The 144179-nt window shown below is 36.5% G+C and overlaps 5 protein-coding genes across 9 annotated transcripts in view; 3 read left to right on the plus strand and 2 right to left on the minus strand.

The window, feature by feature from the left end:
- Positions 1–24188: 24188 nt before the first annotated feature.
- Positions 24189–32688, plus strand: dtwd1 (DTW motif tRNA-uridine aminocarboxypropyltransferase 1). Its single transcript, XM_030131133.1, has 5 exons — positions 24189–24427; positions 27793–28106; positions 30187–30324; positions 31654–31930; positions 32042–32688. Exons 2-5 carry the CDS (start codon positions 27795–27797, stop codon positions 32269–32271), a joined length of 957 nt encoding a protein of 318 aa, XP_029986993.1. The 5' UTR covers positions 24189–24427; positions 27793–27794; the 3' UTR covers positions 32272–32688.
- A 1003-nt stretch (positions 32689–33691) lies between these two features.
- nnt2 (nicotinamide nucleotide transhydrogenase 2) lies at positions 33692–72368 on the minus strand. 2 transcript variants are annotated; one of them, XM_030131115.1, is made up of 21 exons: positions 71974–72103; positions 70500–70729; positions 68562–68761; positions 68378–68465; positions 66601–66689; positions 66324–66511; positions 64772–64905; positions 63835–64026; positions 61319–61469; positions 59441–59602; positions 59232–59342; positions 58988–59133; positions 57114–57309; positions 53409–53642; positions 48019–48179; positions 44702–44881; positions 42935–43094; positions 38995–39076; positions 37921–38039; positions 34085–34200; positions 33692–33991 (listed from the first exon to the last, which is right to left on the minus strand). In XM_030131115.1, exons 1-21 carry the CDS (start codon positions 72101–72103, stop codon positions 33845–33847), a joined length of 3216 nt encoding a protein of 1071 aa, XP_029986975.1. In that variant the 3' UTR covers positions 33692–33844. The 2 variants fall into 2 exon arrangements, with proteins under 2 accessions (XP_029986975.1, XP_029986976.1); XM_030131116.1 differs by having other exon boundaries at positions 33845–33991; positions 63835–64033; positions 64779–64905; positions 71974–72368.
- Positions 72369–77785: 5417 nt separating this feature from the next.
- Positions 77786–95424, plus strand: afg2b (AAA ATPase AFG2B). Its single transcript, XM_030131120.1, has 11 exons — positions 77786–78139; positions 79450–80072; positions 82899–83084; positions 84307–84591; positions 85678–85863; positions 87731–87889; positions 87973–88182; positions 89215–89442; positions 91979–92113; positions 93670–93795; positions 95179–95424. The coding sequence occupies exons 2-11, from the start codon at positions 79482–79484 to the stop codon at positions 95314–95316; spliced, it is 2244 nt and encodes a 747-aa protein (XP_029986980.1). The 5' UTR covers positions 77786–78139; positions 79450–79481; the 3' UTR covers positions 95317–95424.
- Positions 95425–98199: 2775 nt separating this feature from the next.
- coxfa4l3 (cytochrome c oxidase associated subunit FA4L3) lies at positions 98200–103739 on the plus strand. Of its 2 annotated transcripts, XM_030131147.1 has the most exons (5): positions 98200–98348; positions 98423–98489; positions 98846–98934; positions 99599–99659; positions 102229–103739. In XM_030131147.1, exons 2-5 carry the CDS (start codon positions 98451–98453, stop codon positions 102295–102297), a joined length of 258 nt encoding a protein of 85 aa, XP_029987007.1. In that variant the 5' UTR covers positions 98200–98348; positions 98423–98450; the 3' UTR covers positions 102298–103739. The 2 variants fall into 2 exon arrangements, with proteins under 2 accessions (XP_029987007.1, XP_029987006.1); XM_030131146.1 differs by lacking the exon at positions 98200–98348 and having other exon boundaries at positions 98349–98489.
- Positions 103740–115894: 12155 nt separating this feature from the next.
- Positions 115895–144179, minus strand: part of slc30a4 (solute carrier family 30 member 4) — a 34587-nt gene continuing 6302 nt past the window's right edge. For all 3 annotated transcript variants that reach the window (XM_030131129.1, XM_030131128.1, XM_030131130.1), the window contains 7 exons: positions 144139–144179; positions 142903–143049; positions 134362–134515; positions 133136–133358; positions 126472–126577; positions 122598–122732; positions 115895–116915 (listed from right to left, as the gene is read on the minus strand). The exon at positions 144139–144179 is cut by the window's right edge and continues 376 nt beyond it. In XM_030131129.1, coding sequence (XP_029986989.1) covers positions 116761–116915; positions 122598–122732; positions 126472–126577; positions 133136–133358; positions 134362–134515; positions 142903–143049; positions 144139–144179 — 961 coding nt within the window. In that variant the 3' untranslated portion in view covers positions 115895–116760. The remainder of the gene's footprint in view (positions 116916–122597; positions 122733–126471; positions 126578–133135; positions 133359–134361; positions 134516–142902; positions 143050–144138) is intronic.

Below are 144179 nucleotides of genomic sequence, written 5' to 3' on the forward strand. Positions count from 1 at the left end.
ATATTTACCTGTCATAGCACGTGTTCTAAAATACTGGGTAAACCCTGGACAGCTGTAATTGATGGGTAATAATGGAGACATTTCTAAGAAATGGTTGGGTTTCCAGGGAATACACAATGAAATCTGATTTATTACCGACCCAAACTGGTCAAAACTACAACGTACTCTGTTGTGGGTTTTTTTTTTTTTTTTTTTTAAGTATTTCAGCTGTACAGTCTCTTATTAAACAGAAATATATGACAGTTTACAATGGGTTAAATGTTAAAATGATAAATACTTAGCAATGAACGGACAAAAAGGGGGCTTCCAAAAACTACTGAGTCTAATGCAGGGGTCTCAAACATTCAGCCCAGGGGCCAATTGCGTCCCGCCAACAGTTCCAACGGGCCGGTGGGATGAATTTGCAAAGTGCAAAAATTCCACAGATTCATTTTAGTACAGGTTCCACATATTCCACCAATATGATCTACAGTAAAATATCCTCCAAAAACTAATGACTCCATATTTTCTTCTCGGTTTGATGTGAAAAAAAAAAAAAAAAATCACATTATGCCTATAAATAATGACAACTTCAATTTTTTGTCTTTGTTTTAGTGCAAAAAATAACATTAAATTATGAAAACATTTACATTTACAAACTATCCTGTAACAATAAAATGTGAATAACCTGAACAAATATGAACCTGAAATGTCTAAAGAAAATTCAGCACAATTTGATGTATTTTCTGCCTGTTCCTCAGTGTTTAGTGTCTTTGTAGATCTGATCCATAATGCACATGTAGAAATGATAAGTTGAGGCAGAATATTGTTAAAACTGCATTTATTTTTCTTTAAAAATTTCAGTTTTTTCAGGTTATTCACATCTTTTTTGTTTGGATAGTTTATAAAAGCAAGTATTTTCATAATTTAATGAGGTCCATTTTGCAGTAAAACAAAGACAAAAATTTGGAGTTGTCATTATTTATAGGCTATTATCAGAGGTGATTTCTCACAGACTGCAAGGGAAGCACAACTTCTCCTAAAATTATGAAAATTAAATGGTCAAATATGTACGGTTGTGTTGACATTTCATTGACTACAAATGTGTTAGAACACGTTCATCTCACAGATGAGTTCGTTCAGAATCAGCTTTATCACAAATCATTGGACTTGATGTTGTTCACTTTTCATCCATTCCCGTTGCGCTGTTTTCTCAGTCGATCTCTGCTCAGTGCATTTGTCCGTAGACACTCAGTGTCCATGCACTTCAATGGGACTGAGTGGAACAGTTTTTTTCATTGCCTCCAAACTGGACGGTAATTGGATAAATGCCACCATGTTGTCCCGCCCCCGGACGCTCTGCGTCTCTGGGGGTGAATGGAGCTGTGGACGGAGAACGGTGGGGCTGGACGCTGAGCTTCCACATGCTGATTGGAGGATCAGTCGAAAGGCTGAATCCCGTTTGACTGACAGCTATTTTGAGATCTACTCCTTCACTGACACAGTTCAGTTAAATACCGTTGTGCATTCTGCTGTGAAATCGAGAGAGAAACCACTACGAAATTACTTGTTCATTTCTTGCACTGTAAATACACAAATCACAAGGAACGAAGGGCCGAACTTATGTTCAAATAACTTCCCCTCTCTGAAAGACGAGCAGCCGCCACTGGTTATTCTGTTATTATTTTACTGGTCCGGCCCACTGCAGATCAAATCAGGCTGAATGTGGAACCTGAAAGAACATGAGAGCCCTGATCTAATGTGTTAGTTCTCAACTATTGTTTGCGTTCCTTTGACAAAATAACAGTCGTTCAGGCTCTGTGTCATTTGCAGAAGGGAAGACGTTTTAAGCATTAAGCAACTACTTTCAAATATTACTGCAGCCTTCTGGGATATTAAACAGATGATCGAATCTGTTGTGTTGTCTTTAATAAGATTGAATACACATTGACAAGAAACATTTGCTGTTCCTGGATAATGTTAGACACATGATCTGCACAATTAAGATCACTCAATTTGAGAAGGGACGTTGAGATGTGGTAATGCAATTCAAAGATTTAAAAAAAGAAAGAAAAATAAATCAGATTAATTTGTGATGGACAATGATAATATGTCAAAATGGTGTTGAGTAGTGATGTCACAGCAGAAAAAGGCACACACACACGTGCACAAACACACACACGCACATACACACACATGCACACGCACGCACATGCATGCACACACACGCACACACACAAACACACACGCAAACATGCACACACACGTACACACACACCCTTTACCTTTTGCCTGGGTTCACATCTGGCTTGGAGAACCCCCTGTCAGATAAAGACAGTCAAATTGAGAGAGCAAACCCCTGAAATACATTTGACCCAAACAACATCTGAGCAAGGTGAAGGCTTCTGCCAAGTCACGCAAAGTTAGTCTTAGCAGATAATTTGTAACATGCTCCAAATGTAAACAGGTTTCAGACTCAAGGCTGTGTATTCCCAGCAGGACATGGAGAGGCTGAAGCCAATGAACATGAGAGAGAACTGTCACAGACGTGGATGGAGCGGCGGTTCTTCCAAGAAGAAAAAAAAAAAAGACGCAGTGCAGACACGCCAGACACATGAATTATACTTACAAGGTGTTCCAAAACCCACAGATTCTGTTGAATAAAAAGCTTCTGAAAAACAAATCATTTTTACATTTTTTTCCCCAAGACTTCCTTTTTCAAAACATAGGGTTCCCGTTCACTTTCTCTTCATCTGCTGCATATTAAAGTTATCAAACAGGCCTGTATTCCTGGCAGTAATTACATAAGTTACTTATAGCTAATACAGATTTGAGATTTCATCACAGTACGGACAGAAGAAACAGTTTACACAGCTCGTCAGCAAGGTTTATGTTATTGATTATTAATAATTAAAACTGGTAATAGCTCACAAATAAAGTCAGCTCAGGTCAATTTAATATTTCACATGAATATAAGTTCAACAAAAGGGCAATGAGATGAGAATATGATCGGTTTTGCAGTTTTTGTCAACTAGACCACAGGTGTCAAACATGTGGCCCGGGGGCCAAAACCGGCCCACCAAGGGGTCCAATCCGGCCCCTGGGATGAATTTGTGAAATGCAAAAGTTACACTGAAATTACACTGAAGATAGGGCTGCACAATTAATCAATTTTAAATCGAAATCAGATTTTTTAATTAGGACAATTTTTAAAAAAGGGAAATCATCAAATTGATTTCAGCTTTCTCGTGCCTCCCAGCCATGCGCCTGTGGACTATCATAGGCTCTTCCTCCTGTCTGTGAGAACGGTCTTTCACAGAAGTCTGTGTTTTAACCACAGACGTTAAATCTGTTAATGAGCCTGCAGTACTTATAGCGATGAAAGCCAAGGCTTCACGTACGGATCCTGCAGTTGAAATATAGCTGCATGGGGATCACTCATCTTATGTTGTCCCGGATCTGTACCGTACTTGTCTTCTTCCAATCCGGGTCCGGGTCACGGGGTCAGCAGCCTCAGCAGAGGAGCCCAGACAGCCCTCTGCCCACACACATCCACCAGCTCCGGGGATATAATCCCTCCAGCGTGTCCGGGGTCGGTCTCTTCCACGCACGGATTCCCCAATTTAAATAGAACCACATGGGGATCACTCATATTGCGTGGTCCACGCATGCACAACTGATGCCTGTCACTGACTTACATTGGTATCACTTCTGGGCCCAGATACCCCAAAAAGGAAAAGTGGGGGGTCTTCCCACACCCCTGTTTCCTGGACGCCGTCTGGGGCGGGAGGCCCCGGGGGGGGGGGCTGGAACATTGGCTTGGGGCTCACCTGGCTGCATTGCTGGGGGGTTACCGCCCTCGGATGAAGGATGTGTGCGCATGGGAACTGTGGTCGGGGGGGGGGGGCGGCGCTGGGCTAGCCGCTCTCTTGCCCGCCGCAGGTCGTGTTGGGACCGGGAAAGATGTATGTATGCGGGCATCGGGGGTGTGGCGGTTGCTGGTGGGGTGGTGGACCGCGGTGGGGTTCCTGGCGGCTGGTGTTGCCGCCCTGGGCTGCGGTTGGTGCTGGGGCTGCGCTCGGGTGCCGCGCCTTGGGGGGACTCACAGTGGTGCTGCTCGCTGCTGGGGGGAGCGGCACTCCGGATACACGTGTCTGGTGTGTGCAGGTGGGTGGGAGGGGCTGTTGATGGATGTGGGTACATGTGTGGGTATGTGTGTACATGTAGATGTGTACGTGTGGGCGTGCATGTGGGTAGGTGGGTGTCTGGGCATGGGTGGAGGTGTTTGTGGGTGGGTGTGTGTATGTGTGGGTGTGTGTGTGAATGGTCGAACATGTGGGATGGGTGGTGTGTATGTCTGGGAGTCAGTGGGTGTGTGTGTGCATATGCTTGTGCGGGTGAGTGAGGGACTGGGGTGTGTGTGGGGTTTGGGGGTTGGGCTTGGTGGGATGGGGAGGTGGGCCTCCGGGCCCCCAGGGCGCTTGGCTGTGGCATCGGGGTGCGCACTGGCCTGCAGCGAGTGGCGGTCTGGGCCGGCCTGGCTGCCCGGTGTGCTGGGTGGGACCCCTGCCCGGGGATATGGGTGGCTCCTGGGCCTCGGGGGCCGGCGCCTTGCCTGCCCCTGGGTGGCCGGCCCCCGGCGGGGGGGTGGTGGCTGGCGTCCCTGGCCTCCTGGGGCCTGTGCTGGTGGGGGGCCTCCCTCGACCATCTTCGGGGCGGGCACACTGTTGCCTCTCGGGGGGGGGGTGGGCTGGATCCCCCCTCTCTGTGGTGTCTGCTGGATGGCCGGGCCTTGGGGCCCTCTTGGTCGGTCCCTGATCCTTGGAGGGAGTGCGGTTGCATGTGTGTGTTCTTCACCTCAGTCTGGTTGCCTGGTTCACTCTGTCACAGCAGATGAATGTGAACAACTGATGTTGTGTGGATTTGTTTCTGGTATTATTTGTGTGAACGTGGTATACGATATTTTGTTCATGCTTTCTTTTCTCATATTCATCATTTAATAGGTCTTATGTATGTTATTGTATTTTTTTGTAGTTTTATTTTGTTTTGTTTTCTCTTTCTTCTGCCCAGTTTACTCAGTTCTGGTTGTAGTTACTGTTACCATTATAATTATCACCATGATTGTTACTGTTTGTATTGTTGATACTTCCTTGTGAGGGTCTTTGCCACCTTCTTCTCTCTTGCTCTCTCCCCTTCACCCCCCCCCGAGGTCAGGTCCGGCATCGAAATGTGGTTCAACAAAACGCATAATAAACACAGCAGAATATCAAGGGGAGCTTCATATACTTTATGAAGTTACCCTTGGCAAAGCAAATTTGTTCAGCACCAAAAGGCAGCCAGACTACCATTCTGCTGTTAGGATGCTGGACAAGAAAAGGGAAAAAAAAAAAAAAAAGGAAAAAAATAAACTTTTTTTTTTTTTTTTTAACTCTTTCAATGCCATGGGCCGATTAAATCGGCTTTACGAATACAACCTTTAAAGTGCCACGGGCCGATCAGATCGGCTTTGGAGAACACGCCATATTTGTATACAAACAAACCATCCACCCCCATTTCTTTCTCACATTTCGATGACGTTCTTTCTGTGTCCCCCTTTTGAGACCAATCAGACGGGAATTTGAGGTCACGCGACCGAATAAATTATGCAAATTACGATCAATAATGAATCGGCTGCGTCCGGTGCGTTTTGAATCTAATCAGCAATCGGTCGGATGTTACCGAGCGGTTTCCTGCAGGATTCTTCAAATAGTATAAAAACGACGCGAAATACTGAAAAACGGCCAAATTCTGTGGCACTTTTAAGGCTTATTAGCCCCTTAACTGTCTGGCACCGAAAGAGTTAAATAATTAATTTAGTTCTCTTACTTGCTAAATTTTTCATTCACAAATGTAAGTTCTGTAACACAAAACCAAATATTTATTTTTTGACAGATGTTGAACTTTATTTAAAGTTGTTAGATAAATCTGGAAACAAAAAGGCTCTAAAACCATCAGTATTTGCTCTGATTTGGACATTGTATTGTAGTGGATTCCCCCTGGCAAACTTATGTTATTTTCTTGTTGTATACATTGTTTGTATACTCTACTTTATTTCAATAAAGATTTAATGGAAAAAAAAAAAAAACAACTTCTGTGGGCCCATCACATGATACCATCACAGATTTGAGGTCAGAGCAGTGTCTTGCATTGTGGGCTGCTCACGAAAATGACTAGCTGACTTCTGTTGTCTTTTGTAGTTGAATCCAAAAATTGAAATCAAAAATTGAGTTTTTAGAGGAAAAAAAATCGGGATTTTATTTTTTGCCACAATCGTGCAGCCCTAACTGAAGATATTAAAAATCAAGGATATTAAAATAATTTTAGGTAAGTTCAATCTAAAATGGGTCAGACCAGTAAAATACTATCATAATAACCTATAATAAAGAAAACTGCAAATTTTTCTGTTTCAGTTTTTAAAAAGTTAAAATTACACAAAAATGTTTACATTTACAGAGTAGCCTTTTATTAAAAAAATGAACACAACCTGAAATGTCTTAACAGTTCTCTAATTTTACTAATATTCTGCCTGTTACTAGATCCACTGTAATCTGTAAGTTATAATACACATGTACAAATTATAAACTAAGGTGTAATATTGTTAAAATTGCGCTTATTTTTTTAAAAGAATTTACAGGTTGTTCATATTTGATCATGTTATGTTCAAGTACTGTTTGTAGATGTAAACATTTTCATAATGGAATTTGACTTTTTTTCACTCAAAAACAGAAAAACTTTGGAGTTGACATTATTTATAAGTTGTTATCCTATTATTTGTATTATTTTACTGGTCTGGCCCAATTTATTAAATATTAGGGTGTATGTGGCCCCTGAATTTAAATGAGTGTGACACCCTCGGTCTAGACTTTGCTTTGATTTACAGCTGTGAACTGGTGGAGATGAGGAGATGAGTCCATAACATTGATCCAGAACAGGATCTGTTATCTCTACGAGTTCCAAAAGTCAGAACAAAACTGGAACAGAAAGCTCTAAAATGATCTGCTCCCACTGCCTGGAACAACTCACAGAAGGAGATAAAACTGAAGGGACTGGTTTATTTAAATACATTCAAAGTCATTCAAAACCACAGGTGTCAAACAGGCCAAAAGCAGCCCTCTGAAGGGTCCAAAAATGACACTGATATGAACAATCAAAGACGTTTTAGTTCAGATTCCACCTACAGACCAATATGATCGAAAGTGAAATAACATAATAAGGATTTAATAATAAAATGTGGACAAAATGAGAATTAAGTGTAACATATAAAATACATGACTGAAAACACATACTGTGTATTTTTATTTTAATTTAAATTCATATTTAAAATAGTGGTGCATGTACTTTGGTGTATCCTAGTGGTGATATGTGGTTATAGTGCAGCTGAAAACTGACTTGGATACTGTGCCACCAAAAAATAATGTCACCATCAAATGCTGCTTTTAAATTATTGATGGTGTTTTATACATATGCTCTTATTTTAGTGTTTTATGTGTAGTTTTAGTGTTTAGTTTTTAGTATATTTTTGTGATGTATGGCTGTGATTTCTATTCTGTGTACCTTTTGCTGCTGCTGTCTTGTCCACGACACTCCTGAAAAAGAGATTTTTATTTATTATTAATTTATTTATTATTTACTTAAAGGCACAGTGCATATTAATGAACATGTAAATATGCCAGAATTAGCCTAAGGCTCCTTTCCATCTGCAGTCTCACTGAGCTTTTTTTCCTGGTTAAATAAAGGTTAAATCGATAAAAAATGATAGATTATTCATTGATTCATTCATTCAATTTATATCTCATCACATTTAAAATCAGAGAGAATCACCTAAAGAGGAACTTTTCAGTGAGATATAAGAACTGATTTATAGACAATAGATCTGGAAAATCTGATTTCAACAAATCTGAACAAGATAATTTTCACTTGTTCCATTGGCAGATTTTTTTTGGTTGAACTGAGCAAAAAAATCTTGAATTAAGCAAAAAAAAAAAAAAAAATTAAATAAATAAATCTTGAATTAAGCTGAAAAATCTTGAATTGAGCAAAAAAAAATAAAAATAAGAAAAAATAAAAAAAAAAAATCTTGAATTACACAAAAAAACAAACCTAGATTAAGAAAAAAGAAAATCTTGAATTAAGAAAAAACAAACAAACCTTGAATTAACCTCCTGAGACCCAGGAAATGTCAGCAAAGTACCAGCTTTTTTGTTTTTTATTAAATAAGTGCCTATATTGGAAACATCATGATACAACAGTTTTTTCAGATGCAGTTTTTAAATTTTTTATGGAATGTCCTTTGTGGTGGACAGTTTTCTTTTCTTTATGTTTTTGTATAAAGCTGTGAAACTCTTGTCCACAAATGTGGACAGAAAACCCATAGTTGGGTCTAAGGAGGTTAGAACAGCAGTGTAATATTTGCATTTGTGTCACAGCATGAACACAGGAACCACATGTTTCCCATATTATAAACAGCGTCATGCAGACGAGGAAAAGTCCGCACATGAAGAAAGTCTGACAGAGGCTGCAGGAACGCTCCAGGAAAACCAGACAAATGGGGGGGGGGATTAGAAAGTCTGTAAGGCGGGTGAGGATGAACAGGGAGGGAGGCTGGGGAGTCTCGTGCGATGAGGAGAGGTGGTCTTGGGCTAGCAGGAGGCGAAGGGGAGGCCCTGCCGGGGGAGGGGGAACACACAGCTGAACTTGATACATTTCAGGGCCATAAACCTTCATTTCCCATGAGGAAATCTGTGGTTACGCAACCTGGGGAAATCTGTGTTTGCAGCCCTTAGCACGGAACCCCCAGAGGAAAAGCCGAGCGTTTGGAAAGAGGGTCAGGACCTCCAGCAGCTCATCTCAGAATTACACTTTCACTGCCTTAGAAAACCCACAACACTTTAACCCCTGGTTGACTATTGTTTTAAATATGCCTCAATATTCCACTGTTTTTGGAACAAGGCGCTGATCAACATGGATCAGTTTCAACGATCTGTTTCAGTAACAGTGTTATTAATTTAACATTACTAAACTAGAAGCACTCGGAGAGCGCAGACCTCCACCAAGGCTGATCAGTGGCCCCCCCACCCCCGATCACCACCAAAATTTAATCATTTCTTCCTTATCCCATTTCCAACAAACCCTGAAAATTTCATCCAAATCTGTCCAGAACTTTTTGAGTTATGTCGCACAGTAACGATCAGTGCCCCCCCCCGATCACCACCAAAATTTAATCATTTCTTCCTTATCCCATTTCCAACAAACCCTGAAAATTTCATCCAAATCTGTCCAGAACTTTTTGAGTTATGTTGCACACTAACAATCAGTGCCCCCCCCCCCCCCCCCCCCCCCCGTGGGCCCCCCCACCCCCAATCACCACCAAAATTTAATCATTTCTTCCTTATCCCATTTCCAACAAACCCTGAAAATTTCATCCAAATCTGTCCTTAACTTTTTGAGTTATGTTGCACACTAACGGACAGACAAACAAACAGACAAACAAACCCTGGCAAAAACATAACCTCCTTGGCGGAGGTAATTAATGAACATTCAATTATATATACATATTATACATACTTTTATAACATAATTAGATATTTATTATTGTTATTATTATTACTTACTACTTTGTAACTTGTTTCTAATAGTTCTTTCCAATGTGCAATTGCAATTTTTCACTATTTTTTCTAGTCATCATATTATTATTTTCTTATGGTATTTCTTGTGTGTCTATTTGGTGTTTGTGCTGCTATTGGAACCTCAATTTACTGAGGGCTCTGCCCAAGGATCAATAAAGTTCAATCTAATCTAATCTACTCTATTCTAATCTAAAATATTCTAATCTATTCTGTTCTAATCTATTCTATTCTAATCTATTCTAATCTGTCTCCACGCCTGAGACTAGAAAATGTGTTTAATTACTATTGTGACAATAATGTCTAATGTCAGTAATTTGCATCATAGTTATTGTACATGCTGTATTCAAATTAAAAATCCCCACTGAATTTAGCATCATCTTGACAGCAACAAAACGAAATAATTTATTTTGTTTGATATAATTGTAAATAAATTTAGGCAACTAAGTGGACTGAAACTGAAAAGAACACTGACAATCGCAGACAACAAACACATTTCAATTACTGTTCAGTGACTGTGTACGTCAAAAACAAAGACTGGCTGCCAAATTTAGGGATTATTAGACAAAGAACTCCTCACACACTCAATTAAAATAAGACAGAAGTTAGTAACAAAATGATAAGATAAGACACAACAAATATAAAGAGGGAAAAATCTATTTTTATAAATATTTATCTAAATTTAGATTTAAATGTAAGTATTCTATACATATTTACAATATATTTGCACATGCATGTGGTGTGATATAAGGTTATGTGATATGACTTTATACCTCACTACACTGTAGCTATTGTGTAGATCTATTGGTTTCTTTATGGACATTCTTAGTTGATTAACCTTTATTACCTGTTTCAAAACTGAACAATTCAGTCAAAAACATTTTAATTCCCATCAGCTGGTTTACACAACTCTAACATAAACAAACTAATAAATTTAATGCACTGCACATGTGTCAGTCAAACAGAAAACAGTCTGAAGGAGGAGGCTGAACCTTTGGATTTTGAGAGTTATTGGATTTATTGAAGAAAAATATATAAAAATGATGCATGAAAACACACTGGATCATAAACTTTATATTTACTTGTTTCTTTTTATGTTCACTCATAAATATGCATCAAATTAAGTTTATTGGCCTGCTTAAGTTAAACCTCATGATAAAACAAATTTTACATCCAATTTAAGAAACGTAATGTCTAATTTTCCAGCAATTTAATCCCAAAAAATTATCCGTAGTCACCCTAAAAATACAGTGACAAGAAAAAGCATGTGAACCATTTGAAATAATCTAGTGTTCTGCATGAAATGCTCATAAAATGTGACCTGATCTACATCTAAGTCACAAGTACAGATTAATGCAATGTGTTTAACTGAACACCATAAAGACAGTTGTAATATAGCATTGTCTACTGCCACAGTTCTGTGGCACCAAATATGGGTGTGTCTATAACCACAGCGCCAATCAAATGTTAGCATTTGTACTAGAGCCAATCACAGATCCTGTTCCATGAACTCATTCTCCTCTTGTTGCCACAGTACTGTGATCATATATGGAGTATACTTCCGTTCATTCTGTTGTGCATTTTTCTACCACAGAACCACAAAAATATAGTGGAGCAGAAAGGACAGATAATTGCCGCAAAATGTAACGCAGATAATTGCCGCAAAATGTAACGGAGTAAAATCGAAAGTATGCAGTACCATTTTTTCCTTGAGTAAAGTACAGATACGTAAAAATGTAATTAAGTACAGTAGGGCTGTGCAATTAATCGAAATTCGATTACGATTTCGATTATTACACGCAACGATTACAAAAATTATGTAATCAAGAAAAAACGATTATTAATTTTGAGTTGTTTAATTCACGCGCACGCAAGCTACCATGAGCTGCTCTGCCCCGCCCCCCTCTAAGCTACTGCTGCCTGCTAGCCGGCAGGTCCACCCCAAGAGGAAAGTTGTACCTAGCGGTCTGGAAAAATAGCAGGAGAATCGCAGCAGAAGTGCTTGGTAAACAAAAAAGGCAAGTCAAATTCAATTGTATGGAATCACTTTGGGTTTGATGAAGAGCAAAAACCCATTACGTGCAAAAAGTGTTTCGTAGTTGTGCCCGCACCGACCGGTAACACAGCAAACCTTTTTAACCATCTAAAGTTTAACCACCGTGACCTTTATCATAATCTTATGAAAAAGTAAAACATAAAAAAAACCTCCATCTACCACTTCGTCTGCAATGCAGTCTTCAGTCTCCGAATCTCTTTATGCTGCAACTCCCGTATTAACCTAACTGAAACCTCAGGGCACGCCACTGAATTTACTATGTTTCATACTTCACTGAATATACTTGAATTTATAATTTGCACTTTACGTGAGTTTCTTTTTATTGCTCCAGTTCTATGGCAAGTCTAGAGCAGTTTAATTCCAGAGCACTATTTGTTTACAAAAGGAAACATACTTGAATTTACAGTATACTTATTTGCATTCAAAGATTTTTTTGTTTCGTACAAAAGTGAACATACTTTGTTTTAATGGTTAAAAGCTTTATTTATATTTAAAGAGTATATCTTACATTGTTTTGCAAGAAAAAAATAAACAACTTTAAGGTTAACAAATAATCGTTTTTAATAATCGTGATTTCAATTATTGCTAAAATAATCGTGATTTTTTTTTTTCTATAATCAAGCAGCCCTAAAGTACAGTAACAAAGTACTAATACTTTGGGAAATAATTATCAGCAGAAAACGCTCCTCTTTTCTTCATGGACAAAGAGCTAAAGCAGGGCTCTCAAACTCATTTTCTTTCAGGTTCCACATTCAGCCTGATTTGATTTCCAGTGGGCCGAACCAGTAAAATAATAACATAATAACCTATAAATAATGACAACTGCAAATTTTTGTCTTTGTTGTAGTGCAAGCAAACCCCAATTAAATAATGAAAATACTTACTTATATAAACTATCAAAAAAAGATGTGAATAACCTGAAAAAACTGAAAGTTCTGAAGAAAAATAAGTGCAATTTTAAAAATATTCTGCCTCAACTTATTTCTACATGTGCATTATGGATCAGATCTACAGACACCATACACTTAGTAGCAGGCAGAAAATTGTTAAAATTGTGCTTAATTTTCTCTAGACATTTCAGCTTGTTCATATTTGTTCAGGTTATTCACATTTTATTGTTACAGGATAGTTTGTAAATGTAAATATTTTCATAAATTAATGTTATTTTTTGTACTAAAACAAGGACAAAAATTTGAAGTTGTCATTATTTATAGGCATAATGTAATATTTTCTTCACAACAAACCGAGAAAAAAATATGGAGTCATTTTTTGTAAGATATTTTACTGTAGATCATATTGGTCTGTATGTGGAACCTAAACTACAATGAATCTGTGGAATTTTTACACTTTGCAAATTCATCCCACGGGCCGGATTGGAACCGTTTGGCGGGCCGCATTTGGCCCCCGGACTGCATGTCTGAGACCCCTGATCTAAAGCCTACCAAGTCCATGACTCTTCTTAGAGTATCACCAATACTCTCACCTGGATCCCCATAACCCCCCGACCCCCTAACCCAACAGGTCCTGCAAAGTATTGTAACAAAAAAAAAAAAAAAAAAAAAAAAAAAAAAAAAAAAAAAAACAACACTTGACATTTACACACACTTGACATCAGGTACTGATTGAGGGTTTTTTAGTAATAATTTTCATAAGGACACACGTGTGGAGAAGATAAAGAGCAGCACCTCATGAGATCTGAAACACAAATCATGTCAAAAGTCACATAGGGTTGTTGGAAATCAGCTGCAACACTTTTGCTTCCCACACCAATGTTTTTTTTTTTTACATTTGAGTTTTCCAAACAGTTTCCCATCCTCTGAACAAAGCCTAAACTGCTTCATTCTGAGCAGTGTGGGCTTTTTTTTCCTCTGAAGTTTTTTTCCTCTGAAGCTGTCAACATCTTCAACATCCAGAAGAAGTGATGCTCTGCTTTTTCTCAGCTAAGAAACCATAATGTCATTACTTGCTAAGTTAAAGTCCGTAAAGCAGAGCAGATTGAAGCTGTGCAAATTACAAAAATCACTACAAACAAAATTTCACTACACTGTAAAACAAAAAACAAACAAAAAAAAAAAAAAAAGTAAAAAACTGGTATTATTCCGGCAGCAGGGGTGCCGAAAAAAAATACTGTTAAACGGAAAATAACCATCTCATAAAAATATGGTAATTTTCCATTATTAAAATACAGTTTTTTGCCCTAACTTTACATGAGATTTTGCTGGGTTTTTTTTTGTGACTTTTTAATGTTTAATAAAGAATATTTACATCTGTTAAAACAATCAAATTACTTATATATATAATTTTCAATGAGACGAAGTTGTACAATCCACTGATAAAAACTGTATTTGGACAGTTTATCAGTGCTTATACATGTTATACATTCACAAAAATACTTTTATTCAACATTTTTGTTGTGAAACCTCTTGTAATTACACAAGATATTTGTCAATTAACAAACAAGTCTTGTTAAACTTACAGAACAAATTCTTCTTTTACGGTTAATTGTCAGTAATTTTATCTTGTTTTATTATTTTTTACAGTGTTAAACTTTAAATTAACAGTTTAATCTCATAAATAGAAAAGAAATATTTGTGAAATTACGATGCATTTGCAAATGTATTTTAACTGTATTTTTCTGTGAAAAAAGAAAAAAATTATTTTAATAAAATGGAAATTTTATGGTTATTCACAGTGTCATGACCTAGCTCAAGAGGTCACAACAAAGAAAGGGGGAGACAACACCATGTTAACTTTACAAAATTATCTTTATTGAAAAATATTGAACCAAATTGAGTAATCAAACAAATCTTAAATAAATCAATTAAGTCAAATTAAAGATCTAATTAGATGAAGTGTGGAAGTCAGTTCAACCAGTGGTGTAGGATGTGCATGAGTGGAATAGTGTGTGTGAAAGTATTGTAAGTTGCAGAAAAAGAAATAAATTAACTTAATCAAACATAACCCAACAAAACTATGACTACCTGGGAGGAGATCAGGTCAGGGAGAGTCAGCCAGCAAATGAATGTGACTAGAGGAACTTAAATAATACCTGCACACCGGGCCCAGGTGTGCAGCATTACCAATGAGCTCAAACTCAGTCACCAGCTTGACAGGCTGACCTCACCACCTGACAGTCATCACAACAGTTATAGTTTTTTCGAGTTATTTTACATTTGACGTGTAAAATCAGTCTTTTTTTGGCATTTCATTGATATTTCCCTGTATTTTAAAAATACAGGAAAAATCTAAAATAAATGGTAAAAATTCTGTTAAATTACAGATTTTTTTTTTTTCTTCAGTGTAGTCTCCTGTTCTTTCACACAATTAGTGATGAATTACTTTGAGTCTGATGTCACTGAGTCAGATTTATTTCTTTGGGCATTATTATTTTGATGTAGATGTTCAGTTCATCAGTTCCAGTTTGTAATTTGTAATGAAGTGAAAGATGGTGGTTTCCACACATACATAATGTGTTTTCAATGTCGAAATTCAGGAGGCAAAGAGAAAATTATATCTGCAGATTCATCTCCTATGGCTTTTCCAGCTCCAAACTATCAACCTTTAAGAATCCACTGTTCCACCTTTAAAGTTCACTTTATATCATAAGGTGTAGGAAGCTCTGCCAGTATGTCCCATCAGGTGAATACCTGGGATCAGACCCTTGGCAGGTCTTCATCTCATGAAGCTGTCATCCAGTCCAGTCTTGGGCAGAGCATCATGGATGAACCTGAGAGAAAACGCCTCCAATTCTCAGACCACATTTATCGATACTAACCAAGGTTATAATAGTTTTGGATTTTTCATTATAGTTTAGTTTTATTTAGTTTTGACTTTTTTTCTCTAATTCAGTTAGTTTTAATTCGTTTTTAGAACAGGTTTGCTAGTTTTTATTAGTTTTCGTTATTTCCTAAATGCTTAGTTTTAGTTTCTTTATATCTTTTATCTTCTTTACCGTCAAATTCAAATAAATCCCACACAGGACTCTGCTGCTTTCTCCCAACTTTAGTCTCCATGTTTCCAGGTAGAGTGGGAACCAGAGGACGACTGGAAACCACAAGTGACGGACCGTTAAATATCATACGGTAATTATATCAATATGACATTGACAAAGATGAAAACGAAGAGAATTTTATCCAGAATTTTATCCGTTTTAGTTAGTTTTATAAGCACACAATACAGTTTCAGTTAGTTATTGTTTTTTTCTTTTAATTATAGTTTTTATTTATTTCAGTTAACGAATATGTTTTTACAATTCTAGTTTTCGTCATTTCGTTAGTTTTCGTTAACGATAATAACCTTGATACTAACACAGACTACCGAAAGAAATAAAAAATCTCCAACAGCTTTCTTTCAGATTATCCTGGACAGCTGTTTAGACAAATACCCCTGAAGTAACGTCAGTGAGATTGTTTATTTCCATTCTCTGTTAGACTAAACAGAAAAATGAACAGATTTTAGTGATTACATATGTCAGGAACATTCAGTCGTTCATATTTGACACAGGCCGATGGAATGCGGCTATCCATAATAATTTTGTGTTCAGAGTTGGCAGGTAATAGTGTATACATGCTTACTACATTGTAAAAAAAATCTGTAATTTAACAGAATTTTCACTGTTTATTTTACAGATTTTTCCTGTATTTTGAAGATACAGGAAAATATCAATGAAATGACAAAAATAGACTGATTTTACATGTCAAATGTAAAATAACATGAAAAAACTTTAACTGTGAATAACCATAGAATTTCCATTTTTTAAAAGAATTTTTGTCTTTTTTCACAGAAAAACACAGTTAAAATACATTTGCAAATGTATCGTGTGACGGCATGACCCCGTCACAGAGTGTCAGCTGTCTTCTGCTATGAGCGGAGCGCACGCAAACCGGCACCACACACACATACAGGCACACGCACACACATTCACGTCGAGCAGTCTCTCCCCGTCCATGTTTGTAATCATTCATTAGTTTCGCCACTCACACTCTCTTCCTCATCCTAACAATAGCGCAACATTATTTTTGAGCAGTGTGGGAAAGAACCCCGCGACAATCGTAATTTCACAAATATTTCTTTTATATTCATGAGATTAAACTGTTAATTTAAAGTTGAATGCTGTTAAAAAAATAATAAAACGAGATAAAATTACTGACAATTAACCGTAAAAGAAGAATTTGTTCTGTATGTTTAACAAGACTTGTTTGTTAATTGACAAATGTCTTGAGTAATTGCGGGGGGTTTCACAACAAAAGTGTTGGATAAATGTATTTTTGTGAATGTATAACATGTATAAGTACTGATAAACTGTCCAAATACAGTTTTTAATCAGTGGATTGTACAACTTAGTCTCATTGAAAATTATACATACATATATATATATACATATATATATACACACACATATATATATATATATATATATATATATATATATATATATATATATATATACACACACACATATATAGGTAATTTGATTGATTTAATACATGTAAATATTCTTTATTAAACATGAAAAAGTCAAAAGAAATATGCAAAATGCCATGTAAAGTTAGGGCAAAAAAACTGTCTTTTAATTATGGAAAATTACCATATTTTTTATGAGATGGTTATTTTCCGATATTTTACAGAATTTTTTCGGCACCCCTGCTGCCAGAATAATACTGTTTTTTTTTTTACGGGTTTTAGGGGGGGGGGGGGGCATGTGACAATGTAAAGGCACACTACACACAATACAATACTCATCACAGCAAGAGAAGTAAAGCCTTTCACGTGAACTCCAGCTCCACACTTTAATGCTTTTGTTCAGACTCAAACCTGAGGATGAAGAATGTTCGCATGCTGTTTTAGGCTCACACACATATTGTTATGTGAAAACATTAGATACCTTTAGTATGGCGGCCTGCAGCGCTGACAGATGGAGCTGGTGTGAATAATGTGGCTAATATCGATCATCTACTGCCATGGCTCTCAAAGTATCCTGATTTGGACATTTACTGATTGTTTGGAATTGAATATCGCTCAGACTGGAACGGCTAATTCAATACACATCTGTTTGCCATGCAAGTCTGCGTTCAATTGCGTGTTTAATAAAAAGTATGACAGTTCAGGTATCTTTGAAATTTGACATAAAACAGTAAATCTGTTTTTTATCACACCAGGCATCTGCTGTTGATTTTGATAAATGCATATTAATATTTTAAAAGACTGCCCTGAACTATCCTTGAACATTTTGATCCAATATCTGTGAAACTTCAATTTTGGTTATGCAACACGATTAGAAATTTAGTGAAGAAGAACCTTTGACCACAGACAAAACAAAAGACTTGAAAGCAGAGAAACTAAAATGAAAGTCATTTACTGTATTTTTATTCACACTAACATCATTTTCATCGACTAACTAACAGTGGCTAAATGAGCTTTATTAATCCCCTTTAGGAGATTCATTGGTCCTGTGCCTCAAAATAGTATAAAAATAAATGTAATTAGAATAAGTGATTCATAGGCAGACGTCGATATATAAGCCAAACATCATTGGCCAATTTTTGCTGATATCAGCCAATACTAGATGTCACTTCACCAAAGGCAGTGGGCAATATTTATCCGTCTGTTTTCATCCATTTGCTCAATCAAATTTGTGGACATTCAAAGATAATGAGTGAATGACTGAACAACTTTAAAGCTGTTAACATTTCTTTATAAATAATGAAAATAGTCCTGGCACAAAAGAATGGATAAATTACAATAAAAACAAAAACTAAATAAATAGAAAATAACACTGATACAGGTATTGACGGTTAGCCAAACTGTCATTTTTACCCCTTAGCCAACTTCTGTCTGAAGGGGCATTGTAATCGTCCATCCATCCGTCTGATGACATAATTGCATTATCTGAACAATGAATTGACCAGTCTGCACCACATTTATACTGTGGATGCATATTGTTGCTTGTGTTGAAAATAGGTGACCTTGACCTACTTTTTCAAGGTGAAATGGTCTTCAATCAATCAATCTTTATTTATATAGCACTTGTAGCAGTGTGTAATCCGAAAGGGGGGGGGTACGGCAAACTTTCATTTGAGTGGGCAGGACATTTGTCCTGGTCTATTATATTTTATACTTACGTATAATAAGTCTGGTGCAAGGTTATAATAGTTTTGGATTTTTAATTATAGTTTAGTTTTATTTAGTTTTGACTTTTTTTTTCTCTGATTCAGTTAGTTTTAATTAGTTTTTGGTTTGCTAGTTTTTATTAGTTGTCGTTTTTTCTGAATGCTTAGTTTTAGTTTAGTTTAATTTTAATATTAGTTTCAGTTTTTCAGATATTTTATCTTCCATTCTATTCAAAGAGACTAGTGAGGTTACCCCAGACACTTTATTTGGGGGTGGGGTTAGGGCGGCTCTGACTGAGCACAGACACAAACATATGTACAGTACCATGGATAAATTACCTATAGCAGGTTGGAGGGGGTAATGTAGGTGGGGGTGCGATCCATACACGTCACTTACGTGGAAACGAAACTGAAACTTTCCATACTTTCACCGTTGGCCTCCTGACTTCTACACCTGTCTTACACCGCTGATCTAAAGACGAAATTTTCACATGTTCTATCATATATCAGCATTGACAAAGACAAACACTAAGGGAATTTTACCCATAATTTTTATACGTTTTAGTTAGTTTTGTAAGCACACAATACAGTTACAGTTAGTTATAATTTTTTTTCTTTTGAGTTTTTATTTATTTCAGTTAATGAAAATGTTTTTTCAATTTTAGTTTTTGTCATTTCGTTTGTTTTCGTTAATGATAGTAACCTTGGTCTGGTGATGATTTTTTTGTATGAAATTTATGGTGTGGTGGCAAGGATTAGCGGAAACGTTAGTAGTAGACGCTCATGCTGGATCTGGCAACCCCTAGCCTGGGGGGAGGTGGAGAGGATACCACGCTCTACAGTATTTTGAATGTGATTGCAGTACCAGTTTTGGTCACAATCCTACATACGGCACCTTTAATAATTAATTTAACCAACTTGTGTTTCTGGTGCCAACTAATGATATTAGAAGAATTTAACTGACTTATCAGGAACATCCCTAACCCCAAACCACTCAAATTCATTACAACAGTTCACATTACAGCATTATAGATTCCTTAAGTCACACCCCTTCCAGTGGACCTCATGGGACCTTTGATCAGAAAAAAATATGAATGGCACTGAATGAGAAGAAAAATATAATCTTTTAGTCCTGTTTGAGTTGTGACATTAATTCAAAATGTAAATTTTAAAGTCAAGAAAGTCATACTCTGGGGTAAAACTATGGTGGAACTGCTGAAATATAAGCTTTTGAAAAGATGTAATTAGAAAATCTACACTTCACGTGTGTGACATAGCATTCACTTGCTTCCTGCAGCTTCTAACAGATCCTGCACCTATGACAAAGAAGAGCTGTAGGATCTGTTTGAAGCTGCAGGAAGTGAGTGAATGCTTTGACGTCACACACGCAAAGTGTACACTTTCTAATTTCATCTTTTCAAAAGCTTAGATGATTCACCCAAAAATGAAAAAACAGTCATCATCTACTCATCTCAATTTACCATAAGAAACAAAAACAGAAGAAGCCTTTCATAGACTTACCGCTGCATCAATTGTTGCACCAGCTCTGTCAGGGTCTGTCCCACACTTCCTGTCTGTCTTGATGAGCTCGACAAAGCATGGTGTGTGGCGGTCCAGGACCTTGAAGAAGTCCACCTGTAGGTTCTTGGTGAATACCCTATTGAACTCTGCAACACCTGCCACACACAGCAAAAAGCATGATGACTAAATAGGGTTGGGCCTGTGTGGAAAAAATGCATTCACAATTGTTAATTTTATTACAACAGTAATTGGCAGACTGTCATTTAGTATTTAGTCACTAAGCAAACTTACAGAACTATGGAAGATGGGAAAGGTATTAGGACCACTGAAAAAAAAAGAAAAAAAAAATATCTGTTTCAGAAAAAAGTCAGAATTCTGAGGAAAAAAAGTTAGAAATTTTCAGAGTTCTGACTTTTTCCCCCAGAATTCAGAGTTTTTTCCTCTGAATTCTGACTTTTTTTCTGAAATGGATAAAAAAAATAAAAAAAAAATTTCTGTGATCTTAATAGGCTACTCTTCCAGACAGAACAGAGAAGGTGGAGTACTACAAAGAAAAGGCTTACAAAGGAAAAACTATTTTATGACTATTATTAATAAAATAATAATAATAATAATAATAATAATAATAATTATTATTATTATTATTATTATTATTATGTCAGTACTTACTTGTCTCTGTAAAAAGAGCTAGCCACCGCTCCTTCAAAGTTATCCCATAACCCATAGCTGGGTCTTAGGAGGTTATCAGTCTTAATTTATATAGCACATTTCTACACCCCATGTGCTCCACATGATAGAAAGACACAGCAACAAAAACAAAAAGCACAGGTGAGCAAGGGCACAAAAAATAGATAGCATCACATAAGTCAACTATTGGAGGCACCTTGCTTAAGTTCAGGCAAAAAATGTGTCTTGAGATTTCTTTTTTAAAACATCAGAGGTGGAGATCATAATTTAAAAATATTTTTGACAGTAAAATTGCACCTTGAAAAACAACCTTTTAACGTAACACCCAACACATAAATGATGCAACTTCACGGCTAACATTAACTTTACAGATAAGCAGCTTGACAAGCAACCTGTGTTCTCTTGCCAGCCCAAAAAAAAATTTCCACTATAAGAAAAAAAAAGAGAACAGCCCAAAAAATTAGCAATAGCCACATTAGCTGAATGCCTTAAAAATTTTCAGTCTATGCTTTTATTTTTTGTGGTAGCCTTAATTTTATAGCAAGAGACCTTTTGGGTAAACAGCGCCCCCTTAATTGAAAAGGTGGATGATGGGTTTTTTCCAATAGTGGATAATTTTTTGGGCTGTTCTCTTTTTTTTCTTATAATGGATAATTTTTTGGGCTGTTCTTTTTTTCTCTTATAGTGGATAATTTTTTGGGCTGTTCTTTTTTTTCCTGTTGTGGATATTTTTTTGGGTTCTCTTTTTTTCTTATAATGGATAATTTTTTGGGCTGTTCTTTTTTTTCCTATAGTGGATAATTTTTTGGACTGTTCTTTTAGTCTTACAGTGGATAATTTTTTGGGCTGTTCTTTTTTCCTATAGTGGATAATTTTGGGGGCTATTCTTTTTTTTTTCTTATACTGAATAATTTTTTGGGCTGTTTTTTTTTCTTATAGTGGATAAGTTTTTGGGCTGTTCTCTTTTTTTTCTTATAGTGGATAATTTTGCACTTCTGGGCCACCGTAAAAAATGGAAAACTCGTGCTACAACATTTCAAATGTGGGACTTTCAAAGTCACTAGGCTTTGAAACTGTTCAAAGGTTTTAAGCTAATCACAGGACTACGGTGGTAAACCGCCCAAACTGGCCTCAACAGGCTAATGTTACACGGATTCGGCTCGTTAGCTAGCTAACTAACTAACGCTAACGTTAGCTAGCGAACGCTAACAGTCATAGCAGTAATTAAAACGTATTAACAGACAAACGTGCTCGATAACTTACCTTAATATTCTTCTTCAAAAGAATAAAATACCCGCCTTAATAGTCGTCTCTGCAGGCTATCGTCGGTGACCCGGGCCGGTGGGATGAACTCTGTTCCATTGCTGAGCGGGAGACTGAATGTTGCTACTGCGCATGCTCACTTCTTCTTCTTTGAATGCACAGTGGCAGTGAGACTGTGTCAGCTGCTTATTACCTCCGCCAAGGAGGTTATGTTTTTGCCAGGGTTTGTTTGTTTGTTTGTCTGTCTGTTTGTTTGTTTGTCTGTCCGTTAGTGTGCAGCATAACTCAAAAAGTTATGGGGGGGGGCACTGATGAGCCTTGGCGGAGGTCTGCGCTCTCCGAGTGCTTCTAGTTGATGTTAGTGATCCTAACTCTAAATGAAGTCATCTCCACTCTAAACACTAAGTATTTAGCATTTTTCTCCATGTAAGTAACTGTTACTTCATAAATACAAGCCAGAAGTGCATATTTTTTGATAATTTTGTAAGCTTAACTAATGAATGTATGTCAGGGCAACTATTGGATTTTACAGTGAAGTTTTACACAAAGACAATCTAATCTAAATTATAGGGCAGTAACTTTCAACAGAATCTGACACTATATTTGTTTTTCTTATTTTACCAGATAATGTGCCTTTGAGCATACTCTAAAATTCAACAATGAGAGAAACCTTTTTTCCATAATTTATTAAGACTTTTTAAACCTGCAGAAGCACCTTGGGTTATTGGTTTCCAGTGTGATAAAACTGGATAAACTGTTTGATGTATGCCTGCATTTTTAATTATCATTTCTGATATAAATATACTTTGCAGCTGTCATCAAAACACCCATTGAAGCAGAGGACAGTACATGGGCTTATGACTATTGCTTTCTCACTGCATTTGTTGTTCCTTGTAGACAACAATAAAATATAAATGTGTTAAATTAAATGTATTTACCAAAATTATCAGGTCACAGCTGTAATTTTGCCATATGTCACGGTTGTAACTAATTGTCACTTTGGTAGTGACAATTTTAGCTATTTCTTAACAAAACTCAGCAACACAAGGTTAAAAATGTCTACTAGTCACAGATTTGAGAAGATGGCAATACATAAAAACATAATATTTACCAGTAAAAACAAAAAAAATATTTATTTGTGGAAATTATGTGTTTGGTAGTGACAGTCTTAAAAAAAACATTGTGATTTTCAGATTTTGCAACACAGTTACTTAAAAGCCGAAGGCTGCTACTTCTATACTCACCATGTGTACATTAGAGAGAGGAGGTCTGTCTGTGTTGTAGGTGAAAATGTAGTGTATGTGGCTGAAAACAGACTCCCCCTGTGGACTCTAACTCATCTTGTTTTGGTAGTGACATGAAAACATGGGACAGCTTTTTTTGACATATTTCTTGAATTCAGAAAAAAAAAACCAAACACTAATCAATTTTGACATTTCAACTTCCCTTTAAAATACATCAGAAAGATACATATATAAACACACTTATAAAAAAAAATAAATAATAATAATAATAATAACAATAATAATAATAATAATAATAATAATAATAATAATTATTATTATTATTATTATTATTATTATTATTATTATTATTATTATTATTGTTATTATTATTATTATTATTATTATTAAAATAATATTTTCATCCAGTCAAATGAAGGTGTCAGAGGTAGGGACAGCCACTAAAAAGAAGGACATTTTTTTATATTTATTACTATCTGAACTAATGCTTTTGGACTGAATAGATCATAACATGACATAAACATCAAGGGTCTTAATTTTTTTTTTTTTTTTTTTGTAATGGTAGAATGGCCCATACACAATTATTTACAAGAATTCACCGCACAAACACGGAAGCACTACAATCACATGTCGCGTTACGTCACACTTCACATACAGAAGCGTTTCCGGCTTAGAAGAGAAAGACGTTCATGCTGCAGCCTGTTACCTGCCGTTAGCATTTCACCGTTGGATTTTATTTATATCAGTGGTCACATTTTTAACACTGTTTCAACGATACTGAACAAAACAATCGCTATTTTATTCGGTGTTTGCTTTAATTTTTCCTGCCGATTAATGTGACTGCTAGGTGGTTCTAACATGGGTCAAGTTAGCAAACACAAGCTAACAGTAATGCACACAGTTCAGGTAATGTATGATGGACCTAATGTTTATTCACTTAAAACCTGTGTCTGTGAAAGTCTGCATCACGTCTCTTGTGCTAAATGTTATACGTAACGATACACGGTGGTGTTATGAGTGGTTAAGGAGCTGTAGAACTACTCAGTAGTTGGTGGACTTACTCAGTTCACCGTTTTACACATGAATATGCAGGTTTGTTTGTACGTTATTAGTTTTAAAAAATGTTACCTAAAACTGTAGTTCGTCCTTCAGGTAAAGCAGGGCTGAGGTGCCTGAAGAGCAAGTATGTTCGACATTAGAAAATATGTTATATTTGTGGTTGTGTTTTCTGTCCCTAAAATCGAGTCTCCCTTTTTGCTGATTTCAATATTTCAAATTCCAGATGCACTTACAGGGTTGTCCTTACTTTACCTTTGTGATAAAATGTTTTACGCACACATTTTTATTTATTTTTTATCAATATGATTCTCAGACCCACGTTTATTCATTTAGAGCTGAAACGATTAATCAATTAGGTGCTTGAAGCGAATGCAAAAATTCATGATTCGATTAATCAACTCGAATTGATTGAAGGGAAATATTCTATTGCAGTTTTCCTGAACTGAAGCTTCTTTGTGCATCACAATAAGCGTCCATGTGAAACACAACAGTGGAACCAATGTTTAACAGCAGAGTAATGAAGAAGACAAAGCTCTGATTCAAGAGAACTGTGGTTGAATGATTTTTTTGGGATCACTTTGAGTCAATTAATCATTTCAGCTCTAATTCATTACTTCGAATTTGCTGTCCACTTCTAAAGTTAACTAGTTTCTAATAAAGTGTAGATACTCAGGAGTGTTATTATGTTATTAACACTATCGTTCAGCGTCTAATTTTTTGTGCTATTATTTGACAAAGAACTATGATTTTTGAATCATTTTGTACCCATATATATTATGTAGAAGTTTGCTAAAAAAAAATTTGGTCATTGATAGGGGTGTAAGAAAATATCGATTCTGCAATATATTGTGATATTTCATTCCAAAATTCTGTATCGATGTTAAAAAGTACTGTATTGATATTTTTAGGTATTTATTCAAATGCAATTGTGGAGGTTCATTTTTGTTTCTTGTTTATATTTTATTTCTTATTATTTAACACTGTTTTATTAAATAATGTTAGTTCCTTTGTTGGGATTGCACAAAAACAATGTTCTGATGTTAGTTCTGAACTAATAGAATAAGAACATTTGAACAGGATCTTAAACTGTAATGTTGGTAAAACAGAATTTCAGTTTGAACACAGGAAAATTTTGTGATATAGCATTAGATCCTGTTCTGGTCAAATAAAAATGTGTTTAGTATTTGTGCATATTTCAGGTGTAATTCAGTTCTTCAACGAAATAATCATTTTAAAAAGAAACAAACTAAAAATTGCCTTTTTAACAGTATCATGATATATCATGATATACTGTATCGTGATACTAGTATTGTGATGTATATCATATCACCAGATTCTTGCCAATACACAGCCCTAGTCATTGATACAGTATCAATGACTCAGTCAAATTTCACCATCAATGGACAACCCCCTATTCTTAAAAGTTCGTTCATAAAAGGTTATTCATAAAACACAGAAAATTGTTTCTGTTTCTTCAGCTTAAGTGCAGCATCTAAATCATATGATCATAGGGAAAACCTTGACTTTAATATCATAATACTGTATTAATCTCAAAATATTCGTGCCACATTTATAGCTGCAGTGATTAATGGATTTAATTTAGTCAACTTCTGTAATTTTGCTGAGGAAAAACAGATGATTCTGGCCCAGAGGTGTCATTAAGATTTAAAAAGTCCAGATCTGATATTTATAGATTCTCACCTGATAATTGTTTCAAGTTATTGCTCAATATACAATAAGACATGACACTGTACTACAAATTATTCACGTCAAGTGCTTATTTAGTTCATTTTTTGTTTATTGAGTTAGCTGTTTTGTTGCATGTGTTGGTTATTTAGTTTGTTCTTGTAATTTACTGCTTTTTCCATTTTGATTTAATATTGTTGGCAGGTTTTCACAAAGTTAAATTAAAAAAAAAAGAACGTGACAAATGCAGTGAGCAGTGAACTTTTGTGTCCTTTTTATTTAGAACAGGGGGAGAAAATGCCAAATAGTGAGAAATAAATCTGATTAAACAAAAGTCTTTAACAGAAAATGTATGATTGATATGATTTTTGAGGATTATTAAGTGAATATTTGCAGATTTCTTATCTCCTCTGTGACGATAACTGAACTTCTTTGGGATGCGGATTAAACCAGACAAGACGTCATGTTGATTTTTCACAAATTCTTTTTCATTTTATAAACCAAACAACTTATCGATTAATGGAGAAAATAGTTCCAATGTAGCCACGGTCAGCACATCCAGCATCACCTAGCTCAAACGTGTCGGACATTTTTCTGACTGTCCTAACCACTAGGGGTGTAAGAAAATATCGATTCTGCAATATATCGCAATATTTCATTTCACAATACTGTATCGATATTAAAAAGTACTGTATTGGTATTTTTAGGTATTTATTCTAGTGCAGATATTGTGGAGGTTCATTTTTGTTTTTCTTTTTTGTTTATATTTTATTTCGTATTATTTAACACTGTTTACCTCCGCCAAGGAGGTTATGTTTTTGCCAGGGTTTGTTTGTCTGTTTGTTTGTTTGTTTGTTTGTTTGTCTGTCCGTTAGTGTGCAACATAACTCAAAGTTATGGACAGATTTGGATGAAATTTTCAGGGTTTGTTGCAAATGGGATAAGGAAGAAATGATTAAATTTTGGTGGTGATCGGGGGTGGGGGGGCCACTGATCAGCCTTGGCGGAGGTCTGCGCTCTCTGAGTGCTTCTAGTTTATTAAATAATGTTTGTTCCTTTGTTGGGATTGCACAAAAATAATGTTCTGATGTTTGTTATGAACTAATAGAATATGAATATTTGAACAGGATCTTAAACTTAAATGTCTGTAAAACACTTTAAGTTTTAACAGAGGAAAAGTTTGTGATATAGCATTAGATCCTGTTCTGATCAAATAAAAATGTGTTTAGTATTTGTGTAGATTTCTGGTGAAATTCAATTCTTCAAGGAAATAATCATTTAAAAAAAGAAACAAAAAATTGCCTTTTTAACAGTGTCATGATATATTGTGACATATCGTATCTTGATCCTAGCATTGTGATTTGTATCGTATCGCCAAATTCTTGCCAATACACACCCCCACTAACAGCCTGCTGTGGCTGATGGGTTTTCTGCATTACTGGAACCCTGACACATTAAGCTTTGTACATGTCAGATTATTTCTGTGCGCTAACATTTGCATCATTTGTTTTGTCATTTGTACGCAGCTATGAGTGTTTTTACCCATCAACCCCAGCTTTGGTCTGTCAACATAAGTGCAAGCATGAGCAACCTGGACCACAACCAGCTTTTCCATCCTAGTTGCCGTGACAAAACAACAGTCTCTGGTGATTCATCAGACACCCGTGAGCCTGCCAAGCAGCCTCTCCAAGGTCTAAAATTGGCATCACATGAAGTATTGGAGAAAGCACAGCAGAGGGGCAGGTTGAAGTGCTCGAAATGCGGGGGATCAAGGATGTTCTTTTGCTACACATGCTGCTCATTAGTGGGTGTCAGCCTGCAAGAAATCCCAGTAATCAAGGTCAGTATGAGGGTAGGATGCACTCGATGGTTCTTCTAAAGGTGGCCTTGAGTTTAAAGTTGCTTTACTAGTAGTTTTTTTTTAATATGGTGGAAAATCCTAAATCATGTACAATCTATGAAATTTGACAGATTGGTGGTTAAAGTGTAAAGCCCAATCCCAATTCACCCTTTAATCCCTCCCCTTTACCCTTACCCCTTGGCCCTTGCACTTGGCACTACCCCTTGAAATGGAGCTGTAAGGGATTGAAACATTCCCCTCTGAAATGGGACAACCCTTCACAACCTGTGATGACGTACATCATCAGTCATCGATACTGCTATAAACAAATGCAACAACTTTGTTTCTGAAAGTATTCCCCATGTCGTCGGCAGCTGGAACCGTCTCTGTTCCATGGGCTTTGGTCATCTTTTTGCGTCTATCAACTATAAACTGCAGAAATCCAATCTAAATGATTGAAATGGCATTAAACGGTTGATCAAATGATTAAAGCGATACCGTATGATGTGGCATTTTTACACTTTTCTTTTGTCATCTTAAAATGCTCCTAATAAGCATGTGTCAAACTAAAATGTAAAAGAAATCCACCAGGTTTTGAAACTCAAAAAGGTTTAATTCTCATATACTACTCATATTTCTGATAAAATTCTGACCAATGATTTTATTCGGTCCGAATGAAATAATTAGCCGAATCTGGCTGAGCCTCCTGTCAATCATCCATTATGGCCGTCCAGCATCCGATCCATTATCGCCGTCCCTGCATCCGATAGGGGTGGATGATGTATTTGATTACTGAGGGAGGGGTCCGTGGACACACCGAAGCGGACCGGACCTCCGACTCTACCTCGGCTTCCACCGCTCGCATCAGGTGAGAGGAGGGGAGTGTCAGAGCTCAGGCAGGGAAGTGGGCGGGGCTTTGAAGGGAGGCCGGTTGATCATGTTCAAACTTTTACTAAGTGCTGTGAGAAATGCCACATCGGTAGCAGTGGCGGCTGCTCGTCTTTCAGAGAGGGGAAGCTCATTTTCGGCTTACAAAAAAAAAAGTCCGGTTATTCAAACATAAATTTTGCCCTCTATTCCTTTTTAAGAAAATGGTCAGTGACCTTATCGTACCAACTAAGCAAGAAAACAATGAAATTATGTTAAATTGAAATAAGGAAGTACAATAAGTGTGTTTTATTTACAGTGCAAGAAATGAACAAGTAATTTCGTAGCGGTTTCTCTCTTGATTTCACAGCAGAATGCGCGGCGGTATTAAACTGAACTGTGTCAGTGAAGGAGTAGATCTGAAAATAGCTGTCAATCAAACGGGATTCAGCCTTTCGACTGATCCTCCAATCAGCACATGGAAGCTCAGCGTCCGGCCCAGCCGAGGCCCGCCCACAGCTCCTTTCACTCCCAGAGACGCTGAGCGTCCGGGGGCAGGACAACATTTATCCAATTACCGTCCAGTTTTGTGGCAATGAAAAAAACTGTTCCACTCAGTCCCATTGAAGTGCATGGACGCTGAGCGTCTATGGGCAAATGCACTGAGCAGAGATCGTATGAGAAAACAGCGACACGAGAATGTATGAGAAGTGAACAACATCGAGTCTGATGATTTGTGATAAAGCTGATTCTGAATGAACTCGTCTGTGAGATGAACGTGTTCTAACACATTTGTAGTCAATGAAATGTCAACACAACCGTACATATTTGACTATTTAATTTTTGTAATTTTAAGGGAAGCTGAGCTTCCCTTGCAGTCTGTGAGAAATCGCCTCTGATCGGTAGGTATAGCTTTAAGTTGTTTATGAAGAAAATCCGTTAATTTGTGTTTCTTTCGTCACTGCTGCACTATTTTGCTGTGTTTACCTCCATCTTGCCAATGATTGGAACAGAATTATGGGAAATTTCTCCTACCCTTCCGTTTGTCGTGTGGTCTTGCAAAATTTCCATTTCAAGGGTTATACAACCCTCCGCCTTAACCCTTCCCCTCCATGTAATTGATAATTGGTAAGGGGGAGGGGCCAAGGGGTGAAGTGGGATTCGGCCTTACTGTGTTGTCCTGACTCAAATGTGGTGTATTGTTGTGTTTTAGCTTCCTGTGAGGATCGACATCATCAAACATCCAAATGAGACCGATGGCAAAAGCACTGCAATCCACGCCAAGATCCTGGCTCCAAATGATGTGACCATATACACGTACCCCGTCATACCTGAGTTTGAAAAGGACAGGGTCAGTTTATGTCACTTGTGTGCCGTCACTGACTCGTTTACCTTCTTTTTCTTTTGCACCATCTCTTTGTTTTTTCCTTGATTCACAAAACAAACTAGAAAAGCACTAGGAGAGCACAGACCTCTGCCAAGGCAGATCAGTCCCCCCCCCCCGATCACCACCAAAATTTAATCATTTGTTCCTTTTGCCAGTATCAACATGTTCTAAAAATGTCATCAAAATCCATCCATAACTTTTTGAGTTATCTTGCTAACAGACAGACAGACAAACTCTGATGAAAACATAACCTCCTTGGTGGAGGTAATTATACCAGACTTATTAACATCAGCATGGGCTGCTATGGGCTTTTATTCATGCTTGGACACCGATACCGTTAACTCAACGAGTCAGAATCCAGATGTTTATTTGATGACACTCCTCTACTCTTTTGAGGTTAAAGTCTATGGGTTGTGGAACAAATAAGACATTTGAGAATGTCATCTTGGGCTTTTGAAAACACTGAAGGACATTTTTAAAATAATTTTCTGCCGTTTTCTAAACCAAACAACTGATCCATAAGTAAAGAAAATTATCAACATTAAACGTACATGCATACGTCTCAATTATTTTTCCTTCCATCATTCCAAAAATTTTCACACTAGGGTGAAAAATGTCTTCTCTGCATCTTGTTTCATTATTTCTTTGTCTCCTAACCACTTCTGTGTTTGCGCAATTACACTTCCAAACTGTTTTCTCCTCCCTTTGAGACGTGTTAAATCTAGACTCAGTTTCTATCAGTAAAATTGCTTTCGTGTTTGATAAATCACTTTGCGTCTGTTAAATTAATTAATTTACATTTTCTCCTCCCAGCACACGCACAACTGCATGTAAACGCCCCTTATTTCATATTCATTGTGGTAAATGTACTAACTGGATGCAGACGCGCTTTTTTGCATCTTTGAAAGATGCAGCCCTTAGTGCGCACTGTTAGTAAATCAGTTTGTACATTTTTTTGCGTGCGCAATGAGTTTGCATACATTTTAATACACGCAAACCTTTAGTAGATCTGGCCCTAAACATTTAAAGTCATTTTTTTCATCATTTGTTTTTGATCCGTGCGTGCAGATAGAATCAGACTTTCATTTGACCTGACTGGCAGTTTTATTGTGCTTTTGAGTTCTGATGCTATGTTTTATCCTTGGTTTCTCACCAAACTCATTTTTGCTTTTATCTTGACTAGTTTTTCATGTTTGCTCAGTTTAACAGATCCTATTCATCTCTGTCAGAGCTTCTTAAATTCAACCAGACGTTCTATGACTTCATTTATTTGTGGTTGTGTGCGGTCTCCAGGCGGTGTTGGTGTTCCCGGGTCCAGGGGCTGTCACTGTGCAGAACATGTTGCAGAATTTGCTCGACAGGTCCGACAGCTGCTCACGTGACTCTCTTGAACCCTGCAGAAAGAGACTTAAAAGCCAGCCAATTGAAGCGTCCGCTGTCAACCCGCCGTCGGGGACCCCTGATGAAGAAAGGGGCTCAGAGTCAAGGGCGCTCCCCCTCCAGAGGGTGGTCTTCATCGACAGCACATGGAACCAGACCAACAAGATCAGCACAGATGAGAGGCTGCAAGGTAGTCCTGATAGATTGGCGCAGCTTTTCTGTGGGTGATTGAGGGCATTTTTTTCTCCACCCACGGCGCTGTTGAACATTACCTCACCCACTGTTCTGTGTTCTCCTTCAGATCTGCTCCAGGTAGAGCTGAAGATGAGGAAAACATGCTTCTGGCGCCATCAGAAGGGCAAACCAGACACATACCTTGCTACAATTGAGGCTATCTATTACTTCCTCAAGGACTTCCATGAGCATTGCCTTGCTCAGGAGTACAACGGAGAATATGATAACCTGCTGTTCTTCTACTCCTACCTTCACTCACTTGTCAACAAAGCAAAGACTTCAGCTGAAAAACGCTGAACCTTGCAGTAAGGCGAGACTTAAATCAGCTTCTTGTGACTTTATGAACCAAAAGTCCTGTTTTATCCATTTTTATTTTGCAACAAATGCGATAATATAATTTGTAAAGGATATTCAGGGTTTTCTCTGTCACGGAAAAACCTGGGACAAGTCATGAAAGTAAATCGGAAGTTCTGAAAAAGTTGTGTAATTTATTTTTTAATGACTATAATACAGTGGTTCCCAACATTTTTTGACTCGTGACCCCATTTTAACATCCCGAATTTCTGGCGACCCCAGAACAAAGATATTTGTTTCCTAATATTAATTTGTACTTCAATAGTTTGCTATACTATGTTACAAATACCGTAAACGTTAATTTTAGAGGACATTTAGTCTATATAATGTATATTATTATGGACGGAGGCAGTAAAGCCAGATGTAGATTACTGCACAAAGAAAGAATTGGATTTTCCTTGGTCAGGATATGTACAGTCAGTCCATCTTGGATTTACAAGGCTGATAATTAATACTGAACAAACAAGAACTCAAACTATGAATTATGAAAGAGCTGCAGCATCTGAAACCGACCACAATGAACATTTGACAGATAAACAGTACCACAGTGCTGCAGTTTCAGCTTCACAGTTTGTCATGTCTGTTATGTATCAGGATTGTCTCTATCAACTATTAATACATTGTTTATTAGTAAGTTTGTTTTTTATTTTTAATCAATTACTAGAAATTTCAGACAACCCCATTTTAATTCCAAGGTGACCCCACGTGGGGTCCCAACCCCAAGGCTGAAAATACTGGACAAAATTATAATAACTCCTCACTTCTAGGCCACAGAATGCCAAGGAGTTGTATGTACTATTGATATTCAAAAAATAAAATTAATTCAGAATATCCACGTTACAACTAAAACATCACCAAACTAACTTGGACTGGAACACTCATTGAAAGTGTGAAATCCACATTATATAGTAAATCCACGTTTGCACACTTTGTTAATAACTACATGTAAAATCCATTTGGTATTGTCCACACGAGATAAGAACTGTCACAGTTAAATCTGAATTGTGGGTCAAGAAATGGCAGCAAACCTAATCTAGATTATACAAGGGAAGTGGATTCTGTTTGTGTGTGTGTGTGTCTCAGGCATCACACTAACTCCGTACAGAGCTGACTATCAGATCATCAGATCTGTACGTGTTAAAGCCGGTGTCTGGGTTTTTATTTCAGAAGGCTGGATCTGAATCAGAAAATAAAGCTGAGTTCGTTACGCATTACCACTGATCAACTAAACTCATGTCTGAACTCATCAAGTTCATCTTTAAATCCATGTGTTCGTTTTTTTTTTTAATCCAGATATTCGTTTATGACATCTGATTTTCAGCGAGGTCTTAAGATTGAAGTTGATGTACAAACGTAGTATTAATACATTTAAATATTTTTATTTACAAATCAGTACATCCTGAAACCTGATAAATGACTTCATTACAACCACTTTTTTTTTATTTTCAGTTCTAATCAATGCGATCTCCAAAAATAATTATGATATTAGTGAATAATGCATTGGTTTGCCTCTGCTCTAATAGAAGGCTTCTCTAATCTTGGCTTGCAGGCCGTCACACGTCTTCTTGGCGTCTCCCAGTAACATAGATGTGTTGGGTTTGTAGAAAATGGGGTTGTCTACGGCGGCGTAGCCAACACCGAGGGTACGCTTCATCACAATCACCTGGGGGCAAGTTTAACAAAGTGTTGGTGGTTGTTTTTTCTGCCACATGCTTAATAAAAATGGACAGAGCAGGTGGAAACACTTCAAACCAACCTGCTTCGACTTCCACACTTCCAGGACCGGCATGCCAGCAATTATGGAGTTGGGATCCTCTTGTGCAGCAGAATTCACGGTATCATTGGCACCGATGACTAATGTCAGGTCTGTCTCTGTGGGCCACAAACACAGACGTTTAGACGCACTAATCACCGGCAGTAGTTGTCCAAACTAAACGTATTATGCTCCTCAACGCTGCACTTATCTCCCTTTATCATAAGCAGAACCATGTGTCTCCAGCCTTTTCGCTCTGAAAACAAGATTGTTTCCCTGATAAACATGATATATCTGACAGTCCAGACTCAGCATCGAACTGCTCCAAGTGTGGATGAAAGAGGGATGCAGTAATCGTACATAAGTGCTTGGGTAATAATATTCGACACCTTCCTGTCAAAGTCACAACCACACTGTAAGACCAGATAAGTTAAGTTTTCTTAAAAAATCTGAGGTGACCTGTTGCTTTAAAAAATATAAGTAATGAGTACTGAAAACTTGAGTGTATTAAACTGAAATGCTTGATTTGAATGGAATTGCTATTTTAAGTCCATCACACTAAATACCAAGGTAATTTAACTTAAAATTAGTTGCAATGTCAGTTGCTTTGTATGATCACAAGAGTTAATATCATCGGTTCACTTTACTCAATTCCAAGTTGATTTAAATTCAAATCTTTCGCAATATAAATTGTTCTGTACAATTATTCAGCTTCATATATTGTAGCATGGATGGAAGTTAGCTCTATGCAATTTGCCAGGATAGGAAGTGCTTTTAATTTGGCAAGGCATAAAGATTTACATAGAACTCAACTAATTGCAGATGAACAGTAAATCCATAGTTCTTCCTGTGGCTCTGACTCATGGTGCAGCTCTACAAAAATACAAAAAGGCCAATAAACACTGACATACACACATTCAGTCCAAATGAACACTAACACCACAACCCCGCTGAACCTCTGCACAGAAAAAGAACACATTTACAATAACATGCCCAATACCCACAATGCAATGCACAGATAAAAAGGTGTGGTCATGACTAAAAGTGAGTGATTTAAATCCATTCAACTTCAACTTTTTCGTACTTTTGACTGTCTACAAATTAGTTGAATATACTGAACATTTTATAGTAATGGAATAAAACTGAAATCATTTAAGTACATTGTAATTAAAGTATTTTAGTAAATACAAAGTTCGGGCTTACAGTGCAGAAGACAACAGGCCTGTGATAAAACCACATTATGTACAGGGTTGGTACGGGTGCTTGAAATCCTTGAAAACACTTGAATTTCAATGTTGTGTTTTCAAGGTCTGAAAAGTGCTTGAATTTTAGTTGAAGTGCTGGTAATTATAACTGTGATGTGATTTATTTATTTTTAAAATTAATTCAAGGCAAAAGTACTTACAGAGAGGTGATACATTTAGAAAAACAAAACTTCATGTCAAAAAAAAAAAGAAAAACATTTCCAGGTGTTTTCAGGTCGACTCCAGGTACATTTTTGTCTTAATCTTTGTCCGAAAACACCAAGTAGCTTTCCTTTTTGGATTAAACTTTGTGCTCTCCTGTAATTTCTAAACTTTTCTTTTCAGTGTTTATAGCATAATACAATGTACATCATTGTGATAAAAAGTGAAAAAAGTAACCATAAGTACATGTATTCCTGTAGATCTGTATTTTACCCCAGTGATAAGGTGCTGAAAATGACCCTTAAAAGAGCTTGAATTTGACCCCGAAACATGTGTATGAACCCTGTATGTAATAATGTGACAAAAATATCTAACTGAAATGGAAAGATGAGAACATTTTTTTCTAAATGCAGTTAAATGCATCTTAAATTATAAAAATACAAGAAAAAAACTGGCCAGCTTTTGTGTGTCCATTTAGACCAAGACCAGGGTCACTTTATTATTAGCAGTGTCAAATTCATATAATAAAAATATAAATGACATTACTTAAGCTTAAAGAAATCGTGTATGTGAAATATTTTGTGCGTTACATGTTTTCTGTACTCTGTTGTGGAAAAGAAGCTTGGAACAAACTTCATCTGAAACATTTTTGATTTATGACTGACTTTTGTATCTGGGTGTAAAGATTGAATGAAAAGTTCATGTTTGGACGTACTTGGACCTTTTACATCCTCCCACAAGAAAATGTTACTGTTATCAATTAGGGCTGTAAGAAAATATCAGTTCTGCAATATTTCGTGATATTTCATTTCACGATACTGTATCGATATTAAAAAGTACTGTATTAATATTTTTAGGTATTTATTCAAATACAGATATTGTAAAGGGTTAATTTTTGTTTTTCTTTTTTGTTTATATTTTATTTATTGTCATTTAACACTCTTATTAAAATAATGTTAGTTCCTTTGTTGGGATTGTACAAAAATAATGTTCTGATGTTAGTTCTGAACTAATAGAATATGAACATTTGAACAGGATCTGAAACTGTAATGTCTGTAAAACAGAATTTAAGTTTTATCACAAGAACATGTTGGGGTATAGCATTAGATCCTGTTGGGATCAAATAAAAATGTGTTTAGTATTTGTGCAGATTTCTGGTGTATTTCAATTCTTCAAGGAAATAATCATTTAAAAAAAAGAAACAAAAAATTGCCTTTTTAACAGCATCATGATATATCGTGACATATCGTATTGTAATCCTAGTATTGTGATTTGTATCATATCGCCAGATTCTTGCCGATACACAGCCCTATTATCAATACACTGCAAATTCACTTCTTGGATAATTATTGTTCTCATATCTGTGTACAAAACATTGGCAAAACTACAATAGATAATGATTAAACAGCTTCGAAAAGCTTGAAAACAGAACAAAACTGCAACCGGTAGATCATGAAAAAGTTGTTTGATTAATTTTGATTCTGTCTCTATTAGGGATGTGTATTGGCAAGAATCTGGCAATACAATACAAATCACAATATTAGGACCACGATGCGATATATCATGGTATATCACGATATTGTTAACAATGCAATATTTTTTGTTTGTTTTGTTTCTTCTTCTAAGAGATTATTTCCTGGAAAAATTTCATTATACCAGAAATATGCACAAATACTGAACACATTTTTTTCTGATCAGAACAGGATTTAATACTGTATCACAAAAGTTTCCTCTTGTAAAAACGAAATTTTGTTTTAAATAATATTCATAAATAAATAAATAAAATTATATTTACAGACATTACAGTTTCAGATCCTACTCAAATGTTCATATTCTATTAGTTTTGAATAGAATACATAGTGCACAGTCCCTGAATCATTCAACATCATAACATTATTTTTGTGCAATCCCAACAAAGGCACTGACATCTGCCTCTCTCAGACAGTAAAAAGTGCTTTTACGATGATTGAAATAACCATTATTTAACAAAACAGTGTTATCACTTAAAAAAAAAAACTATATGCATGACCTGTAATATCATAAAACTACTTTTTTAGTATAGAAACAAGAGAGCAAAATACTCATATATAGAATATAGAAATAAAAGTAACACAAAAAAAGAAGAAGAAAAAACAAAAACATGAACCTCCGCCATATCGCCATTTAAATAAATACCTAAAAATATCGATACAGTACTTTTTAATATCGATACAGTATCATGAAATGAACTATCATGATATATTGCAGAACTGATATGTTCTTACAGCCCTAGTCCCTATAGATTTGATAGTAAATGTGTTAATATGCTCGGCCGTCTGATGGAAGGGGAAAGCCTGAACATATAACAACCATAGAAATATGTCATCATGTGGTCATATTACATAATGAATTAAACATGTGCCCTGAATGGGGTAAAAGTGATAAAAGTGGTACCTGGGAAGTCCTCATTGATCTCATCCATCTCCAAAACCACATCATAGGGAACGCCAGCTTCAGCCAGGAGGACATTGAGCTGCCCCGGCATCCGACCGGCCACCGGGTGGATCCCAAACCTGGGGGAGCACAGGACAGGATGGGGATTACATTATGGAATTACATTTTGGGAAAAGTAGGTCAATGTTCAAAATTTTAAGAATTTTTCAAATCTTTTTTTTGTTTTTTTCCCCATTTACTTATAATGGTCGAAATTTCACATGTCTGTAGCAGCAAAACTATTGGTTGAATTTATACCAAATTGGGTTTATATATTGCCAGTGACCCAGAATAGATGTAGTTACATTTTGGGAAAAGTAGGTCAAAGTTCAAATTTTTTTTCAATCTTTGTAAATCTTTTTTTTCCCCATTTACTTGTAATTGTAATTTACAAGGCTGACAATTAATGCTGAATAAAGAATAACTCAAACTATGAGTGAATGAACATTTGACAGATAAAGAGAACCACAGTGCTTCAGTTTCACAACCAGTTTGTATGTATGTCTGATATGGATTGGGATTGTCTCTGTCAACTCAGCATATATTTTTTACGAGTAAGTTTTTATTTTTTATTTTTTATCAATTACTAGAAATTTCAGGTGACCCCGTTTGGGGTCCCGACCCCAAGGTTGAAAAACACTGCAGTAAATGTTGCTACAGGAAATTCAGTTGTACCTGTGTTAAAAAAAATCTCAAACTAGAAACTAGAACATGGTTTACAGAATAGTAAATTATGTACAGTAGTTGTTATAAGTATAAATAGTAAGTGTTGAATACAGTAATACAAGGATAATGCTGCATCATTTTTTGAAAGCATTGTAATAAATAAATAAATAAATAAATAAATAAATAGCAAAGATCCACTTGAGTCCTCTGAAAACCCTGACCCAATCTGGACTTGTCAAAACAAACCACCTCCTGTTTAAAGGAATTCTGCTCACATCACATGATGGGAGGTGCTTTTATGATGCTTATGTTCCTGTTAAAGTCCATAAATGAAAACAGAGACCAGCAGTAGTGTATGAAGACACTGACCGGACAGTCTTGCCCTGCTCCCTGAGCATCTTCACCATGTCTGCGATTGGATACTGGGCCTTGGCTGCACACAGACCCCAACCTGATAGATGGAGAAAAAAACAGAAGAACAAGTTTGGGTTCACAACAGAAAACAGAACCACCACAGTTTCACTCGTATCCGTGGTGATTCTATGCCACTTCATGACTGCTCAGGTTTGTAACGTGGCATTTCCTTTTCTGGGTTTGTGTTCAGGTTCTGCTTTACCTGCATAAACTGGACATTTGATTAATACAGAAACAACAATAACTGTGTCAGTGTTTCACAGTCCACAATAACCTGAACCTGAGAGCAAAAGACAAAAGTTGATACTGGAGTTTAAACATATAATTACCTAAGTCACTTTAAATTTAATTGCACTCTGCTGCTGTAAGTCAGGACATGCAACACCCACTACAACACTAGAGTCATTACTGTCACCTGTATGTTCTGCATATTTGACACTAGACTCACTTTTGTGTGTGTGTGTGTGTGTGTGTGTGTGTGTGTTTTACTTGACTGTTTTTTACACTTACACTGTCTTTTTTATCTAACTGTTTTATACTTACATTTATTCTTGACTATATAATTGATGTGTGTATCTTGAGCCCTTTACAGAAAGTAAAACCAAATTTCATAATGAGAATAAAGCTTATTGCATTGTATTGTATTGTATTGTATTCTATTGCATTGCATTGTATTCTATTCTCTATCTTTGAATAAAAATTAAAACTGTGGATTAAAGTTTACACTTGTATTAATTTTACAGATACTAGAGTTAAACTCTAAGATGCAGTGTGTGATATTTGGTCATATCTAACTTACTTCCTTTGTGATTTCATCATCATGTGGTGACTGTTCACATTTACATCATATCCAACACCATGTACTTTTCTGGGTTTGTGTCTAGGCTGGTGCTGAATTGGAATAAATACATTATTTGACAGAGTTATTGTTCAGTGAAATAAAAGTCACAGCGGTCCAGGAGAGCTTGAGCAACAGTAAAAGCCTTTCATTCCTCCTTTTGTCCTCCCTCCTCACCACAAATCTCCTTTTTGTATTAAATCACACTAGTTCAAGGGTCTGAGAGTCATTTTTCTGAGAAAACTTTTGCATGTGTGGCGTGCGTTTGGTTCCACTGCGTGTAAAAAAACCTGTTCCGTGCATCTGCGTAACCTCTGTTTGACCCCGGTGCTCAGGTACCTTGTAGAGTTCAGTATTTCCCTAATGGAGGTTTTTGAAGCCAGTTTTTGAACCATAACCTGTATCTTCTAATTCTCTAGATGACTGGAGCCTTCTGTTTCCTCACTGCCATGCTTTTGTTGTTGACAGAGTACGGAGAAATCTCCAGTCTGGACTCAATAGCTCTTATGACTTTTCACTGTTTCTCTAATCAAAGCAGCATGTTGGACCACACAGCTGTCCTTGCATTGGAAAACAACAGCCATCCAAGTATCCCAGTTATTCCAAGTGGTTTTCCCTTGTAGACCCCACTCAACAGCTCGTCAGTGTTCAGACATTTTGGTCTTTCAATTTGATAAATCAAGATGTGGTCATTGCATCGCACACAAATCAAACACATCATTCTTTACTCTTTGTTAACAAACATGCACTAACACACTCAACAGCAGCAGGAGGTTCGGGGACCATTTGTGAACAAACTGCTCCCTCTTGTGGTTTTGTTACGAAATCAGCAATTTGTCTTTTCTTCTGACACTTCGCAGTTTTTCAGAGCTGCATGCAACTTTTTTGATCCTGGTTTTGGCATTGCAGCGATCCACAGTCTCCCACAGTCAGGTGAAGTTAATATGTGAACCTTTACCTGGAACCAGGGCTCAGGGGTTAAAGGGTTCATATGCGAACCTTTACCTGGAACCAGGGCTCAGGGGTTAAAGGGTTCATATGTGAACCTTTACCTGGAACCAGGGCTCAGGGGTTAAAGGGTTCATATGCGAACCTTTACCTGGAACCAGGGCTCAGGGGTTAAAGGGTTCATATGTGAACCTTTACCTGGAACCAGGGCTCAGGGGTTAAAGGGTTCATATGCGAACCTTTACCTGGAACCAGGGCTCAGGGGTTAAAGGGTTCATATGTGAACCTTTACCTGGAACCAGGGCTCAGGGGTTAAAGGGTTAACCGCTGATGTGATGGATCCAGACTGTCTGGAAACCACAGCTGGACAGCAGAGGAGGATTCAGGAGGGCCCGTATTAAAAGAATCTGATAACACAGTGTTTTTTTGGTCTCTGATGTCGACCCAAAGCTCTTCAATAACTGTCTTTTTTCCCAAATGTCTGTACTTTATCCTGGACAAGCTGTGGCTTCTGTATAAAACACTGTATTTCAAATATGCAAGAGTAATTTAAGCTTTTGGCATCATACTGTTAGTCTTTTTGACATTACAAATTAAAATCAAGAACGGGGTTGATTAAATCTGACTGCCTTTACACGGTTTCCTTCAGTTCCTTTAATGCATTCAGTGGAAAACTGACTTCTGCTCAAACTTATACTATGATGTCGAAGGATTTATTTGACAAAATAATAAGTTATAAGAACATTTTTGCCTAAGCCTCTGTCACTTTATGTAAACCCTGACAGAACCTCATTCTGGGCTGCACCACAAACACTATTCATTCATTCATTCATTTTTTGAACCCGCTTTATCCTCACTAGGGTCACGGGGGTCGCTTGGAGCCTATCCCAGCTACATAGGGGCGAAGGCGGGGTACACCCTGGACAAGTCGCCAGTTCATCGCAGGGCTGAACATATAGAGACAAACAATCACTCTCACATTCACACCTATGGGCAATTTAGACCACAAACACTAATTACCACAAACACTAATTTAACCTAAATCCACAATTAAAAAGGAGAAAACCTTTTATGTTCTAAGCCTGTTCCCTATCTGTATTATAAAACCCCAGTGGCCTGTGTGTGTGTGTGTGTCTCTGGAATCACATAAAATCCGTACACCACTGACTGCTGCAGTTTGTCATACTTATCTAGGTCTGGTCAAGGATCAGAATAGCGAAAACAGCAAGCTGATAGAACCAATATTTTGGCAGATATTAGTCATTTTGAATACAATATCCTTACAATCATGTTGCTATGGCCAGAACACTTTGGCGGTGACAGCTGGACAAATGCGGTACAGCATGCACAAATACACAACAGCATAAAAACGACCACATGTAGAACCTGTGGACCTGTGGATATAGAACAGTATGGAAGTAAATCTGTCTCAATAGATTTTGAATTATAAAAGCCATTGAATTTCTAGCACTGAATTTTTTTTGCACTGAAATTAAGTATCTGAATTTTTTGTCTCTGAATTCAACTATGTTCATAAATTTAGAATAAAAAAATTCAGATACAAAAAATTCAAAACCAAAAATTCAAATACAAAAAATTCAAAAGCAAAAAATTCAGATGCAAAAAAATCAGATACAAAAAATTCAAAAGCAAAAAATTCTGATTAAAAAAATTCAGATCACACATCCACGCTGATTGTCTTCCTGCATCGGTGTCACATGACCAGCCTAACGTAACTCGAATGGCTGGCTGTTGGTTCAACTTGAGACAGAACTGATTGCTTATCTTTGGTGTCCTGGATGTGTGATCTGAATTTTTTGCTTCTAAATTTTTGCATCTGAATTTTTTTTTATTCTAAATTTATGAACATAGTTGAATTCAGAGACAAAAAATTCAGATACTTAATTTCAGTGCAAAAAAAATTTAATGCTAGAAATTCAGTGGCTTCTATTATTCATAATCTGATGAGACAGATTGACTTCCATAGACCAGGGTTGGACTCAGACCAGCAGACTGCAGGTTCAACTCCTCTGACAGTGGAGTCTGAATATAGGACTCCTTTGGTCCTCGTCGCTGTGCTTTTGTGTGTATGATGAACACCTTCAGTACCTGGTGTGATGATGATGCTGTTGGCCTCTTTGATGATGTCGATGGTCTGGTCCACGTTGACCTCGGTGTGAGTCCCCACAATCTCCATGGGCTTTCCTCCAGCTGTAGACGTGGTGCCGTAACCCCCCAGGATCACATTGGGAAGGGAGCGATTCATTGCCTGTTTACATGCAACAACGATTCTCTGATTATTCTCCGATTTCTGGAGCTGTCAGATTATTTAGGTGTAAAAACAGGATAATCTGATCTGTTTTATCAGGTAACAGCAGTAATCTGATTACAGTCAATCAGATTAACACACCTGGAGTTTTCTCCAATACTCTGATGTCTTCCTGCTTCTATACAAGTTAATCTGATTTATTTAGTTCTTTTACGTCTGCGCCAAGGTTATTATCATTAATGAAAACTAACGAAATGACAAAAAACAGAATTGTAAAAGCATTTTCATTAAGTGAAATAAATAAAAACTATAATTAAAAGAAAAAAACGCTAACTAACTGAAACTGTATTGTGTGTTTACAAAACTAATTAAAATGTATAAAAATTCTGGATAAAATTCCCTTCGTTTTCGTCTTTGTCAATGTCGGATTGATACGAAAGCGATTTATTTCGCTCTAGCAGTTTTAGCTAGCAGCACCATATGGCACTTCACAGTCCATCACTTGTGGTTTCCAGTCGTCTTCTGGTCCCCACTCTACCTGGAAACATGGAGACTAAAGTTGGGAGAAAGCAGCAGAGTCCTGTCTGGGATTTATTTGAATACGACGGAGAAGAAGAGAAAAGATATGACAAAACTAAAATTAATACTAAAACTAAACTAAAACATTTAGAAAAAAATGAAAACTAATAAAAACTAGTAAACCTGCTCTAAAAACTGATTAAAACAAACTGAATTAGAAGAGAAAAAAAAGTCAAAACTAAATAAAACTAAACTATAATGAAAAATCCAAAACTATTATAACCTTGACTGGCTCTAGTACAAATGCTAATATCTGATTGGTCTATGGCAATAGACAAACCCATATTTTGTGCCGCTGTACTGTGGCAGTAGACATTGCCTTTTTGATTATTGCATTTCTTAAGTGCCTGTAAATGTGTTAGATCTGATTATTACAATTATCTGATTACTACCAGTTTTTCTGGTCATGTAAACAGGCTCAGTGACTCATACTTCAGATCAGATGGGCAGTGGCGGCAGCAGCATCTGTATGGTGTTCTACTCACCACTAGGGGAAATACAGGTTCTGCAATATATCGTGATATTTCATTTTACAATACTGTATCGATATTTTTAGGTATTTATTCAAATGCAGATATTGTAGAGGTTAATTTTTTGGTTTGTTTTTCTTTTTTGTTTATATTTTATTTATTATTATTATTTAACACTGTTTTATTAAATAATGTTAGTTCCTTTGTAGGGATTGCGCAAAAATAATGTTCTGATGTTAGTTCTGAACTAATAGAATATGAACATTTGAACAGGACCTTAAACTGTAATGTCTGTAAAACAGAATTTCAGTTTGAACGCAGGAACATTTTGTGATATAACATTAGATCCTCTTCTGATCAAATAAAAATGTTTAATATTTGTGCATATTTCTGGTGTAATTCAATTCTTCCAGGAAATAATCATTTGAAAACAAAGAAACAAACTAAAAATGGCCTTTTTAACAGTATCACGATATATTGTGATATATCGTATCGTGATCCTAGTATTGTGATTTGTATTGTATCGCCAGATTCTTGCCGATACACAGCCCTACTCACCACACACATGATGTAGGAGAGGATGGCACCAGAGGAGCCGATCAAAGCTCCGACAATGGTCATGAGGTTGTTGTCCAACAGGAAGCCTTCAGCACACAGCGCCCACCCAGAGTAGCTGTTCAACACAGTGATGACCACAGGCATGTCGGCGCCACCGATGGCTGCTGTCAGTGTCACACCCTACGTCCAAGAACATACGAAAAACACTGTTTATCTGTGTTTCTGCGATGACATTCATTTAGATTTCATAGACTTCTTTCAGATCTAGTCACCCCCTGGTGGACTGGGAGGGTACTGCAGACTACAGTTGTATTTATTCACATTAAATATTTACTATAAATCCGTCTGTTCCTATTATTGTTCAAATGTAATATCTTAGGAATGTTTTGATGGAGTACTGCATGATTTCATGGTGGAAAATGATGTAACGGGAACCAAATGGACTTGGTTTTGCCCTTTTATCTACTACACAAGGCCCCATCAATGTGTTGTTTTTAATATGATGATAACCTCCGCCAAGGAACGTCGGAGGTTATGTTTCCATTGGGGTTTGTTTGTTTTTGTCTGTCTGTTAGGATAAGTCAAAAAGTTATGGAAGGATTTTGATGAAATTTTCAGGAAATGTTGATACTGGCACAAGGAACAAATGATTAAATTTTGGTAGAAGAAGTTCCAATCCGGCCCGTGGGATGAATTTGCAAAGTGCTGTGGAACTCATTTTAGTTCAGGTGCCACATATAGACCAATATGATCTACAGTCAAATAAAAACAGCAGAATATCGTATAAAAAAGAATGACTCCATATTTTCTTCTCGATTTGATGTGAAAAAAATATAACGTCTGTAAATAATGACAACTTTAAATGTTTGTCTTTGTTTTAGTGCAAAAAATAACATTAAATTATGAAAATATTTCAATTAAGTAAAAAAAAAATCTTGAACTGAGCCAAAAAATCTTCAGTTAAGTAAAAACAATCTTGAATTAAGCAAAAAAAAAATCTTCAATTAAGTAAAAAAAAATCTTCAATTAAGCCATAAAAAAATCTTAAATTTAGCAAAAAAATGTTGAATTAAGCCATAAAAAAATCTTAAATTTAGCAAAAAAAATGTTGAATTAAGCAAAAAATCTTGAATTAACAACTTCAATTTTTTTTGTTTTGTTTTAGTGCAAAAAATAACATAAACAAGAAAAGCACTCGGAGAGCGCAGACCTCCGCCGAGACAGATCTGTGCCCCGCCCCATGGACGCATCTAAGTAAACTACAGTAAATACTTATGATTCAATATTTACCAGGGTTTTGTTAACTTGTTAGTAAGGAACAATGTAGAACACAGGTGTCAAACATGTGGCCCGGGGACCAAATCTGCCCCACCCCCCCACCCCACCAAAGGCTCCATTCCGGCCCTGCAGGATGAAAGTGCAAAAATGAACCTAAACAGTCCAGGTTGTCCAAATCCTTTTGGTTCAGGTTCCACATACAGACCAATGTGATCTACAGTAAAAATAACAACACAATAACCCATAAATAATGACAACAACAAGTTTTCTTAGTGAAAATTTATGGTGAAAAAATTTAAGTGAAAAAAATAACATTAAACTGTGAAAATATTTCCATTTCCAAAAATATTATTCACAATAAAATGCAAATAAATACATAAATAAAAAGAAAGATGAACAACCTGAAATGCACAATTTGAACAATATTCTGCCTGTTAGTAAATGTTTGGTGCATTTATGGATCCACTGTGATCTGGAGTTGTGTTAATAATAACAAATGCACTATTGTAGAAATTGTTCAAATTTTAGTTTCAAACTCCAAAATTTTAATAATATTCTGCCTGTTACCAAACGTTTATGTAACACTGTGTGTAAATGTACATGTATAAATAATAAATCAAGGCATAATATTGTCAAAATTGCACTAATTTTTCAAATGAAATTTCTGTTTTTTTAGGTTATTCACATCTTCTTTGTAAAATGTAAATATTTTCATGATTTAATTGGGGGGGTTTTGTATTAAAACAAAAAGAAAAACTTGGATTTGTCATTATTTATAGGTTATGAAGTCATTATTTTACTGGTCTGGCCCATTTGAGCTCAAATTGGGCTAAATATGGCCCCTGAACCAAAATGAGTTTGACAGCCCTGATGTAGAACAAGCTAAAACTACAGAACATTATGGGTAAATCTGTGTTTGTATTCTGTCACTGTTAATTATTCATGGGCCTTTGTGCATTATTATGAAATACAAACTTATATATTATTCTAAGTTTTCTTCTTCCCACTTATTTTTGAGAAATATATATTGAATTTATTTTGTTATTACTATCATAAATGCCAATTGTATATTGTCTTGATCACCTCTATTTATGAATGTATTTGCTCTGCTATTGGTTCTTTGTACACATAAAAGTTTTGGTTTTTTTCTTCTGCTCAAAACAAATAAATGAATGAATGAAATATTCATCTTTTTCAGTTCCAATAAATGCAGGTTTGCTTCATAGTACCTCAACAAACTGAAGCAAGCACTAAACTATAAAGAAACAAGAATAGAAACAAATTACTTCCTCAAAGTTCAGCTTCTTACACTCATATAAAACTACAACTGCAGTGAAAGACGACAGACAGAAAATCTAATTACACTTCAGTATAATAACTGGGCCTGCCACTTTAAATCTGCATTTTGTCAAATTTGGTCTAAATGTTTTGCAACCACAATGTAAATATGTAAATAATATTTAACTTGAATTCTAATTCTATGTTTATATAAATATTTATATAAATGCCACATTTCTTATTTGTCTGTTTATATTTCTTCTTTCATTTGTTTGTGTTTTTTTCTGCCTGTTCTTTTCTCTGCACCTGCTTGTTGTTTGTTGATGCTGTTAACTGTGAAATGTCCTCACAGTGGGAAAAAGACTTATCTTATCTTATTTTACTTCATCTTACCTTACCTCAACTTATCTTATCTTATCTTATCTTACCTCATCTTATCTTACTTCATCTTATCTTACTTCATCTTACCTTACCTCAACTTATCTTATCTTATCTTACCTTACCTTACCTTACCTTACCTTACCTTACCTTATCTTATCTTATCTTATCTTATCTTATCTTTTCTTATCTTACCTTACCTTACCTTACCTTACCTTACCTTACCTTATCTTATCTTACCTTACCTTACCTTACCTTACCTTACCTTACCTTACCTTATCTTATCTTATCTTATCTTATCTTATCTTATCTTTTCTTATCTTACCTTACCTTATCTTACCTTACCTTACCTTATCCGTCTCCTCCCTCATCTGAACACTCACCATGACGGTGGACAATCCGGACACCCCCAGCAGACACCCCATGCCAGTGCCGTAGCTGGAGCTGAGCATGAAGGGCACCATCCCTCCCATGGACGCCGCCATCAGCCCGGCATTCAACATGTGGCGTCCCGGCAACAACAGAGGGGCGGAGTCTAGGAGGCCTACAACCCAAAACATTCACAGCAAACATTTTCAAAGGCCCCAGAAATTGATGCCACTCTTTTGCGAGGCTTAAGGAAAATAATTTTGGCAGATAAACATGTAAACACTGTTCTCTCTTAAGTGGTGTGCAGTGCCTCTAATCAGCTGTCTGGGAGTCGGGCCCATCCACAAATCACCCAGCAGCCCTCTGAACCACAGCCTCGCAGCCACTAGCCTCCCATACCCGGAACAAATGACTCCAAAGCTTCTCATGTGTTCCTCTTGATCAGTCCCACTGTCACGTACATTAAGGGGCTGCAGAAACATGCACCGAACCTCCTGGACCCAGACTGGAGTTACCAGAGGATCAACGGCTTTAAGCAGATGAAAGAAGCAATCAGTAACAGAGGGCACAGAGCTCAGCAGGTTTAAGAGGATATTATCATGTCTGTGTTAAATCATGAACAGTCATCAGACCGTAGAGGTCAGTGGCGGCTGCTCGTCTTTCAGACAGGGGAAGCTCATTGTCGGCTTACATCCAAAAAAAAAAAAAATTGTCAAGTTATTTAAACATAAATTCAGCCCTCTGTTCCTTATGATTTGTGTATTTGTGTTTTATTTACAGTGCAAGAAATGAACAAGTAATTTCGTAGTGGTTTCTCTCTCGATTTCACAAGAAGAATGGGCGATGGTATTAAACTGAACTGTGTCAGTGAAGGAGTAGACCTCAAAATAGCTGTCAATCAAACGGGATTCAGCCTTTGGACCAATCCTCCAATCAGCACGTGGAAGCTCAGCGTCCATCCATTCACCCCCAGAGACGCTGAGCGTCCGGGGGCGGGAAAACATGGTGGCATTTATCTAATTACCGTCCAGTTTGGAGGCAATGAAAAAAACTGTTCCACTCAGTCCCACTGAAGTGCATGGACGCTGAGCGTCTACGGACAAATGCACTGAGCAGAGATCGACTGAGAAAACAGAGACACGGGAATGGATGAGAAGTGAACAACACCGAGTCCGATGATTTGTGATAAAGCTGATTCTGAAAGAACTCGTCTGTGAGATGAACGTGTTCTAACACATTTGTAGTCAATGAAATGTCATTTAATTTTTGTAATTTTAGGGGAAGCTGAGCTCCCCTTGCAGTCTATGAGAAATCGCCTCTGGTAGAGGTCATACTTCACTCATTTTAGATCTTGGCACCAAGGTTCTAATAGTTTTGGATTTTTCATTACAGTTTAGTTTTATTTAGTTTTGACTTTTTTTCTCTAATTCAGTTAGTTTTAATTAGTTTATAAAGCAGGTTTGCTAGTTTTTTTTAGTTTTCGTTATATTCTAAATGCTTAGTTTTAGTTTAGTTTTAGTATTAATTTCAGTTTTGTCATATCTTTTCTCTTCTTCTCTGTCATATTCAAATAAATCCCAGACAGGAAACCACAAGTGACCACAAGTGACGGACCGTAAGGTACTGTCGGCTAAAATTGCTCGAGTGAAATAAATCGCTTTTGTATCAATTCGACATTGACAAAGACGAAAACGAAGGGAATTTGATCCAGAATTTTCATACATTTTAGTTAGTTTTGTAAACACACAATACAGTTTCAGTTAGCTATCGTTTTTTCTCTTAATTATAGTTTTTATTTATTTCAGTTTACGAAAATGTTTTTACAATTGTAGTTTTCATCATTTCGTTAGTTTTCGTTAATGATAATAACCTTGCTTGGCACCTACTCAATCAGTTTCCAGGATATTTTTTCAAGTGTCTTAGTAATTTTGTGTAACTTTCTATCACAGATTGTCATCAAAAAATCCCCTTATAAAAGAATTCCACTACATTATTTGGATTCGAGCAGACTTTTCACAGACTAAGTTTTAACACTCCTGGAATAAGAAAGTGTTGATTTATAAAGACTATGATATCCATGCGTGTTTTTAAAATGATGTAACCAGAACCAAATGTTCTTGGTTTTTCCCTTTTATCTACTATACAAGGCCCCATCAATGTGTTGTTTTTAATATGATCATTATTACTACATCTTTACACCCTACATCCAAGTACATATGACAAACACTGTTTATCTGTGTTTCTGTGATATCATTCATTTAGATTTCATGGACATTTCAAATCTAGTAACCCCCTGGTGAACTGGGAGGGTACTGCAGACTACAGCTGTATTTATTCACATTAAATATCTACTATAAATCCGTCTGTTCCCATTATTGTTCAAATGTAATATCTTAGGAATGTTTTGATGGAATACTGCATGATTTCATAATGAACAATGATGTAACCAGAACCAAATGGACTTGGTTTTGCCCTTTTAGATACTATTTAAGGCCCCATCAATGTGTTGTTTTTAATTTGATTATTATTATTACTACATCTTTAAAGACTGTTGGTAGTTTCATCTACAGTAAAGCATTATATTGTGTGAGATCATCATGTTTGTAGCATCAGCGTCCTGTGAGAATCACATATCTAAAATGTCAACTTTTGAAAAACACAGAAAAATAGGCCTTTTTTCAGTTTTGTGATGAGGCCTTTTCTATCTTACTCCAGGAGGTTTCAAAGGGTTTATACAGAGTTCAGAATGTTGAGTTAAGAACAGGGCTGCACATTTGGGTGAGAAAGTTATGTGATTTTGTGGGGACTATTTCACTATTGTCATTGTGAGAGATAAAGGCGTTGTAATATAAATGTGAAAATCACCAAAGAACTGAGGTTGTGTTTATTTTTTGGTTCGTTGGCGTCTATTTCACCTCTTCTGCTCATCATGTGCTCAAACACATGCATTAGTTTGACTGCCTTAACAGACTAAACCACCTCATTATTACAGGTGTAGAAAATAAGCAACGGAAAATATGTTGCCAGACTTGTGGATTTCTTTTTACCCTTTTCATGCATGAATTATGAAAAAACGTATCTAGATTTTTTTGTATTGATTTTATTCCTCAAAATTAGGCTAAAGGCATTTTGAATTTTTTTTTTTTTTAAATATGGCTTTATTAAGAAGATGTTTAACCTCTTGAGACCCAGGAAAATACATGTTTTGGCTTTTTTAAATTAAATTATTGCCTATATTCGAAACATCATGATGCAACTTTTTTTCAGATGAATTTTTAAAAATTTTTATGGGATGTCCTTTGCAGTGGACAGTTTTCGTTTTTTTTTTGTTTTTTTGTATAAAGCTGTGAAACTCTTGTCCAAACGTGAACAGTAAACCCATGTCGGGGTCTAACGAGGTTAAATTTATCAGATCACAGATCAGTCCAAATTCTAAAACTAAGATGATCCTTTCGTTCATTGTATGGCTGAGGGTCTATACAGACTGCCCCCATGTGGTCTGGAGAATATTACATTTAGAACCCTTTCTCTAAGCACAGCAGTCTCCCTTGCGCTGACACTTTGTGGAAAGTACGGATGGGAATCGTTAAGAATTTAACGATTCCGATTCCATTATTGATATTGCTTATTGGTCCGATTCCTTATCGATTCTCATTGGGTGAGGGAATAAAAGAGTACAAACGGGTGTGTTTGCATTAACTGTCTTTTATATTTCCATCTCTGCACAGAAAATATAACATATACAGTATGTACAAATAGTAAGAACAGATGACGCCGGGCCCGGTTCGGGGGGGGCAGTGAAAGTGAAACTAAAAACTCTTTACTAATTCCTCTATTGCACTTCTACTGCGTGGAACCGGTTCGACTCGGCTCGGCTTGTCTCCTGTGGTTGTGCACCTCATTTCCTTTCCCTTCTTACCTTCGGAAACTTGTATTTGAGGAGTTACGACGTTTGTTGCCCGCACCGGAACCAGCCCGGCGTTCACTCTGCCGCTACATTCACAAGTGCCGCTAAGTAGAGTATCAAATACGTGACATTCCTGTAAATGATTCACATGCTGTGGACAAATGTTTGAGGATACTGGAGGGATTCCACCCTTTTGAAGACATGGAAGCTTTACAAGTGTTACAAGTAAGTGGACCTGGTGTCGTCTGTTTAGACCGTTTCTGCCTCAACGCCATGTTGGCTACATTCTGACCAAAACAATGCAGCGTACGTGTGACATCATCGCGCATGCACAACGAAGGCGGAATCGATAAGCAGAATCGTTAAGCAGGCAGGCACACGATTCCAAGGAATTGAGCTACTGGGATTCCCATCCCTAGTGGAAAGTTAAAGTGTTTTTTTACGGTTGTGTTTTTACTACTGTTTGTTTTATTTTTAAGTGTGTGGATACTGCTGGAACCCGTAAATTTCCCTATGGGATGAATAAAGTATCTATCTATCTATCTATCTATGGAAAGTAAGTTGAACTATGTGTCCATAAATGTGGACGTCATTCACGAAAGGGTTAAAATAATTTGATTGCAGCCTTATGTGCACATCTAGTTCAGACAATCAGGCCTGTTTCCAGCATTAACATGAGGTATTTTCCAGTGAATCCTATAGGGTTGTAAATTTAATTTATTTAGGATGAGAAGGAGGAGAATTTTAAACCAATAAAGGAAACAAATCATCCTTCAGTTTATCAAAAACATGGGGAAAAAAAACCATTTGGACATTGATGGTTTTCACTGAACAGGAATGTGATGAAAACTGATTTAAAAAGTAAAAAAAAAACTGAAGTTGTCACAGAAGTGTCTTCATGTACAAATATGTTCACTTAACTCATATTTTTCCCAAAGTTTTTCAGAATTTCTTTATGTTGTCCTCTGTTATTCACAATTATCCTACACGATATTCAAGCACATTTTATCTTCCGTACTGCCAAATTTCTGTCTGTCAGTATTCTCTAAAATATCATGGACCAAATCTGTGGAATAATCTACGACCTGAACTTCAATCAACATCTTTTTTATCATTGTTTAAAAAGCATCTGAAAAGGACTCTAATTCATGAAAAAATGTAAGGCTGTATATCGTTTGATTTGTATTTCATGATTCGTAATGTGATTTGCATTTTTATTGTTTTGACTTTAGTTTATTAATTCAGTTATATTGTATTTTTAATTCTTTTTTTTTCTTTTTTTTTTTTTTCCTGTGTATTGTATTCATATAAGCCTTTTTTTGGCTTCTAACCTCTCCTGCACAATGATGATACTTGCTTGAATGTTGTTGTTTTTTTTAATTTTCTCTTGCTGTTTTATGATGTGCAAATAAAAAAAAAGAAGTCATGGAGTAGAGAAATACTCCAGTACAAATATTCCACATTTGTAGATTTCATCTGGGTTCTGTAGATCGTTACCTTGCAGTTTTCCGTAGGCCACCAGTGAACCACTGAAGGTGACGCCTCCGATGTAGGTTCCCAGATAAGCCACGGTCTTGATGACGCCGGCGGCCGGGTGAGTTTCCAGGTGTGGGTATTCGATCATGAACTCTGCAACACAGGTGAGGACCGCCGCCAGACCCACCAGGCTGTGGAAGGCCGCCACGAGCTGCGGCAGGTCTGAGATTTCAATGCGCTTGGCAATAGTCAGACCTACAGCGATGATGAGGATGAGCCGAGACGAAAACAAAGAAAACAAAACACCACTTCAATCAACATGTTCAATCAAGCATCAGGCTTTTGCATGCCGGCGAAGTTTGGATCAAAAAAAGCATTTAGAAAAGGAGAAAATAGTTGGACAAACTGTGGCTGTCAGTTGGCTCATCACCACCACATATTCTGGGACTGTCAGGGTATACGAAACTACTGGTCTGAGATCAATAAAGCAATGCAATTAATTTTTAAAACATACACTCCCTCTGACTTCAGAACTATGTATTTAGGACTCAAAACACCTGATATGAAAATAGATTAATATCTCTGGGATGTTCTTTTGGCAGCAGGGAAAAAAGCAATTACAAAACAAGTGTTCAGAGAAAGCAAACCTCCACCAAGCACCCCGAACGGTGTGCATGTGTGGATCGACTGTTTCTTTTTAAACTATGGATGTGCAAAACAAATTTCATAATGATATTTCATGAAATGCATTTTTTATGATTTTTTGAAAATGGTGCATAAAAAATAGCAAAAGTCAACAGAGCATAACGGAAGAGAAATGGAGCGGAACGATATTTCATTCAGAAGAGTTCCGGTTTTTTTTTTCTTTCCTCACTGTATGTTAAATTCCAATCAATATTTGCTGAGTTATAATGAAAAATGTGTGGTAAATGGGATTTTCAACGTTAAATTGAAATGTCCACAGAGTCCACATTCCACAGTGGATGTGGACAATTTTGTGCCAGATACAAATATTGTTATAAGCTACAGGTGGATCAAATTGGAGACTAATCGGAGTCGTTTAGAATTTTTGATGAATTTTCGAAAGTTGCTCAATGACGAGAGATAGGAAATTTTGAGATTTTGTGACCTCGCTGTGACCTTGAACTTTGGCCTACTTGGCCCAAAATTTAATGGGTTGTAATAGTTTTCCCCTTGAAGTTGCTAACAAAAAAACAAACAAACACGCAAACTAACAAATACACAAAGCAAAGTGATCACAGTACCTCCTGGTGGAGGTAATAATGGATGGTACAAGATGAGCCAACTGTTCAGCAATGGGTTCAAATAACAGGGGACATTTACAAAATGGAAAAAAAATCACCTTCACCGTTAATCTGAAATTAGAAATATTCGTCAAACATTGGGGAAAAATGGGAAAATTATGTGAAACAAGAAAAGCACTAGGAGAGCACAGACCTCCGCCAAGACAGATCTGCCCCCGCCCCCCCCCCCATCACCACCAAAATTTAACCATTTGTTTCTTGTGCCAGTATCAACATTTCCTGAAAATTTCATGAAAATCCATCCATAGCTTTTTGAGTTATCTTGCTAACAAACAAACAAACAAACAAACAAACAAACAAACAAACACGCAAACACACAAAGCAAAGTGATCACAATACCTCCTGGCAGAGGTAACAATACATGCCAAATGTTTCCATGGTGATATAAAAGGAGACTATTCGATTTAATATGTACTTTTTCCTTTTTTTATTTTCAGTTTGTATTAATATTGCTCGTAATCTTTCTTTTCTATTGAATGTTATACAAAGCTAGATATGTCCACGCTGTTCTCTCTCTGGATGTTAAAAAAAACAAAAAACAACATTTTTAATCCTTAAGAAAGTGGGAAAGAGACAATCAGAAATGTATCAGCCTCATTACCTCCGCCAGGAGGGAGTGTGATCACTTTGCTTTGTGTGTTTGTTTGTTAGCAAGATAACTCAAAAAGTTATGGACGGATTTTCATGAAATTTTCAGTAAATGTTGATACTGGCATAAGGAAGAAATTATTAAATTTTGGCGGTGATTGGGGGGGGACACGACGACACACAGATCTGTCTTGGCGGTGGTCTGCGCTCTGTGAGTGCTTTTCTTGTTCAGCCTTGTTTTTGATGGAGAGTGTTTTTTTAGAATGTGAACACTGTGAGGAATATGTGGCAGACTGATGTAACTGGGAAATGTTGCATCTCTTATGCTTCAATAAAAATAAAAGAAAAAAAAAAGAAAAGGAGAAAATAGAAGTAAAAAGAGAAAACTGTTAAAAGCAGACAGCCGTTTCCACTTATTTTGTTCTTAACAGGGGGGGGCCTGAGCTTCAAAGCCAATCAGATGAGTCCTGACTGAAGTATTTAAGTGTGTTTTCTCACAAACACAGGGTTTCTCATTTAAACCCTCATGCTCTGCTGCTTGTCTGTGTGTATGTTGAGTCCAACGTCATTTATCTTCCAGCTTTTTTAAATTACTATTAGCACACACACACACACGCACACACACACACGCGCGCACACACACACACACACAAACACACACACACACATACACACAATTATATATATGTATAACAATCAGACACAATGATGATGGGATGATTGATGCTCTGTTTTAAATTAGAAATAATTCACACTGTTCAAAAACCTGAGCGGTGCCATGCAATGTTAACACTGAGCATCAGACTCATCCATTATGCCCTGATTTTTTTCTAAACAATGTGTTGGATTTCAAAGGAGACATACCCGTCCATGTCTTAGTGGACTCGTTTCTAATAAAAGACCCTTTAAGTCCTGTCGTGATAATGCATAATGTACTTCTTGTGGTTTTAAATAATGAATGATAATAATAATTGCCCTGGAGCTAAATTAGGCAGTGTTATAATAATGATAATAAATTCCAAAGAAGGTGTTTTGGAATGAAAACTGTTATTACTGAAAATTCTGCCCTTTAAAAAAAAAAAAAAACAGCCACAAAAGACAAACCACTTTAGCTTTGCCTCGGAAATTCACAACAGCATACAGTGGAAAAAAGACACTGCCACAGGATCATGTTTACTCTACAGGTTTCAACAAGTTAAATTAAGACTTTTTCAGACCCTTAAGAATGCAAACCAGTTCAGAATACATGGTTTCACTGGTGCCTTTTACATAGTGGTGGGTTTTTACCAGCAGCTTTATGTTTTTCTGACTTTCTATGTGACACTAAGGCCCTTGTACTGCTTTTGTCGAGACAGCAGACAGATATAACACTGGTCTAGAATTTTATAGAAATGATCTGCCTCAGAGATTAAATGTGCTAAATGTTACGTATTTTAATCAGATTAACTGAAAACAAATGAGCAAAGGGCTGTTTTGCTGCTGTTTTCAAGGTATATGATGGGGTGTTCTTCCACATATATGTTGGTTTCAGTCCATTTATCCAACAGATGTATAAATGTTCCACTGATAGAACCTGTAAAGTCCATGTATTGTCATGTCTAGAAGGATTAGCTTCATTGAAAACAGATGCATATGGTCGGAGGGGGCGGGGTTAGGGGTGGGTTTTACCACAGTGAATATGTACTTCCAAACTGTAGGGGACGCTACATAGAGAAAAAAATTATACAAAAACAGCGAAGAAGAACCAAAACAGGAAGATCTTGCATAGTTCCTCTTTAAATACAGTCAGAACCCAGATGTGACATATTCTTACCCAGGGTTCCACCAGTGGCCATGGCCAGAGACATCTGTGACAGCAGCTCTGGAGAGGGTTTAAGGGCACCGAGGGTGGCAGCGATGCCACCTGCCACTCCCATCATGCCCAAGGCGTTCCCCAGGCGACTGGTGCCCTGAGCAGAGAGGCCCGCTAACGCCCCGACGCAGCACAAACCAGAGCCCAAGTACATCATCTGAGGAAACAGGCACAGTTCAGTTCACTTTTACACTCTTCAAGAAGACAGTCAATAAGTCCTACTGCTGTATATATAAGACAAGAGAGGATTTCAGATAATCAACTAAATTATAAAATATGTTGCTGAAATTAGAGATATTGAGATTAAGTTTGGATTTTGAAGCATAAACAAAACCAAACAGAGAAAAGTGCCTGTAGAAGCCAATAATGCACAGGTGTCAAACATGCGGCCCGCTGCAGGGAGGTTCGAGCAGCCGCCTGCAGCGGCAGCGACAGCACAAACCTTTGTTTCCCACGATGCACGTTGCGACAAAAAATTCTGAAGATGCCCGAGTTCCCTCCCAGCCCTGAATGTAAACACATGGTTTTGTTTCTGGTGGATGGCACTTCGAAATTGTTCACCGTAATGCAAGAGATTCAGGTGAGTAATGACAGAAAGACTTACAGATTCATGATACTGAGGATATGACTGAGGTTTGACCGATTTGAGGAAAAATTGGTCACAAAAGTCTCCCGCACCTTTAATTGAAGATTTTTTTTGGCTTAATTCAAGTTTTTTTTACTTAATTGAAATATTTTCATAATTTAATGTTATTTTTTGCACTAAAACAAAGACAAACATTTGAAGTTGTCATTATTTACAGATGTAATATTTTTTTCACATCAAACTTAGAAGAAAATATGGAGTCATTATTTTTTGTCGGTTATTCTGCTGTTATTATTTGACTGTAGATCGTATTGGTCTGTATATGAAACCTGAACTAAAATGAGTTCCACAGCCTCGACTGTGGAATTATTGCACTTTGCAAATTCATCCCAGGGGCTGGATTGGAACCTTTGGCGGGACGCATTTGGCCTCTGGGCCATATGTTTGAGACCCCTGATTTAAATGATAGTCTGCAGAACTTATAATACAATATATTTCAACAATAATCACATACCAACAATGGTAATGGAAGTGACACGTATTTATATTTAGTAACACTCTAATTTGACACTGTCTATCACTATTTGCAATTCTGGGCTACTTTTAAGATTACCAAATATCTAATAGAAACATTTTCCTAAACTCCATGTCAAAGTTATTATCGTTAACGAAAACTAACGAAATGACGAAAACTAGAATTGAAAAAACATTTTCGTTAACTGAAATAAATAAAAACTAGAATTAAAAGAAGAAGACGATAACTAACTGAAACTGTATTGTGTGTTTACAAAACTAAAACGGTTAAAAATTATGGATAAAATTCCCTTCGTTTTCGTCTTTGTCAATGACAGATTGATACGAAACCAATTTATTTCCCTCAAGCAATTTTCGCTGCTGGCACCATATGATATTTAACGGTCCGTCACTTGCGATCACTTGTGGTTTAGAGTCGTCTTCTGGTCCCCACTCTACCTGGAAACATGGAGACTGAGGATGGGAGAAAGCAGCAGAGTCCTGTCTGGGATTTATTTGAATACGATGAAGAAGATAAAAGATACGACAAAACTAAAATTAAACTAAAACTAAGCATTTAGAAAATAACAAAAACTAATAAAAACTAGCAAACCTGCTCTAAAAACTAATTAAAACTAACTGAATTAGAGGAAAAAACAAGTCAAAACTAAATAAAACTAAACTATAATGAAAAATCCAAAACTATTATAATCTTGTTCCATGTTCATGCCGTTACCTGTTCGATGTTGTATCCAGCTGCCACCGATGCTCCGTACCCCCCCACAAATGCACCCCCAGGTAGGAGGTACAGGTAGTTGTACTCAGGGGGGTCAGTTGGCCGCTTGAACATGTCCAGCATCCTCTGTGTGATCAGGAACCCACCTGGACCAACACACACCGACCACAGACACTTGAAATGACTGAAACCCATCTGATTGGTCAAGCTGTGAATCTTGTAGTTTGAATCTTTAAGGTCAGACCAGCGATGTTGATGGAGGAAATGAAGGCAGCAGCTAAAGCCAGGCTTTCGGGCAGACTGGAGGGTGTGAGACCCCCACCCATCAGCACCAGACCTCCTACTGCTGTCAGTCCTGCACAACAAAAACAAGACTCCATCATTCATCTGAAATGCAGGTTCAGGTCTGTGGCCGTGTGGTGCTGGCTGTTGGGTAGACGTTGACCTCCTGACCTGAGATGGCGTTGGTCACAGACATGAGGGGGGAGTGCAGAGCCGGGGTCACCCCCCACACTGTGTGGTATCCAACGATGCCAGCCAGGCCGAAGGTGGTCACCATCTGAGTGAAGGCGGCATTGGGAGAGATGATGCCCAGAGCCAAACATGTGGACAGACCTACAGACGGATGGACACACAGGAGACACACACTGTTGGTCTGGTTCCTCAGACTACCCTGGGACATAGAGGGTTTCAGAGCAGGTTTGACTGATAAAGACATAAAATCAATAAAACAATCAAATTCTATTTATACAGGTACATCTCAAAAAATTAGAATATCATGAAAAAGTTCAATATTTTTTGTCACTCATTTCAGAAAGTGAAACCCATATATTATATAGACCAGGGATCTCAAACTCATTTTCTTTCAAGGGGCCACATTCAGCCCGATTTGATCTCAACTGGGCCGGACCAGTAAAATCATAACATAATAAGCTATAAACAATGACTTTGGTTTTGAACAAAAAAAAAAAAAAAAAATTAATTGGTAAATTATGAAAATACTTACTTATATAAACTATCCAAACCTGAAAAAACTGAAATTTCTTAAGAAAAATAAGTGCAATTTTAACAATATTCTGCCTCAACTTCTCATTTCTACATGTGCATTATGGATCAGATCTACAAAGACACTAAACACTGAGGAACAGGCAGAAAATTGTTAAAATTGTGCTTAATTTTCTTTAGACATTTCAGGTTCATATTTGTTCATGTTATTCACATTTTAGTGGTACAGGATAGTTTGTAAATGTAAATATTTTCATAATTTAATGTTATTTTTTATACTAAAACAAAGACAATTCAAAGTTGTCATTATTGTTGACATAATGTAATTTTTTTCCCACATCAAACTGAGAAGAAAATATGGAGTCATTAATTTTGTAGGTTATTATGCTGTTGTTTTTCTTGAGCTCATATTGGTCTGTATGTGGAACCTGAACTAAAATGAGTTCGACAGCCTTGACTGAATTGCACTTTGCTAATTCATCCCACGGGCCGGATGGGAACCTTTGGTGGGCCGCATTTGGCCCCCGGGACGCATGTTTAAGACCCCTGATATAGACTCATTAGACATAGAGTGAAATATTTCAAGCCTTATTTCTTGAAATTTTGATGTTTATGTCTCACAGGTAATGAAAACCCAAAATTCAGTGTCTCATAAAATTTGAATATTGCATAAAATCTATAAATAAAAGCATATTTTCAACAGAAATATCAGGCGTCTGTTCATTTCTGTCTGTTTAAAGGAAGTTTTTCCTTCCTCTGTCTCCAAGTGTTTACTCCTGGAGGATTCTGTCGGTGTCTATAAATTGGCTTAAGAGTCTGTTTTAGACCAGCTCTAAATGTAAAGTGCCATGAGATAACTTTTGTTATAATTTGGCGCTATACAGACACATCTAAAAAAAAAACTGAATATCATGAAAAAGTTCAATATTTTTTGTCACTCATTTCAGAAAGTGAAACCCATATATTATATAGGCTCATTAGACATAGAGTGAAATATTTCAAGCCTTATGTGTTTAGTATTTGTGCATATTTCTGGTGTAATTCCATTCTTCCAGGAAATAATCTTTAAAAAAAAACAGAAAAAAAAATTGCCTTTTTAACAGTATCATGATATATCCATTTTATATCATATCATGATCCTAGTATTGTGATTTGTATCGTATCGTCACATTCTTGCCGATACACAGCCCTAACGACGACGTACAAATCAAAGAACACTTACAAACCACTGCACTTTCCATTCTATCCCAACACTGTATGATGTGAGTTTAAAGGTGAAAATGGAGTAGTATTGAGTGGAGAGGCCTGAGTGTTCGTGTGTTGGACCTGTGGTGTAGACGCCAGCAGAGGTCATGGTGCGTCTAAAGGGGGAGATCGTAGCAGCTTTCTCAGCATCCAGCTCTGCAACTGATTTCTGTTTGACGGGGGGCGGGGGGGTCGTTTTAGGGAGCGGAGGCGGGAACATGTTCTTGCCGTCCTGGACACATGAAATGCACAACATCAGCATCAGTGTGAGACCACAGAGGAGACCGTCAGGGAAAAAAATAATCTCCTCTGAGTTTTGCGTGACAAACGCACATCAAGAGCTTTGGCAACTTTGCATTGTGGGAGAAATCTGGTGTGGTTGGTGGGAGCACTAGAAATCCAAACTCACAGACTGCACAGATCATATTGAACAAACAGCAATCATGAACCAGTTACCAGTGGTTTGGAAAGATAAATGTTCTCGTAAGGGGCCCGAGTGGTGCTTAGTTTAAAAAGGAGGGAAAATGATAGGTCGTGTTGAGGTTGCATGCTTTCCCTGCCATAAACAATGTGTCAAAGCCAGAATTCCAGGAAAAGTTGATTTTGAAACATCCGTTGCATTCTTGTTGGGGTCCAATGTGAGCCGCTCCCAGCTGGGATCTGGTTTTTGGCGCTCAGTATTACAGCGTGACACGATCGGGTTGTTCATGCAACGGAGGAACGGAGGGGACGCCAGCAGAGGGGGAGGCTGCCGCGGAATTAAACCCACCTTCATCTGATGTAACAGGGTCTCATATTGAACCTGAGGCAACAACTGCAATATTTGGCATTACATCACATCCTTTTCATTTTAACCAAAATTCCAAAAATCAAATTACCTTCACCACTCTTCTAGCTCGTAGACGACTACTACTAAAATGGAAAGATAAACAACCTCCGACATTTAAATCTTGGTTTCTGGATCTTTTACATCACAGGTGTCAAACATGTGGCCCGGGGGACCAAATCCTGCCCACCAAAGGGTTCAATCTGGCCCGCAGGATGAAGTTTGTGAAATGCAAAAATTACACTGAAGAAATTAACAATCAATGGTGTCAAAATCATTTTAATTCAGGTTCCACATACAGACACATACAGACCAATTAGATTTCAAGTGGGTCAGAACCAGTAAAATATTATCATAATAACCTATAAATAATGACAACTCCAAATTCTATCTTTGTTTTTTTGGTGTAAAAAAGTAAAATTACATGAAAATGTTTACATTACCAAACTATACTTTTACAAAAAATGGGAATAACCTGAAGAAACATGAACAAAAAGAAATGTCTTAAGAAAAGAAAAGTAAATGCAATATTACCAATATTCTGCCTGTTACTAAATGTTTTGTGCGATTGTTATGCACATGTGTAAATAATAAACTGAGAAACTGAGGCAGAATATTGTTAAAATTGCACTTGTTTTTCTTAACACAATTCAAGTTGTTCATGTTATTTAGAATTTTTAAGGAAACTTTGTAGATGTAAACCTGATCGTAATAGAATTTTACTTTTTTCACTGTTATTATTTTACTGGTCTGGCCCATTTGAGATCAAATTGGGCTGAATGTCGAACTGAACTAAAATGTGTTTGACACCCCTATTTTACATCATTTAACATTGGAAAAAGTCAGATATTCTATAAGAGGATGTGCCAGTAAGTTTTTCAGAACCTGGCAAGGTTATTATTGTTAACAAAAATTAACGAAATGACGAAAACTAGAATTGAAAAAACATTTTCGTTAACTGAAATAAATAAAAACTATAATTAAAAGAAAAAAAAAAAAACGATAACTAACTGAAACTGCATTGTGTGCTTATAAAACTAACTAAAATGGATAAAAATTCTGGATAAAATTCCCTTCATTTTTGTCTTTTTCAATGTCGGATTGATACAAAAGCGATTTTTTCGCTTTAGCAATTTTAGCTAGCAGCACCATACAACACTTAACGGTCCATCACTTGTGGTTTCCAGTCATCTTCTGGTCCCCACTCTACCTGGAAACATGGAGACTAAAGTTGGGAGAAAGCAGCAGAGTCCTGTCTGGGATTTATTTGAATACGACAGAGAAGAAGAGAAAAGATACGACAAAACTAAAATGAATACTAAAACTAAACTCAAAACTAAGCATTTAGAAAAAAATGAAAACTAATAAAAACTAGCAAACCTGCTCTAAAAACGAATTAAAACTAACTGAATTACAGAAAAAAAAAGTCAAAACGAAATAAAACTAAACTATAACGAAAAATCCAAAACTATTATAACCTTGGTACATGGCAATCTGTTCTGAATCACATAAAAGAGGTCGATCCCTCACTTATTCCACAGTAGTTTTATTAATACGAGTCTGTGACTAATATCTATGTTCCTTATTTATTTATTTATTATTATTATTATTATTATTATTATTATTATTGTCAGTTATCTTTTTTTTCTGGGTGCAACAGGGTGGGAATGTTCATGGGTTTGGGTTAAAAAACAAACAAAAAAAAACAATGACTGTATTACGCTTTTCTGTGACTCGATATGTAATAAAAATCCCTTTGAATGAAACCCACCTTCATAACCAGAGTCCCTCTGATGACGTGGTCCATGGTTCCGTAGTCGAAGTCGTCTGTGGGCTCGTAGTGGAAGTACTCCTTGTCTGGGCTGATGGCCTTCAGGAGCTTCAGGATGTTGTTGGAGTACAGGGTGCTGGCTTGGGTGGCCATGCGGCTGGGCAGGTCAGTGTAGCCGATGTGGGTGACCCCCTGGTGATTACAAGACGTTAAACGGACGCACATTTCACAGAGTTCGTTGAACATTATCTGAATAAGTGAAAATCTAGTTATAACACAGAAGTTACACGCATAAAATAAGATATTATTGTAGTTAATTGGTTATCATGATAAGAATATATTATCACATTTATTGATCATTGCATTTGGAGTAAGTAGTAGTAGTAGTGGATAATTTTTTGGGCTGTTCTCTTTTTTTTTTCTTCTACATACATACATTTGAGATCAGATTAGATAGAACTTTATCGGTCCTTTGGGCAGAGACCTCAGGAAATTGAGGATTTACTCTTTTTTTTTTATATAGATTTACTATAAATCAAAGTATAAAAACTAGCAGTAAAAAATCCCTTGCAAAAGAAATTTCTAATCTCAATGGGACTTCCGGGTTGAATAAAGTTCAATAAATAATAAACAGCAGTAGCAGATTGTCTTATGGCATCTGAAGCCTCCATAACAGGCTGATGAGGAACGTTTTGATTAGATCCATTTTTTTTTTTTTTTTTTATAGGAAAGTACTGGTTTGTCAAAAGAAGTGATTTCAGGGATATTTAAGTGATCAGAGCAAATTTGAGATGTGTAAAAAAAAAGCATTCAACAGTTTGAATATGTATCATAAAAAGGAAGAGGAAGGGTTATGTTTCAGAAACTAGAACAAATAAACCTGTGTGATGGTTCCTGGGTAAACTGTGAGGACCTAACTGAAGACTGCAGGTCTAACCTTGTAAGTGTACAGCTCTCCAGGTCTGGTGGTCTCAATGTTTCCTCCTGCCTCTGCAGCAAGATCCACAACGACCGACCCGTCTTTCATCGACTCCACAAATTCCGTCTTGATGAGAATCGGTGCTCGTTTTCCTGTATAAAGGTGGTGGAAACAGTGGGACAGTTCAGCAGAATGAAACCAGATTAAAGCTCCTGTATTCAACCACAAGGGGGCAGAATCACATCACAGAGTTAACGACCTCCTACAGATGACTGCAGTCATTATGGGGACCAAAGTGTGGAACTGTCACATGTTTCCTGGTTCCGGGTCCAAACATGCCATGTTTTTATTGAGTTTTGCTGTTTTTTTGTGCATTTTTCTGGTTTGTAGAGTTCATTACGGTGGCCCAGAGGTGCAACAGCCCAAAAAATTATCCACTATAAGAAAAAAAAGAAAAGCCCAAAAAAATATCCACTGTAAGAAAAAAAAAGAACAGCCTAAAAAAATATCCACTATAAGAAAAAAACCCATCATCCATCTTTTCAATTAAGGGGGCACCGTTTACCCGAAAGGTCTCTTGCTTTAAAATTAAGGCCACCACAAAAAATAAAAGCATAGGCTGAAAATTTTTAAGGCCTTCAGCTAATGTGGCTAATGCTAAGGAAGTAACCCACCAGAAGTGGGGGTCGGAGCGCTAAAAATAAAGTTATTTTAAAAATATTTACATTAATATAGTTTGCAAAGTGGTTAAACGATTAATTTAGGTTAATTTTAAATCAGAGGGGTAGGACTGACTTGGGATCAGAACAGTTGGACTGACCTGGGATCAGAATGATAGAACTGACCTGGGATCAGAGGGATAGGACTGACCCGGGATCAGAACGATAGAACTGGCTCGGGATCAGAACGGTAAGACTGACCTGGGATCAGAACAGTCAGACTGACCTGGGATCAGAACGATAGAACTGACTCTGGATCAGAACAGTCTGACTGACCTGGGATCAGAACAGTCGGACCGACCTGGGATCAGAGGGGTAGGACTGACCCGGGATCAGAACGATAGAACTGGCTCGGGATCAGAACGGTAAGACTGACCTGGGATCAGAACAGTCGGACTGACCTGGGATCAGAACGATAGAACTGACTCTGGATCAGAACAGTCTGACTGACCTGGGATCAGAACAGTTGGACCGACCTGGGATCAGAGGGGTAGGACTGACCCGGGATCAGAACGATAGAACTGGCTCGGGATCAGAACAGTAAGACTGACCTGGGATCAGCGCGGTAGGACTGACCTGGGATCAGAGTGGTAGGACTGACCCGGGATCAGAGGGGTAGGACTGACCTGGGATCAGAACGGTAGAACTGGCCTGGGATCAGAACGGTAGAACTGACCTGGGATCAGAACAGTCTGACTGACCTGGGATCAGCACGGTAGAACTGACCTGGGATCAGAGTGGTAGGACTGACCCAGGATCAGAGGGGTAGGACTGACCCAGGATCAGAGTGGTAGGACTGACCCAGGATCAGAGGGGTAGGACTGACCCAGGATCAGAGGGGTAGGACTGACCTGGGATCAGAGCGGTGCTGATGATGATGTCCACCTCTTTGCACTGCTTGGCAAACAGGGCCATCTCGGCTTCGATGAACTCCTTGGACATCTCTTTGGCGTACCCTCCGACCCCCTCCCCGGACTCTTTCACCTCCACCTCCAGGGGTTCTGCTCCAAAGGACTTGAACTGCTCCAGGGCCGCAGGTCTGAAGGACAGGTGAGCAGTCCGTCATCTCTCACTGCATTCAAACCCAGTACTTCTGTTCCTCTAGAGTCTGCTGTTTTCTTTATTTACCTGGTGTCAAATCCTCGGACTATGGCTCCCATGGACTTGGCAGCTCCTGCTGCTGCTAAACCAGCGACTCCACCTCCAATAACCAGCACCTGCAAAAAATACATAACCATATGTAATACTGTAGCACGGCAACAAAACAAGAAGTAGGATATTTTCATTATGATAATTCTGTTGAACATTTTTCTTTTCTATTAAGGGTTTATTTTGTTTTCAGTTTCAGGTAAAATACTTCTAAATGATTGAATGTTTTGTCATGTTACTAGTGTATGTCCCATTCTGTTGTAATAGTTTTGTATGCTCTACCTGTAGATTTGACATATTCTGGTATTTGTGCACTAACTTTCATGTTCAAAATCAATATAAACAAAATTTTAAAAATGAAAAATAAGCCTTAATTCACAAAAATCAGTGCTGTTATCTGGATACATCCGTTGCAATTTTAAGCATCATTTACCTCTTTTGCATCACTTGTATCTTAATAACGTTTACATCTTGTTGCGTCTTTTAAGTCATTTTCGTTTTCTTAAGCTTTCTGTGAATATTTTAAACAAAAGCCAAAATAATTTTCTGTTTTTTTTTTTCATCTTTTACACTGCAAAAACCCTTTAAAGAATGAAATGGTTTGACATTTATTAATTATTCAGAATCAGAATACAATGCAATGCACTAGATTTATTTGTGATGCAATGAAGAGTAGGGATGTTAGAAAATATTGGTTCTGCAATATATCGCGATACATCATTTCACAATACTGTATCCATATGAAAAAAGTATTGTATCGATATTTTTAGGTATTTATTCAAATGCAGATATGGCAGAGGTTCATTTTTGTTTTGTTTTTTTATTTATATTTTATTTACTATTATTTAACACTCTTTTATTAAATAATGGTTATTTGAATCATCCTAAAAGCCCTTTTTACTGTCTGAGAGGCAGATGTTTGTTCCATTGGAAACTAGGAGAATTAGAAAAATGTTGTGATATAGCATTAGATCCTGTTGGGATCAAATAAAAATGTGTTTAGTATTTGTGCAGATTTCTGGTGTAATTCCATTCTTCCAGGAAACATTCTTTAAAAAAAAAAGAAAAAAAAAGAAGCCTTTTTTACAGTATCATGATATATCGTGACTAGGTCTGTTAGAAAATATCGGTTCTGCAATCTTTCACGATATTTCGTTTCACAATACTGTATTGATACTAAAAAGTACTGTATCGATATTTTTAGGTATTTACTCAAATGCAGATATGGCCAAGGTTCATTTTTGTTTTTCTTTATTGTTTACATCTTATTTATTATTATTTAACACTGTTTAATTAAATAATGGTTATTTGAAGCATTCTAAGGGCACTTATTACTGTCTGAGAGGCAAATGTTAAGTCCTTTGTTGGGACAAAAATACTGTTCTGATGTTAGTTCTGAACTAATAGAATATGAACATTTGAACAGGATCTGAAACTGTAATGTCTGTAAAACAAAATGTAAGTTTGAACACAGGAACATTTTGTGATATAACATTAGATCCTGTTGTGATCAGATAAAAATTTATTCCGTATTTGTACATAGTTCTGGTGTAATTCCATTCTTCCAGGAAATAATCTTTAAAAAAAAAAAAAAAAAGAAAGAAAAAAAATTGCCTTTTTAACAGTATCATGATATATCGTGACATATCATATCCTAGTAATGTGATTTGTATCGTATTGCCAAGATTCTTGCCAACACACACCCCTAATGAAGAGAAACAGGAACCACAGTAGAAATGTCAGTTCTGTACTTTACCTTCGCTGGAGGGACTTTTCCTGCCGCTGTGATCTGACCAGTGAAGAAGCGGCCGAAGTGGTTCGAAGCCAGAACCACAGCCTTGTACCTATAAAAAGTATAAAAGTATTTACACTGGCTGTACCTTCCTGAACACCAACAAATATGTTCATATGAACTGAAGTGGATGTTCGTTTGTCCTCACCCAGCGATGTTGGCCATGGAGCTGAGGGCATCGTAGCCCTGGGCGATGGTGACCCTGGGGACCTGGTCCATGGCCAGCACGGTGGTCTGACGCTCCGACAGCTTGTTCATCAGCTCTGCGTTCTGGGCCGGATAGATGAAACTGACCAGGGTGGAGCTGGGCTTCAGAAGGTCTGCTTCAGTCAGACTGGGGGCTCGCACCTGCAGCGAAACCAAAACCAATCTGTAATGAGGAGTTTTAGTAACAGTTCAGCGATGAAAGAATGTAATCCTGTAACTGTATTTGGATTTAGTTTGACTGCAGAGTAGGGCATGTGTGTATCTGCTCTGTTGTTTTTTTTGTTTTTTACAGTATCCATGCAGCTCAGTAGACACAAATTTTTCAGCGATTAATCAATTAATTGACTCAAACAGATTTTTAAAAAATTACTCGATTACTATTTTACTGAATCAAAGCTTCATTTCTTTGCTGCTAAACACTGGTTCCACTGTTGTGTTTCACAAGGACACTTATTGTGACGCACATGACGCCAGGATCAACGTAAACAACAGAAGAAACAAGGACAAAAAGGCAGAAAATGTCTATATGTTGACTTTTCTACATTAAAACCATCACTTCCTCCTTTAAACTTTGAAGCTTTAACACAAACATTATAAATCTGAGTGTGTTTGTTTCAGTTTCAGTTTTTTAACCCTTTCATGCATACTGGTCACTACAGTGGACAGTTATTCTACAGCTGTTCTCTTGTATATTCATGGGTTTTGTTGTTTTAGTTCCATATCACACAGTGAACGCATCATCCCATCCACTGCAATTCATATCATTACTGTAACGTTGCTGTTTTTGATAAACCTGATCTGCACTAACATGTTTGAGTGTAAATCAATTGCTAATTGTTATTAGACTGTAATTAAAAGTTTTCTTAATCAAAAAGTTTATTTTTTCATTTTATTTCCATGAAGTGATATGAGGTGTATTCTGCCCCTGTTTGTGTGCGTGTAGCGATTAGCTCGACAGATAGACAACAGGTTTCCCAAGAAAAGCTGAATGCCAAAACTTCTCTCCAAAGCTTTACTTGAGACTCACTGTAAAACTGCAAACACACATACAGAATATGTCTCCGTTCTGTTCATTGCCTTAGTACACTTACATGGCATTAAACATTTAAATGAATAGCAAATACATCGCTAGCTCGATGCTAACTTGAATGGGAAAATCCATAGACACGCTAACGATTAGCATTCACAGATTAATTTAAGATTTATAACGTCTTTTTATCCAGCAACAAAGGTTCACATCAGAGGTATTTTTTACTATTCATTCTTACAACAACTGAACATAAAATACTCACAGGCATACATTTTCCTGGCCATACAAACAGAGTTAGAGAAACATGTCTATTAGTTCGTTCTTATGTCTGAACTGGCTACGGCAACACCGAAAGGACAAAATATACATTACTGCAAGTTATTCTGACCACTAGAGGGCCCCCTTTGCTTGCTTTTAACAACAGAACATCAAAAGTGATAAATAACTAATATTAGAGTATGCTAAAATGTGAGAAAACATCAGATTAGCTGCATTAAAAATGTTTTTAATCACTTTCTAATGATGGGTTTTAAATACATGTTTCTTTGCTTCAAAAATGAAATGCATAGTGTCCAGCTGAGTGGACATTTTTGTAACTCCATGAAAAATAGGTTCATAAAAAAATTTAAATCGCAATGTTTTTTTTCATGCCTAAAGAAGAATGAAAACACTCAGGAAAAAAATCTCGACCGAGGTTCTCCTAATTCATGCATGAAAGGGTTAAGTTAGTCAGATGGATCCAAATGTGTTTCAGACCTGACAGACTGTTTACTGATGTCATTGGACTGGTTTGTTGTTGTTTATATCTATCATATATATCATATTCCATCCATCCATCCATCTCCAGACCTTGAGGACCAGGTCTGACCCCAGAGCCCCCTGGACATCAGTGATGGTGGCTCCAGCGTCTCTGTACAGCTGATCTGAGAACTTGGACTCATCTCCGGCTCCACTTTCCACCTGGACTTGGAAGCCCTGTTTGACCAGCGCCTGCACGCCTGCGGGGGACAACGCCACGCGACGCTCACTCTGAAACGTCTCCTTAGGAACCCCCACCACCAGGTCCTTATAGGGCACACCTGCAAACAAACACAGCAGGGCATTTCACAGGTTTGAGGTTAGTTCTCCAAGTTTTTGGAATAGAATAGAATAGAATAGAATAGAATAGAATAGAATACAATACAATACAATACAATACAATACAATACAATTCAATACAATACAACAAAATAAAAAATAAAAAATTTAACGCAATAAAAGACTATAAAAATATCACACAAAACACTGAAAGTTGTAGTCATGTGCACAAAGCTACAGTATTTCTTCATATTTATCACTCAGATGAATACTGATGAAAATATATATGTATATGTGTATAGATGGATAGATGTGTACGTATATGTGTGTATATGTATGTATGTATATATGTACATATTGTTGGTTTAGACAAAGGGGTGAGAGCTAATAAGCTATGCTTCTTCTCACTCCTTTTCGAATATGACTTTTTTTTTCTTTCTTTTCTTTTACGTGTATCATTATTTTATGCTTCCTTGACTTTTGATTTCTATGTTATGTTATGCAAAGAAGTCAAATAGTAGTAATCAGGAAGCTTGTATCATATCCATATTCGAAATAAATCAATTAAAAAAAAAAAAAAAAAAAAAAAAGAAAACAGATTCATGTTCGGTCACAGACACAGTAACTGTTGGTTACAGTTCATGGTGACTTTGACTTTAAAAACCCCTGGAACTGTCCTTTCTTCATCAACATGTGGTTCAGAGCACGCCTGTGGACGTCGTGTCTGCGAGGCGTGTCAGGTTACACATTTCTGTCCATACACGGCGTGGTGACCTCGGCGCCATGGAGACATTATTAGCAGGTGATTGGCTAGGAGCCAGCGTACACACACACACACACACACACACACACAGGCCTGCACAGATCTGCACTAAACCCTTTAAACTTCCAGCCCTCAGTCACCCACAGAACCACCAAACTGTTCTGGTACAGATCCATTCAGTGAACGTCTGTGAACCGGATCAGGATCAGCTGTTAAACTTTCACATGTCACCTTTAATTGACCTCTCAGATCTCAGCGGCGCCCACAGCTCAGTAAAGCCAGGCCAAACACTTCAACTGTGTTCCCTATTTTGGAAACATCTCTCCGGTAACTGCTTCAACAACTCCTGCTCTGTGGGTTTGGTTTTGTTTTTTGTCCTTCACTCACTGTTTATGCTCTGATTTCTCGGCTCAGAAATCAGACGCAGAGAAAATCCAAGAGTGTGGGATAAAAAAACACAGCCCTGCTGGTGTCCCTCCTTACCTTTGGAGGCCTGTTGGTCCCATAACACAGGGAAGGTCCTGAAGTGTCTCCGTCCAGGCGTCCTCTGACAGGCGCCTCGCTGGATCAGAGCGGTAGAAGACAAGGAGACGCAGCGCAGGAGGGTCGACATGGTCACCGGGATTTAAAAAAAAAAAACACAAAAAACACGCAGAGGTAGGTGAGAAGTGTCTACGTCTGCTCTAATTAAACAAAGGACATCTAATCCCCCCCCCCAAAGATGTCCCGACCCCCCGTCTGTGGATCTGGACTCTACTGTGCTCCCTGTGTCCCTGTGCAGCGAGGCCTACAAACTGCTGGTTGACATTTCAGCTCCATAGGACACGACGACACACACTCCAGGGCCTGGGCTGGATTACACACACTGACTCCGGGCTTGTTCGCGAGATCTGGACTTATGACGGCACAGGTAAACTGTGCCAAGTCTGGGCTGGCTGCTGTGGAGGGCAGGAGGAGAACAAAAAGAGCTCAGATAAGAAAGAGGGACGGCAGGTGGGACACACAAGGACAGTATGTCAGACAGAATGGGTTCATGTTGGACTGTTTTGGACTGTTTTCTTCATTTTTCTTCCTTTTGTTGGTTATTATTTCCTACTGTAAAGTTACACTTGGACATGACAGTTTATTATTGCACCTCAGTGTTAAAGTATCCACATTTCTAACCCACTTCTGTTTGTACTGTCTTCAAATGTTTCATGTATAGTGTGTTTGTTCTTGAGTTCCACTCTTTTTTTCTTGTGTTCTATTTTTTATTGTCAGAAGCTGTTGCTGCACTGCAATAAAGTCAAACTATCTATCTATCTATCTATCTATCTATCTATCTATCTATCTATCTATCTATCTATCTATCTATCTATCTATCTATCTATCTATCTATCTATCTATCTATCTATCGTTCTATCGTTCTATCGTTCTATCGTTCTATCTATCATTCTATCGTTCTATCTATCATTCTATCGTTCTATCGTTCTATCTATCGTTTTATCGTTCTATCTATCGTTTTATCGTTCTAGCTATCTATCTATCTATCTATCTATCTATCTATCTATCTATCTATCTATCTATCTATCTATCTATCTATCTATCTATCTATCTATCTATCTATCGTTCTATCGTTCTATCGTTCTATCGTTCTATCTATCGTTCTATCTATCGTTCTATCTATCGTTCTATCTATCGTTCTATCGTTCTATCGCTCTATCGTTCTATCTATTGTTCTATCTATCGTTCTATCTATCTATCATTCTATCGTTCTGTCTATCGTTCTATCATTCTATCTATCTGGTTCCTTCTTGTTGAATTTTCTTCATTTTATGGATTATTTTGGTTCATTTTGTTAACTTTATTGATAATCCCATTCATTGTGTTCATGGTTTTGTCCACTTTGGCTCTTTTTTTTTTTTTATTTTAGTGCAAGTCTGGCTGACAATAATGAGAAAGAAATCACAACAGAGTAATCATATTCGTTTTGCTGTGAAACCATTTGTGAACTGAAATGGTTTTTATTGATCAAGTGAAGAGCTTCAGGTTTCAGATCTGGACTCAGACTTTGATGTTTCAGATCCTAACATTATCTCTGAGCTAGAGTCGTAACTTCTTATCATTTTTTTTTTCTATAAAATGACTCAAACACAAACACACTTTTCATATAATAATAGTTGACGTTAATGTTGCAACAGCTGCAGTTGCTCTAGTGGTGTTTACAGATAATTCGAGGAACATCACAGCATTCTGACGCAGTGTCCCACAGTTTGAGTCAAGAAGCTTAAAGTCAGATTTGTGTGTGTGAGTGTGAAGAGAAATCAGAAAAATCAGCAAAAGAAACAAATTAGTTTAAATCAGCCTCTGCTGAGTAGAACAGAACCTCCCACTGTTGGGGTCGTCACCACTGAATTTTCTTCGTGTCGTCACAAAAAGTAAAGCTTTAAATAATCACAGCTTCCTCTGTTCTTATTGGTTTCATTCACTTTATTGATTTTAATCAAACCATTTATTGACATCTGTTTACTTATTGATTCATTTTCTCCCACCCTGGCACATTTCATTTTATTTTACCTATTACTTTAAAAAAAACAACAACAGAACATTGTGTCTACATGTTACCGTCTGCTTTTTCGTGTTTGCAAACTGTTCAAATAAAATGCCCCTGTTCAGAGTAATAAAACTGTCTGAATCTTAACCCTTAAAGACCCACAACTATTTTGCCGAAACTTCCAAATGATTTTTTTTTCTTTCCTCAAGTAATTTATCACTTGCATTTATTTGCATTTTTCAGTGAAAAACGGGTATTTCCCAATATTTAATTCACTGATCATGTAAATGTTCATTGAAGATTAGATTAAAGTTAACAGTTATTATATCAGATACAGAGAAAACTGAAGAAGCAGTGTCTTTTTCAGTCCAGTCTGTCATTAACTGAACATAAACCCAGTGTGTTCATCCACTGTCATTGATCCAACTCCATGGGTTTCACTGGAGAATCAATGTTGTAGAAGATGATGGTGTTTCCACGGTAACTATGGAGCCTCTGAACGTCCAAATGGGTCATATCTGATGACCATGAAAAGATGAAGAACTTTATTTGACACCAATTATTGACATGGATTAATAGGATTAACAGGAATTAAACAGTTTAGATCAGTAGATGGTTTAGGTTAAAGGTGGATGTTTGGGTCCTTATGGGTTAACTCTTTATCGGGCAAGTGACTATTTTTGGTTATTTCCACACACATTACAAGACAGTGACAGCAATGGTTCCCATGAGGACAGTGAGTCCCCAATCTGAGGTCCCATGTGGTCTCCAGGGTCTGTAAGGTCCCATGTGGTCTCCAGGGTCTGTAAGGTCCCATGTGGTCTCCAGGGTCTGTAAGGTCCCATGTGGTCTGCAGGGTCTGTACGGTGACGGTCCATCTGTGCTTTGTTCTGCTCCATGAAGTAATGGAACTAATGTAAGGAGTGATGTTCAAAGGGGTCATGTGGATGTGGACAGGGGTCTGGACCACCACACCTGGGGGTCTAATGGGACCAAAGGAAGGTTCTAATGTTCTAAAATACATGTTCCTTTCACCTTACATGTGTTTTTCTTGTATTTTTTTTTTTTTTTTTAATTTTCTTCTTGGATTTCTTGGATTTTTTTTTTTTGGCCAATTACGTTTAAGAACAGTTCATTTCATGGACCTTAATTTTCTACAAAACAATTAAAAAAAAAAAAAAAAAAATCACAAAATTAATTAAGTCTTGTTAGCTCTTCCAATAACACAGTAAGGCTGAAATTTTGAATTTCACAATTTTTCCATGATTGAACTATAAAGGGTTAAAGTAACTCTGTTGAAAAGTAATGGAACTGCTTTTAAATACTTCATTAACGGGGGCAAAATAATAATTGGAGTTCTTAAAACATCCATTTAAACCGACACTACGAATGATATTTTTCTGTTTTTATATTTTTCAGATGGAAAATATGTTGATTTAATGTTTAATTAAAGATAGTTTGTGTTTGACTTCTGTCTCCATTCATGTGTGTGTGTGTGTGTGTGTGTGTGTGTGTGTGTGTGTGTGTGTGTGTGTACTATATTCCCATATTCATTTTGATAAGCCAAGCCGTTTGAATGCAAAATGAGTGTAATATGAGCTCTTATTCAGCCTTTCCTTATTTTTTAATACAAAGTAATGTGAGGATACCTCTCAGTAAACTGGTTTCACACATATATGTTCTATTCCCCACATTTGGTTTGTTGGATGTGCTCTCCCTAAAACCAACATTATTATTATTATTATTATTATTATTATTATGATGATGATGATGATGATGATGATGATGATGCACAAGACCCTGAACCAGTGTGAAAGCATGTCCTTGCTTTGTTGTTTGCATGTGGCATTTTCTCATTTTGACTGGTTTTATTTAGTGTTTCATTCCTTCCCTGCCTACACTGTAAAAAAAAAAAAAAAAAAAAAAAAAAAAAAAAAAAAAAGTAAAAAACAGTATTATTCCAGCAGCAGGGGTGCCAAAAAAAATACTGTAAAATAACAGAAAATAACCATCTCATAAAAATACGGTAATTTTCCATAATTAAAATACAGTTTTCGCCCTAACTTTACATGACATTTTGTATATTTTTTTTCACTCTTTAATGTTTAATAAAGAATATTTACATGTATTAAAACAATCAAATTACTTATATATATATATATATATATATATATATATATATATATATATATATATATTTATACATTTATATATATATATATAATTTTCAATGAGACTAAGTTGTCCAATCCACTGATAAAAACTGTATTTGGACAGTTTATCAGTGCTTATACATGTTATACATTCACAAAAATACATTTATTCAACATTTTTGTTGTGAAACCTCTTGTAATTACACAAGATATTTGTCAATTAACAAACAAGTCTAGTTAAACTTACAGAACAAATCCTTTTTTACGGTTAATTGTCAGTAATTTTTTCTCTTTTTTTTTTTTTTTTTTTTTTACAGTATTAAACTTTAAATTAACAGTTTAATCTCATAAATAGAAAAGAAATATTTGTGGAATTATGATACATTTGCAAATGTATTTTCACTGTATTTTTCTGTGAAAAAAGAAAAAAATTTCTTTTAAAAACTGAAATTTTTTGGCTATTCACAGTAACATTTTTTCGTGTTATTTTACATTTGACGTGTAAAATCACAGTCTATTTTTGTCATTTCATTGGTATTTTCCTGTATCTTAAAAATACAGGAAAAATCTGTAAAAGAAACGGTGAAAATTCTGTTAAATTACGTTTTTTTTTTCTTTTTTTTTTTTTTTTACAGTGTGCTTGTCCTTGTTTCCTGCTCATTTTATTTCTAGAACCCAGTCACAGATTGAATCACAGACTCTGACTCCATTTTTGTTCTCAGACTTCCTCTATCTGGTTCAGCAGGGTCACCTGTGAGACTCATTCAGACACGACCTTCTGCAGGTTGGACACCATCCACCACACACACACACACACACACACACACACACACACACACACACACACACACACACACACACACACACACACACACACACACCAGATCAGACTGTCACCAGATTAACTGATACACTTGAGGTAAACACACAACTTAAAATAGTCCAAGGTAATTTAATTCTAAAACACCGGGCATCGAGGTACATTCTCGCGATACTTGAAATGATGTCAAAGTGGCACGTTACACACATACAGAACTACACGCACAAATTTTAGAATGAATTTGCTGCATTTCATTTTTTGTCCACACGATGGCATCAGCTGTTAACGAAAAAAAAAAAAAAAAAAGTACAAATTGTTGGCCAACCATAAATAATCTCCTTATTATTAAGAAAGAAAAAATTAAAGAAAGACTGTTGAGTAAAGTGTATTATTGGTATTATATTAATTCTGTAAGAAGATATTCAAGTGAAAAGTGTTGGAAACCCCTCATGGGATATTTAAAATGAGTAGAGTAAGAGAGCAAAATATAATATGAGAAATGATTGTAGTGCTTGTTTCTTTCTACATATTTATTTATGTTGTTGTTTTAAATGAGAAAAGTTGAATATTAATTTAGGTTGCAGTTTTATAGCCGTACTTAGGATTTTCATAATGGAAATATGTATTAAAATCAATCAAATATGATTTGAAAAAAAAAATTCTATATTGATATATATATTTAGCTGCATCGTGTACCATTATACTTTTTTTTTTTTTTTTTTTTTTTTAGATAAAACAACCTTTGCGTTTTTGTGTTCCGTCTCATACAGGGATAGGTTTTGGTTGGCCATCTTGTTTTAACACCATGTGGGTTTAAACAGCCGCTGTGTTGCTGTCAACGTTGCTGATAAACGTTGCATTTAGGCATCAGTGAGTTTCACCAGCTACCCGAGATGACCTGAAAATAGCGTCTTTGTTGAAAACTGTTCTTGTGACGACTAAGGATTACATTTTTGTCACTAACTGAGAACAGTCAAGTGGGAGTTTACATTTTAGCTGAGTTAGCTAGCTGTGTAGTTGTGTGTGTGTGTGTGTGTGTGTGTGTATTTGTAGCATGAATGATGGAGACTGAATTAAACTCCGTTTTAGCCGTAGATTAGAAGGTTTTTAGGGGCGGAGTTTGTGCTGTTTGGGTGCCAGCAGGTAAGTCACCTTGTTTGCATGTATTATCCTAATACTTTTACTAATCTGGCGACATTTAACGTAATCTAACCTGTTCGTATTCGTAGTTAGCGTTTACACAGGGTCTGAAAAGACACACACACACACACAGAGAGAGAGAGAGTGTCAATCAGAGCAGACTGAAAAACTGTGAGGTAATCTAGTGATAATAATAATAATCTAAACTAAACTAATCTTTATACTAAAACTTGTGTAAAATCATCACATCACTGAACATAATAAATGTAATCTGAGTACATGATAGCAGAGGGACAACTACCCCTTATAGATTTTTATTATTGAATAATAAACCAATAAACATTAAAAAAAAGAAACTAATGCAATGTGAAACTAATATATTTAATAGCTAACATGCTAATGAGAAATCAGAGCAGATTAAAAAACTGTTAAGTAATCTAATAAAAATAATCTAAACTAATCTTTATACTAAAACTTGTGTAAAATCATCACATCACTGAACATAATAAATGTAATCTGAGTACATGATAGCAGAGGGACAACTACCCCTTATAGATTTTTATTATCGAATAATAAACCAGTAAGCAAAAAAAAAAGAAGCAAAATTAATATATTTTATAGCTAATATGCTAATGAAAAATAAAATGTAAGATTATTTTTCTGTTATTGTTATCATTAATATTCTGTATTTATTGATCTCAAGTCTTGGACATATTTGTTTGTTTAGTTTTTTATTATTTGTGTGTTAAACCAAGCACATGATCATATTATTTGTGTATTTTAATGTTTTTAAAAAAAGAAAAAGAGGGGGGAAAAAAAACAGGAGTCCACATGAAGAAGTGTGTTCTTTTTTTCATCATTTATACCAGTGGTTCCCAATCTTTTTTGTCTCGTGACCCCATTTTAACATCACAAATTTGTGGCGACCCCAGTTATTCAAAACAGAGACTTTTTTTGCTAAAATTAATTTGTTTTTGATCATGTAATATTTTGTTATGCTATGTTGCAAATAAACATAAATTTTAGACGACATTTAAGCTATATAATGTATATAATGCAGCTTTTTAAATTTTTATTAGGAAAAGTGTGTGGTGTTTTAATTATAATGACATGTATATTTAATTATTAAAACATATTTTTTATAAGTAATTTTTTTTTTTTTTTCAATCAATTACTAGAGATTTCAGGCGACCCCATGTGGGGTCCCGATCCCAAGGTTGAAAAACACTGATTTCTACCCATCTGAACTGGAGGAGCATGTGTTGTCTTCAGTTTAAAGAAAACAAACCTGTTTTTCTGTATTTTACTTTCAGTGTACACGAGATCCGGGGGCTCCAGTTGGACTATGACATCTGTCCGACTGCTGTCAGTGGACCCGTCAGACCGGGGCTCTCAGAGATGCAGACTGGGTCCAGGTCTGATGTCCGCTCTGGGTCTGGGTCTGGGGTCCCCTCTGCTGCTGTCTGTTCCTGGTGGGAGCTGCCTGTGCACCGCCTGGCCCCGCTCTGATCTCACCGAAGGCTTCCTGCAGCTGGACCTGAAGTGCTGCTCTCCAGGCCTGACCCTCCCCAACACCCCCACACACCTAGACCTGGACCAGCTCTCCCCAGTCCCCTGCCCCAAACTGAAGGGCCTGAAGATAACAGTAGTGGTCCAGGGGTCAGACTTTAAGAAGAACACCCCCCCTCGTGTTATCCATGAGCTGGTAAAGGACATGATGAGAGGAGTGTATGTCCACAGGAGTCATGTGATAAACTTTGAGGATTTTGACACAGAAATTCGATATGCTGTCATTGAAAGCATCACTCCAGATTCCACCTGTAGTGGACTTATCACCTCAAAGACTGCTTTGGAGATCACAGGCATTCAGACTCTCAAGTACTATGAGAGTGGATTGCAAGACCAGAACCTGGTGCCACTGGGGGGTCTAGAGGAGGTCAGTGTACGACAATATATGCACATCCTTATTCACAGCAATTACATCGTCTGTTTTCATCTTAAAGAGGAACTTTGCAAGATTTTACCTTTTTGGTTCTTCGTTGTTTTTGTATTATTTTTCTCTATGGAGCGCCCCCTACAGTTTGAAGTACATATTCGCTGTGGTAAAACCCACACGTAACCCCACCCCCTCCGACCATGTGCATCTGTTACCTCCACCAGGAGGTATTGTGATCACTTTGCTTTGTGTGTTTGTTTGTTTGTTTTTTAGCAACTTTATGGGAAAACTATTCCAACCATCTTTACCAAATTGTACCCACAGATAGGCCTAGGCCCTGGGACCAATCCATTCAATTTTGGGCCAAGTAGGCCAAAGTTCAAGGTCACAGCAAGGTCACAAAATCTTTCCTATCTGTCATCATTGAGCAATTTTTGAAAATTCATCAAAAATTCAAAACTCCGATTAGCCACCAATTTGACCCACCCGTAGCTTGTAACAGTAATCTTGTATTTGGCACAAAATTGTCCACATCCACTGTGGAACGTGGACTCTGTGGATGTTTCAATTTAACATTGAAAATCCCATTTACCACACAGTTTTCATTATAACTCAGCAAATACTGATTGGAATTTAATATAATTTGACAGACACATGACTGGTACTAAGCTTCAACTTTTTCTGCTGTATGGAACAACCTGGAAACTGTTGAATTTAAAAAGAAATAGTCGATCCACACATACACACTGTTCGGGGTGCTTGGCGGAGGTTTGTGTTCTCTGAACACTTGTTTTCAATGTTTCTCCACAGAATCCAAGCGCTTTTTATCAATGAATCATCTGTAGCATGTTGCATGAAACCCAGAATCTTCTGGAACGTTGTCAAAGTCAATAGTGATCCAGTGTTTATAAGTTTCAGCTATAGTTCTGCTCTCACCACTCAAACAAAGCCATTGTTCAACACAGTTTCTAAACGTTTCCCTTCGTTTGGCTGAAAAATCCTGTATTTTTTCTTTTTCTATGGATATGAGGTGCATATAGCATATTTTTGCTTGCTTTTTAAAACTTTTCGTTGTATTTTCCTCCTCTGAACTGCTAGAAGCTCTCATCCTGGTCGCAGTCATCTTGCATGTTTTGCACTTTCTTATTGGACCAGCTGGTTACATGTGACTCAAACCGCAGCACACATGATAACAATAGCATTACGCGAGTAAAGTAAGTAGTACCAACTTCAAACACTGATTTTATAAAATCTGCAGGATTGCAAACGGAGAACTTTTGACATTTAGCTCAGGAACAATATATCTTTGTAACTGAGTAAAACGGTTGTAGGCATGAAACAATACGGTGTTCACCTTACGGCCTAATGAAGCTAATCCTTCTAGACATGGGTCATATAATGAACTACAAACATCTGACAAAAACTAGATTCAACTGATTCAATTCTGTTTCTAGTTGTAAAAACCCACTCCTGAGGCAGACAAAGGCTGACCTAGTAAATGAAACAAACACACACCTACGGCACACAAACGACCAGGGTTATTAGTGAGTATGCTAACATCTGCACTAGCTAGAAAGCATCTAGGCATCGTTCATAAAATGAGTTCATTAACCAGTAAACACCGTTACAACTAATATCATCATCCAGAGCCAAATCCATGGAGTCTAGAGGATTTATCTGAACCAGACTGACAAGAACAACAGAAACCAAGTCTACATCTGTTTAGATGCTTCTGTTTCCTTCATCTCTGTCCATTCTGTTAAAGCTGGACCAAGGCAGACTCTGGTCTGGGTCCTGGTTTGGTCTCTCACTCTGTTCTTCTTCCTCCGTCCTCTGACCACGCCCACCTCTTTCTGCCATGGTAAACACCTGCGAAATGAAGGCGTGGTTGGCTTGTGTTTATATCTAGGGTTGTTAGAAAATATTGGTCCTTCTATATATTGCGATACTTCATTTCACATTACTGTATCGATATTTTTAGGTATTTATTTAATTGCAGATATGGCGAAGGTTCATTTTTGTTTTTTGTTTTTCTTTATTGTTTATGTTTTATTTATAATTATTTAACACTGTTGTATTTAATAATGGTTATTTGAAGCATCCTAAAAGCACTTTTTACTGTCTGAGAGGAGGATGGTCGTTCCTTTGGAAACTAAGACAATTAGAAAAAAGCGTGTCTTATCAAATAATGTTAGTTCCTTTGTTGGGATTGAACTAAAATACTGTTCTGATGTTAGTTCTGAACTAATAGAATATGAACATTTGAACAGGATCTTAAACTGTAATTTCTGTAAAACATAATTTCAGTTTGAACACAGGAATATTTTGTGATATAACATCAGATCCTGCTGTTATCAAATAAAGTGCTTAGTATTTGTGCAGATTTCTGGTGTAATTCAATTCTTCCAGGAAATAATCTTAAAAAGAAAAAAATTGGCCTTTTTAACAGTATCATGATATATCGTGATATATTGTATCGTGATCCTAGTATTGTGATTTGTATCGTATCACCAGATTCTTGCCAATACACAGTCCTATTTATATCTGGGGGGTGGGGCCTGGCTGGGGGCGTGTTTGTGTGGTAGTGACATAAACCAGGACATTTCAGTACTGGGATGGTGTCGGAGAACTGGACAGTGTATTGGACCCTAGAGAAGCTAGTGGGGAAGGGGGAGGGGCTCCATTCAACCAATAACAAGACATTTAACCATCACTATTATTACCAAGATGTTTCATTAAGGTCAAAATCTCACTTAGTTCCACTTTAACTGTTTATTTTCACAATGTGTCTTTCAGTTTGAGTTTGTTTGTGTGTGTGTGTTTCAGGTCAGTTTGTCGCTCACAGAGATGCTGCGGCTGCCTCTGCTCTATCCACACACTCTGGGCTCTCTGGGCTTGTCCTGTCCCAGAGGTGTCCTCCTGGTGGGGCCTCCAGGCGTCGGTAAGACCCAGCTGGTCCGCAGAGTGGTGGGGGAGGTGGGAGCCAGCCTGGTAGTGGTCATGGGGCCAGAGGTGGGTTTTATCGATGATACCAGTGAACAAGTAATGCCGTACTTGTGCTTTAAGTTCCAAATGTTTACGACCAGACTCCAAAATATCCTTGTTGTATAAGTTTGTTTTGAGGATTGGTTCTTGAGCCAGTAGATGAGATGAAGTGATCAAATGTTTGTCCAATAAAAAAGCTGTTTATACCATTCTAATATTTTAACTCAGGGGTGACAAACATAAGGCCCGCGGGCCAAAACCGGCCCACCAAAGGGTCCAGTCTGGCCCGTGGAATGAAGGGTTTGTGTCCTTTCTGTCCCCCCCGTCCCACTTTCATAGACTTATGCCACGTTTCCACTACGTGGTATCGGCTTGACTCAACTCGACTCGGCCTTTTTGCGTTTCCATTACGAAAAAGGACCTGGAATCTGGTACCTGGTACTACTATTTTGGTATCACCTCTGCCGAGGTTCCAGGACTGGGGACCAGATACAAAAATGTGACGTATAAACACTGCAGACCACTGATTGGTCAGACAGTCGTTTCTGTGACCCGCCGTTTTACGAAAAACAGATGTGAACGTTTACAGTAAATATAGCAGTAGGTTAATCCACATGATGACAGCCTGTAAAACTACACCATGGCTGGTTGAAGAGGTTCAGATAAATTCAGCATGAGCTTGACGAGAGAACATGCAACGAGTGAGTTTATCAGCAACTCTGAGCAGACGATACAGAAGTAATGCGCCACATCACTATGACATCCAGGTACTGTAAAGTCCGTAGTATCCTGTAATGGAAACGGTCTACAGGAATAGGACCTGGTACCAGAGTCGAGTCGAGTCGAGTCGAGTCGAGCCGGTTCCATGTGGTGGAAACGTAGCAAGAGACACATTTCAAAGTGCTATAACATGAAAACAGTTGAAGATATTGATCTAATTACTATTGGCAATAGATAGGAAGTCACATATGGGTTTTCATTTGGTGCCATGACCTTTGACCTTTAGTGACCTTGAAAGGTCAAACGAACGCCAGTTAATGTCTTTAAATAGGCCGTTGGACTACAGGAGTCTTGGTCCTATTTTTTAATGTTTAATCTCAGGAACATATGGATTTTATACATCCTGTCACCAGGATTTTCCATCTCACATATCCACTCAGCTCATATTCATGTACTTCTGTCCTTAGGCATTACTAAACTCCTGTGTAAAAGTCTTGTTTTTTTGTTAAGTGGTAAATGGTTGTTTCAGGTGGTGGGATCGAGGCCTGGTGAAAGTGAGGAGAAACTCCGTGCAGTTTTTGAACGAGCCCGTTCTGCAGCCGATGAGGGTCCCTGTGTGCTTTTCTTGGACGAGCTGGACTCTCTGTGCCCGAGGAGAACCGCCACCACCGCAGCAGAAAACCGCCTGGTCGCCCAGCTGCTCACGCTCATGGACGGGATGACCAGGTCTGACCGATTCCTCATTGTGGGCGCCACCAATCGGCCGGACAGTTTGGACCCAGCGCTGCGTCGACCCGGGAGATTCGACCGAGAGGTAGGGGTGACGAAACACAGACAGCTGTGATGGCAAAGTGAAGCTTTCTGATGCAACAAACCTTTTCAACATAACTGTATTGAAATAGGTTCACTACTCGAAGCTTGTTTTGGTCATGTGACCCCCGAAGCTTCACTTGACACAAACACCATGTGACTGGTTTGAACGCTGATTCAATGGTAGCGGTTCACGTTTTTTTTGTTTTTTTTTAAGTTTAATATATTTCGAATATGCAACAAGATGAAGTAATCTTACTCAGTCCTTAGAAATAAAACAGGTAGTAAGAAGTCATGGAAGAAAACAAAAAACAAAAACAAAACAAATACATATACATGACTTCATTTGCACATTCAAAAAGGAGTGGCAAGAAGTATAACTTATTTAATCCCACCCCTTCTCGCTTTACTGCTGATAAATCGGTATGAGTGATTTAATGAGAGCCTGAAGAAAACAAACAAATAAATAAACAAGTGGTTCCAGGCACAACAAACCCCGCCCCTTGCATGTAATATTTTGGCATTGATCCAGCTGATGTCATCGTGTCTATGCGTGTGCTGATGTCAGCATAGATATAGACAAATTTCACCCATTATAAGTAAATGGGAAAAAAAAAATTTGAAAAATTCATTAAAAATGTGAACTTGGACCTACTGTTCTCAAAATGTAATCACATCTATTCTGAGTCACTGACTATCTGTAAACCCAATTTGGTTTGAATTCAACCAATAGTTTTGCTGCTAAAGTGTTAACAAACAAACAAAGAAACAAACCGAACCAAAAACAAAACCCCTTGCCTCCCCTTCGGGGGGAGGGGGGTTAATAAATGTATGATTTGTCCACATCAGCGTGGACCATTACCATTGAATTAGCATTCGTACCAGTCACATGGTTTATGTGTCAAATAAAGCTTTGGACGTCATGGGTCACGTGATCAGTAAAAAAGAAATAAAGCTCCACTGAAAATTTTTTTTTTTTTTTTTTTGACACATGCTTCAAAGTTTTGGTGTCACAGGTAACATCACTGCAGTTTTCTGAACCGTTTAATCATCACCAAAGTCTCAAACCTGAACTGTGTGTCTGTGTCAGGTCATCATTGGAGCTCCCACGTTGCAGCAAAGGAAGAATATTTTATCAGTTCTGTGTGAGAGGATGCCGGTGTATCCCAGCGTGGACCTGGAGGAGCTCGCACAAAGGACGCTGGGATATGTAGGAGCAGACCTCAGCGCTCTGTGCAGGGAAGCCGCCATGCACGCCATACGAGAAACCACCAAGGTAATCACAAATAGGGATGTAACGATGTGAAAATTTCATATCATGGTTATTGTGACCAAAATTATCACGGTTATCATTATTGTCGCGGTATTGTTGAAACTGTGCTCAAAATGTTCAAAAAGTACTTATACACACACTGAAATAACGAACCAAGTTGTATTTTGAATTAAAAAAACAAAAAGAAAAAAAAACTGGTACAATGTACCTTCTGCTGCAGAAACATTCAAATATTAACCCTTAGTGGTGTGAGCCTATTTTGGCTTTTTTTCAGTACTTCTGATTTTGCCTTAAATGTTTACTATACCTATGTTTGGTATCTTTTTTTTCAGCACAACTTCATCTATATCATCTGTCTATTATTTTTTCACTTTAACCTACTATATCAACATAAAAGGCCAGAAAACACAAAAAAATATAAAATCCGATTTGAAAAATGTATATAATTTATTGCATAAATAACACAAAGATGCTTAACAAACCTTTTCAAAGACTTTAAAAGTGAATATTGGTTCCAAATATTAGGTATATATATAATTAAAATTGTAATAAATTAAAGCTATACTCAAATATTTGACATAAAAGCAGATCTTTACATAGGCGTTTTCTCCGGAAAAGTGCGGTAATCAAACACGGTTATCATGATAATTAGAATTTAAACTGTAATACTAACTGTTTGCAATTTTACCACGGTTTATTGTTATACCAGTAATCGTTACATCCCTAATCACAACACGACATGTACTGATAAGACTTTATTTATCCCACTGTGTTAACAGTTAATAACAAACAAGTACAGAGAAAAAGAGAGGCAGAAAAACCACAAATGAGAGAAAGATGAAATGTAGAGAGAAAAGTAAGAAATGAGGTATTTATATAAATGTAGAGTTAGAATTCAAATTAAATATTGTTTCCGTATTTACATAGATACATGGTGAAACATAATTTATTGCATAAATAACACAAAGGATCTTAACAAACCTTTAAAAATGAATATTGGTTCCAAATATTGGGTATTTAAAATTTAAATTGTAATAAATTAAAACTATACTCAAATATTTGACATAAAAGCACATCTTTACATAGGCGTTTTCTCTGGAAAAACGGAGTACACTGTTATCATGATAATTAGAATTTAAACGGTAATACTAACCATTGGCAATTTTACCACAGTTTATCGTTATACCGGTAATCGTTACATCCCTAATTCTGCATTTACTTGACTGTTTTAAACTCATACTTTTCATTTTTGACTATAATTGATGTGTGTATATTACCTGTGCACCCTACAGAAAATGTAAGCTCTTTATTTATGTGGATGAAGCCCCATGTCTAACTATTAAATAATCTGAGAATATTGGAGTACGCCGACTAAAGTAGAACTCAGGAAAAGGAAATGAAACATAGTTTGTAGTTATTTAGAACATTTTAATTCATTAAAAATTATAATGTAAATTGTGTCTCTTATCACATGTTTAAGGGACCCCATTTATAAGCTGAGGACTGCTTCGCGGGGGGGGGGGGGGGGGGGGGGGGGGGGGGGCGCTATTACAAAATGGATCTTGTAAATGAATTGTCGATTTTAACTGTTTGTAATAATTTTGTAATAAATTGATTGATTGATTGATTGATTGACAGAATGTAAAACCAATTTTCGTTGCACTATACAATAGCAATGACAATAAAGTCTATTCTATTCTGTTATTCTATTCTATTCTGTTCTGTTGTATTCTATTTTATTCTATTCTGTTCTATTTTTTTCTATTCTATTCTATTCTGTTCTATTTTTTTCTATTCTATTCTATTCTATTCTATATTCCGTCCTGTAATGGTGGTTGTTGTCTTTTTTCTGTGTCGTTGCTGTGTTCAGTGTTCAGTAGAACAGACTGTTGGGATGAAACACTTCTACGAGGCCCTGAAGTCCGTGCGTCCGTCCTGTCTGAGGAGCAGCCTGGCTCGTACTGACGTCTGTCCAGTGTCCTGGGAACAAATCGGAGGCCTGGACGACATCAAACTCAAACTACGACAGGTGAACAGCGGCCCCTGCTGAACTTATACCCACGTGTTAGTGGGTTTCTAAATAAACCTGCTGTCGGTTTGTGTTTGCGTTAGAGTATCGAGTGGCCTATGAGGTTCCCTGAAGCGTTCGGACGTCTGGGTCTGTCCGGGCCTCGTGGCGTGCTGCTGTACGGACCGCCGGGCTGCGCTAAAACCACGCTGGTCAGAGCTGCAGCCGCCTCGTCTCACTGCTCCTTCCTGTCTGTGAGCGGCGCTGACCTGTACTCGCCCTACGTAGGAGACTCGGAGAAGGCCTTAGCTCAGGTACAGTACCTGTGTGGGTGGGCCCAGTTAGCGCTGGTTCTGGAAAGGATTCTGCTCAGGATCTAATCTAATCTAATGATCTGATCTAATGATCTAATCTAGTCTAATCTAATGATTTAATCTAATCTAATCTAATCAAATCTAGTGATCTCATCTAATATAATATAATGATCTAATCTAATCTAATATAATGATCTAATCCAATATAATATAATTATCTAATCTAATCTAATCTAATCTAATGATCTAATCTAATCTAATTTAATGATCTAATCTAATATGATCTAATTTAATATAATGATCTGATCTAATTTAATGATTAATCTAATCTAATGATTTAATCTAATCTAATATAATGATCTAATGTAATGTAATTTAATGATCTAATCTAATCTAAGGATTTAATATAATCTAATGATTTAATATAATATAATCTAATGATCTAATCTAATCTAATGATCTAATATAATGTAATACAATATAATGATCCAATCTAGTCAAATCTAGTAATCTAATCTAATCTAATCTAATGATCTAATCTAGTCTGATCTAATAATCTAACCTAATCTAGTTTAATCTAATGATCTAATATAATCTAATGATCTAATCTAACCTAATCTAATCTACTGTAATGATCTAATGTAATCTAATATATTATAATGATCTAATCTAATACAATCTAATCTAATAATCTAATCTAATTTATTATAATGATTTAATCTAATACAATCTAATCTAATGATCTAATCTAATCTAGTCTAATCTAATGATCTAATCTAATATATTATAATGATCTAATCTAATACAATATAATCTAATGATCTAATCTATTCTAGTCTAATCTAATAATCTAATCTAATGTATTATAATGATTTTATCTAATACAATCTAATCTAATGATCTAATCTAATCTAATCTAATGAGGTTAATGAACAGATGAGTTCCGTGTCTGTGTGGTGGTGGTGGTGGTGGTGGGGGGGGCTGTGGGTGTGTTTACCTCCTAACCCCTGGTCCGATGCCTCCTATCTGCAGCTTTTCCGTCAGGCCCGCTCCTGCACACCCTGCATACTGTTCCTCGACGAGATCGACTCTCTGATTGGCTCGCGGTCGAACAGCCAATCACCAAACAGCATCCAGACACGCCTCCTGTCCGTGCTTCTGAACGAGATGGACGGAGTCGGCCTGAAGGTGTCGGAGAGGAGGGGCACGGAGAAGGTCCTGCAGGCGGAGGGGGTGGAGGAGGGTCCCAGCCCTCAACAGGTCTGAATCATCCATATCACAGGTGTCAAACTCATGTGAGTTCAGTTCCACATCCAGACTAATACGACATCAAGTGGGCCGGACCAGTAAAATCATATAAAAAATAGGAGAAGAACTGATAAATACTGTCGACACCAAAGTTTTCTCCATGTTTTTGAGTGAAAAAAGTCAAATTCCATAATGAAAATGTTTACATCTACAAACTCTACTTGAAAATAACATGAACAAATATGAACAACCTGAAAATTCTTAAGAAAATAAGTGCAATTTTAGCAATATTACACTTTAGTTTGTCATTTATACATGTGCATCATAACGTACAGATCACAGTGGATCTACAAATACACAAAACATGTAGTAACAGGCAGAATACTGGAACAGTTCTACATACTTCTCTTAAGATATTTCAGGTTATTGAAGTTTTTTGTAAGAGGCTAGTCTGTAAATCAGGGCTCTCAAGTGCCCCGTTTCCACTACGTGGTATCGGCTCGACTCGACTCGACTCGGCCTTTTTGCGTTTCCATTATGAAAAAGGACCTGGAATCTGGTATCCGGTACTACTTTTTTGGTATCACCTCTGCCGAGGTTCCAGGACTGGGGACCAGATACTAAACCGTGACGTGTAAACGCTGCAGACCACTGATTGGTCAGACAGTTTTCTCTGTGACCCGCCGTTTTACAAAAAACAGATGCAGAAGTGGACAGTAAATATAGCGGTACATTAATACACATGATAACAGCCCAAAACTACACCATGGTCAGTCGAGGAGATTCAGTCTTTGGTGGTCGATGTAAAAATTCAGACGAGACAACATGCAATGAGCGAGTTTATCAGCAACTCTCTGAGCAGATGACACGGAAGTAACACGCCACATCGCTATGACGACCAGGTACTGTAAAGTCTGTAGTATCTTGTAATGGAAATGGTATCCAGGAATACCAAGTCGAGCCGAGTCGAGCTGGTTCCACGTACTGGAAACGCGGCAAAACATGCGTCCTGGGGGCCAAATGTGGCCCACCAAAGGTTCCAATCCGGCCCCTGGGATGAATTTGCAAAGTGCAAAAATTCCACAGTCAAGGCTGTGGAACTCATTTTAGTTCAGGTTCCACATACAGACCAACATGATCTACAGTCAAATAATAACAGCAGAAGAACCGACAAAAAAGAATGACTGCAGATTTTCTTCTCAGTTTGATGTGAAAAAAATGTTGCATCTGTAAATAATGACAACTTCAAATGTTCGTCTTTGTTTTAGTGCAAAAAATAACATTAAATTATGAAAATATTTACATTAAGTAAAAAAAATCTCGAATTAAGCCAAAAAAAAAACAAACTTCAATTAAGTAAAAAAAAAATCTTGCATTAGGCCAAAAAAAAATCTTCAATTAAGTAAAAAAAATCTTGAATTAAGTGAAAGAAAATCTTCAATTAAGTAAAAAAAAATCTTGAATTAAGGCAAAAAAACTTCACTTTAGCAAAAAATCTTGAATTAAGCAAAAAATCTTGAATTAACAACTTCAATTTTTTTGTTTTTAGTGCAAAAAACACCATTAAATTATGAAAATGATTCAATTAAGCAAAAGAATCTTGAATTAAGCCAAAAAAAAATCTTCAATTAAGGAAAAAAATCTTCAATTAAGCCAAAAAAAATCTTAAATTTAGCAAAAAATCTTGAATTGAGCAAAAAATCTTGAATTAACAACTTCAATTTTTGTCTTTGTTTCAGTGCAAAAAATAACATCAAATTATGAAAATATTTACATTTACAAACTATCCTGTAACAATAAAATGTGAATAACCTGAACAAATATGAACAACCTGAAATGTCTAAAGAAAATTCAGCACAATTTGATGTATTTTCTGCCTGTTCCTCAGTGTTTAGTGTCTTTGTAGATCTGATCCATAATGCACATGGAGAAATGATAAGTTGAGGCAGAATATTGTTAAAATTACACGTACTGTTTCTTAAGAAATTTCAGTTTTTTCAGGTTATTCACATCTTTTTTTGTTTGGATAGTTTATAAAAGCAAATATTTTTTGGTATTTCTAGTTTTTTTTTTTTTTGCACTAAAACAAAGACAAAAATATGCACTTGTCATTATTTCTAGGTTATTCTGTTATTATTTAACTGGTCTGGCCCACTGCAGATCAAATCAGGCTGAATGTGGAACCTGAAAGAACATGAGTTTGAGAGCCCTGCTGTAAATGTAAACATTTTTGTGTAATTTTACCTTTTTTTTGCACTAAAACAAAGACAGAAATTTGTGGTTTTCTTTATTTATAGGTTATTATGATAGTGTTTTACTAGCCTGACCCACTTTAAATTGAATTGACCTAAAATAACTTTAACTCCATGGATTGTTAATATCTTCAGTGTACTTTTTTGCATTTCATAAATACATCCCATGGGCCAGATCGGACCCTTTGGTGGGCTGGTTTTGGCCCCGGGGCCGCATGTTTGACACCTGTACTCCATATGATACATGATACATCACACTGGTCTGAGTGTTCGTAAAGCTGACTGCTCTGTCGTAGTTGGACTATGAGGACGTCTGCAACGCAGATGTGATGGTCGTCGCGGCGACCAACAGACCTGACTGTTTAGACAGCGCTCTGCTCAGACCAGGCAGGTTGGACCACATCATCTACGTCCCACCACCGGACCACACGGTACTTCAGCACACTTCTGTTCCTCAGTGCACTCGTCTGTATATATTTCTGTGTGGAGCTTTAATTACCACCATGTGTAGAATTCCTGTGCACATTTATTTGGTGAGTAGTTTGACTATATCATCATTTTTATGCATATTTTCCAACTCCAAGCTATATAAATTCAATTTCCTATTAGGATTCATCATTCTAAGGTGATATACATTTAAATAATAAAAAAGGGTGTGGCCTAAAATGAGTAACATCCTCTGTGGTATAAGTATTAGGCCTGTAACAGGACACAAAATTTTCGGTTCGGTACATTTTCGGTTTTCAAAGCCACCGTTTGTTTTTGTTTTTTTCGATTTTGTACAGGAAGAAAGAAAACCCCTCAAAATGTCTTAAATACATTTATTATGAATTTTTGAACATTTTTCCCCCAATTTTTGGAGACTATAGAATATAGAAAAACAGGAATAATATAATTCTGCTGCTGTAAATCAAATAGAAAATAAAATAAAGAAAATATTACTAAATGTATTTTAAACATTAGTATTGCACTTTTCCCTGAAAGGTAGTTTTAAACAAACAACACAAATCTAATCACAGTTCTGTCAGTTCAGATTCTGCTTAAAAATAACAAAAAAAAAAAAAAAAATTCCACATTAAGTGCAACATTAACAAGAGGGTAAACTCGTATTCTCTTTTAACAAACTGAAGAGCAACATTGACAACAAAACTAACCAAATTATTTATTTTAGGACAAAGAACAAACTGTTTAGGACACTTTATGTATTTATATGTGTGTGCAGGGTGCGATTTGTCAAAAACACAGAGGGGGGCGGGGGGGTTGGTTCGGTATGTGTACCGTTACAGCCCTAATAAGTATATATAAGTGTGTAGAATTATTAAGCAGCTTCTTTACTTCAGGGAAAATGGGTCAAAAACAGATGTTACCGGCGGTGAAAAGTCAAAAATGATCCAGTACCTTTCAGACAGATGGAACCCTCTTGAAGCCTGACCACCAGATTGTCATGTGTTTTGTTGTAAATAGTCAGCTGGGTCACAGAAAAAAAACGCAAATTAACAGCAAAAGATTTAAGTGGGAGGCGTCCACGAACCCTGTGACCTCCAGGACCAGAACTAAAACCTGCCTGGGGGATCCACAAGGACAAGATGTTCAGGTGTCAGAGACATGGTCTGGGTGACAGAGGCTGAAATATGACCTAATACTGGTTCCAAATATTAGGTAAATTTAAAAAAAAATGTAATAAATTTAAAGTATACTCAAATATTTGACATAAAAGCAGATCTTTACATAGGCCTTTTCTCCGCCCCCCCCCCCGGTCCTCCCAGTTTCCACATCCGGTTCAGGTGGGGGTCCTCCTCACCCTTACCTGTAATGCTAATGCAGTCTGTGGATTAGAATCCGCAGATTCGCCCATGTTTATATTTATTTTGAATTGATTGAGAGCACTGGACTTGGTCAGTAGTAAAGTTAATCCTCTGATCACCTGTTAATTGTGCACACATTGTTGTACATGTTGCTAAAAGTGTGTGTGTGTGTGTGTTTCCAGGGTCGTCTCTCTATCCTGAAAATCTGCACAGAATCGATGCCTATCGCTGCCGACGTACGTCTGGAGGAACTGGCATCAAAAACCAATCTGTACTCTGGAGCCGATCTGGAGAACCTGTGCAGAGAGGTGACCATCTGACACCTTCGATAATACTCTGGTGTTGACCAGGGCTGTGTATGGGCAAGAATGTGCCGATACGATACAAATCATAATACTAGAGCTATGATATGATATATCGCATTATATTATGATACTGTTAACAAGGCAATATTTTTTTGTGTGTTTTGTTTCTTCTTCTAAGAGATTAGTACCTGGAAAAATTTAATTATACCAAAAATATGCACAAATACTGAACATTTTTATTTGATCAGAACAGGATTTAATACTATATCAGAAAACTGTACTCTTTAAAAACAAAATTTTTTTTTTTACAGATAAAAAAATAAATTTACTAGTACAAAACACACACACAAATTGATCAATAAAATTCTGTTTTACAGACATTACAGTTTAAAAGCCTGCTCAACTGTTCATATTCTATTAGTTGTGAATAGAATGCATAGTGGACAGTCCCTTAATCATCCAACATCATAACATTTTTATGTGATCCCAACAAAGGCACTAACATCTGCCTCTTTCACACAGTAAAAAGTGCTTTTAGGATGATTGAAATAACCCTTATTTAATGAATGAATGAAAAAAAAAGTAAATAAATAAATTAATTAATAATAATAATAATAATAATAATAAAACAAATTAAATAAAATTATACATGCTCGAAAAGGAGCAGGAAGAATTAAAATCTTACATACTCCTATCCCCAATTTCTATTCCTTATGATCACTATATAGCAAATATTATTTTGTATGAATATCAATATAATACTACTAATAACAACCACAGTATAACAATATCACACATCCTTTTTCCTATATACACTAATATGATAATACCCATTTAAAGCTTATCCTACCAGATATTAATACCAGATATTAATAAAAACAAAAACAAAACAAAAAAACAAACAAAAACACATATACATATATAATATAAATACATATAGTATGCTATATTGTCCTATATAGTAATAATATATTCATATATCCATATTTAAACTAGATATTATCAGCACATATGTGGCAAAGCCCCACTATGAAAATATACTATAAATAAAACAGTGTTATCAGTTTAAAAAAACTACATGCATGACCTGTAATATCACAATACCACTGTTTTAGTATAGAAACAACAGAGTAAAATACCCATGTGAATAATAAAAGAGCTTACAAGATTCCCCCCAAAAAAATGAATGAATAAATAAAAACATGAACCTCCGTCGTATCTTCATTTGAATAAATACCTAAAAATATCCATAAAGTACTTTTTAATATTGATACAGTATCATGAAATGAAATATCACAATATATTGCAGAAACGATATTTTCTTACAGCCTTAGTGTTGACGCCAGGAGTTGAAATATTAATAAGTCACGTGTGTGTGTGTTGCAGGCTGCTCTACTGGCTCTACAGGATGAGAACATGAAGGCGTCTCAGATCAGACACGCCCACTTCACCAGGTCTCTGAGTCACATGACGCCTTCTCTGACCGAGCGGCAGATCCACATGTACCAAACTCCTCCCACATGATCAGCACGACCCCAACCCGGAACCCCCACAGAACACAACAGAACCAAACAGAACACAACACAACCGCTTATTTTATTACAACAAACGGGTTTGGAATAAAATGAGTCCAGCCTGATGTCTGGTGTCCTGGATGTTCTTCTACTGATACACAGCTGACATGACTATTTAATTATGGTGTAAATTAGTGGATGGATCACTAAATATGCTGACAGTCAATTCATTATTTTGAATCATTTTGTTGATTTTTTGTTTTATTTTGTTCACATTTTGTCAGTTTTGTTTATTTGTTTCACTTGAGTTTTTTTTAATCATCTTTTATATTTTTCAATTTGTTGATTAGTTTGCTTGTTTTGTGCTTTAATTACATGTTTTGTGCATTTTTGATAAATGCTTTTCATTGATTATTTTTATTCATTTTTAAGTAATTATTTTGTTCTTTTTGGTTATTTTGTTAATTTCTGTTTCTTTTGTTCGCTTTGTTGTTCATTTATGTCCATTTGTTCCACCAGTGGATATACTACTACTACAAATACTAGTATTAACAGTGGATATACTACTACTACAAATACTAGTATTAACAGTGGATATACTACTACTACAAATACTAGTATTAACAGTGGATATACTACTACTACAAATACTAGTATTAACAGTGGATATACTACTACTACAAATACTAGTATTAACAGTGGATATACTAGTACTATAAATACTAGTATTAACAGTGGATATACTACTACTACTACAAATACAAATATTAACGGTGGATATACTACTACTTCAAATACTAGTACTAACAGTGGATATACTACCGCTACAAATACAAATATTAACGGTGGATATACTACTACTACAAATACAAATATTAACGGTGGATATACTACTACTACAAATACTAGTACTAACAGTGGATATACTAGTACTATAAATACTAGTATTAACAGTGGATATACTACTACTACTACAAATACAAATATTAACGGTGGATATACTACTACTACAAATACTAGTACTAACAGTGGATATACTACCGCTACAAATACAAATATTAACGGTGGATATACTACTACTACAAATACTAGTACTAACAGTGGATATACTACTACTACAAATACTAGTATTAACAGTGGATATACTACTACTACAAATACAAATATTAATGGTGGATATACTACTACTACAAATACTAGTACTAACAGTGGATATACTACTACTACAAATACTAGTACTACCAGTGGATATACTACTACTACAAATACTAGTACTAACAGTGGATATACTACTACTACAAATACTAGTACTAACAGTGGATATACTACTACTACAAATACTAGTACTAACAGTGGATATACTACTACTACAAATACTAGTACTAACAGTGGATATACTACTACTACAAATACTAGTACTAACAGTGGATATACTACTACTACAAATACTAGTACTAACAGTGGATATACTACTACTACAAATACTAGTACTAACTGGATATACTACTACTACAAATACTAGTACTAACAGTGGATATACTACTACTACACCTGTTTGTACCAATAATACAAGCCTCTACCATCTATGGAACTATAGAATAGACACTATCAGAACTATATGGATAAGTGAGTGATGATGATGATGATGATGATGATGAAGGCAGGACCACAGCAGCAGGTCCAGAGACAATCCAGGGAAAACCTGTGAGGACATAAAGCACAGAGACTCTGGGGAAAAAGGACAGTCAGTAATATTCTCTAATTACCTCTGCCAGGAGGAATAGAAATCACTTTACTTTGTGTGTTTGTTTGTTTGTTTGTTTGTTTGTTAGCAACTTTACAGGAAAACTATTCCAACCATCTTTACCAGATTGTCCCCACAGATAGGCCTAGGCCCTGGGACCAACCCATTAAATTTTGGGCCAAGTAGGCCAAAGTTCAAGGTCACAGCAAGGTCACAAAATCTACAATTTTCCTATCTGTCATCATTGAGCAATTCTGGAAAATTCATAAAAAATTCAAAACCACTGCGATTAGCCTCCAATTTGATCCACCTGTAGCTTAGAACAATATCTTCAATCTGGCACAAAATTGTCCACATCCACTGTGGGATGTGGACTCTGTGGACATTTCAATTTAACATTGAAAATCCCATTTACCACACATTTTTCATTAGAACTCAACAAATACTGATTGGAATTTAATATAATTTGACATACACATGACTGGTACCAAGCTTCAACTTTTCTGCTGTATTTCTGCTGTAATCTGGAAACTGTTGAATTTAAAAAAGAAATAGTCGATCCACACATGCACACCGTTCAAGGTGCTTGGTGGAGGTTTGCGTTCTCTGAACACTTGTCAAAGCGTTTAATGAAATAATTAAACTGGTGGATTTTAGATTTGTTTTCTTTTCAATGACTGTCATGTAAACTGTTCACTGTAAGAACTGTAATGGCAACATGTCTGATGGAAGCAGGTGTTTGAAGAAAGGAGCAGGTATGATAAGTTTTCTTCATCCTGCTCCTTTTCAATCATTTCGGTTGGAATGAATAAATAAAATGAATGAAAATGAAATTCTACTTTATTCTCAGTAGGAGAATATGCCCAGTCATATGAGGCGGATCGGAGGAGACCACACAAAGCTCTGATATTTTGTAAACAGATAGATGAGATAAATGAAGAAAACAGAGGACAGATACAGCAACAATGACATGACTAAGCATTTCAGAACATGGATGGAAAGTCACTGGTGTGACCGTGACCTCAAACAGCCTTTTTCATGCAGTTCACAGTCTGGCCACCAGAGGGAGATGGCCACGCAGAAAAATATTGATCATCTACCAAAGTTAATCAGTTGATGTAGACATTTCAGTACAGGAAGCTGCGCGTGTGTACGTGCCTGTGATCTCGTTGCACCTCTGTCTCTCTCTCTCTCTCTCTCTCTCTCTCTCTCTCTCTCTCTCTCTCTCCTCCAGCCTACATCAGCAGCTCATGAGATGATGCACCCACAGAAGACCAACACTGTCTGAGCGGCAACAGGTAAGAGACTGAGCAGAACCTGCCTGTGAGAAGACTGAGAAGACTGCCTCTGAAATACTGTCTGTCCCCTGTAGGTTCTGAGGACACTTCAAAACTAACAAAATGTCTGGATTTTTCCAAATGTTGAGAAAGAAAAAGGAGGTAAGATTTTTTTATTTATTTTATTTTTTTTATTATTTTTTTATTTTTTATTTATTTATTTATTTTTTTAGATTTGAAGTAATTCTTTCCTGCTGTAATAATTCAAATCTATGTGAACATTCTGTACATTTAATCCACTTTTTATTCTGAAAACATGTTTGTGTGTGTGTGTGTGTATATATATACACATATATATATATATATATATATATATATATATATATATATATATATATATTTTTTTTTTTTTTTTATTTGATTTGCAGTCATTCTGTACTGCTGTAATAATTCAAATCTATGTGAGCATTCTGTACATTTATTCTGAAAACATGTTTGTATATGTTTTTTTTTCCCAGTTGATCCCTCTGATAGGGTTCATGGCTTTTGCTGCAACAGGAGCTACCTCTGCCTCCATCTATTTCCTGTTTACCAAAACGGATGTTATGTGAGTGTTTTTAATAGGGCTGTAAGAAAATATTGGTTCTGTAATATATCATGACATTTCATTTCATAATACTGTATCGATATTAAAAAGTACTGTATAGATATTTTTAGGTATTTATTCAAATGCAGATATTGTGGAGGTTCTTTTTTTTGTTTATATTTTATTTAATGTTATTTAACACACTTTTATTAAATAATGTTAGTTCCTTTGTTGGGATTGAACTAAAATACTGTTCTGATGTTAGTTCTGAACTAATAAAATATGAACATTTGAACAGGATCTTAAACTGTAATGTCTGCAAAATATGATTTAAGTTTTAACACAGGAAAATTTTATGATATAGCATTAGATCCTGTCGTGATTAAATAAAAATATGTTTAGTATTTGTTCATATTTCTGGTGCAATTCAATTTTTCCAGGAAATAATCTTTTAAAAAAAGAAACAAAACCAATAAAAAAATTGCCTTTTTAACAGTATCATGATATATCGCAATATATCGTATCGTGATCCTAGTATTGTGATTTGTATCATATCGTCAGATTTTTGCCAATACACTCTCACAGTTTTTAACTATTTTGATAAATTCATGTATCATTTTGTCTTTTTCACGCTCAACTGTTTTGAATCAGATTTTAGTAAATAATTTCACTTTTTTATTTGTAGTTTGAATAAGAGCAGAAACCCAGAACCGTGGGAGCGAGTCGATCCAACAAAACCACAAAAGGTAATTTCTTTATCATCATACATTTGACATTCTATTACATAATGAAGCCAGTGGATGGTTTTGGCTCCTAAACACTGATAGACTGGTCCATGGAGGTTGAATCTGCTGAGTCATTGAAGGTACGACCTTATCTAAATGTCACCAGCCCTCTATCAGGACATTAGGATGTTCATGTGTAACGCACGATTCAAACTCAGGAAGTCTATGCACCTTATACTCAATAACTGCACCAATTACTCAGATATGATACGTTTATGTAAATATCTAGTTCTCTTAGGGGTGTCAAACTCATTTATATTCAGGGGCCACAGACAGCCTAATATGTTATAAAGTGGGCCGAACCAGTAAAACAATATAAATAATAGGATAACAACTTATGAATAATGTCAACTCCAAAGTTTTTTCTATGTTTTTGAGTGAAAAAAAGTCAAATTCCATTATGAAAATGTTTACATCTACAAACAGTACTTGAGCATAACATGATCAAATATGAACAACCTGAAAATTCTTAAGAAAAATAAGCTAATTTTTAACTAGAAAAGCACTCGGACAGAGCAGACCTCCACCAAGGCAGAAGTAAAATTACCCAAAAATGTTTACATTTACAGTCTAGCCTTTTACAAATAATATGAATAACTTAAACAAATTTGAACAACCTGAAATGTCTTAAGAGTAGTATGTAGAATTGTACCAATATTCTGCCTGTTCTTAAATGTTTTGTGCATTTTTGATTCACTGTGATCTGTAAGTTGTAACACACATGTATAAATGATAAACTGAGACGTAATATTGTTAACATTGCACTTATTTTTCTTATTTTTAGGTTCATATTTGTATGTTATGATATGTTCCAGTACAGTTCATAGATGTAAACATTTTAATACAGAATTTAACTTTTTTTCACTCAAAAGCACAGGAAACTCTGGAGTTGACATTGTGTTCTTATCCTGTTATTTATATTATTTTACTGGTCTGACCCACTTCATATCATATTAGTCTGAATGTGGAACTGAACTAAAATGAGTTTGACACCCCTGTTGTAGAAGATGACGGTGTTTCCATGGTAACTACGGAGCCTCTGAACATCCAAATGGGTCATATCTGATGACCATGAAAAGATGAAGAACTGTATTTTCTACCAATTCTTTACATGTATTGATAGGATTAGTGGATCAACAGGAGTTAAACAGTTTACCAGGCACATGCACACATAGGGCCCAAAGGGGGCTTGAGCCCCTGCCCTTTTTGCCTCGTAGAAAAAGTGCCCTTTTTACTTTTAAAAAATAAATAAATTCCTGTTCTGCATAGGAATGTAAAAGAAAACGGCTGTATAAAAACACCACGGTTATCTACCGTACGCATTTCCTTGAAATAGCGCGTCATGGTATTGTGTGTGTGTTGAATCTGATGTCGCTTCTCTGTCCGCTGTCTCTCACTGAGGGGCGGGGCTTCCTCATGCTGCACGTTCACACACTTGTCCAGAGAGAGAGAGAGAGAGAGAGAGAGAGAGCAAGAGAAGTACAGTCCGCGGTCACATCTCCACTGTGTAGTTCCAGCACAGATGAGACTGGACAGTGGATTGACTTCAACCTTTGTAGCTTATCAACCCCCCCGCCCCCCCCCCCAACATTACTGAACCACAGCAGAAACAGGGGGAATCATTCACTGCTTGATTTTACTGACAATTTACATTTGTTTCCAGATCTTGAGTTTCTTGTGCCTTTGCTGCTGTGAATGTTTCTCCAGTAGGAACAGGAAACTCCAACAGCAGTCACAGTCGGACTGGTTTATGTGCAGCCTGGACTATTTAATGAAAGCTGCGTTAATGTGCACCTTGGGAAAAATATCATATTAGCCTTAGCTTACCCGTTTGGAAGTTATGACTCGGTTTTGGGGAGTCGGGAAATTGTTCTAGTTTATTGTGTAGCTCATCTCAGGTCTCAGACTATTTTAGCTATACTACATTAACAACAAATTATTGAGATCAACATGTTGACTGCAGTCCTGTAGGCATGCAGGCTGAACTACAGACTAAACAGGACTGTTTTTCTAGTATTTATTTCTATATTTTCGTCAATGTTCAATGTTTCACAGTTGAATGTTCATGTGGTACAATCTTTATCTTCAACAATACATAGCCTGATAATAAGCTGACGTTTTATTGCTTTTTAGAACTGCAGCTGAATCGCATGTCCTCCAAACCTCAGTATTATGATACATTTTGACAATAATTTGTTGACACAAGAGAAACAGCAATTGCATCACTCACAGCTACACAATATACACTACTATGTTGTTGTTGTTGTTGTTGTTATCTATGGCTACTTTATTCATTTTACATTAAGCCACATATTGTGTTATTAAGGCCTGAAAAAAATTTGGCACACACATACTGCCCTTTTGTGACTTTGAGCCCCTGCCCCTCGATAATCATGTGCACGTCCCTGCAGTTTAGATCAGTAGATGGTTTAGGTTAAAGGAGGACGTTTGGGTCTTTGAAGGTTCAGTTGGTGTTGTACTTTTAAACAGGTCCAGTGAAGTTAGTTTTCTTTGTGCTGTTTTCCTGCAGCTCCTCACCATTAACCAGCAGTGGAAACCAGTGGAGGAGCTGGAACTGGTGAAGAGCCTCACCAAGTAACAGGTGGGCTCAGAGTCTGGGTGTACGCCTGACCCCCCCTCCACCCCCCCATCAGTCGAACAGAATCCTTTCTGCACAAACTAGGACTCTATGACACTCAGTGTGCGGAAATGCTTCTGCTCCACTGGTGGGGGTTCAGCCCTGCCCTGAGAGGACCACCTCATCTGCTCATCTGCTCACTCCAAACGTGTGTGGCAGATTGACGTTATTAGATGTGTGTTTATGCTGATGTGTGTTTATGCTGATGTGTGGTAGTCTGAGCAGGACACTAGACTATGTGGTTATTACTGCAGTTCTGTCTCCATGTCGAATCAATATGCAATACACTGTATAATGTAGAATTAATAAATTATTATAATAATGACGTTGTCGTCGAACTGTCTTTGCTGTAACTGTTTAACAGATGTTTCATTTCCTAAACTAGTACCTGTTGTCTGAACTGTTTTTGAGATCTGCAGCTGAGGAAATAATTCTGGATCCACTGTGAGAAATGAGTGAAAAGGCAGGATTTAAAGATCATAATATGATTTATAAAGAGATGGATGGATGGACGGACGGATGGACGGATGGATGGACCCATGGATGAATGGATAGACGGACGGACGTACGTATGGATAAACTACAAGTTTTACTTTTGTTTTGTCTCAGAATGCTTGAGTTTTCCAGAATACAAACAGAAGAACAGTCAGAATCCGTCCGTACTCATACGTGACCTTTGTTTGTGGACATTTAATGACTTTATTCAAACAGTTGTTTTGGACGTTTTCCTCCAGAATTTTGTCCGTATTGAACCTTTCAGGAGGAAATTACCACCTTATAGCGGCTCAGAGGAAACATGGGTTTCCTCCAGACCATGATGGTGGAGCCTCCAGTTGAATGAACAGCAGAACTGTGACAGAAAAACAGACAACCTCCACTTCATTTGACTTTTTAAGCATTTTGATGAGTGGTGCAGAAGTTATTCAGCATTTTACAACAATGTGGATTTTTTTTTTAGCTGAAATCGATTTTCAGGTTTAACCAAGAAATCGAAATGTACAGAATCTACCTTTAAATAAAACAGAACACAAAGAAAATTTACTCAAGAAATAACAAATAAACAAATAATCTATAGACGACTCATCTTTAATAAAACAGAATATGGGACGGCTACACTGGTGGACTCCTGTACGGGTTTTTTACAGACATTTCCAGTTGGTTTGATAATTATTTTCAAAGCTGCAACGATGGTACTTTGTTTCATGGTCATTTCATTGTGTGTTGATCTGTGAACATAACATGTTATTTTAACATTTCAAATCCCAGTTATTCATGTTTATGTTGTACATAAAAGCTGATGTTTATTTTTTTATCACACATCATTAAATGTTGGATGTTTCCTCCTCACCAGTGGTTTGAGTCAGTCAGACATTCAACACCAAATAAAGATTTGACAACAGCCACGTTCCCAGTTTTATTGTTTTATTTAAGTCCAGTGGAATGACCAGAACAAAGGTAAGCTGTAAACCAACTGAGGATTCAAAAAGACAAGTGTAGTTTAAAAAAAAAGACAGAACACGACCAGGCTGTGCGCAAAAGATTTTTATAGTGTCTGAAAGTACACGTGTACGACAGCGTATGAGCGCCACATAAGAAAATAAATACACTTGTCACTATGAGAATAAAGTCATTATTTAACGAGAATAAAGTCGTTAATTAATGAGAATAAACTCATTATTTAACAAGAATAAAGTCATTATTTAACGAGAATAAAGTTGTTAATTAACGAGAATAAAGTTGTTGATTAACGAGAATAAAGTAATTATTTAACGAGAATAAAGTTGTACTTTTATGAGATTAAAGTCATACTATTTTGAAAATTCAACAGAGTTTCCGGTTTTACAGCGAAGGCGACAAGCGAAGCAACAGCTTTCCCTTCTGTTGGACTCCAAACCTCACAGTAGAATCCCCACAGTTTGTTCAGAAACACCAAACCTTCTCTGTTTAGTTCTCTGGTGTTTCCACTGATAGTCCTACAGCTGAACACTTCATCAGTTTCTCCTCCACAAAAGGAAATTTGCTACAAATCAGTTCAGTTCTTACAACAAACCCAAATGTGTGCAAACTCGCTTCAACGTCCTTTGACTAATGAGAATGTGTTGATGGAGGATAGACTCAGTATTTATGTCTAAACCCCAAATGAAAGAAGAACTGCACTAAATGTTTCAAATTCTACATTATTCCATGAGTGGGTATGACTTCTCATTATATTATGACTTTATTCTCGAAATATAACAACTTTATTCTCCTTAAATAATGAGTTCATTCTTGTTAAATAACGACTTTATTCTCGTTAAATAACGACTTTATTCTCATTAAATAATGACTTTATTCTCGTTAAATAATGATTTTATTCTCGTTAAATAACGACTTTATTCTCGTTAAATAATGATTTTATTCTCATTAAAAACTTTATTCTCATTAAATAACGACTTTATTCTCGTTAAATAATGACTTTTTTAAAACTACGACTTCATTCTCGTTGAATAACGACTTTATTCTTATTAAGTAACAACTTTATTCTCGTTAAATAACGACTTTATTCTCATTAAATAATGACTTTTTTAAAACTACAACTTTACTCTCGTTGAATAACGACTTTATTCTCATTAAAAACGACTAAAGTTAGAGTTAACGCATAAAGATGGAAGAGCAGAAGCAGCACGTTATCCCTCTGAATGGAAATATGAGGACAAAAAGTCTCCAAGACGGAACAGTTTGGGACACTTGAAACTGTTGAAACTGTTGAAACTGTTGAAGGTGTTCAATAAATGCGTTAAGTACAGATATATTTCAGTCTTTAATGAGTCTGTTTATGCAAAATGAAACATGATTAATATAGATTAAAAATGAATGATATTTAATCGTGATTAATCAAAATTAATCCACAGTAACCCTGTGATTAATCTGATTAAAAATTGTAATCATTTGACAGCACTAGTTTTAGCATAAAAAAAACATAAGAATGTTAACATTTACAAACTATCCATCACAAAAAATGTGAATAATCTGAAATGTCTTAAGAGAAGTCAGTGCCATTTAACAATATTCCACCTGTGACAAAATGTTTTGTGTATTTGTAGATCCACTGTGATCTGTCAGTTGTAATACACATGATAAACAGATTCATAAAATTGTTGAAGCTGTACTTATTTTTCTTGATAAATTTCAATTTGTTCATAGTTTTTCATATGACTCACATTTTTTTAAGAATAATTTGTAGATGTAGATGTAAACATTTTCATACTGTAATTTTATTTATTTTTCATCCTAAAATGTAGAGAAAAGTTTGGAGTTGACATTATTTCTATATTATTATATTATTATTTTACTGGTCTGGCCCAGTTCAGATCATCCTGGGCTGAATGTGGCCCCTGAACTAAAATGAGTTTGACAGCCCTGAACTAGAGGATCAACCAGGTGGGAAACATTTCAGATTAGTAGATGCTTTTGGTTGTCCTTATAGGTTAAAAATCAGATATAAAGTCTAATGTGCAGTTATTCTGAGCAGATGAATAAGGCTGTCTGTGTGACGGCTTCAGTAGACAAAGTCAGAATGTGTAAAGAGGTGCATGTGTGAAACCACTGAAAAACCATCCGGTAAACAGGTCATGTGCTCAGTTCACCGCTACAGGGTTTTCAGAGACACCACTGTGTGTGAAAGTGAGAGAAAATCCTCTTAATGTCCATTTAATTTCTGAGAACGAGAGAGAAAAATGAAAACCTTTCACTGTAAAACCAGATAAGTAATGAGTAATGAAAACTTGAGTGTATTAAACTTAAATGCTTGATTTGAATGGAATTGCTATTTTAACCCTTTCATGCATGAATTATGAGAACTAGAGTAAAGATTTTTTTTTTCCTGAGTGCTTTTTTTCCTCTTCAGGCATGAAAAAAACAATGTGATTGAATTTTTTTTAATGAACCTATTTTTCATGGAGTTACAATAATGTCCACGCAGCTGAACACCATGGGTTTAATTTTTGAAGCAAAGAAACATGCATTTAAAATGCAATATCAGAAAAAGATAAACTGTCTGAAAAAAATATGATTTTTTAAAATTTATTTATTTATTTTTTTTATGCAGGTAATCTGATGTTTTCTCACATTTGATCACACTCTAATACTAGTTATCACTCACTTCATGGAGATAATATACAAAATGTTTTTTTTTGTTTAAGAAAACTGTCAGTTACAGTCTAATAACAAATGACAATTGATTTACACTCAAACAAGTTCGTGCAGATCAGGTTTATCAAGAACAGCAAAGTTAGAGTGATGGTATGAATGCCAGTGTATTATGGGATGGTGCATAAGCGTCCACTGTGCTGGCTGATATGGAACTAAAACAACAAAACCCATGAATATACAAGAGAACAGCTGTGGAATAACTGTCCACTGGAGTGACCAGTATGCAAGAAAGGGTTAAGTCCAACACACTAAATGCAAGTTAATTTAACTTAAAATTTGTTGCAATGTCAATTGCTTCGTATAATCATTAACTTAATATCATCAGTTAATTGGACTCAGTTCCAAGTTTAAATTAAAATCTTTTGTAGTATAAATTGCCTTAAATAATTACTCAACTTAATATATTAAAGCATGGATGGAAGTTAAGCGGAAAGTTAGTTCAATGCAATTTGCCACTACAGGAAGTGCTTTTAATTTGGTAAATTATAATGATTTATATAGCCCAAGAACAATAATAGATGAACAGTAAATCCATTGTTCGTCCTATGGCTCTGACTCATGGTACAGCTCTACAAAATATAATAATAATAATAATTATAATAATAATAATAATAATAATAATAATAATAAATTGCATTTATGAAGCACTTTTCATTCAGCAGAATCTCAAAGCGCTACAGAGAGAAGACAGTCCAATAAAAAATAAAAATAGTGTTATCAGGAATAAAAGACTAGGCGAGTAAAACAGAGTATCATGGCGGCCCAAAAACACAAAAACAAACACAAAAAGGCCAATAAACACTGACATACACACATTCATTCCAAATGAACACTAACACCACAACCCCGCTGAACCCCTGCACAGAAAAAGAACACATTTACAACAACATGCCCAATACCCACAATGCAATGCACAGATAAAAAGGTGTGGTCAGGACTAAAACTGAGTGATTCATTCAGCTTAAACTGTTTCATACTTTCGACTATGTCTACAAATTAGCAGAATATACTGAACATTTTATAGTAATGAAATAAAACTGAAATCATTTAAGTACATTGTAATTACAGTATTTTAGTAAATACAAAGTCTGGGCTTACAGTGTTGCTGTTGCAGCTGTAATCATAAATGATTAAACCCTAAACAATGTGTGTGTGTGTGTGTGTGTGTGTGTTGGAGACAGGGAGTGTGTATGGGTGTTGTTTCCTGATACGACTGAGTTAGAAACCCATTTCCTCATTTGGTTTCATTTGCATGTGAGTTCACTGAACATATACAGGTCAGACAGAGTGCACAGCCGTATGTCTCATAATAATAAAAAGAAGGTAGACAACGTGTTAAAGATGAACCAGGAAGAGTAAAAGTTTCACTAAAAGACAATGTAAAGTTATTTTATTCCATTTGCAGCCCTTTACAGATTACTTTAATGTAAAGTGAGTAGACAGACCTCTTCTTCCCCTTTTTGTTTTTTTGTTTGTGTAAGTGTACGTGTGAGTGCGGGTGTAATGTTCTTGTTCTGACACACATATACTGGATATTATATAAGACTTTTTTTTATATTGTCATTGTTCTAATTTCAATAAAAAGAGTTTAAAAAAGATGCAGCAGGAGTGGTTTGAGTGTCTGTGGGTGAGGACGTTCATGTCAGAACTTAATTGGACTTATCAAACTCCATGCAACAACTGAAGGGTTATTTAAAGAAACAATGACAGAAGAGGAAGGACGCAGTGCGTGGTGTCGGAACGTGTGTACGTGACCGGGTTAAGTCACCACAGACCATGTGACCTGCAGGTATCACTAACAGAGCATGAGAAATGACAGACAGAGCTCAGCGTGGGTTAACAGCAGCACGCAACACTACAGTGGTAGTCTAAGGACGTAGAAGCCTGTGGTCTGAGCATGTGCGGAAAAGATCTGCTTTAACCTCCTGTGACCCAGGAAATGTCAGCAAAGTACCAGCTTTTTTTGTTTTTTATTAAATACGTGTCTATATTGGAAACATCAGGAGGCAACAGTTTTTAACATTTTTATAGAATGTCCTTTGTGGTGGACAGTTTTCTGTTCTTTTTTTTGCATAAAGTTGTGAAACTCTAGTCCAAAAATGTGGACAGAAAACCCATAACTGGGTCTGAGGAGGTTAATCTGTTTTATTTCATATTTAGGATACGTACGACAGGAAAAGTTAAAAAGAGTTACATGAAACATCGTTGCTGAATGTCAGAACGCTGACAGACTAAGCTTCGATCACAGCTTTGTTGCCTGTTGAGTTTTATTTATTTGTTAGTTTTATTTTTAATAAAAAGCATTTTTCCTATCACTATGGTTTAAACCACAGGTGTCAAACATGTGGCCCGGGGGCCAAATCCGGCCCACCAAAGGGTCCAGTCCGGCCCCCTCACAATACTAGGATCACGATACGATATATCACGATATATCATGATACTGTCAAAAAGGCAATTTTTTATTGGCTTTGTGTCTTTTTTAAAGATTATTTCCTGGAAAAACTGAATTACACCAGTAATCTGCAGAAATACTAAACACATTTTTGTTTGATCCCAACAGGATCTAATGCTATATCACAAATGTTCCTGTGTTAAAATTTAAATTCTGTTTTACAGACATTACAGTTTAAGATCCTGTTCAAATGTTCATATTCTATTTGTTCAGAACTAACATCAGAACATTATTTTAGTTCAATCCCAACAAAGGAACTAACATTATTCAATAAAAGAGTGTTAAATAAGAATAAATAAAAGAAAAACAAAAAAGAAAAACAAAAAAAAATAAAAAATGAACCTCCACAATATCTGCATTTGAATAAATACCTAAAAATATCGATACAGTACTTTTTAATATTGATACAGTATTGTAAAATGAAATATTACAATATATTGCAGAACCGATATTTTCTTACAGCCCTACTTTAAAGTGCAAAGTCTCAGGTTTCAGAAGGTGTTGGAATTTTTCCAATTGCACAAACAGTGACAGAGTTCCATCCATCCAAACTGCACATGTGCAGGACAAGGTTATTATCGTTAACGAAAACTAACGAAATGATGAAAACTAGAATTGTAAAAACATTTCTGTTAACTGAAATAAATCAAAACTAGAATTAAAAGAAAAAAAAAGATAACTAACTGAAACTGTATTGTGTGTTTACAAAACTAACTAAAACAGATAAAAATTCCCTTCGTTTTCCCTTCGAAAAAAAGTCAAAACTAAATAAAACTAGAAGCACTCGGAGAGCGCAGACCTCCGCCAAGGCTGATTAGTGGGCCTCCCCGTGGCCCCCCCCCCCCCCCGATCACCACCAAAATTTAATCATTTCTTCCTTATCCCATCTCCAACAAACCCTGAAAATTTCATCAAAATCTGTCCGTAACTTTTTGAGTTATGTTGCACATTAACGGACAGACAAACAGACAGACAGACAGACAGACAAACCCTGGCAAAAACATAACCTCCTTGGCGGAGGTAACTAAACTATAATGAAAATCTAAAACTATTCGAACCTTGGGGCAGGGTGTGTCAGCGATGACACATCAAGTTTTTAAAGAGTTTAGAGGTTCCGCTGACGAAACAGTGACATGACTGTTACACAACACTAGGAAGTTCAGTGTTCTACCAAGTCTGTAAGCTAACAATAGAAGGAGTAGTGAGTCAGTAGTCCCGCCCCTCTTATCCAAATATGGCCACTTCCTGCACCTCACAGCCAACATGGCGACGGTCCCGTCACAAACTCCTAGTTTCAAAATGACAGTTCAGAACATCAGTTTAGTTCAGAGGTTTTTCTGTGGGATTCTTACACACTGATGATGATTTAATATTCTTACATGTCCCACTTAACAGCCTCCTAGATCAGTGTTGTATAGTAACAAAGTACAAATACTTCACTACTGCACTCAAGTGTGTTTTGACAGAATTTGTACTTTACTGAGTATTTTTTATTCTGTTTACTTTCACTTGTACTTCACTACATTTCTTACCTCAGTTACATTCATCTACTCACATAAATTTTTAACGCACAGTATCGTTACTCATTACAAAAAGTAAATTAGTAGTGGGATCTACTTCTTCTTCCGCCTAGGTCAGTGTGTACTGCGTCACACTTCTCAGTCAGTAACTCTGACTCATTCAGTCTGTTCTGAGCAGAAAACTGAACAGACTACAGTGAAAAACAGTCAATATGCTGCTGTTCCGTAACAAAAACTAGTGAATGAGGGAAAGGATCAACGTTAGATGGTTTTGTTGAGGTGTTACATGTTCAGTATTTTCATGTTTCATGTTAACACATTCATGTTTGTTTGTCTGTTTATTTATTTATTTTGATTTTTGCATTAAAATCAAACAACAAAAGAATTATATAAAAGAAAGTCATACATTCAAAAAGGAGCGGGACGAAGTTTAATTTAAATTTTTAAAGTTTAATTTTAATTGAACCCTTTCATGCATAGTGGTCACTACAGTGGACAACTATTCTACAGCTGTTTTCTTGTATATTTTATTTTATGTATATTTTATATGTATATTATATTTTTATATTTTGTTTTTTAGTTTCATATCAGATAACACAGTGGACGTTTATGCATCATCTCATACACTGCAATTCATACCATTACTGTAACTTTGCTGTTCTTGATAAACCTGATCTGCACAAACACGTTGGAGTGTAAATCAATTGTTAATTGTTAGACTGTAAATAACATTTTTTTTTAGGTTTTTTTCTTAAGAAAAAGGGTTTTTTTTTTTTTTTTTGCATATTATCTCCATGAAGTGAGTAATAACTAGTATTAGAATATGTTAAAATGTGGGAAAATATCAGATTAGCTGCATTAAACATGTTTTTATTTCATTGTCTTCATATCATTTTCTGGTATTGGGTTTTAAATACTCATTTCTTTGCTTCAAGAATATAATGTATGGTGTAGCTGAGTGGGCATTTTTGTAAATCCATAAAAAAAAAAGAACTCAGTTGTATTGTTTTTTTTTCATGCCTAAGGAGGAATAAAAACACTCAAAAAAACCCCCCAAAACTCAACTAAGGTTCTCATAATCCATGCATGAAAGGGTTCATTTAAAAAATTTAAATTCGGCTCTGTTTTTCCTGAGTTAACAAGATAATTATCTTGTAAAAACAGAGCCGAATTAAATTTTTTTCAGAAAACAGTATCTCGTTAATTCAGAAAAACAGAGCCAAATTTTTGTTTTAGTTATTTTTTCTCATAATTACAAGATAACTATCTCATTAATTCGGAAAAACAGAGCCGAATTTTATTTTTTGTGTGAATGCAATACGCGTCTGTAACAAAGTACACAGTTCTTTTTTTTTTGTTTATTTGAAAAGAAAAAAGGGTATCAATAATGCTCACTGAAAGGAAGAAAAAGAAAGAGAGAAAAAAAAGATTAATATAAATAAAGTAAATAAGTAAGAAAAATAAGGATAATAATAATGATATTAACAAGTTTGAACACATATCCAACCACACTTCTAGGATATTAGACAAACAAAATGATGCATAAATACATATATAGGATAAGTACTTATAAATACTAGATGCATAAAAACTTTAAGTTCAGTAGCATTTCAGTTTGTGACTTGAACTTCTAAGTCATTTTTTGGTACCTGGACGTCTACTCAAGTGTGACTTTCCAGAACTTTATAACTGTCCTACATTGTCTGAAAGACGTCAAATGCACGTGTGATGTCAAACGACCAGTGTTCAAGTGTTCATTTCAGTCATCCTTTGTGTCAGTGGGGGCCCCACTCATGAGGATGATGCATTAAAGTGAAAAAGAATGAAGTATAAAGAGTCAGAAACACAGAATATGAAGTGTGCTCATGTGGACGCAGGGTGTCAGGAGGTTTTGTGGGTAAAAGAAGGCAGATGGATGCACTAAACCTGCTGCGGTGTGCTGTTTGTCTTCCACACTCCCTGTGGCTTTTATACCCTGATAACACATCGGCTGCCTGGAAACAGACACTCCCACTTCATCCACACTGTCAACAATAAACCCTTTATCTGTTTAAATTCTGAATTTTAACCTTTGGTACCTGAAGACTCTTCTTCTGTGTCACTGTCCAAGACATATTAAAGGAGATTTACAACCGAAATAGTGCAGTCTTTAATTAAACTATGGCGAATAAAATAAAAAAGAAAAAGCTTGTAAAGAGGTTTAATAAACAGCAGTGATGGGGGACAAAAGCCCATATGTGTAAAATCCCTTAAAGGCTTCAAATGGACTGGTGTAAACTGTGTGTAAACTGTGCTCCACAATGAAAACACTCCCTAAACAAATAGAATAGTGCGCCACCGTGTGTTCACACATGACAACAACAAATACAAACACAATAGACCTGCCTTTCCAAACACAAAACCCGTCAGGTGTCAGTTTGGAAGGATTTGTTTCATTGAATTGTCTTGTTGTGCTTCTTACTTTTAACATTAATGATTACTCACAGTCTAAATGTGATTCCTTTAAAATTGTTTTTTTTTTTTTTGTTACCAGAATTATTTGATCATCATGAATTCCTGAGTTTTCTCGGTTATATTGCAAATGAAGTCTCCTCCTCAGTATATTCTGATATTAAATAAAGATTATAAAAATTACAAATAATTATTTACAAATACAACATTTAGAATTTAGAGCGCTTTTACTGACATAACATTTAGAATTTATTATTAATAATAATAATAATAATAATAAACTTTATTTGTATAGCACCTTTCATACAGAAATTGTAGCCCAAAGTGCTTCACATTTATTGAAAAAATACAATATTAAAATACATTAAGATTTGATTATACACCAAGAAATAAAATTAAATTTGAGAGAAATACAATGAAATAAAATATAAAAACAGCGCACATTAAAATATTTGATTATGCATAGAATTTTTGAAGTGCAAGAAATAAGATGAATTTGAAATACAATAAAATAAAAAATAAAAACAGAAATACAATAAAATAAAATAAAAATGAAAAACCGCACATTCCTGGTTCCTGAATTGTGACCCCATTTTTATCTCCTTTCAAAGGCTAATGAGAATAAAAATGTTTTTAATTTGGTTTTAAATATATTCAGTGAACTGGCTTCTCTAATGTCTTTTGGAATTGTATTCCATAACTTTGGTGCATAGTTAGTAAAGGCTGCGTCCCCCATTTTCTTTGTAATATTTCTGGGAGTCGCTAGTAACCCTGCGTTTGATGACCTCAGTGTTCTAGTTTGTACATAATTGATCAGTGAGTTTGCAATGTAACTTGGTCCGGTTCCATTTAGAGCTTTATACGTGAGGAGTAGTATTTTAAAATCAATTCTGTAGGTTACCGGTAGCCAGTGCAGGGAAACCAACACTGGAGTAATGTGCTCTCTCTTCTTGGTTTTGGTTAAAAACCTAGCTGCAGAGTTCTGAAATTACTTAAGTTACTCATCAATTAGTACAGAATCAGACTCAGAAACAGAATCCTTTTGTGTTGTGTGTGTGTGTATATACCAGGCAGTGTTAAAAAAAGACATAAACAGACAAATGATTAAATACTTTATTACAAACATAAACACTGATCCAGTTCCTGATTTACCTTGATGATAATGGCAAAGGTTCATAATTAAACCTTCCACCGCCTCAACACATGGTAGAAATAATACCATTCACTTAATTTCAGTTCCATTAAAGCACTACAACTGTGAATTCCCAACATTCCATCCTTCTACGGTCACTTACTGAAATGAACAGGTTGAGTATGGTCTGTAAACACACTGAAGTCAGTCAGTGGTCAGCATGTTCTGATTGTCAGTTGCCCGTTTGCCTGTAAATAATAATAATGAAGAGTTCAGTCCTTTTACATGTTTATGGAAGTAAATCTGTCTCCTCAGATTTTGAATTATAAAAGCTATTGAATTTCTAGCTCTGAATTTTTTTTTTTGCACTGAAATTAAGTGAATTTTTTTGCGCTGAAATTAAGTGATTTTTTTTTGCACAGAAATTAAGTGAATTTTTTTTGCGCTGAAATTAAGTATCTGAATTTTTTGTCTCTGAATTAACTATGTTCATAAATTTAGAATAAAAAAATCAGATGCAAAAAATTCAGATCACACATCCACGCTGACCGTCTTCCCGCATCGGTGTCACGTGACCATCCTAACATAACTCAATTGACTGGCTGTCGGTTCGACTTGAGACAGAATCGGTTGCTTATCCTTGGTGTCCTGGATGTGTGATCTGAATTTTTTGCATCTGAATATTTGGCTTCAGAATTTTTTGCATTTGAATTTTTTTTATTCTAAATGTATGAACATAGTTGAATTCAGAGACAAAAAATTCAAATACTTAATTTCAGTTCAAAAAAATTCAGCGCAAGAAATTCAATGGCTTTTATAATTCAAAATCTGAGGAGACAGATTTACTTCCATACATGCTGGTCAGTGCAACCAGCTGTAGCTACAGTACTTTAAAATATCTAAGTATTTACTACGAACAGACTAAATATGAGTAGAGTTAATGGATGTGATGAGAGATGGGTTATTTAATAAGGGGAAGTGTTTTTTTTAAAAGGTGTTTTTGCGTCACTAATCTGTGTTGAGGACTACAGCGGCTCCAGGTAGTAGCAAATTAAACGAGGTACTTTTTCAAGTCCTGACATCCTTAATTAAAAAAAAAAAATCTCAATATCCAGCCAACACACATTAACAAAAAGTTAGTTTTTTTTTTTTTTTTTTTTTTTTTTTTTTTTTTTTTTACAAAGCATCATTTGTGAAATCAAAAATAAAACACTAAAGTTACCCTTGAAATAGGCTTTAATGGTGATTTAAGAGCGAGTTACTTTCTTACTTTTGGCTGAACATGTAAAGGTTCTTTTTGTCATATTTGCATGTGCTTTTGTGAAGTTTTTTTTGTCTTTTTTGTGCTAGGAGTTGGACATTTGTGGACATCAGCTGATAGTTTTTCTAAACACTGGTCAGTCATGGTCAAGCTAAAGGAGACCCGATCCAAAACCTCTGCAAAAATCAGACAATATTTTTCACAATGTACATTTTTACCTCGTCCTTTGACATTTTCAGCTCAAATCCACTTCATATTTTAATGTCTTGTTGTTTTACTCATGTATATTTTGTCATTATAACTGTTTTAAATTCATCTAGATTTATAAAATTTTCAGCTGTTTAAATGTTTATCATGTTCTGAGCAAAAAGATGAGCTTGAAACTAGAGCTGCACCCAATTAATCGACTCAAAGTGATATAAAAAAAAAAAATCATTCGACCACAATTCTCCTGAATCAAAGCTTTGTTTCCTTCATTTCTCTGCTGTTAAACATTGGTTCCACTTTTGTGTTTCACACAGACGCTTTTTGCGACGCACAAAGAAGCTTAAATTCAGGAAAACTGCAATAGAATATCTCCCTTCAATCAAATCTGAATTGATTAATCGAATCGTGAATTTTTGCATTCGCTTCAAGCACCTAATCGATTAATCGGTTGCAGCTCTATTTGAAACCACAGAGAAATAATTTCTAAGTCATTTTTACCTTGCGAAATATGGACTGAGATTGTTCCGGTTACACTCCAGTCCTAATTAAATAAAATGTATATCATGAACTTGATTCAAATGTTAAATTAAGATAAAGAAAATAAACATGACGATCAACATCAAACACGTTGAACACGTCAAAACCAGTACTCCAATAGTCCCGGATTTTCTTTGTTACATCATTTTCATTTCGTCGCATACTTTACATTATTTTTGTAATGTTGCATTTTTGTCTTTTACCAAGTTTTTTTGAGTAATTTCAAAACAAAAATCCACCTGGTGTCTTTAACTTTCACTCAGCCTTAACATTTGACAGAAATACTGATTTGGGACTGTGATAATTATCAATACTGATTCAGAAACATTTTTATCTTGCAAATATTTTAACGTCGACAAACGATCGACTTCCAGCACAAACAGACTCCCACACAAACTTCACGTTGGTGCACGAGCCCTTCGTCCCGCCGTCGTGCATCTCTGACATTCAGTCTCTCTGAAGGCGTTTGCAAGCGTAAGGTCATAAGATCATCGGAGGCTGAGGTGATCCTTTTAATGTGAAATGTGCGTCTGCTGCTGCTCCTCTGACCATCATTTGGCACCAGACTGTTTCCTTGTAAATACCATGTGTTCTGGCTCCTGCTCCGACAACAGCGGTGCGACGTCCGTTTGTGCGTCCAGCTGCGGTCCAGTGAGTTCCTCTGAGCGGGTGTTCAGGCGCTGGGCTGTTGGCAGTTCGTACAACTGCGGAGTGGCCTCTGCCGGTGCGTTTGGACCTGCACCGTACACCGGTTCAGCCCGTAGGTGTGGAGCATCAGGTGACGGGCCCTGGCCTGGACGTCCTCCCAGTTGTTCGCACTAGAGGGTGCTGTGGATACAAATATACGGGTGAACCTTCTGAAGGAGGTCGAATTCAATCAAATGTTCTCCTACAAAGGGGGAAGCCTGCTTCCTTTGAAAAAATCTGCCCCCCCCCATAGACATTCTGCCCTCTCTGGACTTGGTTGACCATGATGATGAGACCCTTTCTAGACCGACTTCGAATTAGCCCTCTGTGAGTTCTCCTTGTATAACTTCCTCATTGATGTATCTCTTGTGAGTAGTGCGCCGATTTCTATGCATATGACTGTGTACAGATGGGTGAAGAGCTGAAATGATTAATTGATTGATTAATTAAGTGATAAAAAAAATTATTCAACCGCAATTCTCCTGAATCAAAGCTTTGCTCCCTTCATTTCTCTGCTGTTAAACATTTGGTCCACTGTTGTGTTTCACATGGATGCTTATTGTGGCACACAAAGAAGTTTCAATTCAGGAAAACTGCTGTAGAATATTTCCCTTCAATCAATTCGAGTCGATTAATCGAATTGTGAATTTTTGCATTCGCTTCAAGCACCTAATCGATTAATCGTTTCAGCTCTAGGTGTAAGTACAAACTACGTACATAGACTGTGTAGGTCTATAAATGAAAGGACACTGAGAGCCATGCGAGGGAGGAGGGTGGGGGGTGTGATGGGAATAGTTCATGTAATATTTTTGTTTTGTTTCGATTTTCATCATTCATTCATTTTCTGAACCCGCTTTATCCTCACAAGGGTCACGGGGTCACCTATCCCAGCTACATAGGGGCGAAGGCAGGGTTCACCCTGGACGAGTTGCCAGTTCATCGCAGGGCTGACCATATATAGACAAACAATCCCACTCACATCTATGGGCAATTTAGATTAACCTATTAACCTGTCAGCGCATGTGTTTGGATGGTGGGAGGAGCCTGAGTACCTGGAGAGAACCCACGCAGACACGGGGAGAACATGCAAACTCCACACATCGACTGGTGTTGGAATCAAACCCAGGACCTTCTTGCTGTGAGGCACAAGTGCTAACCACTGCACCACCGTGTCACCATTCATTTTTATTATTTTTTATTTCTTTACCTATTTCTTTTTTTTTTTTTCTTCTGATGTTTAAAAATCATCCCTGTGTGGTGAATCTGTAAGTTTATACATATATGTGTATTCCTTCTGTAAAATGTGCCTTATCTCACTGTAACGAACTGTAGACGTTTGTTAAACACCATAAATATCCTGTAAAAGCTTCTGTTAATAAAAAAAAAAAAATATTTTTAAATTTAAAAAAAAAAAATGTTCTCCTACATGTGAAAGGACATGTTATGGTCTTCTGTCTGTTTGACCCACTTTGGATTTATTTTATAAATAGGTGTGTGTGTGTGTGTCTCAGTCAAATGCATAGCTCTATTTATAAAATCCTCTTGGGTCATGACTCAGTTCCTGCAGTAAAACAGTCCTATCCATCATCTCCAAATGGATCCTTTATCCTGATCATGTCTATAAAACTAAGAAATAAGACCATGGATGGAAACAAAAAGGACATGTTCCATTTATTAAGCAGCAAAACTATATTCTGTTCATGTTTCTTTCACACATGTTTAGGTGGATGTTCCATTCACTTCTCCATGGAATGGACCAGTGTTCAACCTTCTTAATTGTCTTTCAAATTGAACATCTATCCCTCCACGTAGATTCTACAGCTGATATATTTGATGGATAAACAAAGTGTGTTGAACAGATTTACACTAATAGAATCTCCAAGGTAGACCAGAATGTTCTGTTAGAGTTGAAAAGTCCAACCTGATGATTGGACTGGATTTTCCACCATGATATTCAAATGAGTTTAGGTCAAAGGTCATGTTTGGTCATTCTATGAAGCTGCAGACAGATTAAAGGCACTAGTTCACTATTATATGTATGAATGATACAGAAGTGGATCCAACTGCATCAGAGCTTTGATGGGATTTGGAAGAAATATTGGTGGTTGAAGGTGATGTCAAATGGAGCTGAATTCAGCATCTGGAGGTTTATGCCGCGTTTCCACTACGTGGTACCGGCTCAACCCGACTCTACCTTTTTGCGTTTCCATTACGAAAAAGGACGTGGAATCTGGTACCTGGTACTAGTTTTTTGGTATCACCTCTGCCGAGGTTCCAGGACTGGGGACCAGATACTAAAACGTGATGTATAAACACTGCAGACCACTGATTGGTCAGAGAGTTGTCTTTGTGACCCGCCGTTTTACAAAAAACAGATGCGAAAGTTTACAGTAAATATAGCGGTAGGTTAATCCACCTGATGACAGCCCGTAAAACTACACCATTCAGTCAGGAGATTCAGTCTTTGGTCGTTGATGTAAAAATTCAGCCTGAGATTGACGAGACAACACGCAACAAGCGAGTTTATCAGCGACTCTCTGAGCAGACGACACAGAAGTAACACACTGCATTGCTATGACGACCAGGTACTGTAAAGTCAGTAGTATTCTACAATGGAAATGGTCTCCAGGAATAGTATCTGGTGCCCAAGTCGAGTTGAGCCGGTTCCACATAGTGGAAACACGGCATTAGAGAGTTGAACAAGATCAATATATGGAATCAGAAGATGGATCCGACTGGGAATCAAACATTCAACTATTTCTGAGAAAGTCTGACAGTGGGACAGGTAGAGACAGAAAGAACACAGAGCCTTTAGTTCCAACAAACTTCACATACTGCAATAAAAAAGCAGCAGGAGTTCAGAGTTCCTTCAGTACATCTGTATCGATCTATAAAGACGAAGCACCTGTACGTTTGGGTCCTGCAGCTAGAGGATGATGTTTGCAGAAGTAGAAATGCCCTGAGAATGAGCAAGAATGAACAGCTGTGTGTGTGTGTGTATATATATATATATATATATATATATATATATATATATATATATATATATATATATATATATATATATATATATATATGTGTGTGTGTGTCTCTCTCTCTCTCTCTCTCTCTCTCTCTCTCTCTCTCTCTCTCTCTCTCTCTCTCTCTCTCTCTCTCTCTCTCTCTATATATATATATATATATATATATATATATATATATATATATACATACATACATACATACATACATACATACATACATGTGTATGTGTGTGTACACATGTAGCTGTATTATAATGTGTATTATACAACAATATAAGTAGGGGTGTAAGAAAACATCGGTTCTGCAGTATATTGCGGTATTTCATTTCACAAGACTATCGATATTAAAAAGTTCTGTATCGATATTTTTTTTTAGGTATTTATTCAAATGCAGATATTGTGGAGGTTCATTTTTGTTTTTCTTTTTTGTTTATATTTTATTTATTATTATTTAACACTTTTATTGAATAATGTTAGTTCCTTTGTTGGGATTGAACTAAAATACTGTTCTGATGTTCGTTCTGAACTAATAGAATATGAACATTTGAACAGGATCTGTAACTGTAATGTCTGTAAAACAGAATTTCAGTTTGAACACAGGAAAATTTTGTGATATAGCATTAGATCCTGTTCGGATCAAATAAAAATGTGTTTAGTATTTATGCATGCTTCTGCTGTAATTCAATTCTTCAAGGAAATAATCATTAAAAAGAAAAGAAGCAAAAAAAAATTGCCTTTTTAACAGTATCATGATATATCGTGATGTATTGTATCGTGATCCTAGTATTGTGATTTGAATTGTATCTCCAGATTCTTGCCAATACACAGCCCTGGATGTAAGCATGCTTATCTTATGTTATAGCATTGTAGAATGTATTAATATATAGTGTATTATTACGGTCAGTGTCAGGTTTATTTCTAAAGCACATTTACAACACAAACTGTCCAAAGTGCTGTACAAGGATATAGACAAAAATACAAAATATAATAAAACTAATAAAAATGTACAGATATAGAAGATAAGATCTACTAAAACTGATAAAACAGGTCCACAATAATAAGATACACAGTATCTAAAAATACAACCAGAAGATAAAACAAATAAAAGTCACACATTTGTATTAAAAATCAGTGCAAATAGGTGTGTCTTTAAAAAGAGATGCAATGTATATAATGTGAATTATATTGTATGACTATAAATAATGTATTATAGTGTGCACTATATACAATGTAAACATAATTATATTATAATGTCGTTATATCATGGTGTAATCTATTAATATATAATGGATTGTAATACAGTGTATATAACGTGCATTATATTATACGATTATGACTAATGAACTATGATATAAAATGTATATCATGTATATAGGTTTGGACAGAGTTTATTTTTCATGTGTAATATTTTTGCAGCATTTATCTTTAATATGTCTAATATTTTAGAATTATTTTGTGGATCATGGGACTTTGTGGCCAGTAGAAAAACATGTGGTAAAGGGCCGGAGGATATAAGATGTACTAAGATGCTCCTTTTCAAATATGTTTTTTTTTTTCCTTAGTTTCTCTTTGCTGGTTTGGTTTTTAATTCAAAATAAAGAAACAAATAGCTCCACCTTGTGGAGAACCTACAGCTAATCAACATGGGAGAGATGCAGACGAGTACTGACTGGATTTAGTATAGTTTGGAAATTTTTTTTTTTTCTTTTTTAAATCTGTCTTTTCATTTTGGTTTTTGATTTCCGTTTGGTTGTACTTAGTTTTACAAATGTATGAGCAGGCGTAATTTGAGGGTCTAAAGTATTATTTATTTTTAGTGTTTTATTTTTTCCCAATATTCCTACAAAAGCTAAAACTGGAATAAAAGAATGAAATAAAATGTGTTTACAGAGCCAAGGTCTGTGTTGTACAAAGTCAGTTTCATAGAAATCCTATTACATTTATTCAATATACTGTATTTTATTCAGGAATTTCATAACACATCATTTGAAGTCAAATCAGAGGGGAAAAAGCTGACTTTACCTGTTTTTCTGTTTTGTTTTTGTTTCAGCTACAAATATAAACATTAACCTTCCAGTATCTGGGTGAACATATTATGCACACTTTGGACTTCATATTGTAAAAGGTCAAATTAATTTTCACAGTTTGCATTTGGTCAGAATTTAAGTTGTTCATTTTTGCATGATTTTTAACATTTTGAACCAGCTACTAAAATCAGCACATTGTAAACAATAGAAACTTACTAAACTAACACCTTTCTAAGAAATGAGTAAAAAATGTGCATTAACACATTTTAGAACATTTGATCTAGCACAAAAAATAAAAATGCATATTAACCAATGCTGGTGTTAATCATTGACATATGCAAGGCTGCAAAAAAAAAAAAAAACTAATCCAATTTTTATGTAGTATATTGAAAAAACCCAACTTTTTTTTTTGCATTTTTTGCCTCAAAAAATATGGTTTGTTTACATTACAAACATGGCATTTCAAGGGTTAAAAATATGATAGTTATTGAGTATTTGGTATTTTTGTTTATGGCTCAAGTTGATGAAATAAAAACAAAATGTAAAAACTTTAAAAACAAACAGTATAAGAAACATTTTGACAGCAGATTACAGACTTTTGGGGGTTATGAAGGGCCTCTGTGGGCGTGACACAGGAGGGTTAAACTGTAACTAAAATGTGTAACTTACTAAAGTTGTACTTTTTCATCTGAATGTAAATCTTGAAATAGTAAAGATATTCGTATTGCTCCCACTTTGCTGATGTTGAGTGTTAATGTGATGTGGCTACTCACTGAGCTGCAGATGAACGAGGGCTGCAGTTCTGTCTGCCGTCAGCGCCCACACATTCAGCTCCTCCACAGACTGAACATCCTCCAGTTTTAAGAGGTCCTCTTTGATTTGCTGAGTGTCCAGGTGTCTGGGGACACCTGATTCAGAAGGAAAAAAAACAACAAACATTATGTAGTTACATTGCTCTAAACCAGGGCTCTCAATCTCATTTTCTTTCAGGGGCCACATTCAGCCTGATCTGATCTCCAGTGGGCCGGACCAGTAAAATAATAACATTATAACCAATAAATAATGACAACTCCAAATTTTTGTCTTTGTTTTAGTACAAAACCCCCCTATTAAATTATGAAAATACTTACTTTTATCAACTATCCAAACAAAAAAGATGTGAATAACCTGAAAAAACTGAAATTTCTTAAGAAAAATAAGTGCAATTTTAACAATATTCTGCCTCAATTTATCATTTCTACATGTACATTATGGATCAGATCTACAAAGACACTAAACCAGAGGCCTCAAACATGCGGCCCGGGGGCCAAATCCAGCTCTCCAAAGGGTCCAGTCTGGTCCCTGGGATGAATTTGTGAAATGCTAAAATTAAACTGAAGATATTAATTATTTTAGCTCAGGTTCCCTCATACAGACCAATTTAATCTCAAGTGGGTCAGATCAGTAAAATACTATCATAATAACCTATAAATACTCACAACTCCAAATTTTTCTCTTTGTAAATGTAAACATTTTCATGTCATTTTATTGTATTTACACTAAAAATCATTTCACAAAAATGTGAATAAGTTGAACAAATATGAACTTTTTTTTTTTTTGTACTTTATTTTTTATTGTTTTAATATAAAATACAAAACAAAAGAGAAACACGGTCACAGGTACATTCACACATTTACAGACTGTTTACTGTCCACAGATTGAATGAAAAAGTCCCATTTTTTCCAGTGCTTTACACCCTTATGTTGTTGTAGGCAGAGATTGTATGTCATCATTTCCATTAAATGGATTTGGTTGACAATTTTTATCACCAAAGAAATTGAGGGAGGGTCCTTTTTAAGCCAGTATTTGATGATGGCTTTTTTGCCTGTGGCAAGCAGTATTCTAAATAAATATATGTCTCTTTCCTGTAATTCCTCTGGGGGAATGCTAAAAACAAAGTAGCCAATGACATATCAAAATGAACACCAAAAACTGAATACATCAACTTAATCATCTCTCCCCAAAAGCCAACAATACCAGGACCGGACCAGAATACATGTACTTGATCTGCCTCGAGTGAACCGCACTCCCTCCAGCAGGAAAAATGAACTCCAGAAGAATGTGATTTTCGTGCAGGTGTAATAAAGAAACGGACCAGACATTTCCAACAAAAATCCCTCCATGATAGTGAGTTTGTAGTACAGTTTTGAGATTTCCACCCCTCTGACCATATCTCATTTGGTATTTCCTCTTGCAGGTCCCTCTCCCATTGTTTTTTTGTGTGAAAATATATCTCATTGTCTTTTGAATTCAAAGCTGTATAAATTTTACCAGTGATGTTTTTGTTACTGGAACCTTTATAGGCTTCTACCAGTATTTGAATTAGATGAGAGGGAGTCTGTGTCATAGAACATTGTATTTCCTTTACAAAGTAATCACGGAGTTGGAGATATCTGAAAAAATCATGTTTACCAAGTCCAAATTTGAGAGAAAGATTTTGAAAGCTGTCCATCTGTCCTTTTGAAAGTATCCTGCAGAAAGCAGTTAGACCATGTTTAGACCACTGTCTAAATCTGTAGTCATGTAGTGCAGGTTGGAAGTGCGGGTCACTCACAGGCCAGTTTAGGATCCTAATTTGTTTATGAAGACCAAATGTCTTGACCACTTGTAACCAAATTTTAATTGAGTTACATACACATAAATTGTCCAGCTGTAGGGCTGCTCTAGCGCAGTCCAGACAGCCAAGAATTGAAGGTAATGGAACTTCAGTGGAGGAAAACTCCATGCCTTTTCATTTAGCCGTATAGGACTCACTACACCAAAGTACTAGTGATCTTACTTGGGCTGCGATGTAATAATGTTTAAGGCAAGGTAAAGCCATGCCTCCCCTGTCCCTCGGCAACTGTAAGACAGAGAGCTTTATCCGTGGTCTTTTTGTTCCCCAAACAAATCTAGAAATATGCTTGTCCCATTCTCTGAATTGTTTCAGTGGAACCGCTACTGGTAGAGCCATGAATAAATATAATAATTTAGGAAGAATTACCATTTTAATTGACCTTATTCTATCACTGATGTCTAGGGGAAGCAAAGCCCATCTTTCTAAATCCTTGTATATTTTTTTACTAATTTTTTCATAATTTGTAGCAAAGCGAGAGGTCAAATCCCTTGGCAAGGACACACCTAAATATTGAATAAGGGATGAGTTCCAGTTAAATTTATATTTTTCAATTAAATCTGGAGTGGGGATAAAATTAAATAAAAGGGCCTGCGTTTTATGCACGTTAAATGAGTATCCTGATAAGAGATCCATACATTTTGAGGACATTCATAAGCAGGGGTACACCAGAACCTGGATTTTGTAATGTTACCAACATGTCATCTGCATGCAAACAAATTTTATATTCAACACCTCCTATAATAATACCGCGTAACTTCTTCTCCTCTCTGATCATCTGGGCCAAGGGTTCAATGAACAAATTGAACAGGGCGGGGCTAAGAGGGCAGCCCTGCCTACAGCCTCTTTGTAGATTTATAGGGTTAGATAAGCCTCCATTTATTTTTATCATTGCAGTTGGATTTGAATATAGTGCCATTATGCATTTTATAAATTGAGCTGAGAAGCCAAAACGACCCATTGCCTGATACAGGAAGTGCCAACTTACAGAGTCAAAGGCCTTCTCAGCATCTAAGCTGAGAAGGACTGCGCTGGAATTTGTCTGTTATATAGTCAATAGTATGAATAGCCCTACATATGTTATCGTGTGTTTGGCAAATATGAACATTTTGAAATGTGTGAAGTGCAAGTTTACCAATATGATGATCCACTGTGATCTGTAAGTTGTAATTTACATATTATAAATGATAAACTGAGACATAATATTGTTAAAATTGCTCTTAATTTTCTTGAGAAATTGCAGTTTGTTCATGTTATTCACATTGTTTTAAAGGACAGCTGGTAAATGTAAACATTTTCATTGCATAATTTTACTTTTTTTTGCTCTAAAACATAAAGGAAAGTTTGGAGTTGACATTATTTAGATATTATTATGTTACTATTTCACTGGTCCGGCCCACTTCAGAAATTAAATTTGTCTTAATGTGGCCCCTGAACTAAAATGAGTTTGACACCCTTGCACTAAACACTTTGTAACAGGCAGAAAATAGTTCAAATTGTGCTGAATTTTCTTTAGACATTTCAAGTTGTTCATATTTGTTCAGGTTATTCACATTTTATTGTTACAGGATAGTTTGTAAATGTAAATATTTTCATAATTTAATGTGATTTTTTGCACTAAAACAAAGACAAAAATTTGAAGTTGTCATTATTCATAAGCATAGTGTAATATTTTTTTCACATCAAACCACAAAGAAAATATGGAGTCATTATTTTTTGTAGGTTTTTATGCTGTTATTATTTGACTGTAGGTCATATTGGTCTGTATGTGGAACCTGAACTAAAATGAGTTCCACAGCCTTGACTGTGGAATTTTTGCACTTGGCAAATTCATCCCACGGGCCGGATTGGAACCTTTGGTGGACTGCATTTGGCCCCCAGGACGCATGTTTGAGACCCCTGCTTTAAACACAGGACTACATCATATGTCAGGACTGAAGCATCAACATAGAGGTATCGTTGTTCGCGATAATCACAAGTAGTTTCTCACTCACCCTCCAGCACAATCACTATTGTGTCCCGAATGATGCGGAATGTGGTGAAGATAACCAGCACGGCAAAAATGTAGGTACAGATGGGGTCTGCCAATTTATAGTCCGGCTGTGTGGACACATGAAAACATACACACATGCACTCAGGTTAGGGTCATATGATTATTTAAGGGTCATTAATTACTTAATCATTACAGCCAATAATGAAATAACATTACTACAAACCTCTGTTTATTGGCTTATTTATTCAGGAGATTTAAACTAAAACTCTTCCACCAGCTTTCATGAAACTTGGCAGAAGGGATGAGACAGACAACGAAAAAAGCCTAAGAGTAGAATGTGTTTTTTGAGCTGTAAAGTTAATTGTGACAATTGTGAAGAAACACAACAAGGCTGGGGATAAAACATATAAATATATAAAAGTCAGCATTTTATAAGGGACTGTTTCAGATTACTGTAAAGCAGTACTGTATAAATAAAACATATTAATGCCTAATCATGGATGCGCAGCTGGTTTCTTTATCCGTTTGTAGGGATGCACCGATACGAGTATCGGGCATCAGCTCCGATACTCAGTGTGTGTACTTGTACTCATACTTGTAAAAGTAATCCGATACCACTTACGGCCATGTGACATTCACAGTTCAGCGCAGCAGGTATGAGGAGGAGGAATAATGTGTGGGGAGTGTGAAGAGTGTGGAGATTTTTCAAAATAAATGATGGTGATAAAAGTAACGCTGATTGCAAGTAACGTTAAAGACACAGACGGATACGGACGCAGCGTTCTGTCAGTCCTCTGCGTACAGTCCATCTGTTTTCCAGGTGCTGACGGATGCGTACCCAGACAGAGAATACCAGCGGAACCGTGGAGGTAGAGGATCTGTTCAAAGAGCCACTGTGGGAGTTAGAGAAAAACTACTGACACATTTAGAACAACTACCCAGGGCTGGGCCGGGGGTACGGAGTGGTGCGGACCACCGCTAGCGGAAGTGAAAATGAAACTTATCACTCATTTCTCTTTTCTCTTCCTGCTGAAGCTTCGCTTTTAAACCTTACCAGTGAAAACGCTGCAATATTAGTATCACATTAGTGTTGCCTCTGTTGTCTCCATGTTTGTTATTACTGACTTTCTTCTTCTTCTTCTCATTAAACTTTCCTCTTCTTCGTGGTATTTGTCCAGTATGGTTAACGAGGAGCGGCGCCCCCTGGTGGATTAATTGAGAAACACTCATTCCAACACATTAAATGTCAGTAGCAGCACTTTGTTCCAGTCAGACTAATGACAATGACAATAAAGCACATTTACAAAAGGAACTAAGAACTGGAATGGGATTATTAAGTACTTGTATCGGTACTCGGTATTGGCAAGTACTCAAATGTAAGTACTCATACTTGGTCTGGAAAAAAGTGGTATCGGTGCATCCCTATCCATTTGTATGTTAACTGATATGTTAAACAGCCGGTTTTTGCATTTTGGGTATTTTAGTTTTAAATTAGAGACAGAATGGGGGTAAAATTGCACTTTAAATATTAATTATTTCAAGTGCTTTACTTTTTATGTAATTCTACTGGGAAGACTAACAAACGAACAAAACATGGGAGGACTGTGGGGACTCTTAGAGCTTTGCGGCTCAACCCAGCATCTAATCTCCACCCATATTAAACAGATCCAAATAATAACACAGAACTACACCACAGACTGAATTACCGTACACAGCAAAACCACACAAAACCACAACTTCAGCAAAGTCAGAGTCAGAACCCAATGACACACAACTCAGTCATGTCAAGTCGTGCATTTTCCATCTTACTCAGCACACAGACAATGAGATCATTCATATTGTGGAGGAGAATGATAATGCAAACACATACCTGTGGAGTTGAATTAATGAAGAATTCAGACCCGAGCAGAGCTTTTACAGTTTATGTAGACCACAGGGAAATGTGGGAAAATGAAGAATTCCATTTAAAAAAGAAAAAAAGCTAAATATCAATCCTTTAAGAGATTTTTTTTTTTTTTAAAGCAAAAATAAATGTTGACGTATGATGATTTTATAGTAGTATTTGTGTCTATAACACTGTTAAGCAAGGATTATGTAAATAAATAAAGGAAGGATTTTCTGAGTTACAGTTCTATAGAGAAGTGCCCACACATGTATTGGAGGGGACACATCACTACTGTGAGTATCAGACACTTCCCTCTTCCTGCATTTTTTTTTCAGTGCACCAATCAGTATGTTCTCAGTGTCTGTTCATGCTGTAAATGTTAATCAATGTCAATATTAAATTCAAGGCCCAAGTAACAATTCAAAACACACTGTAATAAAATGCAGTAAGGCACATATGTATTCAGTGTTGCTTTCAAATATGAATGTGTCTAATTAATATTTTGTAGTTTGGAAACTACAACAAGTGATGACATAAAAACTGAAAAAGCTTAAAACAACTCCTGTCCACTGGTTCTACTTCAACCTATAGATCTTGGAATTGATCTGGTGAGTTTTAATGTCGTGCACATTGTTTTATGTTAATTTGGTGGTGCCAGAAATGTTTTTTTGATGCTGCACCTAAGCCTTATAATCATAAGGAAGACCTGCTGTTGTGAGGCTTATCTGTTATTATCAAATCTGATTCTCTGTTTTCACCAGGAAGCTGTTTGGTATCTAAACATTAAAGAGGATGTATTCCCTATATGTGGGTGCGTCTGGTGTCCTTGCATAGAAACCTGCGGTCATGACATTTAACTATGGAGAGGACAACTCAGTTCTGAGAATAACATTACATGAAGTCTGAAAACTGGAAAGAACCTTGATGAAGTAATGTCATATTACTGAAATTTGAGACCATTAACTGTCATATGAATAGGGATGTAACGATATGAAAATTTCATATCACGGTTATTGTGACCAAAATTATCATGGTTATCATTATTATCATGGTATTGTTGTAATGTGTTCAAAATGTTCAAAACTATTTATACACACACTGAAATAATGTAACTAAGTTATATTTTGAAAAAAAAAACAAAAACAAAAACAAATAAATAACACACACAATATACTTTCTGTGTCAGAAACATTAAAATATTAACATGTCAACATCAAACATACAAATGCTGTGCTTGTGGTAGGAAAATGAAAGATACAGCCACTGTGGCTACATTAGTAGAAATGAGTGTAGCCACAAAAGCCACAGCCAGACTGGGTCCAGTCTGGGTCCCTGCAGCGGGGCATGTGGCGGGCCGCGGTGATGAGCATAGCTCCCCCGGGAAATTTTTGGAAAAATGAAGTCTTTTTCCTGCATTCTGGTGCATTTTGAGCTTAAAAATATGTTCAATCTGGCTTCAGTTTCATACAAAAAAAATCATAAAAAATTAACTTAAGTTAACATTTTCATCTAAACTATTTTTATTTCTAATCTAATGTATAACAAAACAATAAATGACAGACTTATAAATACAATTATTCTGACCACTGATGTTCATGAGATTCAATATAAAATAAGTTTACCAGTGAGACATGATTTATCATAAAGTCATTTGGTAATTAAATATGGACAGGTATGGACTCTTGAAATTATTTTATTTAGACTAGAAAGTACTCCTGCCCACACTAGAATGTACAGGGTGGGGAAGCAAAATTTACAATATTTTGAGGCAGGGATTGAAAGACAGTGTATGACCAATTAGTTTATTGAAAGTCATGACAATTTATTTGCCACAAGAAAATTGACATAATAGAAAATGTTTTATTCTATGTGTCCTCCTTTCTCAATAACTGCCTTCACACGCTTCCTGAAACTTGCGCAAGTGTTCCTCAAATATTCGGGTGACAACTTCTCCCATTCTTCTTTAATAGTATCTTCCAGACTTTCTTGTAATAGTTTTGCTCATAGTTATTCTCTTCTTTACATTATAAACAGTCTTTATGGACACTCCAACTATTTTTGAAATCTCCTTTGGTGTGGCGAGTGCATTCAGCAAATCACACACTCTTTGACGTTTGCTTTCCTGATTACTCATATGGGCAAAAGTTTCCGAAAAGGTATGGATAATAGTGTCAGGTATGATTATGACATCAATATATGTTTGGTTTCAAAACAACTGACGTAGTGCCTGCTGAGAAAAAACAACTAAATGTTCACTGTAAATATTGCTTCCCCACCCTGTACATGGACTGATTACTAATTTAAACTTAGATATCTCAGATAATTGACTTCTTTTCAGCTATTTGACTATTTATTGAGTACTTGCCGATACCGAGTACCGATACTAGTACCTAATAATCCCATTCCAGTTCCTAGTTCCTTTTGTAAATACTTTATTGTCGTTGTCATTAGTCTGACTGGAACAAAGTGCTGCTACTGACATTTAATGAGTTGGAATGAGCGTTTCTCAATAAATCTACCAGGGGGCGCTGCTCTGAATTAACCATACTGGACAAATACCACGAAGAAGAGGAAAGTTTAATGAGAAGAAGAAGAAGAAAGTCAGTAATAACAAACATGGAGACGACAGAGGCAACACTAATGTGATACTAATATTGCAGCGTTTTCACTGGTAAGGTTTAAAAGCGAAGCTTCAGCAGGAAGAGAAAAGAGCCAGAAGTTTGGTTTTCACTTCTGCTGGTGGCGGTCTGCACCGCTCCGTACCCCTCTCTGTCTGGGTACTTTGCTTTCAATAGATGTTGTACATGATGAAATGAACAAGCAGTAACTTCCTACAAGTGATGTGTGCAGTGTGAAACGTTTGGGTGAGTTCGATCGCTCTCGGCAGCGCTCTTCAGTAGTGGAGACCGCATTTGTTATTTTCCTTGGTTATCGCTCGGACATTTTCGATCAGAGATGTAAGTTGGTCGATTTTACTAAAAAATACCTTTGCCACTGTGGCTACATGGGTTCAAAACAACTTTGCCAACCAGGAAATGCATCGCCAATGGCGATAGGCTAGCGCAAGCCTAGAAATGTGCATTAATGATAGCTCCTCATGGCCATAAGACATATCTGCACCAGGAGTGGAAATTAATAGGATTTTATCAATATCAATGCTATTATGGAATCTGTTTACCAATCCAATTCCATATCAAATCTCCTATTGATTCTGAGTGTTTTTTTGAGTAGGAAAAAAAAGTAGTTGGACAGGTCATAGTGGAGCTGGTTTGACCATTTTCCAGATCAAATCATTCACAATGTCACACATATACACCATTATACACACACAAACAGAAAGTGAAACACTACCATATTTTCCTGAACTATTTAATGAACAAATGTAAATATTCTGAAAGAATGAGGATTTTAAAACATATTAGGGTGATCTGATCCAGACTGGTCAGTGGTTCAGTCCTGGTCAGTGACAGACCAACCACAACAGTGTCATATGGTCCAGTTCCTCTGGAGGTCAGTCATTGGATTTACTGTTGAATGTCCTTCAGTTCACAAAACCTCTTCTCGTTTGGTTTTTACACACATCATGTGTCTTTGTACAGTTCAAGTTCACTGGTTTGGGCCCCATTTGAACTGGCTCGAGTTTGTCCTAAGTATCTATATTGAGACGGTTTCTCTGCTGGGTGAGGATCTGAAGCGGTGGGGGCCGGGGAGGGGGTTAACAGTAGCGCGGACCCGGTCTGTATGTGCGCGCTCAAGCGAAGCGGGTCCGTGCGCGCGCAATCGGACGGACTGGGTCCTTGCAGGAGCCCATTATCCCCAAACTCTGGATCACTGTCCATGCAGGTGCCTTCCACCATGTTTACAGAGACCAAACATTACAAACTGCAGACGCACGCCTGGAGTGCCGCTGCTTGACCAGGAAATGAGCAGCATCACCGTGATTTTCAAAGTGTGGTAATCGAACACGGTTATCATAATAATTAGAATTTAAATGGTAATACTAACCGTTGGAACTTTTACCAGGGTTTATCATTATACCAGTCATCGTTACATCCCTACATATGAATAACTGCAGTTACAGATATTACTGTTGATTCTGTTCACTTTATGCCACCAGTGTAGTATTAAGTCTAATAATAGTCAATTACGCATATAAATAAATAAATAATAATAGATTAGATTTCTATAGCGCTTTTCAAGGCACCCAAAGCCCTTTACATTATTGATCCATTATTCATTCGCTCCCACATTCACACTCTGATTTAATGAGCCATTTGCAGTTTCCCTGTGCCAGCCATGTGTACTTAGACTTGGATGGCTGAAACTTTGAAATGTGTACATACGTCATCAAAGGCTGACCCTCATTTACACCTGTGACCACAGTTTCCTTTCTGAAAAGTTCCATTTGGTGGGAAAATAGAAATGAAAAGCAGCAAAAACACAAGGAACATTCAGGGAAAGCCAGGATTAGAGTTTGGTATTTTCATACACCTTATGAAGACAATCAACCTTTTGAAACATATAGAATTAATTATATTCCAGTTTTCCTTTTTTAATGAAAATAAGACAAATGTACAAAGCCCATTAGTAGAAGAAAGATGGCCCAAAAAAAGATAATATCAGAGCATAAATGGTGAAAAACAATGTAGAAACAAAGATAAAATATGTTATTTAGCTCAACTGCTTTTACTGAAGTGAATCTAAATGCTTATCACTATTATGTCAAAGAAGAACAATTATCCCAAATAACTGTGTTATGCAATGCAGTAATTGTGACTACCTTGAAGCGGACGATGTAGGCAGCTATGAGCACACCGATGCTCTGAAGGAGGTCTCCCAAAGCATGGATGAAGGCGGCCCTGACCGCCAAGCTGCCATGGGGTCTGGACTGTGGCCCTGACCCACCAGACTGGAACCCTGAGGAGGGCGTAGGGCCGTGAGAGTGGCCGTGACCGTGTCCGTGGGAGTGGAGGTGACCACTTTGGTTTAATATGAAACCCATGCTAAAATAAAAGCAAACAGAAAAAGGAAAACTGAATATTAGTTTGGATTTTATCATATGTTTTGTACTAGACTCTAACTTGAAAATGTACAGATACTTGATCCCTACACCTCCTTGTTAAATATTACACACATCAGGATCAGCATGTTAACACTATGAAGTGCAATTTACACAGGACTTTGGACTGGAGTTTTACATTTTCACTGATGAGCTACACCACAGGTGTCAAACACGCGGCCAGGGGTCCAAATCTGGCCCGGCAAAGGGTCCAATCTGGCCCTTGGGATGAATTTGTGAAATGCTAAATTTACACTAAGATATTAACAATTCTTTTAGTTCAGTTTCCACATTCAGACTAATTCAATCTCAAGTGGGCAGGTCCAGTAAAATACTATCATAATAGCATATAAATAATGACAACTCCAAATTTTTCTCTTTGTTTTAATGTAAATACATAAAAATATTTACATTTACAAAGTATAAGTTCGCAACAAATGTGAATAACCTGAACAAATATGGACAACCTGAAATGTCTTAAGAGAAGTAAGTACAATTTTAACAATATTCTGCCTGTTATTAAATGTTTTGTGTATTTGCAGATCCACTATGATCTGTAAGTTATAATATACATGTGTAAATGATAAACTGAGGTACAATATTGTTAAAATTACACTTATTTTTTCAGTTTGTTCATGTTATTCAAATCTTTTGAAAGGATAGTTTGTAGATGTAGACCTTTTCATAATGTAAATTTCCTTTTTTTCACTCTAAAACATAGAAAAAACTTTGGAGTTGACATTATTTCTTTATTATTATGTTATTATTTTACAGGTCTGGCCCACTACAGATCAAATTTAGCTGAATGTGGGACTGAACTAAAATGAGTTTGACACCCCTGATCTACACTCACTCTACAAGCACAGAGTTATGTCCCAGTCTGTTCAGCCTGCACTTTGTCTTTCATTCCACTGAGTGAGACAATTCTTTTTCAGCATTTCACTCACATAAGGTTGACAGCCACCCCCACACCTGCAGTGATGAGCATGACATCGCCGTCTATGTCAAAATCCTGGTGTATTGTCCGTTGAACTGCCTCGTAGAGCAGGATGGCTGTCAGAATATAGATGAGCATCACACTGAGGACGGCTGATATCACCTCTGAAGAAGGAAAACACAATCAGTCGAGTATTTAAGAAAAAGACAAACAGAAATCCTGAACCAGACCTCATTTCAACATGGTGAACCACAGAAGTTTATTTTGGTCTTATCAGACCACAGGACACAGTTCCAGTAATCCATGTCCTTAGTCTGCTTGTCTTTAGCTAACTGTTTGGCTTTCTCGTGAATCATCTTTGGGTCAGACGGTGTCAAGCGTGTGTGGTGGCAACCAGGTGAGGAGTGCAAAGAAAAGTGTGTCTTGCCTATAGTCCAGCATGGTGGTGGTGGGGTCATGGTCTGGGGCTGCATGAGTGCTGCCGACACTGGAGAGCTACAGTTCACTGAGGGAACCATGAATGCCAACATGTACTGTGACATACTGAAGGGCGAAGTCAAGGGAAGGTTAACATCTGGTCAAAACGATCTAATTACAATAATCTACACCAAACTAATATTTTTGGGTAAGTAATTACTTATATTTTCAGGAAAATGTATTTTAAAATGAGAAAAAAATTTGTGAAAAGAAAATTTGCCGAGTTTTATGAGTGTGAATGTTTGCAAAGTGACAAAGTTTAGTACCGTCATTCTGGGTTCATTTTATAAACTTTAAACTACATTTATTCCAAATACATTGATATGTGACTATTATAGTATTTATGTCATATTCTAAACATACAGTGTTTAAAATTAATAAATGCATACTGTATATCTATGCAAAATACATTTGAATATAATGTTAATATTATTTGTATGTTGTAAATATTGGAAAAAAAAAAGTGTATGATATTGATAATTGAAATTTAAAAAAAATGTTTAATTTGATATTTACTTTTGTTGTCCATCCGTGATGTTGCCATTTTTCAAAACTCTTGCTATTTAGGTATGATAAAATATTTTTTTCCTCTATAACCAATTATTGGGTTGTAAAATAGAGGGTTTAAGGTATACACTGAATACATTTGAGGATAAAAATGTCAGAGGAACTTCACTTTGGAGAACTTCGTATTGACACTTTAGGTCCCCTTTGGACATTTCCACTTAGGGGTGGATTCACTTCTGTTGCCAGCGGTTTAGACATTAATGGCTGCATGTCGAGTTATTTTGAGGGGACAGTAAATTTACACTGTTACACAAGCTGTACACTGACTACTGTACAATGTATCAGTGTCATTTCTTCAGTGTTGTCCCATGAAAAGATATAATTAAATATTTGCATATGTGTATGTGTACACACACACACACGCACGCACACCAAAACACATGAAACTGCACCAACAACAGCATTATTCTTATTACTACCACCGCTAATAGGACATATATTTAACAAAATGTCTGTTTCTTTTTACAAACATTTTGCAGTCCCTTAGTTACTCTGGGATTTTTGTGATAATGTAATTCCAAACAGGACAGCATGTATTATATAGAGCTCTAAATATGTCAAAGAAATTATCATACGCTCTATTAACATTGTTCTCTCTGTAAACCATGTTCTAGTCTGGTACCATTAACTCAGAGAATTGCTTCTTCTGTTCATAATTTTCTATAGGTACATTTGTTGACAGTGTTATTTTTCTGTAGTTGTAGTCATACAGTGTGAGGACTGGTAAGGGGTCAGTTATATCACATAGTTATATCACATTAGACCACTGACATAAATGCATTCAATGGGTTCAATGTTATGAATGAAAACATTGTCAATGGGGGTGGAACTGTGTGATGTAATTCTGCATGGTCTAGTAATGCTTGGGAATAAACTCATACTGTACATCCTACAGAGAAATTCATTGGTCATTTTATGTCTAGTTGGATTTATCAGATCCATATTATAAACTCCTCAAATCAATATAGCTTTGGCCCTAATTACAGAGAAGACTCTTTCCTTTCACTCAGCAGCTTCACTTCCTCCATCAGCTCCAGGGGTTGTTTGTGTTGCGCCTTGACAACAGTAACCTCCTCTGACAGGAAGCTGAAACTTCTAATATCATCTTCTTCCTCTACTGCTGTGTTTTTCCTCATCCCCTTTGTGAGAATAACCAGCACAGCGTATATTTGATTGTTTATGTTAGCCTTTTTGTTAGCTTCATGGATAATTAGCTACTGCTCACTTGGAGTGTGACAAAATATCGATATGGCAAAATATTGAGATATTTGATCTTATGATGGATTATCAATGCGGTCTTGCCGCATATCAGTCTTTGAAAAAAAAAAAAATTATTAAAATATAGCCACTAAAAACTTCTTTCATCGTTCCTCCTTAGTGAGTCGAGTCAACGTTTTACATGTCATCCAGTGGGCGCTCCTTGTGTCAGTGGCTGAAAATTGGGCCGAAGTCACAGAAGAAGAAAAAACAAACATTGGTGCTAATCTGGTGGACTGGAGCAGTGAAGCTAAACTGAAAGATGCATCGTTTGCTAGGGGTGTAAGAAAATATCGATTCTGTAATATATCGCGATATTTCATTTCACAATACTGTATTGATATTAAAAAGTACTGTATGGATATTTTTAGGTATTTATTCAAATACAGCTATTATGGAGGTTCATTTATGGTTTTTGTTTTTCTTTGATTTATTCTTATTTAACACTATTTTGTTAAATAATGGTTATTTAAAGCATCCTAAAAGCATTTTTTACTGTCTGAGAGGCAGATGTTAGTTCCTTTGTTGGGATCGCACAAAAATAATGTTATGTTAGTTCTGAACTAAAAGAATATGAACATTTCAACAGGATCTTAAACTGTAATGTCTGTAAAACACAATTTAAGTTTTAACATGGGAAAATTTTGCATTAGCATTAGATCCTGTTGTGATCAAATAAAAATGTGTTTAGTATTTGTGCATATTTCGGGTGGAATTCAGTTCTTCAAGGAAATAGTCATTTTAAAAAAAGAAACAAACAGTATCGTGATATATTGTGATATATTGTATTGTGACCCTTATATTGTGATTTGTATCATATTGCCAATTCTTGCCAATACACAATCGTACTCTTTGCATCGTTTAAATCCAAAGTGTGGATTCACTTTGGCTTTTAACAAAGCTGGAGAGGGACTTCGCAGTATGTACGAACTGTCTCACCAAGGTACGATACACGGGCGGCACGACAAACGTGCACACTGAAGAGACATGAGATGTGGTGATTTCTAAAGGAGTTTAAAATGACACTGATCTCATGAAACGACCTAATATGTCACACCAGTTCTCATGACACTGGGTGTGCTACACGTACGCATTCTCGACCTTTCGCATGTTATTCAATGCCATTTGATCACATGTCAATTTACGCCAAGATCTCACACAACCCTAACCCTCATCCTCAGTGTGCGGTATTTGACGCATCGATTCAGGTTGGACAGGGGGATAATAACAGTGTGAACATACACACAGAAAGCTTATAATCTGTACAAATAACACAGTAATTAAATGTGGCATGTATATTTACGTGAGTCATGAAATCACGTTGTTTAAAATAGTGTCGCCATCAGTCAGACACCTAAAAAAAAATCCTGTTTACAGTTCTGCTTGACTGAAACAGTGTCATTGTACTCTGGTTAAATTATGGTACAAAATATAAACTATGAAATGTATTTTTCTTGTTTGTTTTTGTTTCACCACTATAAACACACGGATACATCTTAGGTTATTAAGAACAATATATCAATAATCGCAGTATCACCATATCAAAATATTATCGTTATCATGAGCTGTGAATCGCGTATCGCATGATATCGTGAATTACCCTGAGATTCCCAGCCATACTACTCACCAGGTTCAAAAATTCTTTACCCCAACATTCGTATCAATGTCTTTAATTCAGTACCAATGTCCTAAATCCAAAATAATTAATGCAAAAGCCGACTAATTAATTCAAAACTGACATGTGACTGGAAGTGTACATTTCTGGTTTATGTTGAATTTGACAATGAAAACAAGCTAAACCTTAAAGATAAGATAATTCTAACAATGACCACTAGGTATACTTACATGGTGATCTTAACAGCTTCATATCAAGTAATAATTATCACCACGTTGGTAATAATCCAATCAATTACTAATCACTAGGGTTTTATGGCTTTATAGGAGACTATGGCCAAAAATAAAATCCTGATTTTTTTCCTCTAAAAACTCAAATTTTCAATTTCGATTCAGGCTGGTGGTGGCGTTTTAGTCGGCATGTCGTCTTCGTGTGCAGCCCACAATGCAACGCACTGCTCCACCTCTGGTGCGTGATGAAGTTTGAGGAGCTGAAATAAGCTGGTTTTGCTGCTGAGAGAGGAATAGTTTAGTCTTCATCGGAAACTTCGAAGCTGTACCAAATTCACACAACTGAATTACTCTTGGTATTTTAAGCCACGAACTTCTCACTCTCCTTATCAAACGCCATTTTTGTACTGGTGTGTGGAGACCAAAGACTGTGGAGACTGCTCTCACAGTTAGGAGGAGGAGCCTACAGTATCCTGGAGACACAAGGGAGATTAGGGATGTAACAATATGAAAATTTCATATCAGTTATTGTGACCAAAATTATCACGGTTATCATTATTATCGCGGTATTGTTGAAATTGTGCTCAAAATATTCAAAAAGTACTCATACACACACTGAAATAATTTAACCAAGTTGTATTTTGGAAAAATAAATAAATAAAACAAAATAATTGGCACAATGTACCTTCTGTTGCAGAAACATTCAAATATTAACCCTTAGTGGTCTGAGCCTATTTTGGCCATTTTTCAGTACTTTTGATTTGGCCTTTATATACTATATAAACAAATGTTTCCTATACCCATGTTTGGTATCTTTTTTTTCAGCACAACTTCATCTATCTCATCTGTCTATATTTTTTCAATTTAACCTACTGTATCAACACAAAAGGACAAAAAATACACAAAAAAATATAAAATCCAATTTGAAAAATGTATATAATTTATTGCATAAATAACAAAAAGATGTTAAATGAACCTTTTCAAAGACTTTAAAAGTGAATACTGGTTCTAAATATTAGGTATATAAAATTAAAATTGTAATAAATTAAAACTATACTCAAATATTTGACACAAAAGCAGATCTTTACATAGGCGTTTTCCCCTAAAAGTGAGGTAATCAAACACGGTTATCATGATAATTAGAATTTAAAGGGTAATACTAACCGTTGGAAATTTTACCGTGGTTTATCGTTATACCAGTAATGGTTACATCCCTACGGGAGATGAATTTCGATTTGACATTTACCCTTTTTTAAACATCGCCCTAATTAAATAATCCGATTTCGATTTAAAATTGATTAATCGCGCAGCCCTACTAATCACTGACTAATTTACTGACATTAAACTCAGGGTTCTTTGATGACATGGAATCTAAAGCTCTAGAGATAAGATCATTTGTGTAACTTCACCACATAATACTCGTCCCTGGTGTGAAAAATATCACATTACATTTAAACAAATACACTACAGAGAAATCTAGGACAACTGACTAAAAGCCCGCAGAGACAGATTTCAGTTCTGATTCATGTCTCAGTTCACTCCCCTCTTGTAATGTCTCAGCTTTAGAAACTCACCGTTTCGCACACCGTGTGGCTGGTTTGTCTTCATTATCTGAGCGACATAATAAACCTTGGTAGCTATTGGTGGCACGCCATCTAATAGCTTCCTACTGCTGCTCTTGCCCACATTTTCATGTCAGCATTGCAGAGATGGATTCATGCCAAATACTGATTTTAAGTGCACTGCCCTCATGGCAACAACAGCAATGTCAGCTAAATATGACAAATCTGAAAATGCTGAATACCTCTCTGAAACTTCCAGATCTCAGTTTGTTTGTGCCTGTATGTGAGAGCTGTAAGGAGTTTGTGTGTTGTTTACTGTCAAATAAATGCTCTTGAACATGTCCGTAGTTTTATTTTATTGTACCTGGCTACTGCAAGAGTTTATACGCAAGACAGAGTTTAGCCATAGTTTATATGCAACACAACCAAGTAATGTGCTGTGTAAATTAGGGTTTATTAGACTGATCTTGTTCAATTTCCTTCTAGGTGACTGACAGACAGCCAGGTTTTTACTGGTGCTGCGTGACTGCTGTAGAAAACTGTAGAAAAAATTTTGTGCCAAAAGTAAAACAAATACATAACTTAGTGTTACTTACAGTTTATCTTAAGTAACTACTGGCTTTTACAGGGTCCCCACACGCTTTTACAAACAAAGTATCTAAACTTTTCCATGACTTTTCAAGGGGTGATGATTAGGGGTGTAAGAAAATATCGGTTCTGCAATATATTGCGATATTTCATTTCACAATACTGTATCGATAGTTTTAGGTATTTATTCAAATGCAGATATTGTGGAGGTTCATTTTTGTTTTTTGTTTATAATTTATTTATTATTATTTAACAGTCTTTTATTAAATAATGTTGGTTCCTTTGTTGGGATTGCACAAAAATAATGTTACGATGTTAGTTCTGAACCAATAGAATCTGAACATTTGAACAGGATCTTAAACTGTAAAGTCTGTAAAACATAATTTAAGTTTTAACACAGGAACATTTTGTGATATAGCATTAGATCCTGTTCTGATCAAATAAAAATGTGTTTAGTATTTGTGCATATTTGTGGTGTAATTCAATTCTTCAAAGAAAATAATCATTTAAAAAAAGAAACAAACAAAAAAATTGCCTTTTTAGCAGTATCATGACATATCATGATGTATCGTATCGTGATCCTAGTATTGTGATTTGTATCGTATCGCCAGATTCTTGCCAATACACAGCCCTAGTCTATAACATGTTGTAAGTAAGTAAGTAAAGCTTTATTTATATAGCACTTTTTAAAACAACTTGTTACAAAGTGCTTCACATAAAGGAGAGATAGATAAGAACAAATAGGAAAGACAAGAATAAGAAAACAGTTTCAACATGCAGATACAAACTTTCTGGCACAAGCAACACACACTGAACAAACACCATGGCCACATATGTCACAAACAACCCCTAAGACAGACCCATAACCAACACTTAATACACCAATACACAGACACAATATAGATGTAAACAAACTTCCATACACAAATATATGCATACACACACACACACACACACTACACTGTCCTGATTTAATGAAATCCTTGTTTATAAAAGTGAGTTTTTAAGAGTCACTTGAAGGTGTCTCTAGAATCTGATGAGCTGATGTAATGAGGAAGACTATTCCAGAAGGTTGGGGCCAGAATTGCAAAAGCATGGTCACCTTTAGTTGAGAAGTTGGAGCGGGGGATGGATAGGAGGTTAAGGTTTGATGAATGCTCTCTGTGAGAAGTACAAAGTCAAGTTTATGGGAAGTGATCAGATCATTGAGGATGAAAGATTTGTTGGATATAGACTGGGCATTTAAAAGACCAAAAACAGCTGAGGTGCAGGGTTTGGTTGTGGAGGAGTTACTGCAGCGGATTTTTATGAGATTATCTGACCTAACATAAGGGTCTGTGGACTGCTTAGGGGGCCTGGTTGAATACCGGGAAGTGATCCTGGTAGGAATACTATATGGTGGGAGGGGCTCAGGTGGAGTCAGTAAGAGTAAGAGTGATCTAACATTGAGAAGTGGCATATTGGTGGGGGAGTCATATGATTTTGGTGTGTGTGATGTTGGGAAAAATATTGTCCAGAGCGGAGTAGAATGGAGATTAAGTCTGCTCTTGAGGTTTACTTTATGATGCGTTTGGGCCTGTGAGGTTTCTTGTTAGGCATAATCCATATAGGGATGTCAGCTGCGGTGGAGGAATCAGCAGGAGTCAGGGAGGCTTGTTTACACTGCCTGTGGGGGGGGGGGTGGGGGGCTAGTGAGCAAAGCAGAGGTGTAGGCTGCCGGTGATGGGGAAGAAGAAGAATTCACTGAGGAGGTTGATTGACAGGTGAACAGTCAGTCCTGTGAAAGTGTCTGAACGGTGTGCTGGATGTTAGCGGTTAGCACTGAGCTACGGGAGTAGTGGAGTTCGGGCGTAGAGCTCCAGGCGTGTTATGATGGTAGATGAGTACCGGTAGCCAGCTAGTAGTGTCTGGCTAGCGGCAGGAGAGCTTCGAAGAGAAACTTGAGATCGGCGAACCCGATTGTCACAAGATGATGCACAGATTAAAGGCGTGATTAATAAAAAACCGTGAACCAAAGTGTGCCAGTAGAGATTGGCTTAAAAATGCATTAATAGAGAGAGTTTCTGGGAACCGGTCTGACGGAGGTTACAGAACGCGACGCATGCGTGGATCAGGTGATGAGATAATCAGCAGCACAGTTAGTTAATACTGTCTGTACAGTCTCTGCATAAATACCAACAAAAAGAGTTTGAGCAAGAAAAAATAAAACAACACAATAAAGAAGTGGACAGAAGAAGTGTGAAGGCTTATCTTACCGAGGCGATGCAGCCCGAAGGTGAACCTCTTGGTGGGTGGTTTAGTAGAGAACCAGAGTGCCAGGAGAGAAAACAAAATTCCTACCACGTCTGTCAGCATGTGCACAGCGTCACTCATGATGGCTAAACTGTTTGACACATAACCACCTGCAAAATAATGACCAGAGTGATTAAAAATAGATTCGACACAGACGCTGTATTGACAAGTGGTTACAAAGTTCATAGATACTGTTTCTGGAAAGTGATATTTTTGTTTTCTTATTCTCATTATTTGTATCTCCTTAAGGTCAAATCCAATGGCACTTTCCTACCGAGTTCTATTCACTTCACCTTAGCCTGGCCTTTTCTACATTTCCATTATATGACAACAGATACCAGCAGGTACTCAGAGACTATTTTTTGTATGTTTTCCAACGGTTCAAGTATGCTAAAGGGTCAAGTCATGCGCCTATTGACTTTGAATGAAAAAATTAGAATTGAGATAATGATTTCAAACTTTTTGTAGTTAAATAGTATAACATCTTAAGTTTCCAAATCCATTAAAATTTTCATCAAAAAAAGGATTTTCAAGAAAATTACAGAACTTCTTACATGAACTAAATTAAGTCCCTCAAAGTTCTCTAAGAATGAATAACATAACTTATCATTGCAATGATTTGAAATCTCAATCATATATTTCTATTTTCAATACAGTTTTATGACCTTTGATACATCCTTTTATCATTATAAAAATCATTTTGTCTAAAAAATTGGTGTGAATTGCTTTTTTAAGCATTTTAATATCAGATGGTGCCAGTTATGCTAAATGGAATGCAGATAACAAATGGGTTGATCCAAGATCACCACTGGTTCAGTAAATATGTGTCATCATGTATCATTTATGAATGTAGAGTCAGGTCTATAAGGATTTGGACAGTAACACAAATAGGGTTGGGTAAAAAAATCAATTTAATCATTTTTGGACCGATTTCTTTTTAATTTTGTGTTATTGATTAATGGTGGATTAGATCAATTTTTCAGAGCAGGGCCGCGGGTAAATGACCCGGAAACCGCCGACGTGGAAGCGCGGCCGCCTCCGTCTCGCGACAAAAAAACAAACTTGGTATTACTCCCAAAGTATTCTAAAACGTGACCTAAGCATCTACACAACATGCTGATTATGAGGTTTGGAACAATTCACATGAGCCACCGATTGACCAGCAGTGATAATGATTATACTGTGAGGTTCACGCTTACCAATAATTTCACCTGTCATGAAAAGAAAATAGAGAAGAGCC

Source organism: Sphaeramia orbicularis, chromosome 3 (genome assembly GCF_902148855.1).
Source record: "Sphaeramia orbicularis chromosome 3, fSphaOr1.1, whole genome shotgun sequence".
In the NCBI taxonomy this organism is placed as follows: Eukaryota; Metazoa; Chordata; class Actinopteri; order Kurtiformes; family Apogonidae; genus Sphaeramia; species Sphaeramia orbicularis.

What these genes read in the sequence shown, in the direction of transcription:
- dtwd1 (XM_030131133.1), top strand. Translation starts at nt 27,795, where the DNA reads ATGAGTGTTTTTACCCATCAACCCCAGCTTTGGTCTGTCAACATAAGT. An exon ending in AAGAAATCCCAGTAATCAAG is followed by an intron (nt 28,107 to 30,186) that starts GTCAGTATGAGG and finishes GTTGTGTTTTAG; the next exon opens with CTTCCTGTGAGGATCGACAT. An exon ending in CTGAGTTTGAAAAGGACAGG is followed by an intron (nt 30,325 to 31,653) that starts GTCAGTTTATGT and finishes TGCGGTCTCCAG; the next exon opens with GCGGTGTTGGTGTTCCCGGG.
- nnt2 (XM_030131115.1), bottom strand. Translation starts at nt 72,103, where the DNA reads ATGTCGACCCTCCTGCGCTGCGTCTCCTTGTCTTCTACCGCTCTGATC. An exon ending in GGTCAGACCTGGTCCTCAAG is followed by an intron (nt 68,762 to 70,499) that starts GTCTGGAGATGG and finishes GTTTCGCTGCAG; the next exon opens with GTGCGAGCCCCCAGTCTGAC. An exon ending in TCCATGGCCAACATCGCTGG is followed by an intron (nt 68,466 to 68,561) that starts GTGAGGACAAAC and finishes TACTTTTTATAG; the next exon opens with GTACAAGGCTGTGGTTCTGG.
- afg2b (XM_030131120.1), top strand. Translation starts at nt 79,482, where the DNA reads ATGACATCTGTCCGACTGCTGTCAGTGGACCCGTCAGACCGGGGCTCT. An exon ending in AGGGTCCCAGCCCTCAACAG is followed by an intron (nt 89,443 to 91,978) that starts GTCTGAATCATC and finishes GCTCTGTCGTAG; the next exon opens with TTGGACTATGAGGACGTCTG. An exon ending in TGGAGAACCTGTGCAGAGAG is followed by an intron (nt 93,796 to 95,178) that starts GTGACCATCTGA and finishes TGTGTGTTGCAG; the next exon opens with GCTGCTCTACTGGCTCTACA.
- coxfa4l3 (XM_030131147.1), top strand. Translation starts at nt 98,451, where the DNA reads ATGTCTGGATTTTTCCAAATGTTGAGAAAGAAAAAGGAG. An exon ending in TGTTGAGAAAGAAAAAGGAG is followed by an intron (nt 98,490 to 98,845) that starts GTAAGATTTTTT and finishes TTTTTTTCCCAG; the next exon opens with TTGATCCCTCTGATAGGGTT. An exon ending in TTTACCAAAACGGATGTTAT is followed by an intron (nt 98,935 to 99,598) that starts GTGAGTGTTTTT and finishes TTTTATTTGTAG; the next exon opens with TTTGAATAAGAGCAGAAACC.